We start from the raw sequence: 144,179 nt of genomic DNA on the forward strand, positions 1-144,179 counted from the left end.
TCCATGAATGATAGTTAAAGATAGAGGAACAATTTCACAGCACTGAGGACTTTTCACTTCAACCAACAGATGGCGTCTCTAACTTCCTCTCAACACAAAAGGAGCTTTTTGTTCTAGTGCCTTCTCCCAACACAAGTACGTGTGCGCGCGCACACACACAAACACTTCTCTAGTCTAAAAAGCATCAAACAAATGTTTCCATGGTGATGCTGTGAACATTCATTAAGCCATCTCTCTTGAGCTCCAGTCAAACTGCCTTCATTAGCATTGGAGGCACCACATCTGCTAGGACACACATACACGAGCGCCCGCGAGCACACTCGCACACGTACAGACAAACGTACACACTACGCACATCAACTCAATGGACAGGCACAGGGGTGCTCTGTAGAAGAGAGGTCGTATGGGGACAAGAGGTCCTCAACTTCCCACTTTTCCTCCTCTCCCTCCACTTTGTCCTTCCTCTTTCTTTCCACTCCACCTACACTGTAAAAAAAAAAAAAATGCAACTTGAAAAGGTCCATGTAGCTTAAATATCCAATTTGACTGGCATGAAATTCTCCTTTCATGCCAGTCGACTTGTTTCATGCCAATTCTAATGGTTTTCAATCTGCAGTGGTCCGATTTCTCAATGCAAATTGTTTAACAAACATCCATCTGTAATAATAGGCTTTCATCTGTTACATTCGCTGGTAAAATTCTACATTTGATCACAAAGATATGTTATATTACACAATTCTGTGACTCTGCGAATGGGGGTCCTCAAGAGCTCTTGACAGGGATATGGTGGTCCCTGGAAATGAAAAGCTTTGGAACCGCTGCTCTAATCCAATGCTTTCTGCTTATTGTGAGTTGGGAAAAAATGTTGCGTAAACTTAAATGTTGAAGTTTGCATTGGCGACACATTTACTGTATGTTAGCAGAACTTTCCTGCCCCAAAATTAAGTAAACTAGAAATTGTGTTGCAGCTGGTAGCCTTGATTTTTTAAGTTGACTCAACTTCACAACTTTTGTACAGTGGATAGAAACCCCCTCAAAGGACCATCCTAGTTCTCTAGCCTTATTCAGCCAGAGTACAGCAGATACTGTACACTGCTGAATGGGAGTCAGGTGAAGTATGTCTGAATAAGTGTGTAGATCTATTATGGTGAATAATTATTTGGGTGTGGAGGATTTGCCATAGAGATATATCAGTATGGGGACAGTGTGTGCTGACTATTTACTTGTTTGAGTTATGTCCTGTATACACAGACCGCTTTTCCTCTGTGTCTCTCTGTGACATTGATTTGCGTTTATGGCCTCTCCCTCTGCCTCACTACACTGTGCACTGATTAAAGGTCTTCTTTATGAGGGCAGAGTGCTGAGTCCAGAGATCCAGTGCTTTGCACATCATAGAGAATTATACTATCCCTCACTCTTGCCCTTACACACAGCACATGGACGCGTCCGCACCTACGCGCACACAAGCACGCGTGCAGCACACACACCGGCACATGGAGAGAGTTGACCCTTTATACGTTTTCTCATTTCATTTTCGTCAAAGGTTTTGTTCAATGTAAAAAAAAAAACACGATAGAGCTACTTATTTTTTTTTTTTAAAGGAAGTGGATTAGCTCAGCTGTTTCTTAATTGCGTGAGGGATTTAGAAACTGTCTCAACTTCATCCGCACATGGTCAGAACCCCATTGTGATTACTGTAATTGGGTTGGCTCATGTGTATGTGAGAGCACAGGATCTAGAGGCTGGTCACACGTTAATAACAAGCTATAGCCAAAGCCTTCATTAGCCCTTTATAAGGCCAATATACAGTGGGTATCATAAGTATTAACCCTCTTAGTTAAAAAAACAACATTTTGTTGCATTACAAAGTGAGATTGAAATAGATTTCATTGTGATATTTTGTCATTGCTCTACACAACTTACTCCATAATGTCATAGTCAAAAGAACATTTGACACAATTTTACAAATGAAATAACTCAAACATAGTTATTGCACAGGTATTCACCCCCTTTGCTTAGGAAAGCCTAAATTAGTTCAGGAGTAAAACGTGGCACAACAAATCACACTATGTTACATGGACTCACTCTGTGTGACTACCCCTTCCTCTGGACCTCATACAGACATCTGTAAGGTCCCTCAGTCAAGTATTGAATTTCATGCTACAAAGATCAGGGAGCTGTTCGAAAGCCTCATAAAGAAGGGCAGTGATTGGTAGATGTGTAACAATAACAAATCAGACATTGAATATCTCTTTATTGAGCATGGTCAAGTTAATAATTATGCTGTAGATTATGTATTAAACCACCCAGAAACTTCAAATATAGTGTTGTCGTTCTGAACTGAGCTGCAGGACAGGAAGGAAACCACTCAGGGGTGTCACCACGGGGCCATTTGCGAGTTCAATGGCTGTGATGGGAGAAAATTGAAGGTGGATCAACAATATTGTAGTGACTCGACAATAATGACCTAAATGGGTGAAAATTATAATAAAAATATACAGAATACAAATATTCCGAAACATGCATCCTGTATACAACAAGGCACTGAAGTAATACTGCAACAAAAAAAACACAGCAAAGGAATACACTTTTTGTCCTCAATGCAAAGCCTTATGTTTACCAAGATGACAGTTAGTGTTACAGTTTGGACTTAAATCTGCTTGAAAATTGTTGTCTAGCCATGACCTCCAACACCTTGACAGCCTGAAGAATTTTGAAAAGAATAATGGGTAAATATTGCCCAATCCAGGTGTGCAAAGCTCTAAGGGAGGAAATTCCAACCCGAGTTAAGCATGTGTAAATGGAACGTAATACCCTTTTTATGCACTTTTCTCTTTATGCGTATTCTGACCTTGAACTTAAGCATGAGAATATCATGCTGTTCACCCCGCTATTCATTTGGGGTGGAGATCGAATAAATTAAGGTGTGGTGGAGGTCTGTCTACAAATTCTGATCTTGACTTAATTCCCTAATAATTACACCACCTGTACTCACCAGGAAACCCTGAATAAGGTCTAGGGAATCTACCGGTTCCAAGTGGAAAAAGTGTCTACTTTGAATCAAACCACCGCTTTCTTTTGTGCGTAAAGGCTCTCCAAACCTGTTTTTATGATTCATAAATACTTCCCTAAACCATAAATAATCTACAAGATCAGAATATTTTAAAATCTACCAATTGGTGCTGAAATGGAGACGAATATGCATATATGTATTTAGATGGCTTTTTTTTTATTGATCCCTAATATTCTGAACCCGTTCTCTTGATATATTCTAGTGAGTCTGTCGACAAAATTCAAACTTAAAGGTACACCGTATTTAAAGGGATGGCTTAAGATACATGTACAGAAAACCCTATTGAATGAAAACTCCAGGAGAAATACTGTTGGACAGCAAGTGGGAGGGCTGTCAGTGGCTGAATTATATTTATTCATAGCGAGCACGGTAGCCACAACTGCAGAGAGTGTTAGGTGACTGAATAAGGTACATTTGAATACCAAATACTGAGAAGTGAGTAGGAAAGGTGTAAATTCCTAAGTCTGAATCGGCCCTTTAGAAATGTACACAGCTGTAATTGCTCCAAAGGGGTTTCTAACATGCGTTGACTCAGGGGTGAATGCTTATCTAATCAAGGTATATTAGTGCTTTATTTTTTATCTTTAAACTTCTACTTTGACATTAGAGTATTTTGTGTAGACTGTTGACACAAAAATGACAATTAAATCCATTCTAATCCCACTTTGTAACACAATAAAAAAGTGAAGAAATCTAAGAGGGGTGAATGCTTATGATATGTGCTGTACATACTTCTCAAATCATTTGTAAGCAAATGTCACAGTATAAAGGGTTATATAAAGCCTATGCCACAGCTTATAAACTTATGCATATGCATCACGCTCTAGATGTGAGAACCTGTTATATCACATTTACTGTGACATTACAACTGATTTGTGAAGCATTTATGTAGGCCTTGTAAAGGCCACTAATTTATAGACATAAGTTATAGCTCTTTTAAAGTGTGATCTATAGGCTACTGTACGTAATCACTCCAACGCACACTCATCGCTCTAACACTCCCTTATTCACATAGAGACACCAGATCTGCTCAGGATGACGTAAGACATAACACTTTTATTAATGATACCGTATCACAACAGACTGGTCCGTTCATCGAGAGAAGCTGATCACATTAGTATTACACACGTTATGAGAAACTCCAGTCACAGCACTGAGACTAAAGCCATCAGAGCCACATGGGTCGTATACACACGCCTCTCACTGACCCATCAGGGATGTCACAGTTGGACAGTGTAATAGCTGGGAGAGAACAAGAAAGAGAGAAAGAAAGAAAGTGAAGATACATTCGAGAGAGGAGCGGTTTGTAACTATACAGCAGTTCACTTGTTAAGGGTTGTGATTGTCAGTCCTTTTTGAGGTGTCCATTTTCTTAGCAAAGAGATCGATAGCATTGCGATTGGTGCCGCCCATTGCCTAGAGCCTATCGGTAGGCGGAAATGTTGAACCTCCAACAGAAAGGATTCTGGGAAGGCTCCATAATTAGTCACAGTAACTTGACCAGGATGTAGAGGAAACTCAGACTGGGTCCATAGTGATGGAAGAGAGCCACATAGAAATGTCTTCCAGTGCAGTCCTCTGATAGACAATTCACTGACTCGCCACCACTGCCATGTCCCACTTTAGCCAATTCATGTAGGCTATAAGCGCTTTAAGAGTGGTTTCTTAGTTCGATGGACGCATAGTGCTCTTTCTCACACTGGCAGTTATTTCACTGCCAACTACTCTCACACTGAAGGTTGTTGCACACGATTTTGATTTGTATTGCACAACATTATTGTGTAACCAATATTGAATACCTGTAAAGCATTTTCTACTTGCTCTCGCACAGAAAGACATCCATTCTCTTTGTGGAACGGATGGTACTTATTGGATCTAATGTATATTTCAAGAGGCAGGCAGGAAAATGTAACAAAGAGCATGTGCAAGGACCCAAACAAACACACACAGTCTACGTCTGAAATTACACCCTATTCCCTGTATAGTGCACTACTTTTGACCACAGCCCAAGTATTGCACTATTTCGGAGGCACACGCACATAATACTGTCAGCATAATAAATTAGATCACTTTAAATTTGAGTCAGGCCCCGATTCAGACCAAATAATTGACTTAGACCTCAGAAACTTTGTCTCATAAAAAATGTATAATTTTTTAATAAATAAGAAGAACACAAATATCAATAGCATCAAGGACTGAGGATATGACCAAACCAGTCACATGCAATCAGTTACAGAAACATATGACAATATCATGATACTCAAACAGTCTGAAGTATGAAGTTATTACATCTCAATAAGTCTGTTTATTGTGTGTCTTTGATAATGTAGGCGTTTGATCTTGAAAGTCTGTAGGTGAGCCTACAGTTGATATTGAATGTGTAAGAGAAGGTTTTGTGGGTGGTGTCTGTGTCTGTCTGTGTGTGTGTGGTTGAGGAACCCGCCATAGGAATGCGAGGTGTGTGAAGTAAACAGCTGTGGGTTCTAAAACCGACACGACCGCACTATGATGGATGTTATCTCACTATTTCCCTGCAGACATTCAGACCTCCTCCCTCCCTCTCTCTCTCTCCACTCCTCTCTATCTCGCCGTCTTTCTCTCCTCTTCTCCACTTCCCCATCTCCTTTCCCTCTCTCCCATAAAACAATACGTCTTAAATGTCTGAGGGGGAGACTGTGCTAATGGCCAACATTAGCTCCTTAATGAAATATACATTACACCATTACTGACGAGGGCTGGGGCTCCGTCGCTAAAGCACTGTGGGGCTAAAATAATAAAACATGCAGAATTCAATTTCCTGCAGAAGCCTTTTGAGTGTGTGTGGTAGTAGGGGGTAGGGGATATGTGTGTGTGCCAGGATTCTACCACAGTTGACCCAACCACGCCTAAACGGAGATCCTCACCACTGACCATGAAAGGGCAACTGACACAGATCCTGCTCATACTCTCTGTCTCAGGATTGTCCGAGTATGTTGGACACATAAATCGATAAATGACATGACATCAGCACTTGACATGGGAATTAAAACATCTTCATCCCCCAAAATGTATCAAATACCCTCTTTCGTGTACATAGTCACAGACAACGACAACAGACAGACTGAGCTGAAGAGCACCCATTGGTGAACAGCCCCAAATCTCCCTTTTAAGTTTACTTTCACCATTGCTTCAGTTATACAATAGCATGTAATTTGTTGCTGCTCATCAGCATGAGGGGAAATACTATATCTTGTCATGTCTTGTTATGTCATGACTTGATGACATGAGGGGAAAATAACAGTCTGGTTGCTTCCATGTCTCCTTCCATAGAGCAACGCATCTCAACCCTTTGCAGGACATTGCGGGGGTCCGATGTCTGGTAGATGTATGTCCTCTATGTACAGAGAAGAAACAGCCTATCTGCAGTGGAGGCGCCTCTTCTCATCCTCAGGGGTTTTATTTACAGAAGGACGGAGTTTTTCAGAAACCAATTGGAAAAAAATGGCACTGCCTGCTCGTATAGAGCCCTCAGCCATTTACTGTAGACTACTTAGCCCCAGTTTAAAATCCTTTGTGCCGATGGGAGAAGCCTTCCCACTGCAATCCATTCTTAAAGTATCTTGAGCAGGAAGAAGGTGGTAGGTAAAGAGATGCATGAAAGAGTAGAAGTAGGGAGAAAGTAAGAGAGAGAGAGCGAGAGGGGAGGGCACAAGGGAACAGTTGGGGAATCTTCTGATTGCCTTAAAGAGTTTGATCGTAGCTTAAAACACACTCAAGGACAGGTGCATCAATAGACACACACGTACAGGCACACACTCATTCCCTCTTGTATTGTACAGCCACGTGCATGTACGCATACGCACACACGCCATGACACACACACACACACGCTCAGCCCAGGATGTCCAGGTAGACAGGAGAGGCTTTGGCTAGGTTTAGCAGTAGGCTGTGGATCTCCTTGATGTGGTGTCTCATGTGGGGCTCTCTCTGCCAGCACCCCAGCATCAGGTCGTACACCTCTTTGGGACAGGAGCGAGGCCGCTGCAGGACACGCCCCTGTGTAATGCACTCAATCACCTGTGTGTGTGTTGGGGGGGGGGGGGCAGATAAACAGGGTTAGTGTCAGAATGCCAGCCGATATGCCAGATTTAATTGTCTTTGCGTTTCTTACTCTCCAATCCTCTCAGACCTACGCATGTGCCTTGGGGCTATAGGCTTATGCTAAAGCTTTGGAAAGCTTTACCAAAGTAGAGGATGTAAGGGTTTAGAATAAAATTCCAGTTAGGGAGTTAGGTTGGACCTAGCCTGGTAGTCTGTTCTGCTTTCTTGCCACCTCTTCATGGAATTGTTATAAGGAGGTGGCTAGAGAGCAGAATCAGACTGGCACCTAGGCTAGGATGGAGGTAGAGTATGGTCAAAGGGTTAGGGTTAAGGTTAGGTGAGAGGTGAGACTGACCTCATTGTTGGAGAGCTGGTACCAGGGCTGTTTGCCGTAGGTGAAGATCTCCCAGAGGACTACGCCCAGACTCCACACGTCACTCTCTGTGGTGAACTTCCTGTACATGATGCTCTCTGGAGGCATCCAGCGGATGGGCAGCATGGTATGACCGCCCACCTACACCAACACAAACAGTCAGCCTGGACACTGTTCTGCTGTACACACCTTTTATTTGAATGGTACAGAAATGTGAAGTTATTTGCTGTGAAACTACTTAAATGGTCATTAAATAATTGGTCAAATTAAATGGTAAAATGGTCATTAAACATTTATGACCTGCAAATTACTTGTTTATTTCCTTGGAATTCATTGAATCAAGTGCAACTAGGCTTCATTTGGTACCAAGTCACCAGTTGTGATGAATTCTTTAAAGTACACTGAACAAAAATATAAACGCAACATGTAAAGTGTTGGTCCCATTATTCATGAGCTGGAGAAAAAAAAAGTTCCCAGAAATGTTCCATATGCACAAAAAGCTTATTTCTCTCAAATGTTGTGCACAAATGTTTAACATACCTGTTAGTGAGCATTTCTATTTTGCAAGATAATTCACAGGTGTGGCATATCAAGAAGCTTATTAAACAGCATGATCATTACACAGGTGCACCTTGTGCTGGGGACAATAAAAGGCCACTCTAATGATGTCAACATTGTGAACAGAGTGCACCATGGTGGCGGTAGGGTTATCGTATGGGCAGGCATAAGCTACGGACAACGACCACAATTGCATTTTATCAATGGCAATTTGAATGCACAGAGATACCGCGATGAGATCCTGAGGCCCATTGTCGTGCCATTCATCCACTGCCATCACCTCATGTTTCAGCATGATAATGCACGGCCCCATGTCGCAAGGATCTGTACACAATTCCTGGAAGCAAAAATTTGTCCCAGTTCTTTGGCCTCCATACTCAACAAACATGTCACCCATTGAGCATGTTTGGGATGCTCTGAATCGATGTGTACGACAGCGTATTCCAGTTCCCGACAATATCCAGCAACTTTACACAGCTATTGAAAAAGAGTGGAACAACATTCCGCAGCCCACAATCAATAGCCTGATCAACTCTATGCGAAGGAGATGTGTCACGCAGCATGAGCCAAATGGTGGTCACACTGACTGGTTTAATAACATTATCCGTAATCACTGTAGCAAGTCTACATGAAAATGGCTAAAAAGCAACAAATCTGAAGTTTCGAAATGGCCTAGTCAATGTCCAGACCTAATCCCAATTGAGATGTTGTGGCAGGACATGAAACAAGAATTTCATGCTTGAAAACTCACAAATGTCGCTGATCCCTCCCCAGCGACGTGAGAGAATAATCAACAACTACAGGAAGCAATGTCCCAATACTTTTGGAGCTCACTATATATACTGTAGTTCTGAGCACTAAAAGGTTAAGTCTAGTTTGTTTAATGTCTTGCTGTAGCAAGGCACATGGTTAATGTGACAAACAGGTAATCATCTAACAATAATCCATGTAATAAAATACATTTCTGAAATGCAGTGCATTCGGAAATTATTCAGACCCCTTCACTTACGTTACAGCCTTATTCTATAATAGATTAAATCATTTCCCCCCCTCATCAATCTACACACAATACCTCATTTACATAAGTATTCTGGCCCTTTACTCAATACTTTGTTGAAGCACGTTTAGCAGCGATTACAGCCTCAAATCTTCTTGGGTATGACACTACAAACGTGACACACCTGTATTTGGGCAATTTCTCCCATTCTTCTCCGCAGATCCTCTCAAGCTCTGCCAGGTTGGATGGGGAGTGTCGCCGAACAGCTATTTTCAGGTCGTTCAGGTCTCTCCAGAGATGGTCAATCGTGTTCAAGTCCGCGCTCTAGCTGGGCCACCCAAGGACATTCAGAGACTTGTCCCGAAGACACGCCTGCGTTGTCTTGGCTGTGTGCTTAGCATTGTTGTCCTGTTGGAAGGTGAACCTTCGCCCCAGGCTGAAGTCCTGAGCGCTCTGGAGCAGTTTTCATCAAGGATCTCTCTGTACTTTGCTCTGTTCAACTTTACCCCCGATCCTGACTAGTCTCTCAGTCAATGCCGCTGAAAAACAACAGCTGCCACCACCATGCTTCACCGTAGGTATGGTATTGGTCAGGTGATGAGACGTGCCTGGTTACTTCCAGACGTGATGCTTGGCATTCACGCCAAAGAGTTCAATCTTGGTTTCATCAGACCAGAGAATCTTGTTTCTCATGGTCTGAGAGTCCTTTAGGTGGCTTTTGGCAAACTCTAAGCAGGCTGTCATTTGCCTTTTACTGAGGAGTGGCTTCTGTCTGGCCACCCTACCATAAATGCCTGTTTGGTGGAGTGCTGCAGAGATGGTTGTCATTCTGGAAGGTTTCCCATCTCCAAAGAGGACCTATGGAGCTCTGCCAAAGTGACCATCGGGTTCTTGGTCACCTCCCTGACCAAGGCCCTTCTCCCCCGATTGCTCAGTTTGGCCGTGTGGCCAGCTCTAGGAAGAGTCTTGGTGGTTCCAAACTTCTTCCATTTAAGAAAGATGGAGGCCACTGTGTTCTTGGGGACCTTCAATGCTGCAGAAATTGTTTGGTACCCTTCCCCAGATCTGTGCCTCAATGCAATCCTGTCTCGGAGCTCAATGAACAATTCCTTCGACCTCAAGGCTTGGTTTTTGCTCTGACATGGACCGGCAACTGTGGGACCTTATATAGACAGGTGTATGCCTTTTCAAATCATGTCCAATCAATTGAATTTACCACAGGGGGACTCCAATCAAGTTGTAGAAACATCAAGAATGATCAATGGAAACGATAGTTACCTGAGTTGTAACTCCAGTTCTGAATGAAGCGGAGTCCCATAGGGGAGCTCTGCTCCTAGTCGTTTACCCCGCTGCCTAGGCAGCGAATAACCTGAGAGAAAATGATGCACACACCTGTAGCCAATGGGAGTACAGGTGTCCCTATATAAGGGAAAAAAATATCTTCAGTGAGACTGGGGGTTGGCATTGCCTTAAGTCCTATGGGGCTCTGCTCCACTCATAGAACTGGAGTTACAGCTCCGGTAATTATCGTTCTATATCGTGGAGCTCCGCCCCCATAGGGTAGCTCTGCACCTAGTGGTTTAAGGCGGAGCACAACGCTCCAAAATGTACTCCCTGAGCCTAACACTTCCCACCTAATGAAAAGGTCTGGCCCGGCAATGGAGGCGACCAAGTCCCACAGTACCGTAACACAATGTGTCACAATATACTGCGTCCTCAGTACAATCCGCCCTACTCAGTCTGGAGACACGGTCAATGGCTAGTGGGCAGATAACAGAATATGAGCCATACTAATCTGAACTAGCAGGTAGATGCTTCAATATTCTGTCAATATTCAACGATTGGTCTAATAGCACTGTAATAGTAGTTCCCTCATCCTTCCGCCCCAACATAGTCCTAGACTTGTGGGCAGGTTAGAATGCATGACTCTACTGTACTGATCCCTCAGTCAAGAGTCATGTCACATAGTCACTCTAACAGGAAAAAGCGGACCTGAAGGAAACTAGTCCATCGGTCCTGTATCCTTTCCACTTAGTTCAAGTCCTCCCATCAGCTATGCTGAGTACAGACTGAACCATGGTTAGAGGACACATTATACTGATTTGTCAGTAAATCTGCCACACTCAATCTAAAGACCAAAGCCTATGATACAAATAAACAGAACACGGGCCATACTACTCTGACTAGCAGATATATGATACCTCGATATCCTGTCAATAATCAATGACCGGTCCAATAGTAGTGTATTAGCAATTACAGCACTATTTCCCTCATCCTTCCGCCCCAACACGGTGATACATTGATAGGCGAGTCAAAAAACACATGTTCTCTACTGCACTGAATATCAGTCTGGAGACATGTGACATGTGTCTCTCTCTTAATGGAAAAGAGCAGGCCTAATGGGAACCATGCCCAACAGCCCTTCATCTTTTCCTCCTAGCTCAAGTCCTTCCATCAGGCACGCTGAGTACAGACTGAGCCAGAGAGTTAGAAGACATATCTAACAGGTAGAAACGGATAAAAGGAGACGGTGACGACCATGACGCCGCTGCACAAATATCCTCTAGTCCTGTTCCTCTGAAAAGAGCAGTAGACGTTGCTACTCCACGAGTGGAGTTGGCTCTTATACACTGAGGCAAAGGCTGCCCTACCACCTCATAAGCCGTCTTAATGCCTTCACAAAGCCAATTTTGTTGTTTAGAAAGTGGTCTACCAAGTGTACCTGCACCATGATACACAAACAGCTGAGGCGATGACTTAATCGCCGCTGTGCGCTCCGCGTAGTTCGCCAAGGCATGCACTGGGCACATGCGATGGGCACAAGCCTCTCCTCTCTCCGCTCCGCATGACACGCTTAGCCGTAGTCAGTGCCGTCTTCAGAGAACATCTTGAGGGGGATTTGATTCAATGGTTTGAATGGCGTCTCGCAGAGCCAAATCCCACTGAGGAAGCATGGCTCTAGGCATTCGCCTAAGCCGCCGCGTTCCCAAAAGGAACCGTTTCACTAGAGGGTGGCTAAAAACAGTGTCTCTGCCAAACCCCTAATGACAAGCTGAAATCGCCATTGCGAACACCTTAATTGTGGCGGGTGAGCGCTGGCTCTCCCGCCATTCAAACCCTTGAATCAAATCCCCCTCAAGATGTTCTCTGAAGACGGCACTGTTGCTCGCTTTGACTACGGCTAAGCGTGTCATGCGGAGCGGAGAGAGGAGAGGCTTGTGCCCATCGCTTGTGCCCAGTGCATGCCATGGCGACATTTTCTGTCGCGCCGCATTGTGAAAACACGTTCCATCTGCTGGCATAAGTTCTGGATGTGGAACTAGCACGTGAGCCCTGTATGGTTCTGATTACTGAATCAGATAACCCACGACGCTCTAACCTGTCCCTCTCAGATGCCAGACCATCAGTGATTGGCCGATTATGGGCAATTGTCCTATCATGCCTCCCGCCTGAGACATCGCATCCCATCGATGTGGAATGGGCCAAGGTGGCGAAAGCAGCATCTGAGTCATCTCTGTGAACCAAGGAGCCCCTGGGCGATCGGGGGCTATCAATATGATTGACAGCCTGCCTGTTCTCACTCGGGATAACAGTGGGAGAATGCAGGACAATGGTGGAAATGCGTACCGGAGAACATTCGGCCACGGCTCGTGCACAAACGTGTTCGTCCCGGGCTCGAAGAGAAAACCAGAGGGGGCAATGCACGTTCATGCGTGATGCGAAAATATCCACCTCGGCTCTCCTGAACCGTTCCCATATTTGGAGAACAATGTCAGGGTGCAGATGCCACTCCTCGTCTTGGGGACCCCCTCAATACATGAGATCTGCTCTGACGTTGTGATAGCCTGGAATGTGTAATTGCGTTCTATCCTCGTCCAGCTTCCCAAAACACTCTGTCGCTTCTTTGACGGCGACTCCGAAGAGACAGTCGTCAGAGATGGGGGGCGTTCAACAGCACGGCTTTGTCGGTCTCCTTCATGGCTGTCAAATACAGCCAAAGGTGTCACTCCACGTCTACCGAAGTGGCCGTGGTCCTCCACGCACACACAGCCGACGCTTGAGTGAGATTGAGAATGGCGCCGAAAATTCTCAACGCTTCCTCTATCTCTTCCTCTGACAGCACAGTCTTACCCGTGGTGAGACGGGACAGAGAGGCTGCTAGTAGGGCAATATTATTCGCTGCTGCTACAGCCTGGGCCCCTAGTACAAAGGACTTCTCAACCAGCTGCGCTGTGAGTCGGTCCTTTGATGTGGGTAGAGTGGCCTTCTTGGACGAGGGCCAGGAGCTCGAACCCGGGACGAGATACGCAGCCATTGGCGCGCTCAAGCATGGGGATCCCCTGGGAAGTAGATCGCGCCGTCAAAGGTGACTCCCATGAGCCCTCCACATACTTTCCGAGCGAGCGCATGGCAGGAGCCAGTGGCTCCGCCGCCCTTCTTGGCCGAGAATAGGGGCCGCCCTCCATCATATCCACCTCCGGATAGGGGGGAATGGGGGGCAGCTGGATCTCCAACCGGCTCGCAGCCCTCTCAACGAGCCCTGGAAAGTCAATGCGTAGAGAGGCTGTGATGTAGGAGGGGGCCGCTGAATAGTCAGAGCCCGTCTTGTCCTCGCCCAAGGATGAGAAAAACCTTGCAGTCTCCAGAGGGAGGGGGGTTTTATCAGTTTCGGTCAGTGTAATGGAGTGTTCCGGAGAAATAGCCATGCACTTCCCAACATCCTCATCATCTCCAGAGGCGGCGCCGTCATATAATGCCTCAGAAGCTGAGGCTAAGATTGACATTGCGTCCTCTAGAGGAAAATCCTCCCTAAAAAATGCCCACCGCTGCTTCCTCTCCTTTCAAGAAAGGAGGGCGCAGCACAGGCATTGACGGGGATTGGTGAGGCCCCTGGTGTGCTGTGATCCTAAGCACACGAAACAAAAGTTGTGTGAGTCCATAGCTGTCATAGAGAAGCAGCGACACTGAGCTCTTAAAAGAGAAACACCGGTGTGCTCATTGAGATAGACGATGTTGAGACTTGGAATTCGACGGCGGGTTCGTCCTGAATCTTACTCTTCTCTTCTCTCTCTTCTCTTCTCTTCTCAGCTTCTTCAGTCCAGTCCAAGTCACTGAAGATAATGGGAGGGTGATTGAGGGGAAGCATCCCCTTCCATAGGGACACCTGTACTCCCACTGGCTGCAGGTGTGTGCATAATTTTCTCTCAGGCTATTCGCTGCCTAGGCAGAAGGGTAAACCACTAGGAGCAGAGCTCCCATATGGGGCGGAGCTCCACGATATAGAACAGGACGCACCAGAGCTCAATTACAAGTCTCATGCAAAGGGTTTGAATTCCTATGTAAATAAGGTATTTCTGTTTTTTATACCATAATAAAAATATCTAAAAACCTGTTTTTGCACTGTCATTATGGGGTATTGTTTGTAGATTGATGAGGAAAACATTTAATTTAATCTATTTTAGAATAAGACTAAAGTAACAAGAAGTGAACAACAAGTGAAGGGGTCTGAATACTTTCTGAATGGACTGTATGTCCCTGTCCCTCGTGTGCAGTTACTCCCACTGTGCTTCAGTACAGGTGGACTTATTAATGCTTAGGACTGTAGCTACAGTACATTCATATCGTCCCAGACACTGCACAATACAGGAAGCTGTTGTTGGCCACTGCTGTCTGCTGCCCACTCAGCCCTGCGTGGTCTCTTCTTCTCTCCTATCCGTCAGAGTAGCCTTTACTTTATCAGTCCATTAAAGCCAAGAGATAGTCATCACCGGTATGTGTGTTTGTTTGTGTAAACCAATCTGGCTCCATCTCTAGTCCGCCTTCTCAAAGGCTCCTGACGCCTCCTCACCACATAACTCACTGTAAGTGTTTTCACATAACTAAAACCCCACTTGAGTTTCCAAGTACAGTATGTATGTTGCGATGGATTCATGGTCAAGAACAGTGTGGGGTTGAGGGCGAAGCCAACATTCAGTGAGTGTATTTATTTATTGTTGTTTGTTTTATCACATTGTAAAACGTGGAGTGGTTTGAAATATTAATGCTGTGCTCCTGATCTTAGTGACTGCAACTTTTTTACAGTTACCTAGCAGCACTGTGTGTTTGAGTGTGTTTGTGTGTGTTTCAGGGGTTGGAACAGGTTCAGGAAACAGAACCGAAAACTGGAAAATATTTTTACAAAAAATTGAGGAACAGAATCAGAACCGGGAACGAAAGTGATGTATAATGTTCTAGAACAGAAAAGTTATTTTAAAAGCATGGGAAGTGGTTTTAATAATGTTATTTTACATTCCTGGCCTTTTTATTCCAGTCCCACAAAAAAAACGTAACAAAGCACCTATACAAAGCCCTCAGTCTGTCAGTCAGAAACTTAATCCAGTGTCTGCCTGCCAGCTGAAAACCGTGTGTAGACTACGTGCCCCTCCCCCACCGAAGCAAAGCCTACTGACGTTACAAGTGTAATTCAGAAATTAGGGAGAGAGATTTTTAATTAGAGAAGAATCGATTAACCTTTTCAATGCTAGTTAACTTCTTATGGCTGCAGGGGCAGTATTGAGTAGCTTGGATGAAAGGTGCACAGAGGTGCCCAGAGTAAACGGCCTGCTCCTCAGTCATAGTTGCTAATATTTGCATATTAGTATTGGATAGAAAACACTCTGTAGTTTCTAAAACTTTTTGAATTATGTCTGTGGGTATAACAGAACTCATATGGCAGGCAAAAACCTGAGAAGTTCCACTTCCTGTTTGGATTTTTTCTGAGGTGGCAGATATTCAACCAAGCTCTCATTGAAATTACAGTGAGATATTGATGGGTTTTCACTTCCTACGGCTTCCACTAGATGTCAACAGTCAATAGAACTTTGTCTGATGACTCTAATGTGAAAGGGGGCCGAAGGAGACAGGAATTAGTCACCACTGCCACGAGCTGACCATGCTTTGACCACGCGCATTCACGTGATAGGCAGCTCCGTTCCATCGCTCAACTGAAGTCAATCTAATTCTCCGGTTGGAACGTTATTCAAGATGTATGTTAACAACATTCTAAAGATTGATTCAATACATCGTTTGACATGTTTCTACTGACTGTAATGGAACTTTAGGACATTTCGTCACGTTATAGTGGACGCGCTTTGTGACTTTGGAATTGTTTACCAAACGCGCTAACCAAAGTAGCTAACATAAATAACGGACATTATCGAACAAATCAAGCATTTATTTTGGACCTGGGATTCCTAGGACTGCATTCTGATGAAGTTCATCAAAGGTAAGGAAACATTTATCATGTATTTTCTGGTTTCATTGACTCCAACATGGCGGCTAATTTGGCTATTGTTCTGAGCGCCGTGATTGATTTGCTTTTTCCGTAAAGTTTAAAAAAAATCTGACACAGCTGTTGCATTAAGGAGAGGTATATCTATAATTCCATGTGTATAACTTGTATTATCATCTACATTTATGATGAGTATTTCTGTTGAAACGATGTGGCTATGCAAAATCACTTGATGTTTTTGGAACTAGTGAATGTAACGCGCCAATGTAAACTCAGATTTTTTTATATAAATATGAACTTTATCAAACAAAACATGCATGTATTGTGTAACATGAAGTCCTATGAGTGTCATCTGATGAAGATCATCAAAGGTTAGTGATTCATTTTATCTCTATTTCTGCTTTTTGTGACTGCTATATTTCGCTGGAAAAATGGCTGTGCTTATTGTGGTTTGGTGGTGACCTAACATAATCGTTTGTAGTGCTTTCGCTGAAAAGCATATTTGAAATCGGACACTGTGGTGGGATTAACAACAAGATTACCTTTAAAATGATATAAGACACATGTATGTTTGAGGAATTTTAATTATGAGATTTCTGTTGTTTGAATTTGGCGCCCTGCACTTTCACTGGCTGTTGTCATATCGATCCCGTTAGCGGGATGCAGCCATAAGAAGTTTTAAGGATACTATAGTTATCACGTTTCACATCAAATTTATTAACTAAAAAAAGGTAAGACAGGTTTAGATTTCAATTCTGCTGCCGCTCTGCACACCCAAACTTGTTAGCTAGCTAGCTCTGGTCCAATGTAGAGCCAACTTTCCGAAGTTCAAAGATATTCAAAGTTCCTTCATAGAAGCCGCTCCTCTGTAGGTATAATTCTGTGGGCCTAATTAAGATAATGCATGTCACAAAACAAAACAAGACGCCCAGTACTTCAAGCCAAGCCTCCTCCTACACCCTCCTACAACCTCTCCCCACCTGCAAAATTTTGGTCAGATCTTGCACCCTACACTTGTCTGTCCAATGTATGTAAATAGCTTGCCCGCTCCATAGCAACTGCTCTATCCTCACTGATTGGTGAATTAATTTCATGTCGAGCTAAATGTAAAACAATGTAGATTTATTTCAGAGGTTTAAAAAGGAACAGAAAGGAATGATATAAACCGTTTCTTTTTTGGAGTTCAAATCGGTTAAGAACTATATTTTGCTGGTCAGAACAGTGGAATGTAACGAAAAAATATTGGTTTGGTTCAGAACGAAATGCGTCCTCAGTACGTACATGAGTGTGTGTGTGAGTGCTTGTTTGTGTTTATGTCTGTGTGTGCGTTTGAGTGTTTCATTGTGAGGAAGCCCTTGATTAATTGTTCTTAACATCCTGGGTTCATCAAATATTAAGAGAAGCAGTTTTACTGGCATGTTCAGTCAGAGGGCCCAATGGTTTTTATAGCTCAATATTCTGAGTTGAGAAAATACTTTCTGTCACCCTCTCTCTCTCTCTCTCCCTCTCTCTCTCTCTCTCTCTCATAAATATTCATACATAACTAACCCACTGCTAGTCTGGGCAAGAAGACCTCAAAGAAGAAGAAGAAGAAATTACGAATTGTGAGTTTACTGTAGTGACCTCAGAGGCCGTGGTATCCATGGCAACGAGGAGGGTTTGAAAGAGCGCTTATGGGAGGCTTTAGGCTGGCTGTGTGGGAGGGGCTTCACTATGAGACTCCTTCCCCTCCTTTTTTAAGGGGGTACATCAGCTTTAATATTGCAGATAGATTGTAACTTCCATCAATGTAATTGTCTGCATCACTTACAATACCCCATATATATTTTTTCAAATATATACACTACCAGTCAAAAGTTTGGACACACCTACTCATTCAAGGGTTTTTCTTTATTTGTACTATTTTCTGAATTGTAGAATAATAATGAAGACATCAAAACTATGAAATAACATATATTAACCAAACAAGTGTTTCCAACAGTATTGAAGGAGTTCCTGCATATGCTGAGCACTTGTTGGCTGCTTTTTCTTCACTCTGTGGTCCAACTCATCCCAAACCATCTCAATTGGGTTGAGGTCGGTGGATTGTGGAGGCTAGGTCATCTGATGCAGCACTCCATCACTCTACTTCTTGGTCAAATAGCCCTTACACAGCCTGTAGGTGTGTTGGGTCACTGTCCTGCTGAAAAACAAATGATAGTCCCACTAAGCACAAACCAAATGGTATGGCGTATGGCTGCAAAATGCTGTGGTAGCCATGCTGGTTAAGTGGGCCTTGAAATCTAAATGAATCACTGACAGTGTCACCAGCAAAGCACCCTCACACCATCACACCACCTCCATGCTTCACGGTGGGAACCACAAATGGAGAGATCACCCGTTCACCTACTCTGCGTCTCACAAAGACACGGCGGTTGGAACCAAAAATTGCACATTTGGACTCAGACCAAAGGACAGATTTCTCTCCTTCTTATTGGTGTCCTTTAGTAGTGGTTTCTTTGCAGCAATTCGACCATGAAGGTGTGATTCACGCAGTCTCCTCTGAACAATTGATGTTGAGATGTGTCTGTTACTTGAACTATGTGAAACATTTATTTGGGCTGCAATTTCTGAGGCTGGTAACTCCAGTGAACGTATCCCCTGCAGCAGAGGTAATTCTGGGTCTTCCTTTACTGTGGTTGATGGTTATGGTTTTTGCGACTGCACTTGAAGGAACTTTCAAAGTTCTTGACATTTTCCGGAATGACTGACCTAAATGCCTGGACTGATGGACTGTAATTTCTCTTTGCTTATTTGAGCTGTTCTTGCCATAATATTGTCTTTTACCAAATAGGGCTATCTTCTGTATACCACCCCTACCTTATCACAACACAACTGATTGGCTCAAACACATTAAGAAGGAAAGAAATTCAACAATTAACTTTGAACAAGGCACACCTGTTAATTGAAAAGCATTCCAGGTGACTATCTCATGAAGCTGGGTGAGAGAATGCCAAGAGTGTGCAAACCTGTCATCATATATTTTGATTTGTTTAACATTTTGTTTGGTTACGACATGATTCCATATGTGTTATTTCATAGTTTTGATATCTTCACTATTATTCGACAATGTAGAAAATAGTAAAAATAAAGAAAAACCCTTGAATGAGTAGGTTTTTCCAAACCTTTGACTGGTACTGTATACAGTGCCTTGCAAAAGTATTCATCCCCTTTGGCATTTTTCCTATTTTGTTGCATTACAACCTGCAATTTAAATACATTTTTATTTTGATATCATGTAATGGACATATACAAAATAGGCCAAATTGGTGAAGTGAAATTAAAAAAGAACTTGTTTAAAAAATAAAAAATAAAAAATTTATACAGAAAAGTGGTGCGTGCATATGTATTGACCCCCTTTGCTATGAAGCCCCTAAATAAGATCTGGTGCAACCAATTACCTTCAGAAGTCACATCATTAGTTAAACCTCTCTTGGGTAGAGGGCAGTATTTTCCCGTCCAGATGAAAAGTGTGCCCAAAGTAAACGGCATGTTACTCACGCCCGGAAGCTAGGATATGCATATAATTAGTAGATTTGGATAGAAAACACTCTGACGTTTCTAAAACTGTTAGAATAATGTCTGTGAGTATAACAGAACTGCTTTGGCAGGCGAAACCCCGAGCACAATCCATCCAGGGAATTTTTTGTTGTTGAGGTCATTGTGTTTTCCAATGCTTGTCTATGGGATTTTCAATGAAATTCCTCCCAGATTGCAGTTCCTATGGCTTCCACTAGATGTCAACAGGCTTTAGAAAGGGTTTCAGGCTTGTTCTTTGAAAAATGAGTTAGTAGTTGTAGTTTTTCAAAGTGGCTCTCATTTTGACTGTATTCTTGTGGATGAGGGTGCACACTTCATTATTTATCTCCGGTATTGAACATACTACATTCCGTCTTAAATTGTATAATTTATTTACATATTAGGGTACCTGAAGATTGATTAGAAACGTTGTTTGACTTGCTTGGAAGAAGTTTATTGGTAACTTTTGGGATTCCTTTGTCTGCATGTTGAACGGGTGGATTACTGAATCAAACGCGCCAACTAAACTGACTTTTTTGGGATATAAAGAAGGACTTTATCGAACAAAACGACCATTTGTTGTGTAGCTGGGACCCTTGGGATTGCAAACAGAGGAAGATCTTCAAAGATAAGTGATTTATTTTATCGCTATTTCAGATTTTTGTGACACCTCTGCTGGTTTGGAAAATGTTTTTAATGCTGATGTGTGCGGGCGCTGTCCTCAGATAATCGCATGGTATGCTTTCGCCGTAAAGCCTTTTTGAAATCTGACAAAGCGGTTGGATTAACAAGAAGTTAAGCTTTTAAATGATGTAAGACACTTGTATTTTCATGAATATTTAATGGTACGATTTATGTATTTTGAATTTCGCGCTCTGCAATTTCACCGGATGTTGTCGAGGTGGGTTGCTAGCGGCACGCCTAGCCCAAAGAGGCTTTAGATTGCTGTACAAAAGCAAATTTTTCAACCACCCCACAAATATCTTGTTAACAAACTATAGTTTTGGCAAATCGGTTAGGACATCTACTTTGTGCATGACACAAGTAATTTTTCCAACAATTGTTTACAGACAGATTATTTCACTTATAATTCACTGTATCACAATTCCAGAGGGTCAGAAGTTTACATACACTAAGTTGACTGTGCCTTTAAATAGCTTGGAAAATGCTAGAGAATTATGTCATGGCTTTAGAAGCTTCTGAAAGGCTAATTGACATCATTTTAGTCAATTGGAGGTGTACCTGTCGATGTATTTCAAGGCCTACCTTCAAACTCAGTGCCTCTTTGCTTGACATCATGGGAAAATCACAAGAAATCAGCCAAAACCGCAGAAAAAAATGGTAGACCTCCACAAGTCTGGTTCATCATTGGGAACAATTTCCAAATGCCTGAAGGTACCATGTTCATCTGTACAAACAATAGTACGCAAGTATAAACACCATGAGACCACACAGCTGTCATACCGATCAGGAAGAAGACGCGTTTTGTCTCCTAGAGATGAATGTACTTTGGTGTGAAAAGTGCAAATCAATCCCAGAACAACAGCAAAGGACCTTGTGAAGATGCTGGAGGAAACGGGTGCTAAAGTATCGATATCCACAGTAAAACAAGTCTTATATCGACATAATCTGAAAGGCCGCTCAGCAAGGAAGAAGACACTGCTCCAAAACCGCCATAAAAAAAGCAAGACTACGATTTGCAACTGCACATGGGGACAAATATCGTACTTTTTGGAGAAATGTCCTCTGGTCTGATGAAACAAAAATAGAACTGTTTGGCCATAATGACCATCGTCACGTTTGGAGGAAAAAGGGGGAAGCTTGCAAGCCGAAGAACACCATACCAACCGTGAAGCACGGGGGTGGTAGGATCATGTTGTGGGGGTGCTTTGCTGCAGGAGGGACTGGTGAACTTCACAAAATAGATGGCATCATGAGGAGGACAATTATGTGGATATATTGAAGCAACATCTCAAGACATCAGTCAGGAAGTTAAAGCTTGGTCGCAAATGGGTCTTCCAAATGGACAATGACCCAAAGCATACTTCCAAAGTTGTGGAAAAATGGCTTCAGGACAACAAAGTCAAGGTATTGGAGTGGCCATCACAAAGCCCTGACCTCAATCCTGTAGAAAAGTTGTGGGCAGAACTGAAAAAGCACGTGCAAGCAAGGAGGCCTACAAACCTGACTCAGTTACACCAGCGCTTGTCAGGAGGAATGGGCCAAAATTCACCAAACTTATTGTGGGGAGCTTGTGGAAGGCTAACTAAAGGCAATGCTACCAAATACTAATTGAGTGTATGTAAACTTCTGACCCACTGGGAATGTGATGAAAGAAATAAAAGCTGAAATAAATCATTCTCTCTACTATTATTCTGACATTTCACATTCTTAAAATAAAGTGGTGATCCTAACTGACCTAAAACAGGGGATTTTTACTAGGATTAAATGTCAGGAATTGTGAAAAACTGAGTTTAAATGTATTTGGCTAAGGTGTATTTAAACTTCCGACTTCAACTCTATATATACATACATAAACATACATACACAGAAAAATACAGACATACATATTATGGTGGAAAATTGCAAGATTATGTTATAATACTTTTATTGCATCAAATGGTTGTTTTATGCAACAGAATAGAGTATTCTTAACTATTGTATGTGTGTTCTACTGAGGATGGGCCTCTGGGAGATAACATTGACAGGAGAATTACGATGTCTTTTGGGTGATAAATTCTAAACAGCATTCCAGAGCATGAGTTAGTGTTTCTGTTCTATACGGTGCCAGACACTGGTCTCTACACAATGAAAACAGTTGACACAGCAGATACTGTCTGCATTGTATTATAGGTATCTTTCATACCAATCTAAACCTTGTGACCCATTCTATATCTGTTGTTCGTCATGTAGGTTGAAAGGGGTGTATCTTGGCTATAAAATACCTTTGTATTTTTGTCTCGGGGCTCTCAACGAATCATCTGAGCGTGAATCGTCATCAGCCATGACCAGCCATTATTATCGTAGAGCACTCAATCGATTCACTTTATATGTGTGCATTGTATTGACTTGCTCCCTTATTAAAACCTGTTATGGCTGCAGGGGGCGTATTGGAAAAACTAGAAAATATGTGCCAATTTTCAAACGGCCTCTTAATCAATTTTTGCTCTTACAATATGCATATTATTAATACTATTGGATGGAAAACAGTCTCTAGTTTCTAAAACCGTTTAAATTTTTTCTCTGAGTGGAACAGAAGTCATTTGGCAGCACTTTCCCTGACCAGGAAGTAGAATGTCAGAAATCTCTGCTCTCTTCAACGTTATGCCTATACATGGTCATTTGACGTAGGACCCTACGGACACTTCAGACGCCTTCCTCTGGGTGTCAAGAGGGTGTGAGAGAAGGAATTTTGTGTTCATCTTGTTTAGAGGTTGAATAATAGCTATTTCTTTGGCGTGACCGACCAATTCCGGAAGTCTGAAACGCGCGACTTGGGAGTGACATTGGGTTCTGTTTTGCTGCCGTTTTGGACGGGAACAATCTCCGGCTCGGTTTTTAGTTGATAAATGAGACCATATCATCGTAATGTATGTTTTTTCAATATAGTTTAATCAGATTATTTGAATTTTTTCGGGAGTTTTGCCGTGTTCCGTTCTCTGAATTTATTTATGTTGGACAGATCCGTGCCAGTGGACCGGTACCCATGCTAAATTAAGGTGGAAAGTTGCCATTATGAATCCAAACAATGACTCATCTGGACAAAGGACACATTGATCAACATTCTGATGAAAGATCAGCAAAAGTAAGACCCAATTTATAATGTTATTTCATATATCTGTCGTGCATGTCAACTGGTCGTGCGCGCCCAAGTGTGTCTGGCTAATGTGGCTATGCTAATATAGCGCTACATTTTGTTTTCGCTGTAAAACATTTAATAAATCGGAAATATTGTCTGGAATCACAAGAATCCTGTTTTTCAATTGCTGCACAGTATGTATTTCTCAGATATGTTTTATGAGGAGTAATTAGGTATTTGATGTTGGTGTCTGTAAATGTTATGGCTGCTTTCGGTGCAATTTCTGATTGTAGCTGAAATGTAATTTATGATTTATACCATAAATATGCACATTTTTCAAAAAAAACATATGCTATACAATAAATATGTTATCAGACTGTCATCTTATGAAGTTGTTTCTTGGTTAGTGGCTATATATATCTTTATTTGGTCGAATTAGTGATAGCTGGTGATGGAGGTAAAAACTGATGGTGTTAGAAAGTGGTGTCTTTTGCTAACGTGGTTAGCTAATAGATTTACATATTTTGTCTTCCCTGTAAAACATTTTAAAAATCGGACATGTTGGCTTGATTCACAAGATGTCTACCTTTCATATGCTGTATTGGACTTGTTAATGTGTGAAAGTTAAATATTTTTAAAAAATAGCTTTTGAATTGCGCGCCCTGCACTTGAGCTGGATGTTGTCATAAGTGTACCGGTGTCGGGCTGCACCCCAAACAGGTTAATAAGTGATTAAAGATTTTGTTTAAGTGTAACTCTGACTTGTGTGATAAGTTTGTCTCTCCTCATTTGATAGTAAAGAAATTAACCACCACATTTGGCGACGAGGATGGGATGTTAATCTTCACTTGGTGACCGCTCCTGACAACCTGGGTAAATCATGCACGAGGGATCCCTCAAACTTGGGATCTCAGGGAGACCACACTTCGGGAACAAAGCAGATGGACCCACCTTTGATCTGAGAGGCAGCGAGCCGAGTGGATACCACATCTCGAACTTAGTTTTAAAAAATAAATAAAGAGGTGAGCAAAACATGCAAAATCAGAGTCAGAGTAGAGTAATCTGAGAGTTTGTGGACTCAAAGATACTCTGCCACTGGTCGGTTGTGGGCAACCTAGAGCCGTCCTGACACTGAATTGGTGCGGTCTGTAGCGGTGAGGGGCCAGGGTGACTGTGGGTTCTGTGTGAAGCACGGTACCTGGTGAAACCCTATTGGAAGAAGGACCTCATTCTGAAAAGTGTCTGTGTGACCTTCTAAGTGATCCTCAGAAGTGGTGAATTCCAATTATTTTAAATGTGCTAGCCAGGTATGCCCTGGGTTTGGTAATTTAGCGTTAAATATCTAGAATCTGTGTGAACTAGTTTTGGCCATTTAATATTAAACATCTGGAATCTGTGTGAACTAGTTAAGACCATTCATGACATAGTTTAATAAAGTAAGTTGCACCTGTAATTGTTTTAAGCCTGTACACCATTTTAGAAGTATTGAAAGATGTAAATGTATGAGTTGCATTATCCTAGGAACTAATCATGAGATAGAAATGAGAAAATATTCCTGCAGGTTAAAATATTGTTGAAAAACAATGAATTGATTAGGTATGTTTGAGAATAGCATTGTGTGACTGTGATATGAGAGTTGTGTGAATATGGAAATAAGTCTTAATCTGACGTTTGGATAGTAACATATAGAAATATGATTAATCAGATGATTGAAATTTGGATAATAGACATTGGTATAACTTTATCTTGGGGTTCTGTTCCTTCACTGCCCTTCATAGAATATCACGGGGTGGTATTGAGAACGGGATGATATTTTAGAAAGCAGCGGAAGGTCTATAGTTCCTGAGAGGCTTGATTTTGCCGTGGTCTCTGGGAGGTTAGAGAACCGTTGAGGATCCCATGACGGGCTGGTCGTTGTCCGGGAAACAAAAGTTAATTTTTTTGGGTTCTGCTGAGAGTATGTTTGGAGAGCTGCTTCGTAGCTGTGGAGAGTCCTTGAAAAAGCAAATGGAATGGTTGTCGTGAGTACCTAAGATTTTCTTACGTTTTATATGGATTCTGTGAATATATGAAAATATGATCAATTGTATGTGTGTATAATCGATTACTAGAGATTTGATAAAGTAATACTGGGAATATAATTATAAACAATTTAAACCACCCATATGGTAGACGTACGTAGGTTTTGAGTTGGTATCTTTAATGGATAATTTGATAAAGATTAGGTTTTAGCATTATTAAACGGTCTACAATGTATTGGCAATTGTCTCAGAAACTGATTGGTGTGTCCACTTTTGGTTAACTTACCCTAACGATGTAACTATAAAACGCTTATTGGATTTTCTACGTCCGGGTGCTACATTTGAAATACAACTGCCCTTAAGGCCTGAAAATGTGTTTAATTTTTTCTACCTAGTATGAGAGAAGTTGCTGGGTTTATTGAATAAACCTTTTCCATAAAGTTAGAGTGAATTAAGATGGAATCTCGACGGAATTTATAATGTCGTACAAAGCCTAGGGTATGCATCAAACAAATTATCATTGCGTGATTAATGTGATGTAGTAAAGTAATTGAAATACGTTGCATGAGAAAACATAATCTACTTTTATCAAAAAGCGCAAGATTTGTTTCCTCGTCAATGAATGTCAATTTAACTCTTTGCTAATCTATTCCTTTGGCATGTGAGAATCTCGCCGGAGAAACGCTTGGACCTTTAATTAAGGCTATTTTCTGGGAATTGTGTCGTTATTATGTGCCTGATGTTACGACTACAGACAATTGTAAATTGGGTTATTTGCGTTTTTTTTCTCGTCATTTCTAGAAATCTTCGTCATTTCTTCGTCATTTCTAGAAAATGTAAAGGTTCTGGATTTGTGGCGGCAGGTAGCCTAGTGGTTAGAGCTGTTAGACTAGTAACCGAAAGGTTGCAAGATCGAATCCCCGAGCTGACAAGGTAAAAATATGTTGTTCTGCCCCTGAACAAGGCAGTTAACCCACAGTGCCTAGGCCATCATTGAAAATAAGAATTTGTTCTTAACTGACTTGCTTAGTTAAATAAAGGTAAACATAAAATTTCAATAGCATTGTATTGTAATTCAACTATTGGTATGTTTTGCCTGGAAAGATACGTCCACCAGTGTTTGCTTAAGTTATAAACTGAACGTTTTAACAGCTTGCTTAGTTCAAATTGAAAGACTAATTCATTGAACATAAATAGCGAGGTGATTTCGATGTAATACGTTGTCTGTTGCCTAAATGGTCTGCTGGAATAACATTTTGAGAATGGAGTCGTATTTAAATAACTGAATCAAAGAAGAGACAGTTACCTAAATCGAATGAATTCTAATAATAGTGGATAGGTAATTGCGATAGAGTTGTGCCCACATAAATGTAATTTTTTTTAAATTCTTATGGATTGACTGATGTATTTTATACATTTGGCGCATTACATGTTATTTTTAAAGTCTTGGACATTTCATAAATGTGAAGGTGAAAGAGAAGAGAAAGTTGTCAAGTTTGTTTTTAATCTTATGATAGAGGTAAGCGCAGAACGTTGTTTGAGTGGGAGGATGCAGAGGAGATTCTCCAAACACCCCACAGGGCCGAAAGCCCTGTTATTTGCAAGAGTAAGCGACGCAGGTACAGAGGACAAAGAGCCGGATGCCTTGTCAGGACCCGGAGAAGGCGAGTGGGAAAGCTGCTGTTACCGTCAATACTACTCGCCAACGTGCAATCATTGGACAATAAATTAGACGAGGTACGATCACAAATATCCTACCAACGGGACATCGAAAACTGTAATATCCTATGTTTGGCTGAATGACGACATGGATATTCAGCTAGCGGGATATACGCTGCACCGGCAAGATAGAACAGCACACTCCGGTAAGATGAGGGGGGGGGGGGGTCTGTGCATATTTGTAAACAACAGCTGGTGCACGAAATCTAAGGAAGCCTCTATATTTTGCTCGCCTGAAGTAGAGTATATTGTGATAAATTGCAGGCCACACTACTTGCCTAGAGAGTTTCCAGCTATACTTTTCGTGGCTGTTTATTTACCACCACAGACAGATGCTGGCACTAAGACCGCACTCAGTCAGCTGTATAAGAAAATAAGCAAACAGGAAACCACTCACCCAGAGGCGGCGCTCCTAGTGTCCGGAGACTTTAACTTTTACTTGGTACTCATCCCGGATCCGGGAGCACCCCCCACAGTAAAAAAGCTGACTAGCATAGCCTAGCATAGCGTCACAAGTAAATACTAGCATCTAAATATCATTAAATCACAAGTCCAAGACACCAGATGAAAGATACAGATCTTGTGAATCCAGCCATCATTTCTGATTTTTAAAATGTTTTACAGGGAAGACACAATATGTAAATCTATTAGCTAACCACGATAGCAAAAGACACAACTTTTTTTTCTCCACCATTTTTTTCCTGCATGGGCAGCTATCACAATTTCGACTAAATAAAGATATATATAGCCACTAACCAAGAAACAACTTCATAAGATGACAGTCTGATAACATATTTATGGTATAGCATATGTTTTTTTAGAAAAATGTGCATTTTTCAGGTATAAATCACAGTTTACCATTGCAGCCACTATCACAAAACTCACCCAAAGCGACTAGAATAACTACAGAGAGCAACGTGTATTACCTAATTACTCATCTTAAAACATTTCTGAAAAATACACAGCCTACAGCAAATGAAAGCCCAACATCTTGTGAATCCAGACAATATTTCAGATTTTCTAAGTGTTTTACAGTGAAAACACAATATATCGTTATATTAGCATAGCTAACATCACCCCAGCATTGATTCAAGGCAAAAAGCGCGATAACGTTATCACCACCAAAATATATTAATTTTTTCACTAACCTTCTCAGGATTCTTCAGATGACAGTCCTGTAACATCATATTACACAATGCATATAGAGTTTGTTCGAAAATGTGCATATTTAGCATCACAAATCGTGGTTATGCTATGTAATCAGTCAAAACATGGCATGCATTCTGGCCGGCGCCATCTTGGAAGGGCACCTAAGTTTACGATTATTTATCGATTAGATTGACTAAAAAAATACAGGTTGGACAGCTAATGAAAGATGCATTGGTTATTAATGCAACCGCTGATTTAGATTTTTTAAATTAACATTACTAGACATACAGTGTGCGTTGCAGCCAAACTAGTGCCGCAATAATGGCCGAAAAATGCGTTTACATTTTTCCACATAAATACGGAATAAAATCATAAATAGCTCTTACTTTTGGACGAGCTTCCATCAGAATCTTGGGCAAGGTGTCCTTTTGTCCAAAAGAATCGTTGCTTTGTTGTAAAACGTCCACTTCAACTTCGGAACTAGCAGCTAACAGTAGCTACGTGGCACACACATGTCCAAATCCTCAAACGCAATACTACGAAAATTCCCGAAAATAGCAATATACTCGCATAAACTGATATAAATCGGTTTCAAATAACTTCGTTATGATGTTTCTAACACCTATACCGAATTAAATTACAGACGGACATATCTAAGGCCGATAACTGAGCGTTTCAAAATGCTATCCTGAGGTCTTGCGTTGCGTAATGGCGGAAGTCGAAAAGAGAGCGCACCTCGTTCCTTGCCCTTTTATAAGCTCTGAGAAATACGTAGAAACACCATTCCACTTCTCATTGGTTACTGACATCCAGGGGAAGGCGGGTGCAGTTCATTTCGATCCATAGGGCACACACAGAGCTTTAAACTGATCCGAGATCAGAGCCTAGTTTTCAGACCTTCGCATGTCCTGTCATGATTTTCGCTGTAGAAAGAGTTCTGGTTCACCCACAGACATAATTCAAACGGTTTTAGAAACTAGAGATTGTTTTCTATCCAATAGTAATAATAATATGCATATTGTACGAGCAAGAATTGAGTATGAGGCAGTTTAATTTGGAGACGATATTTTCCAAAGTGGAAACAGCACCCCCTGTATTGAGAAAAGGTTAATGCAGGGCAACTTAAATCAGTTCTACCAAATTTCTATCAACATGTTAAATGTGCAGCCAGAGGGAAATAAATTCTAGATCACCTGTAAACCACACACAGAGACGCGTACAAAGCTCGCCCTCGCCCTCCATTTGGTAAATCCGACCACAACTCTATCCTCCTGATTCCTGCTTACAAGCAAAAATTAAAGCAGGAAGCACCAGTAACTTGGTCTATAAAAAAGTGGTCAGATGAAGCAGATGCTAAACTACAGGACTGTTTTGCTATCACAGACTGGAACATGTTCCGGGATTCTTCCGATGGCATTGAGGAGTACACCACATCAGTCACTGGCTTTATCAACAAGTGCTTCGAGGATGTCGTTCCCACAGTGACTGTACGTACATACCCCAACCAGAAGCAATGGATTACAGGCAACATCCGCACTGAGCTAAAGGGCTGCCGCTTTCAAGGTGCGGGACTCTAACCCGGAAGCTTACAAGAAATCCTGCTATGCCCTGCAACGAACCATCAAACAGGCAAAGCTTCAATACAGGGCTAAGATTTAATCCTACTACACCGGCTCTGACGCTCGTCTTATGTGGCAGGGCTTGCAAACTATTACAGACTACAAAGGGAAGCACAGCCGCGAGCTGCCCAGTGACACGAGCCTACCAGACAAGCTAAACCACTTCTATGCTCGCTTCGAGGCAAGTAACACTGAGGCATGCATGAGAACATCAGCTGTTCCGGAGGACTGTGTGATCACGCTCTCCGTAGCCGACGTGAGTAAGACCTTTAAACAGGTCAACATATACAAGGCTGCGGAGCCAGACGGATTACCAGGACGTGTGCTCCGGGCATGTGCTGACCAACTGGCAGGTGGCTTCACTGACATTTTCAACATGTCCCTGATTGAGTCTGTAATACCAACATGTTTCAAGCAGACCACCATAGTCCATGTGCCCAAGAACACAAAAACAACCTGCCTAAATGACTACAGACCCGTAGCACTCACGTCCGTAGCCATGAAGTGCTTTGAAAGGTTGGTAATGGCTCACATCAACACCATTATCCCAGAAACCCAAGACCCACTACAATTTGCATACCGCCCAAACAGATCCACAGATGATGCAATCTCTATTGCACTCCACAATGCACTTTCCCACCTGGACAAAAGGAACACTTATGTGAGAATGCTATTCATTGACTACAGCTCAGCCTTCAAGACCATGGTGCCCTTGTAACAGTATAACTTAAAACCGTCCCCTCGCCCCGACCCGGGCGCGAACCAGGGACCCTCTGCACACATCAACAACAGTCACCCACGAAGCGTCGTTACCCATCGCTCCACAAAAGCCGCGGCCCTTGCAGAGCAAGGGGCAACACTACTTCTAGGTTTCAGAGCAAGTGACGTAACTGATTGAAACGCTAGTAGCGCGTACCCGCTAACTAGCTAGCCATTTCACATCCGTTACACCCTCAAAGCTCATCACTAAGCTACGCATCCTGGGACTAAACACCTCCCTCTGCAACTGGATCCTGGACTTCCTGAAGGGCCACCCCCAGGTGGTGAGGGTAGGTAGCAACACATCTGCCATGCTGATCCTCAACACTGGAGCTCCCCAGGGGTGCATGCTCAGCCCCCTCCTGTACTCCCTGTTCACCCACGACTGCATGGCCAGGCACGACTCCGGCACCATCATTAAGTTTGCAGATGACACAACAGTGGTAGGCCTGATCACCGACAACGACGAGACAGCCTATAGGGAGGAGGTCAGAGACCTGGCCGGGTGGTGCCAGAATAACAACCTATCCCTCAACGTAACCAAGACTAAGGAGATGATTGTGGACTACAGGAAAAGGAGCACGCCCCCATTCTCATTGACGGGGCTGTAGTGGAGCAGGTTGAGAGCTTCAAGTTCCTTGGTGTCCACATCACCAACAAACTAGAATGGTCCAAACACATCAAGACAGTCGCGAAGAGGGCACGACAAAGCCTAATCCCCCTCAGGAAACTAAAAAGATTTGTCATGGGTCCTGAGATCCTCAAAAGGTTCTACAGCTGCAACATCGAGAGCGTCCTGACTGGTTGCATCACCGCCTGGTATGGCAATTGCTCGGCCTCTGACCGCAAGGCACTACAGAAGGTAGTGCTTATGGCCCAGTACATCACCGGGGCTAAGCTGCCTGCCACCCAGGACCTCTACACCAGGCGGTGTCAGAGGAAGGCCCAGAAAATTGTCAGAGACCCCAGCCACCCCAGTCATAGACTGTGCTCTCTACTACCGCATGGCAAGCAGTACCGGAGTGCCAAGTCTAGGACAAAAAGGCTTCTCAACAGTTATTACCCCCAAGCCATAAGACTCCTGAACAGGTAATCAAATGTTTCCTTTGGGTTTAGTGAGTTTTCCATTTGTCTTAGTGCCAAGGTATCTTAAAGGGGCATGCACACACACTGAATTTTCGGAAGTTTTTATTTTCTGAGTTTTAATTAAACTCATTAATTATTTTGGGAAAGGAATGTACTGGAAACCTGGGATACGACATGTATGTAATGTTTGACTGTTTTTAATTAATTTGTCTAATATAGTAAGAAACACTTCTTTGAAGGGTTTGCATGACCTATGACCTCTGTAAATGACTTTCCATTGTGGTTTGATCACCCTCATTGGAAAGCCATTTGGTTAATGAATTTAAGGTCATTTGTAATACTGATTTAAAGGTCATTTGAAATATTGATAATTATGATGAAGTTTATAGTTCTTAGCCATATTTGTGATTTGGATCAATGTGAAAAAAGAGAGGTCGTTACCTTTGACTAAAGGTAGGCTGCCTTAAGTCTATTTTCCTACGACCGTATGGATACAATTATTTTTCTTTATGGAGTTCTTACGAGTAGTGATTTTGATTTTGTTTTTTGAAATGTTGTTTTATTTTTTGACCAGTAGTGTTTTTTTTACACGTTACTCACATAGGGAATTATGTGTCAAAATGGGGGAGGTAACAGTCCTCTGAGGGTTTGGATTAAAGTTTACATATCTTTAGTGATGTGTATGGAGTGATATGTGAAGGAGTGTATTGTTGTGTAGTTTGTTCTGTTCTATTCCCGATGGGTCATAGGTCTAACTTCCTGATCCTGTGGCTCTGCGATAGAGTTAATGGTGTGATGGGGAGTATAAGCCAATTTGAAAGAACAGTTTCAATAGAATGTGTTGTTATTCTCTTTGACATATGTTTAGACATTTGTATTAAGAATAATTGGTAAAAGTAATAATTGATCATATAGTTAATGAACTGAACTAAACTGTTGTTCTGATCTGTCCTCTTGAGGTTATCATGAAAAGTGACATCAGACGGTATCATAATGCATGGAAGAGATAATTGGACCGAACAGTGTGTGTACCTCAAACCCCCCTCTAACTGGCTGAAGAATAGCAACAAAGGCGTTCAATACAGCCCTGTCCGCACCACTTCTACTGAGAGAAATGAGTCCGAGCCAGCAACCGGTGTACAGCATCCGACCTAAGCTATCAACTGCTTTTCTCTCATGCTTTTCTCATGAGTGTGAGAGGAGTCCACGTGGAGTGAGCATGGGGAGAAATCTGTTCTAAACTTCTCTTATGTTGCTGGTATACTGGTTGACGAATGGACAACAAATAATGGGTGGTAAAGGTGATGGCGGCTCAGGTGAAACATTGAAATTGGGACATTTTCATGGCCATCCACTTTTAACTGTAAAGCTATCTGAAGAAGACAAAAAGGACGCCAGAAGAATCAGTGCCTGAAGGGGTTGGTCAACTGTGCCCAAAATAGTTTTAGACTTTGGGGTATCAGGTTGATTGTAGAGGTCTACACACAATTCATAAAATTATAGTAATTTAGATTAATTGAGATACTGATCTGTATTATAATCGTGATAAATTAGTTAATAGTAGAATTATAGGATAATTATACTGGATGTTAATATTAATGTACATTCTGCCAATGTTGATATGTGTTATATTGAGGGGTTTTGACTTTGAGTGATAGGACCAATTTGAATCACTGAGCAATGTCATTCTAAATTTGGGTTGGATAATTAATTGGGTTTTTAATTATGATTTGGAAACTGAATGATTTTTAAAACTGAAGGATTTATTTGAGTTTAGGATGTTAATAACTATATGAGTGAAGCAATTCATGTATTAAGAATTGATTGTTTTGATTGTTGTTGTGTACAAAAGATGTTGACACTATTCTCAGCGTGCCATGGTGAATGGAGAGGGTGAACTCTGACCCGGAGAGTGAAACTGATCCTGATCTATCTGATCTATAGGCATTGCCTTATAAATAGTGGAATCATGATGTTTGTCTTGGGTCATGTTCATTAGGCACCAATGGAATACATTTTACTTTAACTAGGTGTCACTACCTGGATTTGTCCAACAAGATATGCTAATTTTAGTTTCTGGGATGGAAATAGTTATTTCCACCATTCTGATCCATTGGAGTGTGATGGATAACTAAAGCTTATTTTATTAAACTCCATTGCTGCATGCACTGCATTTATGCATTAAATATGTGTTTTTCACTGTCTACGGAGATATAGCTTTGAATCTCATAAACTATATGCATCTTTTGTTTTTCTTCATGGGTTCGTGCAGGTGACTGTGTATCATAACCCCATCCAGACAAATTGCTAGAGTGCTTAGAAAATGTGTTGGAGGTTGAAATGGGAGACAGTGCTGAGTTTCTTGGGAGGAAGCTGAGCCAGTGCTATGGCAGCCGGTCACGTGCAGGAACCCATGCAATGAGTTATTGCTTTAATGCTTCTTGGTTTATGTAGAATGTATGTATTTTCTACATGTGAATGAATGTTCTTAAATCTTGTAATTTTCTTTTAAATTGAGAGGATTCTCAAAATGGGGGATTATAGTGGAAAATTGCAAGATTATGTTATAATACTTTTATTGCATCAAATGGTTGTTTTGTGCAACGGAATAGGAGATTTACGATGTCTTTTGGGTGATTAAATCTAAAGAGCATTCCAGAGCATGAGTTAATGTTTCTGATCTATACGGTGCCAGACACTGGTCTCTACACAATGAAAACTGTTGACACAGCAGATACTGTCTGCTATGTATTATAGGTATCTTTCATACCAATCTTAACTTTGTGACCCATTCTATATATCTGTTGTTCATCATGTAGGTTGAAAGGGGTGTATCTTGGCTATAAAATACCTTTGTACTTTTGTCTCGGGGCTCTCAACGAATCATCTGAGCGTGAATCGTCAACCAGCCATGACCAGCCATCATTATCGTAGAGCACTCAATCGATTCACTTTATATGTGTGTGTTGTATTGACCTGCTCCCTTATTAATAAGTTATTAAAGATCTAATTTAAGTGTAACTCTGACTTGTGTGATAAGTTTGTCTCTCCTCATTTGATAGTAAAGAAATGAACCACCACAACATATATACATACATATATTAACACATTTAAAAATATATATATTTTCCTTTATTACCTTCTAACCCTACCACCCTCCTCCTAATTGGAGTAAACTAGTGAACAACCCTTAGGTTTCTACTTCCAGCTTATACATATTATATGCATTTTACAGACACAATGTATTTTACAATAGTTATATTTTGTTTGTTTTTACTCCTGTCCTTCCTCTAACCTCAACCTCTCCCATCTATTTCTTTCACAAAAGTTCTGAACCTATATACGTTTTACGGACACAGTATATTTTACATTAGTTATCTTGTTATTAGTTGTTATTATTCCCAACCTTCACCTCCATTCAACTCCTCCCATCTATCTCGTCACACCATCCATATTGGATTTATATATTGTTCAACTGTACTGTGATGTTTCACAGAAGTTCTGAACCTTTCTATTCTCATAATTTCAACAGATTGTAAATTAAAAATAAATGTTTTTGCTTAAAGTATTAGTATGTTATTGATCGATTGACTATGACTTTTCAGATCACCCTGTAGTGCTATCTGCAGAGTTAGCTCCAGGTAAATGTTGCAATTCTTCAGCCATTGCTGGACCTGTGACCAAAACTCCCCCTCCTTTTTCCAGTAGACTGAATTGCGTTGCCTTGTGTTTCTACGGAGATTGTCATTCCACTGGGAACCACTGTGTTTCTTATCCCCAGGAGTGAGTATAGCGAGCCTTGCCTGTCGGCCTGTAATTAAAAAGCATACAGATTTGCGTGGTCATGCGGATTAAAGAGAAATGAGAAAAGAGGCTGATCTTTATGTACAATTCGGTTCCTTTTTTTCTGAGTAGTGAATAGGGTACCACTTCAGATGCAGCCACTGTCAGGCATAATCTCTAGACAGGAAGCCACTTGTGCTGGTCCACCTTCTGATCCCTCCTATGACATCATTGTTCATCATTCTTTCACCCATCTATAGGGGGAGAGAGCAGCTCTCAGTCTATTTCTCAGCATCTCTCTATCATTGGCTCCTTTCTCTTTTCTCATTTCTTTCTCTCCACACTCGGCCCCTTCTCTCAACCTCTTCACTCTGAAGCCTCTCTTCTCTTTTCTCCCGTACCCCTCCTCTCTTGCATCTTTATTTGTGTGGATTTCTTTGACTCACTCTCCATTGCGCCTCCCCCCTCTCTCCTCATCTCTCTCTCCCTCTCTCTGTCCCTCTCTCTTTCTCTTTCCCTCCTTTTCTGCCCCGCTCTCGCTCTCTGTAGTATCGGAGCTGCATACTAATAGAGTTCTTTAATTACTTTTTTTCATAGGGACTGTCTGATATAACTTAAGCTGTGCTGCCTTTGCACATTGCTATGGCGAAACTCCAGTGGTTAATTGTACTAAGTGGAGGTGTTTGTTTTTGTCTGTGTGTGTGTGTGTGTGTGTGTGTGTGTGTGTGTGTGTGTGTGTGTGTGTGTGTGTGTGTGTGTGTGTGTGTGTGTGTGTGTGTGTGTGTGTGTGTGTGTGTGTGTGTGTGTGTGTGTTTCTGGGGTGTGTGGGGAGGGGAATAATAGTACAGACAGACAGACAGAGATGCGGTGAGAGAGATAGAGGAATGAAGAGATGGATTAAGAGAGATCCAAACACAGAGACACTATTTGAGCCAAGGGTGGGTGTCGTTTAGGGCCCTTTTAAGCTCCTGTCAATCATATTAATCCATGGCAGAGCACAGACAGAGAGACACAGCTCTCAGCTGTCCATCCGTCTGTCTGTCAGGGATATGTTACATACATTTGTGTACCTCCATTTAGTATTATGTGTTACGTTACAAATGGATTCATGGTCTGGTTACTTAACATAGAAACGAAAGTAGATAGGTTGGTCGGGGAGGATGGGTGGCCTTATAATGTGACCGTCCAGCGTGTTTGATTCGTGTTGGGGACAACTGTAGCATTTTAGCTAACTCTTCCCTTGACCCTTTCCCTAACTTTAACTTAATTATCCTAACCGGCTACGTAATTTCTTCTAACCTGCTACGAAATTCCTCCTAACCTGCTACGTAATTTCTCCTAACCTGCTATGTTAGATCTCCTAACCTGCTGCGTTAGTATCCTAACCTGCTGCATTAGCCGCTAACGTTAGCCACAAACGCTTACATGCAACAAGCAGTCTGGCCTCAGGGCAAGACGTACTATACTATACATCCTCCAAGATGTTTGATAAATTACATCATCCAATTAATGTGATATTGTACGGCAGGGTAAGACACATGGTACTATACATCCTCCAATTCCTATTCCATTGGTAATGTAAAATATCCTACTAAATGCGAACAAATTTACATCCCAAATCCTACGAATTGACCTTAGGCCGGGTTGCATAGTAACCACTATACTGCTGACATTTATACACTGACACCTATGAATAAGTCCTCTACAGTGTTGCTCAACCCAGTCCATACACAGTCCATACAGGATGTTGCTGCTGACTGATCGATTCATCAGTTAGTTAGATACATAATTAGTTAGTTCACTGCAAGCAAGAAGAACTACATCCAGAGGCTGCTTTTCTGGTTGCCGGCGATTTTAATTCCCCATCACTAAGACACCTGATGCCCAACTTCTATCAACACGTCCCCCACGCCACTAGGGGCGATAAAGTCCTTGACCACTGTTATTCTACCCACAAGCAAGGATACAAGGCCATCCCTCGTCCGCCATTCGGCAAATCCGTACTCCTGTTTCCAGTTTACAAGCAGAAACTCAAACAGGAAGTACCCGTGATTTGAGAAATGGTCACCAGAATGAGAGATTATGCTACAGGACTGCTTAGCTGGCACTGATTGGAATATGTTTCAACACTCCGCCAATAACATTGACGAGTTAACCCCCTGTCACCGGCTTCATTCGAAAATGCATCAGCGACGTTTTCCCCACGGTGAGGGTTCACTGCTTCCCCAATCAAAAGCCCTGGATTAACACCGAGGCTGGCGCTAAACTAAAGGACAGGGCTTCCGCACACAGAGCGATCGTAGACAACCCCGAGGATACAGCCGAGGACAGGAATATGTACAAGAAGTTCCGCTATGACCTCCGCAGAGTCATCAAACGAGCAAAAGGACAATATAGGAATAAGGTGGACTCACAGGCTCCGCCGCTCGCCGTATGTGGTATGGTCTACAGTCGATTACGGATTACAAAGGAAGACCCAACTGTGATCTGCCCCATAATGCCTCTCTACCAGACGAACCCAATACACGCTTTGACAACAATAACACCGTGCCGGGTGTGAGGGCCGTCACCGACCCAGAGGATTGGGTGATCTCGCTCTGTGAGGCCAACGTGAGACGGGTTTCCAGGGTGCGTTCTCAGAGCATGCGCAGAACAGCTGGCAGGCATATTCAAAGTCATTTTCAACCACTTCTTGTCCCAGTCTGTAATCCCCACATGTTTTAAGATGACTACCATCATTTCTGTCACCAAGAACTCTAAGGCTTCATCCAACAATGACTACCGCCCTGTAGCACTCACTTCTGTAATCATGAAGTGCTTTGAGAGGCTGGTTATGGCACACATTCATACCGCCCCTACAGATCCATAGATGACACAATCTCAATTGCACTGCCCTCATCCACCTAGATAAGAGGAATACCTATATGAGAATGCAGTTCATTGACTACAGCTCAGGGTTCAACACCATTGTCACCTCCAAGCTTGTGTCCAAGCTTAGGACTCTGGGTCTGAACACCTCCCTCTGCACCTGGATCCTGGACTTCCTGACCGGCCAACCCCAGTTGGTAAGGGTAGGCAATATACCTCCGTCACACTGACCCGCAACACAGGGGCCCCACAGGGGTATGTTTTTAGTCCCCTCTTGTACTCCCTGTTCACCGATGATTGCGTGCCAAGCACGACTCCAACACCATCATCAAGTTTGCTGATGACACGACGGTGGTAGGCCTGAACACCGGTGACGATTAATCAGCCTACAGGGAGGAAGTCTGTGACCTGGCAATGTGGTGCCAGAGCAACAGCCTCTCCCTCAATGTCAGTAAGTTTGGTATGGGCCCTCAAATCCTCAAAAAGTTCTACAGCTGTACCATTGATAGCATCTTGACTGGCTGCATCACTGCCTGGTATGGCAATAGCACCGTATATCACTGGGGCCATGCTCCCTGCCATCCAGGGCATCTATATCAGGTGGTGTGGAAGGAAGGCCCGGAAAATTGTTAAAGACTCCAACCACCTAAGCCATAGACTATTCTCTCTGCTTCCGCATGGCAAGCGGTACCGGTGCATCAAGTCTGACACCAACAGGCTCTTGAACAGCTTCTATCCCCAAACAATACAACTGATAAATAGCTAACAAAATCTGAATTAACCTTGTATCCTCATTGACCTTTTTATTTACATTGTTTGTCACTATGCACACTCTCAGGGCGCTACACACTCACACACACTCACTCCATCATCTTCTCACTCACACATAATATGCACACACTGTACATTTATATTGACTACACACCCCTTCACATACAAGCTGCTGCTTCTCTGTTGATCTTAAATCCTGTTGCCTAATCACCTTACCCGTATACATATCTACCTCCATCACTCCAGTATCCCTGCACATTGTAAATATGGTATTGGAACTGACCCTATATATAGTATGCTTACTTACTTACTCACTTATTGTTTTCTTCATATTTCTTCTAATTTCTTGTGTGTTTTTTCTAGTATTACATTGCTATTGATTATTGCATTGTTGGGTTTTGAGTTTGCAAAAAAGGTAGTTAACTGTACTTGCGCATATGACATAAAAAACTTGAAACTTGAAAGTGCTCGATAATACTCGTTTTTATTGTAACAGTTCTGAAGAGGACGAAGACTCTATAGCCTGCTGATCATGCCCATGCAGGGAGAGAGAGGGAGACCCATGCAAAGGGAGGTAGTACAAGGCCAAGAAAAAAGAGGGCGACACATACACTTACCCTGTAGTAGTCCGTACTGTACACGTCTCGGGACATGCCGAAGTCACCGATCTTCACCAGCAGGTTCTCTCCCACCAGACAGTTGCGTGTGGCCAGGTCTCGGTGGACAAAGTGCTGGGAGGCCAGGTAGACCATGCCTGCAGCGATCTGCTGGGCGATGTGCAGCATCTGGGACTGGGTCAGCTCCACGGGCCGGTTTGTCAGACCATCACCCATCATCACAGAGTCGGGACCGTGAGCCCTACAGAAGGAGAGGAGGGGAGAAAAAATCTATTGAAATTCCAAATCACTACCAGAAATGTGACATCCCATATCTTTCTTAGAACTTAGTGAGAGCGTGGTTGTCCTATTGTTATTTTGCATACTACTTTCCCACAACTTTCTAGGAATGGTGCAGGATAGTTGCTTGGCTTTGGAACATTCTTAGCACATGTAGTCCTCTCCTCCAGTCAATGGCTACTGTCATTACACACCTGGCTAAAATATTACTGTAGCTCTGTTTGAATCACTTTTACCGTTAACTTTGACACATTCTGGAAACAGAAGATACTCTACAGGAATGCTGGAGTCCATCCAAATCGTCTTGGCTCCTGGACTCTGTCCAAGCATGTCAAGGCTCCGTTGAGACAATTAATTATCAATGACACAAGATCAACTCAGTTAATCCCTACCATTGTGACACTAAATTGTCATAATGCTGCATCAAATGTGCATTATCCCAGGGGCGTTGGCAGACACAATGTAAGTAACTTAGTTTATGTCCCCCTAACTGCCCTGAATACCTCTGTTGATCCTACAGCTGTAGGATGCAGTAATCATGTGCCTATGAACCAGTTACACTGTCAGCACTGAGGCGGAGTGCCTTAGTAGGAAGTCCACTGTGTGCAGCTCACTGTGCACGATCAGCTCCAACGTAAATAACATGAGCAAGTCTACTTTTGACAAGCTTCCCAGTAAAGCATTAAAAACAATCAAGCAACCCAGAAAAGTGCTAAAAAATAGCCCATATTAACATATGTAGACTAAGAAACAAGGTTCCTGAAGTCAATCACTTGCTTTTAACAGATGACGTTCATATTTGAACAATCTCTGAAGCCCACTTAGATAATACCTTTGATGATACAGTGGTAGCAATACATGGCTATGCCTTTTACCGAAAAGATAGAAATGTCAATGGGTGAAGTGTTGCGGTCTATATTCAAAACCACATCCCTGTAAAGCTTAGAGAAAATCCCATGTTAAATACTGTTGAAGTATTATGTCTACAGTAACATGTCTTCATCTGCCTCACCTAAAGCCCATTCTGGTGGGAACTGCTATAGACCACCAAGTGATAAAAGTCAGTATCTGGATAATACGTGTGAAATGCTTGATAATGTATGTGATATCAACAGAGAATTATATTTTCTGGGTGATTTAAATATTGATGTCACGGATCCCTCCGGAACTTTCATTGCGCACACCTGTCCCTTATTCTGACTGATTAGTACTTGTATAAGTGTGCCCTTTGGTTTCCATTGTCGATTTTTGTTACTTTGTCCGTTGGTGCGTGTGAGTACCTGCGCTGTGTGTTTTGTCTTTTGTGCCATTGTGGATTGCACAGATGATTACGGGTCTCGTCCCGTGTGTTAATCATTGTACGCATGTGTTATTTATTCGAGGTACTCCTCGCTCTTTTGTTTGGGTTTGTACCCTGTGTTTTGTATAGTGTTTGTTTGGTCTTCGTCCCCGTGCCTTTACACGGCACGCCGTAATTTGGGTAGAATTTTTTTTTTAATTACGCATTCCTGCGCCTGTCTCCCAAATCATTCATACCAATGTGACAGGCTTTCATCAAGCTGCCCACTCCAGAAAAAACATCAAACTGTGAGCAGTGACTGCAACCTGGTTTAGGTTGTCAGTCAACCTACCAGGGTAGTTACAAACAGCACAGGAATGAAATAATCAACATGTATTGATCACATCTTTACTAATGCTGCAAAAATCTGCTTTAAAGCAGGATCCAAATCCATTGGATGTATTGATCACAACATAGTAGCCATATCTAGGAAAAGCAAAGTTCCAAAGGCTGGGCCTGATATAGTTTATAGGAGGTCATACAATAAGTTTTGTAGTGATTCTTATGTTGATGATGTAAAGAATATTTGCTGGTCTGTAGTGTGTAATGAGGAGCAACCAGACGCTGCACTTGACGCATTTATGAAACTACTTATTCCAGTTACTAATAAGCACGCACCCATTAAGAAAATGACTGTAAAAACTGTTAAATCCTCTTGGATTGAAGAGGAATTGAAAAATGTTACAGTTGAGAGGGATGAGGCAAAAGGTATGGCAAATAAGTCTGGCAGCCCAACCGATTGGCAAACGTACTGCAAATTGAGAAATAGTGTCACTAAACTAAACTAAATAAAAATAAACTATACAGTGAAACAAAAATAAATGATGTAAAGAATGAGAGAAAAAAGCTTTGGAGCACCTTAAATGGAATTTTGGGAAAAAAGGCAAACTTAGCTCCATCATTCATTGAATCAGATGGCTCATTCATCACAAAACCCACTGATATTGCCAACTACTTTAATGATTTTTTCATTGGCAAGATTAGCAAACTTGTCCGCAACAAACTCTGACACTACACATCCAAGTATATCTGACCAAAGTACAAAAGGCAAGCACTGTACTTATGGAATTCCGGTAAGTGAGTGTGGAAGAGGTGAAAGAAATTATTGTTGTCTATCAACAATGACAAGCCACTGCGGTCTGACATTCTGGATGGAAAATAACTGAGGATAATAGTGGACGATATTGCCTCTCCTATTTGACATATCTTCAATTTAAGCCTACGAGAAAGTGTGTGCCCTCAGATCTGGAAGGGAAGGAAAAGTCATATATATTCTATATTGTGGATAAAGAGTTACTTGTCTAACAGAATACAGATAGTGTTCTTTAATGGAAGCCTCTCCAACATAATCCAGGTAGAATCAGTATTTCCCCAGGGCAGCTGTTTAGGCCCTCTAATTTAAAAAAAATCTTTACTAACAACATGACTAAACTGCTTAGAGTAAGCCTGGATTGTAAACTGTCATGGTCAAAACATATTGATACATTAGCTAAGATGGGGAACAGTCTGTCTATAATAAAGCGCTGCTCTACCTTCTTAACAACATTATCAACAAGGCATGTCCTACAGGCCCTTGTTTTGTCGCACCTGGAGTACTGTTCAGTAGTGTGGTCAGGTGCCACAAAGAGGGACTTGGGAAAATTGCAATTGGCTCAGAACAGGGCAGCAAGGCTGGCCCTTGAAAGTACACGGGGAGCTAACATTATTGAAATGCATGTCAATCTCTCATGGCTCAAAGTAGAAGAGAGATTGACCTCTTCACTACTTGTTTTTGTAAGAAGTGTTGACAAGCTGAATGTACCGAGCTGTCTGTTTAAACTACTAGCACACAGTTCGGACAACCATGCATACCCCACAAGACATGCCATCAGAGGTCTCTTCACAATCCCCAAGTCCAGAACAGACTATGTGAGGTGTACAGTACTACATAGATAGATTTTTTTCCCCTCATCAATCGGCACACAATGCAAAAACTGAAATGTCACATTTACATAAGCATTCAGACCCTTTACTCAGTACTGTGTTAAAGCACCTTTGGCAGTGATTATAGCCTCGAGTTGTCTTTGGTATGACGCTACAAGCTTGGCACACCTGTAGTTGGGGAGTTTGTCCCATCCTTCTCTGCAGATCCTCTCAAGCTCTGTCAGGTTGGATGGGGAGCGTTGCTGCATAGCTATTTTCAGGTCTCTCCAGAGATGTTCGATCAGGTTCAAGTCCAGGCTCTGGCTGGGCCACTCAAGGACATTAAGAGACTTGTCCCGAAGCCACTCCTGCGTTGTCTTGGCTGTGTGCTTAGGGTCGTTGTCCTGTATGAAGATGAATCTTCACCCCAGTCTGAGGTCCTGAGCGCTCTGGAGTAGATTTTCATTAAGGATCGCTCTGTGCTTTGCTCCATTCATCTTTGCCTCGATCCTGACTAGTCTCCCAGTCCCTGCCACTGAAAAACATCCTCACCTTGCTTCACCGTAGGGATGGTGCCAGGTTTCCTTCAAGCGTGATTCTTGGCATTCAGGCCAAAGAGTTCAATCTTGGTTTCATCAGACCAGAGAATCTTGTTTCTCGCGGTCTGAGAGTCTTTAGGTGCCTTTTGGCAAACTCCAAGTGGGCTGTCATGTGCCTTTTACTGAGGAGTAGTTTCCTTCTGGCCACTCTACCATAAAGACCTTATTGGTGCAGTGCTGGAGAGATCGATGTCCTTCTGGAAGGTTCTCCAATCTCCACAGAGGAACTGTGGAGCTCTGTCAGAGTGACCATCGAGTTCTTGGTCACCTCCCTGACCAAGGACCTTCTCCCACGATTGCTCAGCTTGGCCGGGCGGCCAGTTCTAGGAAGGGTCTTGAAGGTTCCAAACTTCTTCCATTTAAGAATGATAGAGGCCAATGTGTTCTTCAATGCTGCATTCATTGGTACCGTTCCCCATATCCCTGCCTCGACATAATTCTGTCTCGGAGCTCAATGAACAATTCCTTTGACCTCATGGCTTGGGTTTAGCTCTGACATGCACTGTCAACTGTGGGACCTTATATAGACAGATGTGTGCCTTTCCAAAACATGTCCAATCAATTGAATTTACCACAGGTCGACTCCAATCAAGTTGTGGAAACATCTCAATGATGATCAATGGAAACCAGATGCACCTCAGCTCAATTTCAAGTCTCATTGCAAAGGGACTGAATATTTATGTAAATAAGGTATTTATTTGTCTATATACTGTATATACAGTACCAGTCAACATTTTGGACACACCTACTAATTCAAGGGTTTTTCATTATTTTTTACTATTTTCTACATTGTAGAATTATAGTGAAGGCATCAAAACTATGAAATAACACATATGGAAGAATCATGTAGTAACCCAACAAGTTTTAAACAAATCAAAATATATTTTATATTTGAGATTCTTCAAATAAGCCACCCTTTGCCTTGATGAAAGCTTTGCACTCTCTTGGCATTCTCTCAACCAGCTGCATGAGGTAGTCACTTGGAATGCATTTCAATTAACAGGTGTGCTTTGATAAAAGTTAATTTGTGGAATTTATTTCCTTCTTAATGTGTTTGAACCAATCAATTGTGTTGTGACAAAGGTGGGGAGGTGAAGATAATCCTTTTTGGTAAAATACCAAGTCCATGTTATGGCAAGAACAGCTCAAATAAGCAAAGAGATGAGACAGTCCATCATTAATTTAAGACATGAAGGTCAGTCAATGCGGAACATTTCAAGAACTTTGAACGTTTTTTCAAGTGCAGCCGCAAAAACCAAACCAAGCGGTATGATGAAACTGGCTCTCATGAGGACTGCCACAGTAAGACCCAGCGCTACCTCTGCTGCAGAGGATAAGTTCATTACAGTTACCAGCCTCAGAAATTGCAGCCCAAATAAATGCTTCACAGAGTTCAAGTGACACATCTCAACACCAACTGTTCAGAGGAGACTGTGTGAATCAGGCCTTCATGGTCGAATTGCTGCAACGAAACCACTACTAAAGGACACCAATAAGAAGAAGAGACTTGCTTGGTGCCAAGAAACACAAGCAATGGACATTAGACCGGTAGAAATCTGTCCTTTGGTCTGATGAGTCCAAATTATAAATTTCTGGTTCCAACTGCTGTGTCTTTGTGAGATGCAGAGTAGGTGAACGGATGGTCTCCGCATATGTAGTTCCCACCATGAAGCATGGAGGAGAAGGTGAGATGCTGTGGGGGTGTTTTGCTGGTGACACTGTATGTGATTTATTTAGAATTCAAAGCTCACATAACCAGCAAGGCTACCACAGCATTCTGCAGCCATACGCCATCCAATCTGGTGAGACTATAATTTGTTTTTCAACAGGACAATGACCCAACACACTTCCAGGCTGTGTAAGGGCTATTTGACCAAGAAGGAGAGTGATGGAGTTCTGCATCAGATGACCTGGCCTCCACAATCACCTGACCTCAACCCAATTGAGATGGTTTGGGATGAGTCGAGGAGAATCACTACTGTACAGTGTGTGTAACCCTGATTTAGCCCACTACAGTAATTAAGGAACTTGACAATAAACAATATTCTTGGTATTTCATTATTTGAACCGAACGTTTCCTAAAAGTCCAGTCATGGTTACATTCATATTTCAATGATGGTAATGTTCTAGAAGCATTCTCCATCTGGTTTGACATTGGGAATGTTTTAAATAGTTCATAGAACGTTAAGAAACAACGTTCTTCTGTGGGACTTTCAGCACTTCAGCATAACGTTTCATAAAGGTTTCCTCATTGTTCTATTTAAAGACATTTTCCAAATTGTTCTTGAGAACATTAAGAAAACTTTCCATAACAACCACAAGGAACTTTAGTAACGTTCAGAAAACATTCTAAGAATGTTATTTAAAAACATACACATTCCATTCTCAGAACGTTAAGAAAACTTTCCATAAAAACTTTAGTCATGTTCAGAGAACGAGAGAATATATACATTCTGTTCTCAGCATCAACAAAACTGTTATTATCCTCTATCTTGTTATGCGTGTTCAGGTGTGTTGGCCGCGCCCGCCGCCCACTAACTGAGTGCTTGTTTACTTTGAAATGGGGGCTGTTTGAATAGACTAAAATGAACAGCTTGGCATGCGTAAAAAACATGGCAAGCGAGCTTCCTCCTGGTGTCGCAGTGGACTAATTCCATCGATAGAGAACAGAAGATTATAGGTTTGGATCTCACTGATGCCGTGTCAGAATAAAAAATATATGTGTTTGCGTGATTAATGCCTAAGGAAATACATTTCCATCTGTCCTATCTGTACATGGAGTTCAAAAAAAGTTAACCCAAAATAAGCTAGCAGTGTTATTAAAAATCTTATTGAAAAAATAGAGTGGGCTTTTATGCAGTATATGCCTAATTTGAACATGCCCAAAGAATGGTTTACCTGAGGAACTTGTTGAGGTCCCCGTGCTTCATGTACTCAAACACCATGATGAGGGGGTCGCTCTCCACACACACACCGTAGAAGGTGACGATATGCTCGTGCTGCAGGTTGGTCAGCAACTCGGCCTCTCGATGGAAGTCCTTCCTCGCATTCTCACTGGCCTCTTTCAGGGTCTGAACACACACACACACACACACACACACACACACACACACACACACACACACACACACACACACACACACACACACACACACACACACACACACACACACACACACACACACACACACACACACACACACACACACACACACACACACACACACACACACACACACACACACACACACACACACACACACACACAAGGGTTACTACCTACGTTTCCTCAGAACTCACTACATGCACACTGAGTTTGAGAGATGTTTACTGACAGGGTACTATTCTGCCACAAGATGTTTTTGGCTCAAGTCCACCAAGTGCAGACTTAAGTGGCTCTTAAAGTAAAAATTTGTTATAGAAACAAAACCATAGCCCACAATGTTAGCTTATTGGCAATGACCAAGCAGAGATGGTGTTTACTTTTATACTGTAAGTGATTACTGTGTCATTGTTTACAGAAGTAGTGTTATTGGTTCTCGTGTTCTGATCTTTGCTATTTTCATGAAATCTGTCATAGCGATTTTAGTGCAGAGGCAAATACGAGAGAGAGAGAGAGAGAGAGAGAGAGAGAGAGAGAGAGAGAGAGAGAGAGAGAGAGAGAGAGAGAGAGAGAGAGAGAGAGAGAGAGAGAGAGAGAGAGAGAGAGACAGAGACAGAGACAGAGACAGAGACAGAGACAGAGACAGAGACAGAGACAGAGACAGAGACAGAGAAGGAACAAGAGAGATAGAGAGAGAGAGGGATGAAGAGAGAGAGTTTAATGAAATGTAAGCGATATGGGCCTAAATTCATATCTACAGAAATATATAGAAATGATTCTGTATGAATAATTGATTTGGTCCTACAAAAAGTGGGTATATGAGTACATAGGGTGTTTTGTGCTTACAGAGACCTGAAGTGTCCATTTACAAATAGGAACAGGAGAGCGCTAAGGAAGCCAAGGGCTGACCCTCTGTTCTGACCCCCAGCTAGAATACTGAGATGCCAGACAAAAGAGGTTCATCCACCCCCATCTTTAACAAAATGCATTCCAGGAAACAGGACTCATCATTATGATCAGAACAGAAATGGACTTGGGCAACCAAAACATTGTCACTAAGTCTGTTGAGCGCAAACTTTACTGTGAACACTGAGGCTGTATCCGCTTTAAGTTGCAGTTTTAACAGTGGCCAAGTAGGTTACTCTGGCAATTGTATAATAATGTAGGCCTACCAGAGTGACCTACCATCAAAAACAATGGAGAAAATGTATCCCATAACATTTTAACATGGAAATAGCTGTTCTACCATTCAGCCTGCAGTAGCTGCCAATGTGTGCTGTTCAATTCAGGCCTACATTCCATGAGACGTTTGAGAAGAAAAAAAACATGCAGGGCTTGTAATTAACCTGTTAATGCACTTGTCCTTCAGACAAGGAGGTGACGGAAAATGTTTTGTGTTGTTTGATGCAAGAAACCACTTTACAAAATCAAATGCATTATTATTCCCATACCATTATTACAGAGAATCAGACAAATTATGCTACCCTCTGCCTATTGGCTACTTAGCTTATTCAAGCCTTCTCAAAATACATCACTGACCCTTTAAGAAAAAAAAGCTCTTTACCTGACTCTCTTTTCAAAGATGGCTAGAAATGTACACGTTTTGTGCTCTTGTGGGAATCAATGACTCCCCTATTGCTGACTACAAATGATCTATAACTGGGCTAATAACTCACTATCTAGCAAAGGATATGAACAGAACGTGCACACGTGGCTACATGCAGCTCTTGCTTTGATCTCAAGATAAGTGCATCTACTCACGGCCACAGCTGTAAACACAGTCCAGTTCAAAGTAAATAGCACAGATCCATCCCAGGAGGTTGGTGGCACCTTAGTTGGGGAGAACGGGCTCGTGGGAATGACTGGAGCGGTATCAGTGGAATGGTATCAAATAGATCAAACATGGTTTCCATCTGTTTGATGCCATTCCATTTGATCCGTTACGGCCATTATTATGCCGCACCGGTCTGTGTAGAGTACAAGCTGAGTCTTGCACAATAGAATCTTACTCCGATGCGTTCTGTCCACAACAAAATCTTGTGCATAGTTTGTTTAGTTGCGGGTGTGTTGTATTGAAAGTTGCTAATATTGTGTTGATTTGATCACAATTGCCACACTAAAGGGAAACGTTGGTGGTGTCAACTAACACGGAAAACTCTAGAAAGTTGTGTGAAGTTCAATCTCCCGCTTCTCTCCGTGGGCTGATAGTTCTACTGCGCTCTGCATGGCAGTCCCTGAGAGCTGCAAGGCAGTGTTGGGCAACTGCACGTCCATGCACTAACAACCCAACATTGAAGTGCTTCTTTCGACGAATTCTGAAGATTATTCACACGTACAGAAGACGTTTGTTCACACATAGCTTTCAGGAAACTCACCCCTGAACGTGATTTACCTATGATATTGTACGACCGACCAGGACATTGGTGCCTTTGATCGCCTGTGTGACTTCGAGCATCTTTTCTTGAGACTGCCAACGCGTTAGCTAATATCACTAATATCACTGTTCAGTATCTTGATCAATGGCTCCTTTGCGTATTTTTCCATAAACATGGTAGCCTAGCCTATATGGCCGCATGCCTGTCCAATACGTTCTTGTAAAACCACTACCATTAGTGGATATGAGTATGTTAGACCGTAGAGACGGCAACTTGGAAAGTGCCAAGTCACATCTATCATCTTAGATGTGACTTGGTTGCAGGTTGCTAGCACATTTCTGTGACACAGAAAGGACAGGAGGTCAGGGGGGGGGGGGGGGTTCTTTCCCATCATGTCATGTATTTTTTTATGAAAACACTCCAATAAGATCTCGTTTCACCACAGACTTAGACTGCTGGAATTCTTGGTGGAAGCAGGCAGATTTTCCTATAAGAGTGTTAGGGGGTTGGGGGTTAGGAGTCCATTTGGAAATTGGTCAAACAATGTAGTCTACAGTAGGTTGTGATAGACAGTAAAGAGCAGCGTTACCTTGACAGCCACCAGGATCTTGTCGAGCTCAGGAGACAGGTTATAGCACTCGGCCAGGAAAACCTTGCCAAACGCCCCTTCTCCCAACTCCCTCTTCAGAACTATATTGTGCCTCTTGATGTGCTGGACAACTGCAAGACAGACAGAACCTAGTTATTACAGATATCAGTGTGACTTCCTAAACTGGATGTATCATAGATGACAAGAGATGGCTTATGGTTGGATAAGGGGTCTGGGAGCCATCATTTGTTGCACCGAATGATCTAGCTACTATTTTATTTTATTTATATACAGTACCACTCAAAAGTTTGGACCCACCCACACGGGTTGTCCTTCAAGGGTTTTCCTTTATTTTTACAATTTAGAAAAATAGTGAAGACATCAAAACTATGAAATAACACATATGGAATCATGTAGTAACCAAAAAAGTGTTGAACAAATGAATATATTGTCAGGTTTTGGCCAAGACTGTTTGGGTTTTGGTCACTAGATGTCCCCATTGCACCTTTTTTGTACCTTTTGTTTTTCTTGCTCTAATTATTGTTTGCACCTGTAGGTCATTCCCTTGTTAGTATTTAAACCCTGTGTGTTCCTCTGTTCCTTGCTCAGTGTTTGTAAGTTAGCACCCAGCCTCAGCCCAAGCCTTGTTCTTTACAGATATTTATTTTATTGGATTTTCCAGAGGTTCTCTGGTTTAGTTCTTGTGTATATTTTGAGTAGTCTTTTGAGGTTTGTTTTTTCCCTGCTGTTTTTTACCTCTTTGTGGAGTTTCTTTTGTATTTTGGAGGATTTCCATTTTGTGCCTCTTGGCTTTATTTTTGGACATTGTGGATTTAGTTTCTTTGCCTGAAGATTTTGTTCTTTAATTAAACCACCATCTTTAGTACTGCTGTGTCTGCCTCATCTTCTGGGTTCTGACGATTATTTAGTGACTGTTTCTCGCACCGGGTCCTGACATATATATTATCTACTTGAGATTCTTCAAAGTAGCCACCCTTTGCCTTGATGACAGCTTTGCACACTCTTGGCATTCTCTCAACCAGCTTCATGAGGTAGTCACCTAGGATGCATTTTAATTAACAGCTGGGCCTTGTTAAAAGTTAATTTGTGGAATTTCTTTCCTTCTTAATGCATTTGAGCCAATCAGTTGTGTTGTGACAAGGTAGTGGTGGTATACAGAAGATAGCCCTATTTGGCAAAAGACCAAGTCCATATAATGGCATTAACAGCTCAAATAAGCAAAGAGAAATGACAGTCCATAATTACTTTAAGACATGAAGGTCAGTCAATATGGAACATTTCAAGAACTTTGAAAAACCATCAAGCGCTATGATGAAACTGGCTCTCAGGAGGACCGCCACAGGAATGAAAGACCCAGAGTTAGCTTTGCTGCAGAGGATACGTTCATTAGAGTTACCAGCCTCAGAAATGGCAGCCCAAATAAATGCTTCACAGAGTTCAAGTAACAGACATCTCAACATCAACTGTTCAGAGACTGTGTGAAAAAAGCCTTCATGGTTGAATTGCTGCAAAGAAACCACTACTAAAGGACACCAATAAGAAGAAGAGACTTGCTTGAGCCAAGAAACACGAGCAATGGACATTAGACCGGTGGAAATCTGTCCTTTGTTCTGATGAGTCAAAATTTGAGATTTTTGGTTCCAACCGCTGTGTCTTTGTGAGACGCAGAGTAGTTGAACGGATGATCTCCGCATGTGTGGATCCCACCATGAAGCATGGAGGAGGAGGTGTGATGGTGTGGGGGTGCTTTGCTGGAGACACTGTCAGTGATTGAGTGTGCAAAGCTGTCATCAAGGCAAAGGGTGGCTACTTTGAAGAATAAAAATCTAAAATATATTTTGATCTGTTTAACACTTTTTTGGTTACTACACAATTCCATATGTGTTATTTCATAGTTTTTATGTCTTCACTATTATTCTACAATGTAGAAAATAGTCAAAATAGAAAAACCCTTGAATGAGTAGGTGTGTCCAAACTTTTGACTGGTACTGTACATTGTGGTGAGGTGTTTTGTCTAATTTTCAATTGAAAGGGAGTTTTACTATTCGTTTTGTATTCTGTCTTTTTATTGTGATGATAGCAATTTGTATCATTGCGTTGTACAGTGTTAGCTCAGCTCTGTCTCTCAGCATGTGTAATAGCTGTCAGGTGGGAATCGTCAGAAATTGATGTTTGAAGGTCTATTTGAAACAACGATTTTTGACTGAACTAACACTGAGATCAGTCTGGTGGTAATAACATAGCAGGCTTTTCCCAGTGCTTTCTCCCAGAGCGGTTTTCATGCAGCCAGATACTGTAGATGCTCTGCGCCCACTTAACTCAACCCAGGCCTCCATCTACAGCACGAGGACAGTGGAGAACACCAAAACATATTCATCAGCAGGTTACTGTCTTCAGAGAGAGAAACCGTGGACCCGGACATAAACCATCAAGATTTATTTCTGATCTGATTAAGAAATGCATTTGAAGAAAAGCTCACCACTCGAGCTATTGCATTACAGCGGGCTAGACTTTGAAGCTGCATCGATCTGCACTAACTTACTGAGAGGCATAACCCAATATTATGTAAAAAGACAGAGAGAGGGAGACAGAGAGCCTAGGCCATTAGACTAGCACATACAGACTGAAGACCTGAGCGCAGCTTTGTGTGTGTGTGAACCTGATGACATCACATCTGACAAAACATGTGAACCTGATGACATCACATCTGCCAAAACAACAGCTCAGGGAATTAATTACATGTAAGTTCCCACAGTTCCCAGAACATTTATCCACAAAAGCCACAACTCGTTACCATTGCTCACTAATTCTCTTCTTTCGCAACAATAATAGCATGGTTACACAAATACTTCCAAGTTAAAACTCAGATATTTTTACCATTACAACCATACAATTCCACCATTACCGCCAATTCATGTACAGTAAGTCTTCATTTACACAACCTAACTCTACACATGTACTCTTTTATCATTCTTTGTAAGTACGTAAAATATACATGTCAAGAAGAGACATGTTCCCTATCCAAGTCCACCCCCCTTCCACTGTCTGTCATCCTCTCTAGTTTCAGCTAAGTAGCTGTTCATTTCCGAAGCCTCACTTCTGGAGGGTAGAATAGTGGTTGGCTTTAGACTTTAGTCCCTGTGTTCTGATGTCATGGGTGAACGGGATCATTTCCACAGGAGGAGAGCCCTTCTGCAAGTAAACATCCTGGTAAAAATACATTTGTGAATCAAATTTTCCAGTACAATGTTAATCCTTCTAAACCCAGAGACCAGGATGGAGAGAACAAAAGGAAGAAACAGGGGTTGAAAGAAGAGTAGACTGCACTAAGAAAGGAGGAAACCTCTGTTGTGTCGGCCTTTAGTACTTCAGTTGCAAGACATGCAAGTTGACAGTGCATCTGTGAGTGTGTCTATCAGCTGGGGTGTGTGTGTGTGTGTCTCATGTTCTTAATGAGCTCTGACTACTCTAATGGAGTGGACAAAACTAATGGAGGCCATTGATCTTTTTCTAAGATATTAGAGTCACACCCACTCCCCTGACAGAATACCTGACCTACACTGTTAATCTCTTCCTCATCAAAGTGAATACTACATTTATACACACACATGCTCCCGTACACGCACACACACAAACACTGAGTTGTACAGTATTGAGCATCATTGACTGACATTTTACGAATCCATTTTTTTGGGCTGCAGAGACCAGTCAGATCACAACCTTCTCTCCATTGGCCCAGACAGGAGAAGAAGCCGGAGACAGATATGCACATACAATACCAGTCAAAGGTTTTAGAACACCTACTCATTCAAGGGTTTTTCTTTATTCGTAATATTTTCTACATCGTAGAATAATAGTGAAGACATCAAAACTATGAAATTACACATATAGAATCATGTAGTAACCAAAAACAAATCACAATATATATTATATTTGAGATTCTTCAAAGTAACCCCCCTTTGCCTTGATGACAGCTTTGCACACTCTCGGTATCCTCTCAATCAGCTTTATGAGATAGTCACATGGAATGCATTTTAATTAACAGGTGTGCCATGTAAAAAGTTAATTTGTAGAATTTCTTTCCTTCTTAATGTGTTTGAGCCAATTAGTTGTGTTGTGACAAGGTAGGGGTGATAGACAGATGATAGCCCTATTTAGAAGATAGCCCTAAATACCAAGTCCCTATGACGGCAAGATCAGCCCAAATAAGCATAGAGAGATGACAGTCCATCATTCATTTAAGACATGAAGGTCAGTCAATGCTGAAAATGTCAAGAAAGTTTCTTCAAGTGCAGTAGCTAAAACTATCAAGCGCTATGATGAAACTGGCTCTCATGAGGACCGCCACAGGAATGTAAGACCCAGAGTTACCTCTGCTGCAGAGGATAAGTTCATTAAAGTTACCAGCCTCAGAAATTTCAGACCAAATAAATGCTTCACAGAGTTCAAGTAACAGACACATCTCAACATCAACTGTTCAGAGGAGACTGTGTGAATCAGGCCTTCATGGTCGAATTGCTGCAAAGAAACCACTACTAAAGGACACCAATAAGAAGAAGAGACTTGCTTGGGCCAAGAAACATGAGCAATGGACATTAGACTGGTGGAAATCTGTCCTTTGGTCTGATGAGTCCAAATTCGAGAATTTTGGTTCCAACTGCTGTGTCTTTGTGAGATGCAGAGTAGTTGAACGGATGATCTCTGCATGTGTGGTTCCCACTGTGAAGCATGTAGGAGGAGGTGTGATGGTGTGGGGGTCCTTTGCGTGTGACACTGTCTGTGATTTATTTAGAATTCAAGGCACACTTAACCAGCATGGCTACCACAGCATTCTGCAGCCATACGCCATCCCATCTGGTTTGTGCTTATTGGGACTATAATTTGTTTTTCAACAGGACAATGACCCAACACACTTCCAGGCTGTGTAAGGGCTATTTGACCAAGAAGGAGAGTGATGGAGAGCTGCATCAGATGACCTGGCCTCCACAATCACCCAACCTCAACTCAATTGAGATGATTTGAGATTTGGACCACAGAGTGAAGGAAAAACAGCCAACAAGTAATCAGCATATGTGGAAACTCCTTCAACACTGTTGGAAAATCATTCCAGGTGAAGCTGGTTGTGAGAATGCCAAGAGTGTGCAAAACTGTCATCAAGGCAAAGGGTTGCTACTTTGAAGAATGTAAAATATAACATAACACCTTTTTGGTTACTAGGTGTGTCCAAACTTTTGACTGGTACTGTACACGCACGCACGCACGCACGCACGCACGCACGCACGCACGCACGCACGCACGCACGCACGCACGCACGCACACACACACACACACACACACACACACACACACACACACACACACACACACACACACACACACACACACACACACACACACACACACACACACACACACACACACACACACACAGAGAGAACGCATCCTGTCCCACTCAACACATTTTATCAGCAGCTCCAAGGCCGGTTCCATAGCAGCGGAGAGGTTGTTGCTATGGCAACCTATGCATACGCACATTCAGGTATGGGTTCTTAGATGGCGTCTACAATATGTGTTGGTGTAACAGATTCATGGGGACGTCAGCACTCAGATCCCCTGAGATCTCCTAGTCCGCACGTTACTCTTCTTCGCTGCAGCATAGTAGGCTATGTCAGCTCAGAACATGTTGTTACCAGTTAAAATGAACTGGTGGCAAAAGAAAGCCATTCATATGTGTATTGCATACTTGTCGCTGTGCGTGTGTGTGTGTGTGTGTGTGTAAGCCATGGTCTTGTTGTTCTACTCACAGGTGTCTGATTTGAGCATGCTGTTGCTGCGGAAGTACTGAGGGTTCTCGATGACGGGGATCTTGGTCATGCCGATGATGACGGCGTCTGGGCCCATCTCAGAGGAGGACGGAGTGTTACTGCCGTTGGACACGTGGTGGAGAGGAGAGGCTGAGTCGTCATCGTTGCTGATCACAGACGATGCACCTGAGAGAGGGGAGAAAGCGAGGGGAGTGGAATTCAGTGTGAGAGAAAAGGTAAAAGAGAGGAGAGAGATGAAGAGAAGAGAAGAGGTGTTTGAGGAAAATGAATGTGGAAGAAGGAAAGAAACAAATGGAAGGGGAGGCATGTTTTTGTCTTAGCAAAAAGCACAAAGCTTAATTACATACCAATCACCACACCCGTCCTTGTTCATTGTCAAAGCCCATATCCAAAGCACGCAATATGGGTATAACACATTTTATATGCAATTTTACAACAGGTAATATTCAAATATTGTTAAATAGTACATTTTGAGTGGATTTTGTATTGTTACTGTCTAGGATTTCATCGGTCTCCTCTGATCCACCAACAGAAAAAGGGTCTTTAAAAGGGAAATCTGTGTTTCAAACAACAACAAAACGTACACCCCGCCACTGTTTCAGTAAACATTTTAACGTTTTACATTCAGCTGACGCGCTTATCCAGAGGGATTTATAGGAGCCATTAGGGTTAAGTGCCTTGCTCAATGGCACAGACAGATTATTCACCTAGTCCACTCGGGTATTCGAACCAGCAACCTCTCAGTTACTGGCCCAACACTCTTCATTGCAAGGCAATTTCCCCCCTCCCGTAAACATCTAAGGGATGGGGCTGGAGAAATGCATAGACAGCTATGGAAGCCAGATCAGACAGTTGAACTAAGCTCATGCGGCATTTACAGGCAAATTCCTCAAGATCAATGGCTATATATCATGAATTTGAAAGTCTATAAATGGATTTGGCAATTGCGAATGACCTCTTAAAAATAGTGGAAGTTGAGGACCAAACCTATCTTCAAAAAATGTATTCAAATTGCATGTGTGTATCCCCTCAGGGGCAATGAACGTACAACAGTAGTTCAGGCCATGGTGAGAGAAGGTGCGTCGATAGAGTGCTTTGCGAATGGGGAGAGAGAACGATGGTCTGACGCTGAGCCTCAACAATTCCTTTGTTGTCCATCACTTCTCTGTGGACCAAACTCTGTTTCTTCTCTGGTTTCCACTTCCATCCCAAAATAAACAATGAAGCTCTTATTCTCATACACACAGTCTCAATCTCTGAACACGAACACATGCACACACACACACACACGCACCTACACTCATGCACACGCACACACACACACACCACAGTGTTGTTTTTGGAGCAGTAGAGACATGGCAGTGGTGCATTCCTAAGAAGGAGGAGGCTGTGGAAAAGGACAGAGAAACAAAGAGGGATTGTCTCTCAGCAGACTTATAAGGTTGTGTGTGTGTGTGTGTTTGTATGTCTGCGTGCTAGTATGTGTGTGTGTGTGTGTGATAGTGTGGGTGTATGCTTCCATGCGTGCACCCTGATCATCGGATTGTGGTGAAACATGACTGGTATGTTCCTGCAAGTCAAAGCACATGTCCGTCGAAAATAGTAGATGCATTGTGTTGGAAGGAAACAACATAACCCCTGGCACATGACAGCAGCACTCATGAAAAGTATTGTAGCGACCCTTACCAAGGTAATAACGAGGTAGTTATGATCTCCCTCACGAAGGTTAAGCCTAGTGGAGCAGTGGTTAGCAAGTTAACTATCTCGTAGTGGGATGATTTACCCTAATTCATATTGACTAGGGCCAGGAGTTGTTCCTCACCACGACATCTGACCAGGAAAACCTCTATAGGGGTCTTAGTTTATGACTAAAGGTGAGCCTTGCCTCCTGGTGGTTTGAGAATTCCAACTAAACTTTACAATCTCATAACACCGGATCTCTTTCGTCCAGCCTTTCTTTACTGGGCTGCCGTGGCTTCTCTCTGCTACTTGAGGTTCAAGCGGAGCGAGGACACTATAGCGCTCTACAGAGGAGCTCTTTCATTCTCCACCGCTAATGTGTTGAGTGGTTTCTCCGCAAACAGGCTTCTCTCTCCCCTGTGGGTGCTCAAATGATGTGCCACCATTATGCCTCCCTCTCCACCGCCGTCCTCAGGAAGAGCCGTGACGCATTGTACAGTAGTGGCTGCACTTCAATGCATTGTTGAGACTGGAGAGGCGTCCATCTTGGATCTGATTGGACCCCAATGTTCTGGGCAGTGTAAAAAGAGACTTATGTATGGATTTTCTCTGACTGAGAGAAGTGATCCTCCGAGCACGGCTGGTCTAATCAGGTTGACCTGCAGTGCAAACAGCCTGGTAGACGACAGGCAGTTAGGGGATGTACATGACTTACCAGAGACAGTGACGTCAGGCGGCCCACATACACACCTCTCTGAACCCCGCAGAAACACACTCTAGGCCTGACAAAATCTGAGAGTAATGAACTTTTCCTCGTTCTGTATCTCAATCAAACACCAGATACTACAGTAATTAGCGAATTATGGTTTTCAGCCATGAGATTAGAGTGGGCATGTGCTGGGGGGGGGCTGGGGGTATGCTCACTTTTAACGTGAGGTCCAGGGTCAGATCATTATAAATGCTATTTAGCCTGGAGAAGGGAGGGAGGCACAGAGCAGGTCGGTGGGCCGCGGGGAGTCGTTTGGGGCTGGGGGGTGTAGGTAAAAGCTTAAGTGGGGTCAGGTCCTGACCTAACACCATTAAACAGACAGAGAGCTGCTCCGCTGCTGGGGTGGGCTGGCTGGACTGAGGGGGTGACTCCATGTTTCTCAAAAGTCAAATTTCGAAGTTGTTCCAAATGTCAAATTTCTAAGTGTTTAAGGTTAAGTTTAGACACCAACTCCACATTTTTAAGGTTAGGAATTAACGCTAATTGGTTAAGGTAAGGGTTAAGGTTTGGGATAGGCTTTAAACAAAAATCTCAAAAACAACTTTCGATTGCTGGATTTGAACTTGCGACCTTTGGAATCAGAGGCAGATGCTTCCGAAACCTATTTGAAGGTAACACTGCTCACTGATGCTCCTAGTGGCCGGTTTCCACATCATTTCCTGACATCCTCAGACATGGATGGACGTTGAATACTGACTTCTATCACCGGTGACCTAGCTAACTATATTGATCTCCTCTGGCTTGCTGGGCGCTCTTCCTTAGACAGACAGACTGACAGCAGCAGAACATTTATTGGACATGGGGTTTAAGGGCTGTTGGGGTTATGGACATGTGGAGTGTACTAAACGGTTTAAAATGGCATCATGTCTATCAGTGTTGTCAAAATGAGGGGAGATGCTGAGATTGAACCCAGTAAGGAACTTGAGTTCCACGTCCACTTCAGACATGTTCAGTGCTAACCGGCAGTGATGTAGAGTGACCAGTAAAGTGTCCTGTCACTGTCACCCCTCTGGTCCCCTGACCCCCCCCCCAAATCAGCCACCCCGGGGCCCTCCAGCAGGGTAACCCGAGCATGTTGCTCTCTAAATCCACCTCTAACCCCGCTGAACACAGGAAGTGATCTATCGATCTCATGTACACTAAGGAAATTAAGGGCGGAGGGATAGGAGGAGGAGACAAAAAAGCGTACGTAGGAATGAGAGGAGAGGGGGAGAGGGGGAGAGATAGAGAAAGGAGATGAGGAGGGGGTTGGTGGACAAATGAATGAATTGAATAGGGGGAGAGAGAGAAGGATGAAGGGATGAAGACTAATGGAGATAGAAGGTAGGATACAATTTCATTTACACTGCAATGAAATGACAGGCTCTGAATCCAGCCCTCTCTGTACCTGACAGAACAGGACCTAGCTGCAGTCAACAGCATATCAGATTCCTAACAAAACGCCCCCTCCATTTAAAAATAGAGATTTCTCTCTCTCTCTTTCTCTGTCAGTGCTTTTCTATTTTGAATAAAAAACCACATTCACCTTCTCATATGCCACTAGGAAACCAGCTTCCCACTCAATACAAGCAAAGGTGACGAGAGAGAAGGAAAAGGAAGGAAAATGGAGTAGAGTGGAGGGAGGAAGAATAATGAAAAGGGAAGAGAAAGAGAGACAGGCAAAAAACACAAGTTTCCTCCCAATACTATTTGCCATCCATTGTTTGTCTTGTAAATGAATGGCTGTAAGTGTGGTGGTGCACACTGTAGGTTCCCTGATGTGTTTAATGTTGAATGGCCACATTAATACACACATAGGCGTGGATTGATGACATTTTGACAATCCAGTCTGAGTGTCATTGAGGGCTTTGAATTGCACTCTTTCAGCCACTGTGTGTGTGTGTGTGTGTATGTATGTGTGTGTGTGTGTGTGTGTGTGTGTGTGTGTGTGTGTGTGTGTTGTGTGTGTTGTGTGTGTGTGTGTGTGTGTGTGTGTGTGTGTGTGTGTGTGTGTGTGTGTGTGTGTGTGTGTGTGTGTGTGTGTGTGTGTGTGTGTGTGTGTGTGTGTTATGTCCATGCAGCGCTCATGGCCTGTGTGTGGACAGAGTGTGTGGATGGGCTTCTACAAAACCCAAACACACACTCTAGAGAGGGGGAGGAAGGACAGAGAGGGTGGACATGAGAAAAATGCATTCACTTTAGTGACTACCAATATACAGTTCCATTTGTGTTTATTGTCAACGAGTGAACCTCAATAGTTTTGTATTTAAAAAAAAACCTACGTTATTTAACCAGGAAAAGGCCATTGACACCCAGAGCCCCTTTTTCGAGGGAGACCCCTGGCCAAGAAGGCAGCAACAATCAATAAATTACAGAATTAAAACATACAACAATACAATACAACAACATGATCCAGCATAAAACAAGCACTTACACTCAACAAACAGAGCAGCACAATGTTGCTTTTTATCTAGTGCATTAATGATGTTGTTTTCCACTGCCGTAGCTGCAGTTGTGGTGCTGTGCCCAGATCCAAAGCCAGACTGAACCACGCTCAGTATGTTCTGTTCAACTAAGACGTTTTTTTAACTGTGAGTTCTGTGAGTTCACTAGGGATTCATAGACTTTGGCCAGGATAGGGAGTTTAGAGATAGGACGATAGTTATTGGCATCTGAGGGATCTCCACCCTTCAGCAGTGGGAGGACATAAGCTGATTTCCAAATGCTGGGTATGGAATTGGTCAAGAGACTCAGTTGAAAATGTGAGCCACAGGTTCAGTAATAATATCAGCTGCTATCTTTAAGAGGTAGGGGATCTAGGTTGTCTGGACCTGCAGACTTTTTAGTCTCCATTGCCTTTAGTGCTTTATAGACCTCAGCATGAGAAACAGGCTCAAAAATTGAAATGGTTCACATGAGGGCCTATATCATAGTTTACTGTAACTATATGCCTCTTGGATATGACGTAAAAACACTACAGCAATCAATCCATCATGTATAGCACAACAACCACATAATACACTCACAAGAGGCTCTTGGCTCTGGATATTTCAGCAAGTAGCCTATAAAAACATATTTTATATTGCATATCGGAGTGTACACATATATTCCAATAGAAAAAAACTTTAAAGGCCCAGTGCAATCAAAAATGTGGTTTTCCTGCGTTTTATAAATGTGATCCATAAAGTGTTATGTAGCAACAAAAAAAATAGTTTTTTATTTTATTTTTTTATTGGATAAAATTACAGACTACATAATGGTATATCATACACTGCAGTTAAGGAAGAATGGGAAAGTAATTCTGCTTTGAAAGTTGATCAACTTGTAACCTCACTTTTGAGAAAATGGCCCTTGAATGTATTTCTTTGTCTACACCCATTCAGCATCATTCACAACCTCTTAAGCCTTAGCCCCACCCATCTCTTTAAGGATTCACATGTGAGGCCATGTGCTAAACAGAGTGAGTAAGGTAGTGTAGTAAACAACCAAAGACTTCAAGACTAAAAGTGGTGAAAGTAGTAGCAAAAAGTAGTAGTAAAAATACACTTTATCTAGTCCTTGGCCTATATCCTAATCTGACGTTGGTGCAGGTCATGTTGTTCTTCACATTACCGTCTCCGGTAAACACACAATATATCAAATCAAATCTAAGTTTATTTGTCACATGCACAGGATACAGAAGGTGTAAATGGTACAGTTAAATGGTAACTTACATATTTGCATAGTAGAAATATCTAAAATAGAACATGTCCCGATAAAAATATTGTATAAATATTAGATGATGCTTACCCAGACACACTTGTCTAAATTGATGGGTCATGTGAAAGAAACGCTATTACCCCCAGCCACATTGTCACGTTCCTGACCTGTTTTCCCTTGTTTTGTATTTATTTAGTATGATCAGGGCGTGAGTTGGGGTGGGCTTTCTATGTTATATGTTTCTATGTTGGGTTCATTGTTAATTAGCCTGATATGGTTCTCAATTAGGGGCAGGTTTTTACGTTTCCTCTGATTGAGAACCATATTAAGGTAGGCTGTTCACACCGTTTGTTTGTGGGTGAATTTCTTCCGTGTCAGTGTATGTACCACACGGGACTGTTTCGTTTGTTTAGTCTGTTCCTGTTCGTGCGTTCTTCGTGTTCTGTAAGTTCTCATGTTCAGGTCGGTCTACGTCGTTTATTGTTTTGTAATTTTTCAAGTGTGCTTCGTGTTCGTCTTGTCTAAATAAATTCATCATGTATTCCACACAATCTGCGTTTTGGTCCGATCCATGCTCCTCCTCAGATGAGGAGGAGAACAAACGTTACAGAATCACCCACCAACAAAGGACCAAGCAGCGTGGGAAAAAGCAGCAGCAGCGATCGCAGGATTTCTGGACATGGGACGAAATACTGGACGGTAAAGGACCCTGGGCACAACCTGGAGAATATCGCCGCCCTCGTGAAGAGCTGGAGGCAGCTAAAGCCGAGAGGCGGTGGTATGAGGAGGCAGCACGGAGGCGAGGCTGGAAGCCTGTGAGTCAAGCCCAAAAATGTATTGGGGGGGGCTAAAGGGTAGTGTGGCGAAGTCAGTTTGGAGACCTGCGCCAACTTCCCGATCTTACCGTGGAGAGCGAGAGTACGGGCAGACACCGTGTTATGCGGTAAAGCGCACGGTGTCTCCTGTACGTGTGCTTAGCACGGTGCGGGTTATTCCACCTCCCCGCACTGGCAGGGCTAGATTGAGCATTGAGCCAGGTGCCATGAAGCCGGCTCAACGCGTCTGGTCTCCAGTGCGTCTCCTCGGGCCGGCATACATGGCACCAGCCTTACGCATGGTGTCCCCGGTTCGCCATCACAGCCCAGTGCGGGTTATTCCACCTCCCCGCACTGGTCGGGCTACGGGGAGCATACAACCAGGTAAGGTTGGGCAGGCTCAGTGCTCAAGGGAGCCAGTACGCCTGCACGGTCAGGTATATCCGGCGCCACCTCCCCGCCCCAGCCCAGTACCACCAGTGCCAACACCACGCACCAAGCCTCCTGTGCGTCTCCAGAGTCCTGTGCGTCCTGTTGCTGCTCCCCGCACTAGCCTTAAGGTGCGTGTCCTTAGCCCGGTACCTCCAGTTCCGGTACCACGCACCAGGCCTACTGTGCGCCTCAGCCGGCCAGAGTCTGCCGTCTGCCCAGCGCTATCTGAGCTGCCTGCCTGCCCAGAGCCGTCTGCGCTTTCCGTCTGCCCAGCGTCGCCTGCACTGCCCGCCTGCCCAACCCCGTCTGAGCTGTCCGTCTGCCAAGCGCCGCCTGCGCTGCCCGTCTGCCCAGAGCCGCCTGAACTGCCCGTCTGTCCTGAGCCTTCAAAGCCGCCCGTCTGTCCTGAGCCTTCAAAGCCGCCCGTCTGTCCTGAGCCGCTAGAGCCGTCCGTCAGTCAGGAGCCGCTAGAGCCGTCCGCCAAACAGGAGCCGCTAGAGCCGTCCGCCAGGCAGGAGCAGCCAGAGCCGCCCGCCAGACAGGAGCAGCCAGAGCCGCCCTCCAGACAGGAGCAGCCAGAGCCACCCGCCAGACAGGAGCAGCCAGAGCCGCCGGGCCAGACAGGAGCAGCCAGAGCCGTCCGCCAGACATGAGCAGCCAGAGCCGTCCGCCAGACATGAGCAGCCAGAGCCGTCCGCCAGCCATGACCAGCCAGAGCCGCCAGCCAGCCATGACCAGCCAGAGCCGCCAGCCAGCCATGACCAGCCAGAGCCGTCAGCCAGCCATGACCAGCCAGAGCCGTCAGCCAGCCATGACCAGCCAGAGCCGTCAGCCAGCCATGACCAGCCAGAGCCGTCAGCCAGCCATGACCAGCCAGAGCCGTCAGCCAGCCATGACCAGCCAGAGTCGCCAGCCAGCCATGAGCAGCCAGAGTCGCCAGCCAGCCATGAGCAGCCAGATCCTACCGCCAGCCAGCCAGGATCTGCCAAAGCCGCCGGTCAGCCAGGATCTGCCAGAGCCGCCGGTCAGCCAGGATCTACCAGAGACACCAAAGCTGGTATTGACAATGGTGGAGTGGGGGTCACGTCCCGCACCCGAGCTGCCGCCATAGGAAGGCCCACCCCGGACCCTCCCCTTCTGTGTTAGGTTGTGCGGCCGGAGTCCGCACCTTTGGGGGGGGGTACTGTCACGCCCTGGCCTTAGTATTCTTTGTTTTCTTTATTATTTTAGTTAGGTCAGGGTGTGACATGGGGAATGTTTGTGTTTTGTCTCGTCTTGGGTGGTTATATGGTAAAGGGGGTGTTGGGTTTTGTGTATGGGGTTGTGGTTAGTGAATGTGTCTAGGTAAGTCTAAGGTTGCCTGAGTGGTTCTCAATCAGAGACAGCTGTCTTTCATTTGTCTCTGATTGGGAGCCATATTTAAGGCAGCCATAGGCATTATGTGTTTGTGGGTAATTGTCTATGTAGAACGTTTGTAGCTTTTGTATTGCACTTACGTTTGTAGCTTCACGGTCGTTTGTTGTTTTGTTTATTTTTGTTATAGTGTTCGTTCGTGTTTTTCTCTTCTCTAAATAAAGAGAATGTATTTTTCACACGCTGCGTTTTGGTCCTCTCTCTCACCGCAAGACGATCGTGACAAACAGCTAGTTTTCAGTTTTCCCCTCCCCACTCAGATCACCCCCAGACAGTCCTAGCAAAATTCTTGCTTGAGAAAGATATTTTTGTTTATTTTTGAACATTTTAATTGAAAACAATCATAGTAAGGTACTTAATTGTTACCCAAAATCGAGATATCGAGATAAAAACATCTGCATTAGACCTTTAAGATGCACTTCCAGTTTAATAAATGTTAATACAGTATTTATTTCCTCTTAAAAAATATATAGCACTGAAATAAGTACAAATATGTGCAAAACATGTTGATATACTATATGTCCTGGTAACAGAAGGTTAATGGTTTATGAAAACCTGTGTTTTATTTTCCTATGGAAGTGTAACCGTGTGTATCTGTATCTCATGGAAGCTGTCTGATAAATGTGTCTCAACAGTGACCCTGTGTAAGATCATCAATTGAATACATCAAACCTGACCTACATTTGAACTGCCGCTTTAATGAGTGTGTGTGTGTGTGTGTGCGCGCGTGCGTGTGTTTGTGTGTGTATTGCATGCATTTGACCTATTTGTGTAAATTGAAAGTATTGTGTAAGTTCACGTGTTAGCATGTGGAGATGCATGTGTGATTGTGCATTTTTTCTATGTTTGTAAATGTGTTAAGTAGTATCTGCATGTACAAAGTATGTGTGTGTATGTATGTGTGTGTTGTGTGTATATGTCTGTCTGACGCAGAGTTGGAGTGCTGGGGGAATTACACTGTGATGATTAATTTAACACAGCCTTCCAGAGGTGTGTGTTTAATACATGAGATCTCAGCACTGTTAGGTCGAGTGTGTCTGGGCACTAACATATACCTCACTATGGCCTTACCTGAACACCTACTCCAGTAACCCACTCTAAATTCCTTGGACAGACTCCTCTGTAGATGGTGATGAAAGTGGTGCTGGAGGAGAGAGCCTAGTGTTATCTAGTATAGAGTCTGGATTTGTTGGTGTGTGTGTTGGGGGTGGACAGTGTTCTGGATTAATTGTGCGTGTGTGTGTTTGTTCGTTTGTGCATGTGTGTGTGTGGGGCGGGGGGCAGATGTAGGTTAATGGCCGTCTTATCTCGGCCCCTCTGCTCTGCATTATTCATCTACAGAGAGGCTTTCAGGGTCTCACCACCAGACCTCCTGCTGATTGGATGGCCGGCTCCTCTACTGGGCCTATAGCTCACCTTCACTGTGCAGTGTACCACCACACTGTATTTACATGACACCATCCTGCTAGTTGTCTGTTCCACTTGTTGTTTTTGTCTGTCTGATTGTCTGTCTGTGTTTGTGAGTCCGTCTCTCCTAGCGCCCAACCACCTCCACTGGAACATTATGAAATAACACAAAGCCTGAAGAAAAACACAGATCAAATAAATAAAATGAGCAGCAACATAAAGGACAATGGTGAAATCAGAATAAAACAAATGATATATAAAGCATATATGATTAGAAATGATATATTCAAATCATATCTACATGTAAAACATCCCCCAAAAGTAGAAAGTAGGTCCCAGTTGCTGGTAAGACAGTGGTGCTTAGCATAGTTAGTGGGATCAACAGCATTAAGTGGCAGGTTAAGGTTGATTAGTGAATTAGTCCTACAGTGCAAGGGCAGGTGTACAAAACATTAACACCAGCTCTTTCCCATGACATAGACTGACCAGGTGAATCCAGGTAAAAGCTATATCCCCTTCAATCAATGTAGATGAAGGGGAGGAGACAGATTAAAGAAGGATTTTAAGCCCTGAGACAATTGGAGACATGGATGTGCATGTGTGCCATTCAGAGGGTGAATGGGCAAGACAAAATATTTAAGTGCCTTTGAAAGGGGTGTGGTAGTAGGTGTCAGGCGCACCAGTTTGTGTCAAGAACTGCAACGCTGCTGGGTTTTTTCAGGCTCAACAGTTTCCCATGTGTACCAAGAATGGTCCACCACCCAAAGCACATCCAGCCAACTTGACACAACTCTGGGAAGCATTGGAGTCAACATGGGCCAGCATCCCTATGGAACGCTTTCGACACCTTGTAGACTACATGCCCTGACGAATTGAGGCTGTTCTGAGGGCAAAAGGGGAGGGGGTGCAACGCAATATTAGGAAGGTGGTCTTAATGTTTTGTACAGTCAGTGTATATACTGTCGTGGCCAAAAGTTTTGAGAATGACACAAATATTAAATTTCACCGTCTGCTGCCTCAGTTTGTATGATGGCAATTTGCATATACTCCAGAATGTTATGAAGAGTGATCAGATGAGTTGCAATTAATTGCAAAGTCCCTCTTTGCCATGCAAATTAACTGAATCCCCCAAAAACATTTCCACTGCATTTCAGCCCTGCCACAAAAGGACCAGCTGACATCATGTCAGTGATTCTCTCGTTAACACAGGTGTGAGTGTTGACGAGGACAAGGCTGGAGATCGCTCTGTCATGCTGATTGAGTTCGAATAACAGACTGGAAGCTTCAAAAGGAGGGTGGAGGGTGTTCTTCCTCTGTCAACCGTGGTTACCTGCAAGGAAACACGTGCCGTCATCATTGATTTGCACAAAAAGGGCTTCACAGGCAAGGATATTGCTGCAAGTAAGATTGCACCTAAATCAACCATTTATCGGATCATCAAGAACTTCAAGGAGAGCGGTTCAATTGTTGTGAAGAAGGCTTCAGGGCGCCCAAGAAAGTCCAGCAAGCACCAGGACCCGTCTCCTAAAGTTGATTCAGCTGCGGGAATCGGGGCACCACCAGTACAAAGCCTGGTCAGGAATGGCAGCAGGCAGGTGTGAGTGCATCTGTACGCACAGTGAGGCGAAGACTTTTGGACGATGGCCTGGAGTCAAGAAGGGCAGCAAAGAAGCCACTTCTCTCCAGGAAAAACATCAGGGACAGACTGATATTCTGCAAAAGGTACAGGGATTGGACTGCTGAGGACTGGGGTAAAGTCATTTTCTCTGATGAATCCCCTTTCCGATTGTTTGGGGCATCCGGAGAAAACCTTGTCCGGAGAAAACAAGGTGAGCGCTACCATCAGTCCTGTGTCATGCCAACAGTAAAGCATCCTGAGACCATTCATGTGTGGGGTTGCATCTCAGCCAAGGGAGTGGGCTCACTCACAATTTTGCCTAAGAACACAGCCATGAATAAAGAATGGTACCAACACATACTCCGAGAGCAACTTCTCCCAACCATCCAGGAACAGTTTGGTGACGAACAATGCCTTTTCCAGCATGATGGAGCTGGAAATTGCCATAAGGCAAAAGTGATAACTAAGTGGCTCGGGGAACAAAACATCGATATTTTGGGTCCATGGCAAGGAAACTCCCCAGACCTTAATCCCATTGAGAACTTGTGGTCAATCCTCAAGAGACAAACAAAACCCCACAAATTCTGACAAACTCCAAGCATTGATTATGCAAGAATGGGCTGCCATCAGTCAGGATGTGGCCCAGAAGTTAATTGACAGCATGGCAGGGGGGATTGCAGAGGTCTTGAAAAAGAAGGGTCAACACTGCAAATGTTGACTCTTTGCATCAACTTCATGTAATTGTAAATAGAAGCCTTTGACACGTATGAAATGCTTGTAATTATACTTCAGTATTCCATAGTAACATCTGACAAAAATATCTGAAGACACTGAGGCAGCAAACTTTGTGGAAATTAATATTTGTGTCATTCTCAAAACTTTTGGCCACGACTGTACAGTTAGGATGTGAATGGATGAGTTTGTTAAAAGATTCATCCTATTTAACAGCGACAGGCTAAACAATACTACTAGCATGGTGCAAGTAACAAAAACGAATTCATTTCAACTTCCAAATTCAACTTTAACCGTTTTCCCTCTCACCAAGAGGGAGCATCATACGATGCAAAATATTTCAATATTTTGAAAGTTATACATCTTTAAAACTTGATTGCTGACGTGCAACACATTTTAGGACTATATCAACAATGGACTACTGGAACAAATACCAAAAGATAGTTTTTGAGTGGAATTTTCCTTTAACCACAATAGATAAAGAGACAGTGTGTCATCACAACCCCTAAAAAAAAGTTTTATCATCTCAGACTTTTATGGGAGTCACACAACAGTTGTCCTCTGGTTTGTTATTGGAAATGAATCAGAGTGGCAGAACAGGAGCTGACACAGATTGTTATTAGAATGTTCCATCTGCCTGGGAATGGAGGAGTGGCGGAGTGGAGGGCGAGTATCGAGACAAAAACAATACGCTAATCGCCATCAGGTTGATAACTGGAACAGTAAGGAGGGATCGGAATGTGTTTTGTTCCTGGTGTTGAAACCATGAACTGTCTTGGACAGACACGCCATGGGAGAGAACAGCAGCTGCTCCACACCTCACACAAAGATGTTACACAACCTAGGTGTCTAAATCACATATCCTGGTATTCCTTTTCTAGCCATGGCCCTTCCTTGCCAACTTGCCTCACCTGTATCTAACTCCACTGATCATATGTGTGTTTGCATGTGATTGTATGCGCGTATGAATGTGTGGTGTGAGTGGGAACACGGAGGTGTGTGTGTGCGTGCACGATAGTTTGCGTCAAATCAAATTTGATATGCCACATGCTTTGTAAACAACAGGTGTAGATTAACAGTGAAATGCTTACTTGGTTCCTTCCCAACATTGCAAAGAGAAAAAGATAGAAAAAAGAATAACAAGAGGAATAAATACACAATGAGTAATGATAACTTGGCTATATACACGACAGTGGAGGTTCCTCAGAGTTGGAAGGGGAGGACCATCCTCAGTGAATTATATTTTTAAATAAATGTGAAACATTAAAAAAGTTATCCTTTTTGGATAAAACTATACTAAATATATTCACGCCACTAAATAATTGATTAAAACACACTGTTTTGCAATAAAGATCTACAGTAGCCTCAACAGCACTTTGTAGGGTAGCACCATGGTGTAGCCGGAGGACAGCTAGTTTCCGTCCTCTTCCGGGTACATTGACTTCAATACAAAACCTAGGAGGCTCATGGTTCTCAACCCCTTCCATAGACTTACACAGTAATTATAACAACCTCCTGGAGGACATCCTCCAACCTATCAGTGTTCTTGCAGCATGAATTGACATTTCGTCCACCCTATCAAAGGATCAGAGAATTAATCTAGTACTGAAAGAATAAGCTACAGCTAGCTAGCACTGCAGTGTATAGAATGTGGTGAGTAGTTGGCTCAAAGAGAAAGACAACAGTTGAACAGTTTTGAACAAATAATTAATTTCTTTAAAAATGAAGTACTAGAGCCGGTGTTACTGCTAAACTGCCTGCTGACTGTACACTGTACTGCATGATTGTAGCGGGTTTACTTACGTGTTAGTTCTAGTAGCTATGTTGCTAGCTATGACGTAAGCTAATTTGGTGACATTAACGATGTAGGCTGTGTGTAGCGGTTAGCGGTTATGATGTGAAGGTTTGGCTTGAAAAGGTTTTTTAGCCTGGTCACAGATAGCTGATGTGTTGTGCACTGAAGTCCACAAGCGAAGGGAAAAGTTTCTAGGAGGAGAGATGTGGAACTATCAGACCAAAATAAACTTTCTGAGGGACAGGGAGGAAGGACGGCCGGTCCATTCAATTAGTCTAGGACCTGTCTGCTACATTCCGATTAGACAGTCAGTGGAGGAAAAGAGGATCAAGTCTCACCTCAGCTTCCCGGCAGTGCTGTGGGTGTGGAGGGGAGCGCAGAGGATTGTCCCAAGCCAAGCTACAAGCTTGGCTTGGATGGGTATGGGTGGGTAAGGATGGGAGGTTGGGGCAAATTTGGCTTGGGTGGTGTAAAGGGGGTGCAATCTGGGAGGGTGAGGTGGAGAGGGATGGGTTTGGCTTGGGAGAGAGAGAGAGACGGATTTAACTATACTACAATGTCATCTGACTTGCAAAACCTACTTTAAAATGAATAAGTGTTCTGGACAGATTAGGAGAGGATGTTGAGTCATTATTATTCTGTTTGTCATTATAGCTAAGATTCAATGGCATTATTGGTGAGAGTGGAGAGGGGCTCTATCCGAGGGATTGGGACAGGGTGACTGGGAGGGCATCAGACACTTCTCAGAAGTATGTGTGGGGCCTCCACTCATCTCATGTCAGTCTCTTGGTGGACCCACTCTCCCTTTTAATTTACAAGGTAATACAAACGGACCACAGTACTTAAGTGGCAATTTCTCCAATGACATAATCCACAGACTGTTGGTACAATAGGAGAGGAGTAGAAGCTTAAAAGCCCTAAAAAGGCACACAGTTCCTCAAAGTACAAAGAAGTACTTTGCTTTATGTTTTTTTGTGTGTTCTCTGTTAAATGTCCACTCAGCCCACATGCTCACACGCTCTATATACGTAATGTATACAATAACTATGTGTTCATACTATGAATCTCCCATTTTATAATGTTGAATTGTACCTGACATGTTAAAAAATACACATTGATATAATTGTACAGTGCATTCGGAAAGTATTCAGACCCCTTGACTTTTTCCACATTTTGTTACGTTACAATTACTCAAAAATTTGTTAAATCATTTTTTCCCCCGTCATCAAACGACACACAATACCTCATAATGACAAAACAACCACAGCTTTTTAGAAATTCAGACCCTTTACTCAGTACTTTGTTGAAGCACCTTTGGCAGTGGTTACAGCCTTGAGTCTTCTTGGGTATGATGCTACAAGCTTGGCACACTTGTCTCACACTTTTCTCTGTTAATCTTTCCCTCGATCCTGGCTAATCTCCCAGTCCCTGTCGCTGAAATGCATCCCCACAGCATGATGCTGCCACCACCATGCTTCACCGTAGGAATGGTGCCAGGTTTCCTCCAGACGTGACGCTTGGCATTCAGGCCAAAGAATTCAATCTTTGTTTCATCAGACAAGAGAATCTTGTTTCTCATGATCTGAGAGTCTTTAGGTGCCTTTTGGCAAACTCCCAGCGGGCTGTCATGTGCCCTTTACAGAGGAGTGGATTTTGTCTGGCCACTCTACAATAAAGGCCTGATTGGTGGAGTGTTGCAGAGATGGTTGTCCTTCTGGAAGGTTCCCCCCATCTCCACAGACTCTGGAGCTCTGTCAGAGTGAACATCGGGTTCTTGGTCACCTCCCTGACCAAGGCCCTTCTCCCCCGATTGCTCAGTTTAGCCGGGCAACCAGCTTTAGGAAGAGTCTTGGTGGTTCCAAACTTCTTCCATTTATGAATGATGGAGGCTACTGTGTTTTTGGGAACCTTCAATGCTGCAGAATTGTTTTGGTACCCTTCCCCAGATCTGTACCTCGACACAATCCTGTCTCGGAGCTCTACGTAGAATTCCCTTGACCTCATGGCTTGGTTTTTGATCGGACATGCACTGTCAACTGTGGGACCTTATATAGACAGTTGTGTGCCTTTCCAAATCATGTCCAATCAATTGAATTTACCACATGTGAACTCCAATAAAGTTGTAGAAACATCTCAAGGATGATCAATGGAAACAGGATGCACCTGAGCTCAATTTCTCATAGCAAAGGCTCTGAACAGGTATTTTTAAATATTTTTTATTATAAATTTGCAAGCAGATTCTAAAAACCTGTTTTCGCTTTGTCATTATGGGGTATTGATGAGAAAAATATATATATTTCATCCATTTCAGATTAAGGCTGTAACGTAACAAAATGTGGGGAAAGTCAATGGGTCTGAATACTTTCCGAATGCACTGTGTATCCCACAGGGGCAAATCTGGTGTTTTTAGATAGAATTCAAGCTATATTAGATCAAATCCAGACAATAACTATTATTTTAGCAGAAGACCTAAATCATATATTCGATAAGATTGTCAGAAGAAGCAATTAAAAAGTCGTCTCAAGGAGCCTCCAAAGATGATGAAAAATGTCAAATTTACAAATAATTTACAGGACACCTGGAGATTACTATTTTTAAATGCACACAACAATTTACTGGGTTTAAAAATCTATGACGTAGTGACATCGAATCATTCTCCGGTATCATGCTTAATTACACCAACAGAAAATTCACTATGTCATGTGACAGAATATAGAGAATGAAAAGAGCGCATCTTCAAGACCCCAAATTTATTAAATACGTAAATGGATTTTTTTTTAAACCTTTAACATTATAAATGTAGACATAGGGGACAGAGAAAAGCCAACACCAGATATAATTTGGGATGCTTTTAAGGCGTACATTAGGGGAATGATAATCTCATACATGGCAAAAATTCTATCTGAGTTAGAAATTAAAAGTAAAGAAAAATGAATCAGTCTCTTGGAAAAAGCCAATAAAAATCATTACAAGGTAAAGAAGAAAATATATATTTTTACTAAAGCAGGAATATGATCTTTTACTTTCAAGAGAGACAACAACTACAGGTTAAACTCAAATAAAGCACACAACTTAATGGCAAATAAACCTGGTAAAAATATTTCAGCCCTCAAAAAGCAAATACACGCCAAACCAATTATAATTTTCACATGAATTAGAAACAATGCGATTAATGGCAATTTTAAAAGCTACGATGAAAATCGATATGAATGTGAATTAAACAACAGCGGGTCTGATCCGACAGCCTTCTTTGACTCTAAATTCAGTGCTTCCTAGTTCCATGTATCAAACAGTCATTTCAGTTATATTAAAACCAATACAATCTGGAGAGTCCCCAGCTGATTACCGACCCGTAAGTTTAATAAATTGTGACAAGAAAATAATAACAAAGCTCATAAGCAATAGAATGACAAAAGTTTTACCCCAAAATATAAATAATCACTAGCAGCAGCGTATGATAGGAGTTGGAAAGGAGTTAAAGGAGTTAGTGCAAACTAAGAGGGTCAATGCAGATAGTCCGGCGGGTGAGTGCGAGTGTGTGTGTGTGATGGTGATTCACTCTTTGAGCTTGGCCGGCGATAATGATTCATATTTGGAGCAGGGCTGGTTATGCCATGCGTATCCGTGGCAACAGCATGCAGTGAGCTTCTGGGGCCACCCCCCTCTGTGTCTTATTGCAGTCCACCTGAAAACTACAATCCCACTCAACACTGTTCAACACCACTCACTACATTCAATAGAACTCAACACTACTGTACCCCTGCCACACAATTTAGAAACACCAGACCCTGATCAGCACAACGACACTGAATACTGTGATACTCACGCAACAAAGATTAGAACACTACATATACAAAACTATGTGGACAACCCTTCAAATTAGTGGATTCAGCTATTTCAGCCACACCCGTTGCTGACAGGTGTATAAAATTGAGCACACAGCCATACAATCTCCAGAGACAAACATTGGCAGTAGAATGTCCTTACTGAAGAGCTCAGTGACTTTTAATGTGGCACAGTCATACTTTCCAACAAGTCAGTTTATCAATTTTCTACCTTGCTAGAGCTGCCCCGGTCAACTGTAAGTGCTCTTGTTGTGATGTGGAAACATTTAGGAGCAACAACGGCTCAGCCGCGAAGTGGTAGGCCACACAAACGCACAGAACAGGACGGCCGAGTGCTGAAGCGCATAGCGCGTAAAAATCATCTGCAACACTCACTACCGAGTTCCAAACTGCCTCTGGAAGCAACGTCAGCACAATAATTATTAGTCGGAAGCTTCATGAAATGGGTTTCCATGGCCAAGCAGCCGCACACAAGCCTAAGATCACCATGCGCAATGCCGAGCATCAGCTGGAGTGTTGTAAAGCTCACCGCTATTGGACTCTGGAGCAGTGGAAACGCGTTCTCTGGAGTGATGAATCACGTTTCACCATCTGGCAGTCCGACGGACAAATCTGGGTTTGGTGTATGCCAGGAGAATGCTACCTGCCCCAATGCATAGTGTCAGATGTAAAGGTGGAGGAGGAATATTTGTCTGGGGCTGTTTTTCATGGTTCGAGCTTGGCCCCTTAGGTCCAGTGAAGGGAAATCTTAACGCTACAGCATACAATGACATTCTAGACGATGCTGTGCTTCCAACTTTGTGGCAACGGTTTGGGGAAAGCCTTTTCCTGTTTCAGCATGACAATGCCCCCGTGCACAAAGTTATGCCCATACAGAAATGGTGTGTCGAGATCAGTGTGGAAGAACTTGACTGGCCTGCACAGACCTCTGACCTCAACCCCATTGAACACCTTTGGGATGAATTGGAACGCCGACTGAGAGCCAGGCCTAATCGCCCAACATCAGTGCCCGACCTCACTTATGCTCTTGTGACTGAATGGAAGCAAGTCCCCGCAGCAATGTTCCAACATCTAGTGGGAAGCCTTCCCAGAAAAGTGGAGGATGTTATAGCAGCAAAGGGGAGACCAACTCCATATCAATGCCCATGGTTTTGGAATGAGATGTTCGACGAGCATGTCCACATACTTTTGGTCATGTAGTGTATTTTAGTACACTCAATTGATAGACATCTGTCCCAGGTCTACTACTTAATATTCAGCACTACCTTCCCTAAATGCTACTAACTGCAGCTGATTTCTCCCCGCTACTGAAAACTCAATAGTCAGCCATTCCCCGCAGTCCTGCTTTAGGCCTCCTGCACATAGAGGAGCAATGATCTGCTGAGCCCTGTAACTCAGGAGCATGTGTGACACGCACGCACGCACGCACACACACACACACACACACACACACACACACACACACACACACACACACACACACACACACACACACACACACACACACACACACACACACACACACACACACACACACACACACACACACACACACATACATACACACACACACATACAGACACACACAGACACACACACACACACACACACACACACACACACACACACACACACACAGACACACACACACAGACACACACACACACACAGACACACACACATACACACACACACTGAGCGCCTGAACAAGTCTGCTGACCTTAGCGAAACAGTGTGATGGAAAGGGATAAGATTCGATAGGCCATGAGAGAGGAATCTGCTTGCGACAGACAGGCCTGCGATCAGGTCGATCAATAATCTCTATCTGGTATAGTGCTGATTCCAATTTATCAATATTCAAGTTTCAAGTTTCATTAGTCGTATGTACGGGATACACATGGTATACACCGTCTAAGGAAATGCTGACTTGCAGGTTCCTTCTCGACAATGCAACAACAATAAGAAACAATAAAAGACAAGGATATGAACATAAAGTAAATGGCTCAATAAAATAGAATAAACATATAAGCATAATACAGGAAGGCACAATTCATAGTACAATATTTACAAGTGTTTTGGGGAAGGGAGATTGGGTGCCAAGTGTTTAAATTGCGCAGTGTTTAACAATCATAATAAGAGTATGGTATCAGCAGTTGTGATGTGTCTGCAGCGTGCGTGTGTGTGTGTGTGTGTGTGTGTGTGTGTGTGTGTGTGTGTGTGTGTGTGTGTGTGTGTGTGTGTGTGTGTGTGTGCGTGCGTGCGTGCGTGTGTGTGCCTGCATTATGCTTGCATCCTACCAGGTATCGAGCCATTATTGTATGGAACTCCCTTCCATCTCATATTGCTCAAATAAACAGCAAACCTGGTTTCAAAAAACAGATTAAGCAACACCTCACGGCACAACGCCTCTCCCCTATTTGACCTAGATAGTTTGTGTGTATGCATTGATATGTAGGCTATGTGTGCCATTTTTAAATTGATGTAGTTCTGTCCTTGAGCTGTTCTTGTCTATTAATGTTCTTTATTATATCATGTTTCACAACTTGTGTGGACCACTGGAAGAGTAGCTGCTGCTTTCGCAACAGCTAATGGGGATTCTAATAAAATACCAAATACCCAGGTCATCTGGGTCATCAAGATTGATTGCCCATTAAGCTAAAGCTTCTGGTCTTTGGCAAGGTTACTCATTGCCGTTGTGCCTGTGAAGTTCCTCCACTACATGTGCTTGTGGTCCTCTGAAGACATCTGGAACCCAGAATGGGCCCCATTCTGTACAAATCCAATTCCCCACAGGGGTAGTGCAAGGTGTGAGGGAGGCCCATGAGGGCAGGCGTTTGATAATTGGACGGGGCCCAAGTGTGCTCTACGTGAGGAGGAGAACACATAGAGTGAGCATGCTCTATGGAGTCCGATCAGAGATACTTCTGACCTTGAGAGAAATGTACTGATCGTCCGGCACTGTTCCTATTGATTGTCCGGCACTCTTCCAAAACACAGAGAAAACTGATACCTGCCCTCCTGAATCATTGATAAGTATACAGAAGTGCTCTCTCCCTCTCTCACTCTCTCGTCCCTGATATCTCGCTCTCTGTCTGTCTTTCTCCGCTGCTCTTCTCTCTTTTTTTCCATTCCAGAGGATGTTCAAACAGGTTTAGGTCTGTTTTGTCATGAAACCAATACCTGACAATGACCAATACCTGACAATCGCTTTTCTCTGACGTCACAGATTTTTACATCTTTACAGACAACATTTTCTGAGTTGGTAACACAGAAATCTTACTCCTTAACACTCTGGACACGCACACATTCATATTGACTCCCACAAACTGTAAAAGACAATGACAACCTAAATCTACACACACATAGACAGTATAGAGTAAGAGACAGTATCTCTGATCCTTACTGTACGCCATGTCTTATTTATAACAGAAGAGCAGTTGCAGGATGATATGAAAGATGCATGCAACCATGTACACCTTTGTGTGTGTGTGTGTGTGTGTGTGTGTGTGTGTGTGTGTGTGTGTGTGTGTGTGTGTGTGTGTGTGTGTGTGTGTGTGTGTGTGTGTGTGTGTGTGTGTGTGTGTGTGTGTGTGTGTGTGTGTGTGTACTGAGGAGTCTAAAGAACAGGGCTCACTACGTTCTCTTCAAACCTTTTGTATCGCACACACTTGTACATCCATACTGTCCTGTGTGTGTGTGTGTGTGTGTCTAAAAGTGAAAGTGTTTGCTTTTAGTGGGGATCGTGCGTTTGAGTGACAGTAGTGTCACTTCCATGTCGAGGAGCGAGAGACTCGAGGTGAATATTTGTGTGGGCAATGCTGAAACTCCAGCTAACTTCCCACTAAGACGCGCATGCGCGCACACAGACATTTACGCACACATATTGTACACGTATGCACTGCGAGGGAAGGCGCTGAGAGGGAGGAGAGCAATCGACGCCTCCAGTGGAACCTCATCCTCCACTTCCGCAGAAGAAAGGAGACACCACTACTCCCCCTCTACCGCTTCCTTTCACACCTGTCACCCTCAGAGGGGCAATAAACCAATCAGTATCAAAATAACAGGCTATACTGAGGCAGCTGTGGTCTTCCCAGACTCCTACATAGACAATCTTATCAGAAATACACACACTCATACACACTCAGGTCAGGATTCAATCCATTGCAGAGAGAGGATTTCAGGATAGCGCTTTCAAAAGTGCTTTTAGAAGCCACAGTCACATATCATTTTCCAGTGTGGTTCAGAATTAGTACAAACTAAGAGATTTGAGTGAGAGTGAGTTGACCCCTCCACTGTTTCTGCTCATGTCGGTTAGTATCGAAATCCTCTTCAGTAAGTTAGACAACAACTTGTGTTAGACGACAACAGCATCAGTAAAGACAGAGATGGGCTACAGTGCACGGTTATCTTTGTATTGGGATGCACAATAAAGGTCTGCGGGATGATTAGTGTGGAACAAGACACAATGAGACATTGAGACGGATCACTGAGATCCACATGCATGTTATTCACCAGCAACATCTGAGTACCTCTTTACCACCATTCAGACCCCACTCTACGCTTTTATCCCAAATGGCACCCTACATCCTATGCAGTGCCAAAAGAAGTGCACTATTCAGGGAATAGGGTGCCATTTCAGATTTGAGAGAAAGCCCCTGTCTTGCTATGCTAACGATTGACATAGGTTACGGTAGTTTACTGTGTAAAGGGACTTACTGTACCTTTGATTCCAAACTTTGAGTTTCCCCCGAATTTTAGGATGACCAGCATCAAGAGGAAACCTGTGAAGGCTACTGCTGCAATCCCTACGACCACGTACACCTGAGAGAATGACATAGCTGTTGAGCTAGGACCACCACTACCACTCTGAAACACATTGTGTCGCAGCGTGTAGCCTACTACCACCAAGACACATGACACCAACCATATAAAAACATGACATATAAATGTATAAAACTTAAACATACTGTCAACTATAAACACACTATATAGTACTATTAATAATAATAGTCCTGGTAAAACATACTACATTAAACCATAGAATATAAACACAAACGTTTCGCTCCCACAACAGGACTGCTCCCAGAACAGTTTAAGGCTCACACAAACACAAAACAAGTGCACAAGGAGGTGTCTTAGAGTGTGACTTACAGCAACTCTGTCTTCCGGTGGATCTAGAGGTGTGTCGTCTGTTTTCAAAGAGAAGAGAAGAGAAGACAGCAGATGCTAAAGTATCCCGCATTTCAAATGTAGTTGATCAAATATGTCTGTCCGTGTGGGTAACACGTTAGTTGAAGGGGTGCCTACATAAGGACTTAATAAGAATATTTGTATTATGTCTTGCGGTTGTTGGCATAAACATTGCTGTTCACGAATGCAGTATATATGGGTTGGGTTATGAAGTCCTTATGAAGGTACCCTTTCAAGTAAAGTGTTCCCTCTATTGAGTGTGTCAGAGTGACATGGGCCTATGTGCTTTGAAAGCTCCGCTGTGTGAATAGGTAACGTGAAGGGACAGTGACCATACCTGTAGTTGGGTCTGTGGTGCCCAGAGACGGTGTGACACGAGGAGAGGAAAGAGAAAAGAAAGTACTAACACTTTATGAGACAAAAAGCAAAGCTCAGGAATCAGTTTCCAAAGCATTTCACAAGTCAACAATCCTCAGGTGTCAGGACATCTTTTATTCACAAAAGGAAAGCACATTGTTTATTGCTAAACAGTTCAATCAGTAATTTAGACAGTCAATGTTCCATGTAAATATTTGAACAGCAACTCACCATAGTAAAGAGGTTCTGTCACTGTTCCTGTTGGGTAAAATACGGTAATAAGGTAATAGATGAGATAAGAACTCCGCTCACCTGCTTGTCTACTGTAGGTCTTAATTGGACACCAATTGAAAATACACTGAACAAAAATATAAACGCAACATGCAACAATTTCAACGATTGTACTGAGTTACAGATCATATAAGGAAATCAGTCAAATGAAATAAATTCCTTGGGCCCTAATCTATGGATTTCACGTGGCTGAGCAGGGTCGCAGCCATGGGTGGGCCTGGGAAGGCATAGGCCCACACACTCGGGAGCCAGGCCCAGCCAATCAGAATTCGTTTTTCACCACAAAAGGGCTTTATTACAGACGAAATACTCCTCAGTTTCATCAGCTGTCCAGTTGGCTGGTCTCAGACGATCCCGCAGGTGAAGAAGCCAGATGTGGAGGTCCTGGGCTGGCATGGTTACACATGGTCTGCGGTTGTGAGGCCGGTTGGGCATACTGCAAAATGATCTACAACGACGTTGGAGGCGGCTTATGGTAGAGAAATGAACATTACATTCTCTGGCAACAGCTCTGGTGGACTTTCCTTCAATCAGCATGCCAATTGAACACGCCTTCAAACTTGAGACATCTGTGGCATTCTGTTGTGTGACAAAACTGCACATTTTAGAGTGGCCTTTTATTGTCCCTAGCACAAGGTGCACCTGTGTAATTATTATGCTGTTTAATCAGCTTCTTGATATGCCACACATGTCAGCTTGATGGATTATCTTGGCAAAGGAGAAATGTTCACTGACATGGATATAAACAAATTTGTGCACAACATTTGAGAGAAATATGCTTTTTGTGCATATGTTACATTTCTGGGATCTTTTATTTTGTTGCGTTTACATTTTTAAGATATAATTACAGTTTAAAAAATGTGCAGACACACGGCTCTCTAGGAATTCAGTTTGACACCCGTCCTATGTGCAATTTGACCCCTAGCCCCTCCCCCTAATAACTTGAGTAGATCTGAGAGGATTGGAGATAGATGTAAACGATATGGTAATACTGTAGCTCCATCTTACCATTTGATAGGCCAGGTGGAGTTGTTGCCATATTGCAGACTATCCAATCCTCTCAGAATGAAACAAGTGGGATAGGGGTTTAATTGAGATTCAGAGAGTGGTTACACTACACAACACATACCTCCCTCAAAGGGGTTGCGCATGAAGTGGGCATCGACTGTCTTGCGGTCCTGTCCGTACTTGTTGCTGGCCAGCAGGGTGTACGGTCCGTTGTTGATGTGTGTGGGGCTATCCAGCTGCAGGCAGCCGTGGTACTCCCTCTCAGAGAAGTCATGGATCATGGTCATGATGTAGGGTCCCTCAATGACCGGCTCCCCGTTTAACAGCCAGCGGAGCTCGGGCTTTGGGTTCCCAGAAATACTGAATGGGATGCACCAGTGGTGGTCCTGGTAGGCATCACTCAGCTTACTGATGTTAGGGGGAACTGAGAGAGAGAGAGAGAGAGAGAGAGAGAGCGAGAGAGAGAGAGAGAGCGAGAGAGAGAGAGAGAGAGAGAGAGAGAGAGAGAGAGAGAGAGAGAGAGAGAGAGAGAGAGAGAGAGAGAGAGAGAGAGAGAGAGAGAGAGAGAGAGAGAGACAGAGAGAGGGAAAGAGAGAGAGGGAGGGAGAGAGAGAGGGAGTGAACGGGCCAGTGAGTTAGCGGGTGAGGGAGTGAGTGAGCAGGTGAGTGAATGAGTGAGACAGATAGAAGGAGAAGCCATAGAGGGGAGAAAAGAAGGGGGAACGAGTTAAGGCAGGTGTTATTCTCATTCTTTCCCCCTCTTGTCTAGAGATGTGAGTCATGTTTGGAACTCACAGAGGATGTTGAGGAGGACTGTGGACTCATTCTCGCCCACAATGTTCCCAGCACTGCAGGTGATCTTACAGTTGTTGTCCAGGGAGGAGAGGTTATAGAGATGGAGCTCAGACACTTGGCCTGAGGTCTCAATCTGCAGAAGAACACACAGAGACACAGTGAGTCAGGTACCCATCTCATCCACATGACCAATGCTTTAACACATCAACAGTTATTTTGAAAATCTTTTGCAAACACAATACCTGTTGCTGGTTGTTAGTGATATTATAAGATCATGCTTTACCATTTCTAAACAGATATCCTTCCCTAGTAGTTGTTGATTCTTTGACATCGTGCTGTCTCTTCTGTATGATAACCTATGCTAAACAAATGGTGTTACACAACTAGATTAGCAAGTACCATTATAGACCAATACTAGTGAATAATTGGTGATATAATCCTTGGTGTTAAAAGATCTGCAATATGCCAGATGAGGTTGGTCCTTTTAGGATCCCTGTTCACCTCATTCAGCTGCTTGTCTAGGTAACACGCTGTTGCTATAGCTCTGCCATATACTCACGTGTGAGTTTATAGCCGTTTTGCCCTGAGTTTGAGCCGTTTTGCCTTAGTCCTCCTCAACTTGAGGTAATTTTGCTATTGGCCAAGTAAGTTTGTTTTTCAAGTTAATTATTTTTGTGAAAACATTTTCTGCATTTTTCTGCATTTGTATATTTTGGATCCAGTCTTCTCATCAACTTTACTGTTAAAGATGGAATCTGCAGTAGGGCAAGCAGCACCACTGCCGTTGTTGTTTCTCTTTTGTTGATGAAGCGGAGGTGAGGAGCGTTGCACAACGTGGTAAAAAAAAATGGCAGTACATTTCTGTTGTTCTAACGCGTTTGCAATGATGTCAGAGGGTAAACAACAGTGTTCATTGTTTGCAGTAACTTATTTTTTGTTGTAATGTCGTAAACAGACGTGGCAGTTTACCATTAAAGATTCCAGCTTGAAATAAATGCCACTTATTTTTGCACCTGCTGATGGGTGGGGCCAGGAGTTTTACTTGACCACGAAACACTTATTTTTGCACCTGCTGATGGGTGGGGCCAGGAGTTTTACTTGACCACGAAACACTTATTTTTGCACCTGCTGATGGGTGGGGCCAGGAGTTTTACTTGCCCACGAAACACTTATTTTTGCACCTGCTGATGGGTGGGGCCAGGAGTTTTACTTGACCACGAAACACTTATTTTTGCACCTGCTGATGGGTAGGGCCAGGAGTTTTACTTGACCATGAACAAATCTGTGTGGTCAGTAAAACTCCTGGCCCTACTCATGGCCGTGTCTAAAATGGTACCCTATTCCCTATATAGCGCACTAATTTTGACCCGAGACCAATTTGAGCCGGGGCCATGGGCTTTCTGGTGGGGGGGGCGGCGTGGTGACTGACCTCGTAGTAGGAGATGAGTGGGGTCATTTTCCAGATGAGCTCAGGAGAGGGCTCTCCGGAGGTGTTGCATGTCAGCACCACATCAGCACCCTCCTGCACCATCACCTTGGACGGGCTCAGAGTCGCCATGGGAACCACTGCCAACGACAACGAAGGAGAGATTCAATGCCATCTTAGTTAAAAATCACTGCACACACACGGCAGTGGTTACACACAGATTACAACTCCATGTGTCTCGCAACTCCAATAAAATCGATTGGACACTGTCTGGAGCCTCTCTAAAGGGAGACAACAACACAACAGACGTTGGTGGGGAGGGGACTGTGACCTGACTGTGACCTGACTATGTGTCCAATCAGAAGCTTGGCTGCCTCTTAGCCGTGGTCAATGGCATGGGAGCGTCTGGCGAAGAAGGGCCAATGTCTGTCGAAAGTCCTGGCTGATGAAATGGACAGATCTCTTATCTCCACTCAGGGACGTCGCCAAGACTCTTAACAGCATGGCAACCCTCTCAATCATTCTAAAACCCAGAAAACTATTAATTTCAGCACTCAGAGCGCAATATCAGCCCTTACCATCTCTCTTACAACTCTCTTACAAGCACTGCCAGCTGGCACAGTATACCTTTACAATGTGTCCATCTTTAACAACACACCCCGTGGGCTAAACTGGTTGCAATGGTTGTATACTGGTTGAAACCAGTTTTAGACACCAGTAAAGCTTTCAGCATCAACATCTCCAATATAAATACTGACAGGCAGCAGTGAAGACTATATCTTGGCCTCAGATAACCTCTGCATCCAACACATGAAAACTACAGCACTGAACAGTGGAGCTCATAAAGTGCAGGATGATAGAGAGAGAGAGAGAGAGAGGGAGAGATGAACAGAGAGATTCACTGAAAACGACAGAGAGATTCCCTGGAAGAGAGATGGTCAGAGAGAGTGAGAGGGAACAACAGAGAGAATGACTGAGAGAAAGGGGGGCTGCAGGGTACTCAGTGTTTCTGGCTGGCTGGCAGCCATGGGGCATCGTACACATGTGGGGCCTCTCCCGTGCGTCGTCTTCATACACGGGGTCCCCCTGCCGTCTTTCCAGGGGCCCGCACGTAACCGTGGCGAAGGTGAAAATAGCATCCTAATGGAGTGGAGGCTGGACAGCCGGATCAATAAGTGTTATCAATGTCACTATATAGCCTCCTCTGTACCCCAGAGCACACTAGTACAGGCCCAGGTTCCTCTGTGTTAATACACACTGGTGAGTGTTACTGAGTGGAAGGGGGAAACTGATCCTAGACCAGCTTTGGTTTGTGGGTACTCATAATGTGCAAATTTCACATTAGGACACAGCATGTGAATCTAAGGACAGTTTCCTTTATTCCGCAAAGCCAGTAAAGGGATAGTTTTCTGACATTTTCCCCCAACCTTAACTGTTTTCTTACCTCAAGACGAGTTACGTCTTAGAATTTTAATATGAGCTCTACGGAAAGCCTGTAAAATAAACAATGCCCGAAAACTATTGAGTTGGAAGGGAGTTGACTCTCTGGGTATGAATAACGAGGGCATGTTGTTGAAAAAACGAGCCACTTTAAAGAATGACTGTCCGTGACATAAGTTCTCTCTGCTGAAACTGGATCTCCCAAGTCCAGCGTTGCTCACTCTCCATTATGACCATTATCTCTCTGTCTCTGACAGTAAGCCCGCTCTGACATAAGAGGGGGACGGGAGGGGGATGAGGGGGGGGGGGGGGGGCATTATCAGGATGGGAAGGATACATTTTCAATAAAAATAAATCAAGTGGGGCCATTACTGCAGTGAGGGAGTTTGAGCCTGGTCAGGGGTTTCCTCCCACCACCCTCCGCTGTACATTGGAGGTCCTGAGCATCGACCTCCTCTCCCAGCCATAGCTTCATCCATATGTTCTCACAGGAACAGTGCAGCGGGTTCCCAGAAAGAATCCTACACAGACAGAAACACAGCGTTGAGTGTCGATTCACACACACGGACACTGACACAAACACGCACACACATGCACACATAAACGCATGTATAAGCACAAACAGATGAGCACATACGCGCACACACACTCTAATGTTTTTTGGGATCCATGATGACACATTGTCAATCGGGGGTACATAAAACACTGCTGAAAGAGGGGGAAAGTTAAAAAGGGAGAGAGAGGTAGGGAGAGAGAGAGAGAAAGAGAGAGAAAGACAGAGACAGAGACAGAGAGACAGACGAGTATAAGACAGAATACAGTTGATTTGAAAAGCAACTCACAGATTTGATATGTTTAAATGTCGAAATATCCTCCAAGACAGAGATGACAGGTTGTTGTCTTTCAAATTCCTGTCAATCAGAATTAACATTATTGACAATGCAAAAAAAATATCCAAAAGAAATGCTAACCTGTACAACCATTCCAACAACTGCCTCGGGGCACAGATGTCAGTTCAACATCTAGTTTTGATTTGCATTTGGTTCAACGTGAATTCAACGTGAAATCAACCAAACATGTCACCATGTCATTGGATTTAGGTTCAAAGTTGGGTGAAAAAAACATGAAACTCCCTTACTTTCATGACTTTTTTCAAACCCAATCAGTTTTCCACGTTGATTCAATGTTATCACATGTAATTTTTTAATTGAAATGACATGGAAACGATGTTGATTCAACCAGTTTTTGCCCAATGGGTTGTCTGTCTTACAGTAAACAATTATTTTTGTAAGAACTCTAATTTGGCCTTCACATTGAGATAAATGTTGCCTTAGGCCTATGGAAACCACTCACAGATACTGAAGCTTGAGGTTGTTCTGGAAGGCCAGTCGAGACACATAGGTAAGCCGGCTGTTAGTCACAGTTCTGCAAAGCAAATACACACAAAAACATGATCATACTGCACTAGTTGACAATCTGGGCCCCACCATGACCACAAGTATAAGATATCACATAACATAAAAGACTCACAGATTCGTGAGGTTCCGGTAATAATGCAGGTCTTTGTCATTGATGGAAGAGAAGCTACTTTGGTTTGCAATATATCTGTCAAAAATGAAATTGGGAAAAATAGGTTAGTTAACAGAAGTAGCAGGCCCACTGAACAACCGGTACACATTTCAACAGATATTCATCCTTAAGAGTCGATTGACGCGCCCGTGCGCCAACGTAATTAACATCATTTAAAAAACTAGAGATATCAGGGGGGGGGGGGGGGGGGTTCGTATGGGTTGCATCTCAATCCACTGCATCAGCCTATGTCAGCCTTCCACATCTACTGTGGAAAGTGGCAGAGCTACACTGTAGCGTCCGAAACGGTTTGGCCTACAAACTAATACGACCCCCACAAGCCCCACAGGACTCGTCTGAAGTCAGTACTGTCAATGTGCCAACATCTGTCTGCAGCATCCGAACAGTTTGGGCGACAAAATAATATGACCCGACTATGGAAAGGGGAGACTCGTATTGTTCTATGACCGCCACAAGTGTCACAGGTCTCTCTGAAGGTAACCCGGTACCAGTTTCAAAATGTTATGGAAGTATGGAAGTAGGTTTGTGAGCCCAGAAACGGGGTGAAATAAAATATACAGTAGCAGTCAAACGTTTGGACACACCTACTCATTCAAGGGTTTTTCTTTATTTTTACTATTTTCTACATTGTAGAATAATAGTGAAGACATCAACACTATGAACTCACTGTCTCTTCCTGAAGACAAATAATGTATACAAAATGCTTCAGTCTGGGTTTAGACTCCATCCTATTTCTGAGACTGCACTCGTGAAGGTGGTAAATAACCTTTTAATGGTGTCAAACCAAGGCTCTGCATCTGTCCTCATGCTCCTAGACCTTAGTGCTGCTTTTGACACCATCGATCACCACGTTCTTTTGGAGAGATTAGAAACCCTAATTGGTTTACACGGACTAGTTCTTGCCTGGTTTAGATCTTATCCGTCGGAAAGATATCAGTAAGTCACTGTGGATGGTTTGTCCTCTGACAAATCAATTGTAAGTTTCGGCGTTCCTCAAGGTCCCGTTTTAGGACCACTATTGATTTCACTATATATTCTACCTCTTGGTGATGTCATTCAGAAACACAATGTCAACTTTCACAGCTATGCGGACGACAAACAGCTGTACATTTCGATGAAACATGGTGAAGCCCCAAAATTGCCTACTCTGGAAGCCTGTGTTTCAGACATAAGGAAGTGGATTTTGGCAAATGTTTTACTTTTAAACTCGGACAAAACAGAGATGCTAGTTCTAGGTCCCAAGAAACAAAGAGATCTGCTGTTGGATCTGACAAGTAATCTTGATGGTTGCACAGTTGTCTCAAATAAAATTGCGAAGGACCTTGGCGTTACTCTGGACCCTGATTTCTCTTTTGACAAACATTTCAATAATATTTCAAGGACGGCTTTTTTACATCTTCGTAACATTGCAAAAATCTGAAACTTTTTGCCCAAAAATTATGCAGAAAAGCTAATCCATGCTTGTCACTTCTAGATTTGTCATGCCCTGGGTGGGCATTCTAGTTTCTTTATTTCTATGTTTTCGTTTTCTTTGTGTTTGGCCGGGTGTGGTTCTCAATCAGAGGCAGCTGTCTATCGTTGTCTCTGATTGAGAACCATACTTAGGTAGCTCTTTTTTCCACCTGTGGGTGTGGGAAGTTGACTTTGTTTAGGGCACTTTGCCTTTGAGCGTCACGGTTTGTTTTTGTAGTGTTTATTGTTTTTGTTCGGCGTCATTTTGATTTAATAAAAGAAAATGTACGCTCACCACGCTGCACCTTGGTCCTCTTCTTTCAACAGCCGTGACAGAACTTCCCATCACCAAAGGACCAAGCAGCGTGGTAAGGAGGAGCAGCGTGGTAAGGAGGAGCAGCGTGGCCAGGGGTATGAGACAACCTGGGAGGAGGTAGAGAGGAGGTCGGTCGACCCAGGGAGAGTGCCAGAACCTGCCTGGGATTCTATGGAGCAGTGCGAAGAGGGATACCGGAGGATGGAGTCGGCGAGACGAACACGGCTGGCAAGGAAGCCCGAGAGGCAGCCCCAAATGTTTTGGGGGAGGAACACGGGGAGTGTGGCAGAGTCAGATTGGAGACCTGAGCCAACTCCCCGTGCTTACCATGGTGGGCGTCGTACTGGTCAGGCACCGTGTTATGCGGTGGAGCGCACGGTGTCTCCAGCACGCGTTCTTAGCCCGGTGCGCTACATCCCAGCTCCCCGCATCTGCCGGGCTAGGGTGAGCATCCAGCCAGGACGGAGTGTGCCAGCCCTGCTCTCCAGACCTCCAGGACGTCTCTACGGCCCAGGATATCCTGCGCCGGCTCTGCGCACTGTGTCTCCAGTGCGTCTGCACAGCCCAGTGCGTCCTGTGCCTGCGCCCGCACGTGCCGGGCCATAGTCACCATCCAGCCAGGACGGGTTGTGCAGGCTCCTAGCTCGAGACCCCCAGTGCGCCTCCACGGCCCAGTGTATCCGGTGCCTCTGCCTAGTACAGGGCCTCTTGTATGTCTCTCCAGCCTGGTGAGTCCTGTGCCTGTGCCTAGAACTAACTCTTCCGTATGTCTCCCCAGCCTGGTGAGCCCTGTGGCAGCTCAACGTACCAGACTGCCCATACGTCTCCTCCCTCCAGTGATGATCCAGGGCAAAAATCCTCCAGTGATGATCCATGGCACGAAGCCTCCAGTGATGATCCATGGCACGAAGCCTCCAGTGATGATCCATGGCACGAAGCCTCCAGTGATGATCCATGGCACGAAGCCTCCAGTGATGATCCATGGCAAGAAGCCTCCAGTTATGATACATGGCAAGAAGCCTCCAGTGGTGAGACATGGCACGAAGCCTCCAACGAAGGCCTCCAGTCCGGAGCCTCCAGCGACGGTCTCCAGTCCGGAGCCTCCAGCGACGGTCTCCAGTCCGGAGCCTCCAGCGACGTCCTCCAGCCCGGAGCCTCCAGCGACGTCCTCCAGTCCGGAGCCTCCAGCGACGTTCTCCAGGCCGGAGCCTCCAGCGACGTTCTCCAGTCCGGAGCCTCCAGCGACGGTCTCTAGTCAGGAGCCTCCAGCAACGACGGTCTCCAGTCCGGCGTCTTCAGCGAGGGTGCCCAGTCCGGGGCCCGCAACGAGGGTGCCCAGTCCGGGGCCCGCAACGAGGGTGCCCAGTCCGGGGCCCGCTACAAGGGTCCCCAGTCCGGGGCCGGCGGCGAGGGTCCCCGCACCAGAGGCGCCACCAAAGTGGGGGGAGCCAGAGGCGGAGGGGGGTCTACGTACCGCACCAGAGCCGCCGCCGTAAAGGAGGTCCACCCGGACTCTCCCCTTTAGAGTCAGGTTTTGCGGCCGGAGTACGCACCTTTAGACTACTGCAATGCTCTACTCTCTACCTGGATAAAGTACTAAATAAACTTCAGTTAGTGCTAAACACGGCTGCTAGAATCCTGACTGGAACCAAAAAAGTTGATTATATTACTCCAATGCTAGCCTCTCTACATTGTCTTCCTGTTAAGGGTAGGGCTGATTTCTAGGTTTTACTGCTAACCTACAAAGCATTAAATGGGCATGCTCCTACCTATCTCTCCGATTTGGTCCTGCCGTACATACCTACATGTACGCTACGGTCACAAGACACAGGCCTCCTTATTGTCCCTAGAATTTCTAAGCAAACAGTTGGAGGCAGGGCTTTCTCTTATAGAGCTCCGTTTTTATGGAATGGTCTGCCTATCCCTGTGAGAGACGCAGACTTGGTCTCGACCTTGAAGTCATTACTGAAGACTCATCTCTTCAGTAGGTCCTATGATTGAGTGTAGTCTGGCCCAGGGGTGGGAAGGTGAACTGCAAGGCACTGGAGCGACGAACTGCCCTTGCTGTCTCTGACTGGCCGGCTCCCCTCTCTCCACTGGGATTCTCTGCCTCTGACCCTATTACGGGGGCTGAGTCACTGGCTTACTAGTGCTCGTCCATGCCGTCCCTAGTAGGGGTGCGTCACTTGAGTGGGTTGAGTCACAGACGTGATCTTGCTGTCCGGTTTTGCGCCCCCCTCGGGCACGTGCGGTGGAGGAGATCTTTGTGGGTAGTAAGTTGTCTCAGGGTAGTAAGTTGGTGCTTTGGCAGAGTGGATGGGGTTATATCCTGCCTGGTTGGCCCTGTCCGGGGGTATTGTCGGTCGGGACCACAGTGTTCCCCGACCCACCCGTCTCAGTCTCCAGTCTCCAGTATCTATGCTGCAATAGTCTATGTGCCGGGGGCTAGGGTCAGTCTGTTATATCTGGTGTAATTCTCCTGTCTTATCTGGTGTCCTGTGTGAATTTAAGTAGGCTCCCTCTAATTCTCTCTCTCTCCCTCTCTCCCTCCCGGAGGACATGAGCCCTAGGATCATCCCTCAGGACTACCTGGCCTGATGACTCCTGGCTGTCCCCAGTCCACCTGGTCGTGCTGCTGCTCCTGTTCTGCCGTGCTACATTACCTTGTCCCGGACCTGCTGTTTTCGACTCTCTCTCCCTCTCTCTACCGCACCTGCTGTCTCGACCTCTGAATGCTCGTCTATGAAAAACCAACTGATATTTACTCTTGAGGTAATGACCTGTTGCACGCTCTACAACCACTGTGATTATTATTTGACCATGCTGGTCATCTATGAACGTTTGAAAATCTTGAAGAACAATCTGGCTTTAAATGGCCATGTACTCTTATAATCTCCACCCGGCACAGCCAGAAGAGGACTGGCCACTCGTCAGAGTGTGGTTCCTCCCTAGGTTTCTTCCTAGGTTCCTGCCTTTCTAAGGAGTTTTTCCTATCCGCTGTGATTCTACATCTGCATTGCTTGCTGTTTGGGGTTTTAGGCTGGAATTCTGCTGATGAAAAAATGGCTTTATAATTTACATTTGATTGATTGATTGATTGATTGATGAAATAACACATATGGGATCATGTAGTAACAAAAAAGTGTTAAACAAATCAAAACAGATTTTAGATTTTAGATTCTTCAAAGTAGCCACCCTTTGCCTTGGTGACAGCTTTGCACACTCTTGAGATTATCTCAACCAGCTTCACCTGGAATGCTTTTCTAACAGTCTTGAAGGAGGTCCCACATATGCTGAGCACTTTTTGGCTGCTTTTCCTTCACTCTGTCATCCAACTCATCCCAAACCATCTCAATTGGGTTGAGGTCGGGTGATTGTGGGGCCAGGTCATCTGATGCAGCGCTCCATCACTCTGCTTCTTGGTCAAACAAATGATAGTCCCACTAAGCGCAAACCAGATGGGATGGCGGATCGCTGCAGAATGCTGGGGTAGCCATGCTGGTTAAGTGTCCCTTGAATTCTAAATAAGTCACCGACAGTGTCACCAGAAAAGCACACCCACACCATCACACCTGCTCCTCAATGCTTCACGGTGGGAACCACACATGCAGAAATCATCCATTCACCTACTATGCGTCTCACAAAGACACAGCAGTTGGAAACCAAAAATCTCAAATTTGGACTCATCAGACCAAAGGACAGATTTCCACCGGTCTAATGTTCATTGCTTGTGTTTCTTGGCCCAAGCAAGTCTCTTCTTCTTATTAGTGTCCTTTATTAGTGGTTTCTTTGGAGCAATTTGCCCACGAAGGCCTGATTCATGCAGTCTCCTCTGAATAGTTGATGTTGAGATGTGTCTGTTACTTGAACTTTGTGAAGCATTTATTTGGGCTGCAATCTGAGGTGCAGTTAACTCTAATGAACTTATCCTCTGCAGCAGAGGTAACTCTGGGTCTTCCTTTCCCGTGGCGGTCCTCATGAGAGCCAGTTTCATCATAGCGCTTGATAGTTGTTGCGACTGCACACATTATCCGCATTGACTGACCTTCATGACTTAAAGTAATGGTGGACTGTTGTTTCTCTTTGCTTATTTGAGCAGTTCTTGCCATAATATGGACTTGGTCTTTTACCAAATAGGGCTATCTTCTGTTTAGCACCCCTACCTTGTCACAACACAACTGATTGGCTCAAACGCATTAAGAAGGAAAGAAATTCCACAGATGAACGTTTAACAAGGCACACCTATTAATTGAAATGCATTCCAGATGACTACATCATGAAGCTGTTTGAGAGAATGCCAAGAGTGTGCAAAGCTGTCATCAAGGCAAAGGGTGGCTACTTTGAAGAATCTCAAATATGAAATATATTTTGACTTGTATAACACTTTTTTAAATACATTATTCCATATGTGTTAATTCCTAGTTTTGATGTATTGGCTATTATTCTACAATGTACAGTAGAATATAGTAAAAATTAAGAAAAATCATGGAATGAGTAGGTGTGTCCAAACTATTGACTGGTACTGTATATACATTGAATGTAAATATAAACGTAACATGTAAAGGTTAATAAAAATAAAAGATCCCAGAAATGTTCCATATGCACAAAAAGCTTATTTCTCTCAGATTTTTTGCACAAATTTGTTTACATCCTTGTTAGTGGCATTTCTCCTTCGTCAAGACAATCCATCCACTTAACAGGTGTGGCATATCAAGAAGCTGATTAAACAGCATGATGATTGAACAGGTGAAACTTGTGCTGGGGACATCAAAAGACCATGCTAAAATGTGCAGATTTTTCACACAACACAATGCAACACATGTCTCAAGTTGTGAGGGAGTGTGAAATTGCCATGCTGACTGCAGGAATGTCCACCAGAGCTGTTGACAGAAAATGTAATGTTCATTTCTCTACCATAAGCCGCCTCCAATGTCTTTTGGGCAGTACGTCCAACCGGCCTCACAACCGCAGACCATGTGTAACCATGCTAGCCCAGGACACCCGGCTTATTCACCTGCGGGATCCTCTGAGACTAGCCACCCGGACAACTGTGGTTTTGCACAACCAAAGAATTTCTACATAAACTGTCAGAAACTGTCTCAGGGAAGCTCATCTGCATGCTCGTCATCCTCACCAGGGTCTTGACCTGACTGCAGTTCGGGGTCGTAACCGACTTCAAATGCTCACCTTCAATGGCCAGTGACACGCTGGAGAAGTGTGCTCTTCATGGATGAATCCCGGTTTTAACTGGGGTTTGCTGATGTCAAAGTTGTGAACAGAGTGCCACATGGTGGCAATGGGGTTATGGTATGGGCAGGCATAAGCTACAGACAACCAACAAAATTACATTTTATCAATGGCAATTTGAATGGACAGAGATGCCGTGATGAAATCCTGAGTCCCATTGTTGTGCCATTCATCCGCCGCCATCACCTCATGTTTCAGCATGATAATGCACTGGCCGCGTGTCACATGGATCTGTACACAATTCCTGGAATCTGAAAATGTCCCAGTTCTTGGCTTGCATACTAACCAGACACGTCACCCATTGAGCATGTGTGGGATGCTCTGGATTGATGTGTACGATAGCATGTTTTTTTTACGTTACAGCCTCATTCTAAAACTGATTAAATAAATAATCAGCCACTCGGATTTGAACCCGATCTAACATCTCTGGAGACCTGAAAATATCTGTGCAGCAACTTTCCCCATCCAACCTGACAGAGCTTGAGAGGATCTGCAGAGAAGAATGGGAGAAACTTGCCAAATACATGTGTGCCAAGCTTGTAGCGTCATACCCAAGAAGCCTCGAGGCTGTAATCGCTAAGTACTAAATAAAGGGTCTGAATACTTATGTAAATGTGATATTTCAGTTCTAAATGTTTAAAACATTTGCAAAATTTCTAAAAAACTGTTTATGCTTTGTCATTAGATTGATGAGGGGAAAAAAATATTTAATTCATTTTAGAATTAGGCTGTAATGTAAGAAAATGTGGAAAAGGTCAAGGGGTCTGAATACTTTCCGAATGCACTGTATGTCCAAAAAATATATATATTTCCTGATCTTTGTTATATCTCCTAGATGTAGGACAGACACTTCAAAACCTTATTCCTTCTGATTATTTTTTTTACCTATAGGGGTAACGGCCGATTGTAAAGCTTATTAAAGAGCAGTGATACTAGCAAGAGCAGTGTGCGGGTTTCTTCTTTTGTTTCTCACCTACAGGGGTCCTAAAATTCCAAATCAAATAGCTAAATGATCCATGGTATGACCATCTTAAAACAATTCCATATGTCAGGTTAGTAGACACCCCTAAAAGCTTAGACTTTTAGAGTTTTTTTGAATGACTACCTCATCTCTGTACCCCACCCACCACACATGTAATTATCTGTAAGGCCCCTTTCAAGCAGTGAATGTTTAGGTGTTTTTCCGTGATGGGAGTTTTTGTTGAAGACTTTTGTCAAGGTCGTTTGAAAATACAAATTTCACAAATAGACTGATGATTGTCAACATATAGGATAGGCCCTAACTCCAGTCGTCAACTTCTTGTAATTTTTAACAGTCGACTATTCCATACAAATAGATGTATTCAATATTTTATCAACAAAACATTTTTTTAAAGTGTATATATGTTTTTTGTATATGTTTACACTGTAACCTTACAATAGAGCGGGGGGTAGCCTAGTGGTTAGACAGTTGGGCCAGTAACCGAAAGGTTGAGCTGACAAGGTAAAAATCTGTCTTTCTGCCCCTGAACAAGCCATATAACACACTGTTCCCCGGTAGGCCGTCATTGTAAATAAAACTTTGTTCTTAATAACTGACTTGCCTAGTTAAATAAAGTTAAAATATAAAACTTTTTGAAATAGAGGCTATGCATCGAAGGGTCTGCTATGGTCTTGACAAAGAGATGCTCACATCATGTCCTCCGCATTCTAAATGCTGTACTTTTGATTCTCTGTTTGTCTTCAGCTCTGAAACGTGTGTGGAAATTAATTTAGTCTAGGCCAATTCATTTTTTTTTCAAAATAGATGCAAAACAAATCTGAATATATAATTGTAGGCTTTCGGGCCCATTGTCCTTGCAAATATTTGCGGGAGTAAGACTACACCTCTTCCCCGAGCCACCGTGGAGCGTCGATCGGTACCGATAGCACCACAACAGTCCCCCTCGCGGTTCAGTAGTCCCCACCGCTCTCAAACTGACATACACACTCGAGCGCGTGTACACACACACACACACACACACACAGACTTATTTTCCTAACATCACTGCTGCAAAACTATAAAATAAGTTTTATTAGCCAATTCAAATAGCCCAACTTTTGACTGAGAATTGGCCATTCGATTGAACCTTCAATTCTGCTCCTTGATAGCCTAAAACGCATAGGCTTTTTTCACCTCTTTATTGTGTGCCGATTAGGAAGGTTATGTCTGGTCATTCCACCAATTGTGTGCCTTTTGAGTAGTGTAACTTGTTTTTTTTTTAAACGTAAGATTTCACCTCATTTTAACATTCCGTCATAAAAAGCACATGTTCACAAAACACCAGAACATGGGCAAAAAAGAGTAGAACTAGCTCACTGCTTTTACACTATGGTTTGACTCTTGGATGTAAGAAAGGAATAGTTTCACGACATTAAAATGAGAGTTCAGTTCATTTAATATGGTTTACCTTACCTTACCTCATTTTACATGTGTAAATGAATCACTAATCACATGAAATAAATAATCACCTTCAGAAATTACTGTCAAAGCAACAACATAACTAGAGCTTTACAATGATGATGACATGTTTTAGAAATGTTGGGGTTATGTGGATACAAATCTTGCTAGAAGTCATAGAGAGTGCATGGAAGGACATGTCACAATTCAGATGTATTGAATTCTCATGTGGTCTATATTAAAGGCCAATTGAATTAATATGATAGGCTTTTACAATTCAATATTGGTGCACAATTGCTACTTGAAATATCAAAGTGACTCAAAAGGCACTCATTTCATGGAAGACACATCTGTCATAGGCCGAGGCCTGTATGTTGGGTCCGGTGATGGATCATGGACAGTGACTCACATGTCGGTAATGTTGTCCATCTCCAGCTCCGACTGCAACACTGGAAAAGCCATGATACCCCGCTCCTGGTCCACACAGGCGATCCTGGTCCCGCTGCAGGAGCAGGACGCGGGGCAGGCGGCCCCGAGCCGCCACAGTCCCATTAGTACGCAACACAACCCGAACAGAAACACCCCAGTACCCCTCCGAAAGGCGCTCATCTCGGCTCCCTCCATGCCCGACCAAGGACGGCTTGAATCAGCCAAGCTCCAGCAGAAAGAGACGCTGTCAAATGCTCAACCCAGACGAGCAGGCACCAGCCGCTCTCCGCGCAAATGGGTGAGATGCTGAAAATGGGTTTATCCGTTGCGTTCGTCTCCACAAGAATCCAGCCAGTCACTCAAATTCACATTGAGACACCGACGTGTGTGTATGCCAAGGATTCCTTCCTTCCCTCTCTCTCTCTCTCTCTCTCTCTCTCTCTCTCTCTCTCTCTCTCTCTCTCTCTCTCTCTCTCTCTCTCTCTCTCTCTCTCTCTCTGTCTCTCTCTCTTTCTCTCTCTCCTCTCAGTCAGATGACACTGGCACTTATAATTCCACACAAAACCCTATGTCCTGTGCAGGTCTGCCAGAGGCAGAGCCGTGGATGAATAAATAATGAACAGAGACGACGGAGCCGAAAGCGCGCACCGTTTATTGTTGCGTTGTTCAAGCAGTGCACTGAGGAGGAGGCGGCGCGGGTAGGCCAACCAACAACAAAACATACAGTATGTTATAGATCGCCGTCAAGAATACGCCCTCCAGACATTGTTTTAGTTCCGATTCCACGCTGATTGTTCCAGATGGCCATGCGTTAAAGGGCTCTCCTCCCCGTCATTCACTAGCGGTCTTGTGTTTAGCAGTGTCTCGGTCAGACGAGATGCGTTGGTGTCCTTGTAAGCTATAATGGACAAATAGCATAACATCGGGCATGATAAATATGGGGCTTGGTTTACAGCCAGAGTGTATTCGAATAGAAAATCATGTGTTAATTAAAAAACAAAATGACAGCGCAGGTGTGCATCTGCTTCAATGACATTTGACTTATCCCACTGGCACAGCGGGGCATAAGGGCACTACTCTCAGTCACCAATCATTCCCTCTTTAGCCGTGGTGTACCAGCCTCCATCACCTTATTAAATCATTATGCTCCATTTCATAACCATAAATATTTCAGCCGGCATGTAGTGAATCAATAACATGTCATCTGTAGTGGAGGGACATTGAAAAGACATCTAAAAGAGAAGTTAATTTAAGGTTCTAAATTAAACGTTGAAAACGAGGTTGAAAACACATATTTTCCAGATGTTTAAATCTGGTTAATTTTCGGCTTTGAATGAAATTGAAAAGAGGTCATTTAGCCTACAGATGTTGAAAATATGTAATTTTTGGTAATTGACTGTATGGTCAAATTTCAACTATACACACAGTGCCTTCAGAAAGTATTCACCCCTTGACTTTGTTCACATTTTGTTGTGTTACACCCTGAATTCAAAATGGATTACATATTTATTTCTCTAATCTACACACAATACCCATAATGACGAAGTGAAAACATGATTTTAGAAATTTTGCAAATGTATTGAAAATGAAATACAGAAATATCACATTTACATACGTATTCACACCCCTGATTCAAAACTTTGTAGAAGCACTCTTGGCAGCAATTACAACTGTGAATCTTTCTGGGTAAGTCTCTAAGAGCTTTCCACACCTGGATTGTGCAACATTTTTCTATTATTCTTTTCAAAATTCATCAAGCTCTGTCAAATTGGTTGTTGACCATTGCTAGACAACAATTTTCAGGATTTGCCATAGATTTTCAATTAGATTTAAGTCAAATTGTAACTCAGCCATTCACTGTCTTCTTGGTAAGCAACTCCAGTGTAGATTTGGTCTTGTGTTTTCGGTTATTATCCTGCTGAAAGGTGAATTAATCTCCCAGTGTCTGGTGGAAAGCAGACTGAACCACGTTTTCCTCTAGGAGTTTGCCTGTGCTTAGCTCCATTCCATTTATTTTTATCCTGAAAACTCCCCAGTCCTTAACGATTACAAGCATACCCATAACCTGATGCAGCCACCAATATGTTTGAAAATATGGAGAGTGGTACTCAGTAATGTGTTGTATTGGATTTGCCACCCAAAAAACACTTTGTATTCAGGACAAAAAGTGAAAAGCTTTGCAATTTCTTTTGCAGTATTACTTTAGTGCCTTGTTGCAAACAGGATCCATGTTTTGGAATACATTTATTCTGTACAGGATTCTTCATTTTCACTGTGTTAATTAGTTATTCAATGTTTGATTTTATTTATTTTTACCCATCTGGGTGCCCTTCTTTACGAGGCAATTGAAAACATCCCTGGTATTTTTGGTTGAATCTGTGTTTGAAATTCACTGCTCGACTGAGGGACATTACAGATAATTGTATGTGTGGGGTACAGAGATGAGGTAGTCATTCAAAAATCATGTTAAACACTATTATTGCACACAGAGTGAGTCCATGCAACTTATTATGTGACTAAGGAAATGTGTACTCCTGAACTTATTTAGGCTTTCCTTAACAAAGGGGTTGAACTTAATGACTCAAGACATTTCAGCTTTTAATTTTCTATTAATTTGTAAAAATTTCAAGAAACAAAGTTCCACTGACATTATGGGGTATTATGTGTAGGCCAGTGACCAAAAAAATATGCAATTTAATCCATTTTAAATTCAGGCTGTAACACAGCAAAATTTGGAAAAAGTCAAGGGGTGTGAATGCTTTCTGAAGGCACTGTACATTTTGAATTAAGTAATCATTATATCAAAATAATTATTGTTAAATCTATTTAATATAGGAAAGAGGAGCCAAATGAAGATTGCAACATAGCATATTTATTATTGCTCCCATCTGTCACATGCACTTATGTAAGCTTTTTAAAAAGCTTTAAAACTGTCAGTGATGATGTTCAAAGTGGTCCAACCTACAGAATAAACTAACAGACCACTTCAACTACAATAACATTCTCAGTAACGGTTACTTAAATATGTTTTTCTTGCAATGACTGTGATAAGTTGTTGTTTCAATACATTAGTTGAATGCACTGATGGTATGTTACAGGAAGGTAGAGTTTTATTCAGTAGAGTAGAGTACATTATAGTACAGTGCTACACAGTAGTTTAATTCAGTTAAGTAAAATACAGTCGAGTACAGTATAGTTCAGTACAGGACGGGACAAAATCTGAACCAAACATAGACAAAAAAAAGACGTCCAAAAGACATCAGTGTCTGTCCGTGCTTAGTGGGTTGCCACATCACACACACACACGCACGCACGCACGCACACACACACACACCAGTTCTCAGTCGCGCGTCCTCCCCATGTGAGGATAGGATGTGACGTGGGCACTGACGCACAGCATGTAGTCTATGTCTGCATTGAGGAGCATATGCCTAATTACCGAGGTGAATCTGTCTCTACAAGTCTATGGGGGTGTCTCCAAATTGAGGTTGAGCATAGTACGGTGTGCATATCAAATCAAATCCAAGTTGATTGGTCACATACACAGTTTAGCAGATGTTGGAGCGGGTGCAGTGACATGCTTGTGTTACTAGCTCCTAACAATGCATTACATGCCAAACAGTACACAATAAAAAAAAAAAAATTAAACAAGAAATCAAGAAATGTCAGAACGAATCAAATGAACAACCAAATAACACTGTAATAGTAATCCAAAAGTACCAATATGTTTACACATGATATAGCCCCTATAGGCCATGGAACACGCTGTAGCTCAGTTACATCACAGATGATCTATTATACTGACAAGATTGTCGAGTGACCGCTCTAACAATGGAAATAAATGTCCTCAAAGATGGAAGCACTGTACTGTTTGATGTAAGGCAGTGGGGGAGGATGCGAGATAAGGTGGGAGCATTCAGCCAATGAGAGGGCAGATACGCATGTGAACAACAGGTACAAACAACTCTGATATAAAGTCCAATTCTTTTTTTAGTTTCCGAAATGCCAGGTGCTTCCACTTAAATCAGTGCATTCACAACAACCTAACCACGATGAAACATCTATTCGATTGAATAAGTCTCAGGTAGCAAATTAGCAACTACATTTTTTTGTTGATCAAATTCGACACTGGCTAACTGACCTTCATACAAAAATGTTTCATTTCATGGTCTTATTTTCGTGGAAAGATTTTGGGAGGAGTAAAACCTCTTGCTTTGCATCTTCCTCTCTGGTTACACGCTTCAAAATGATGTGCCATTTGATGATAGGGACACGCCTGCCTGGGCCTATCAGAAGATTTGGCGTCAGTGCACTTAACCCTCTCTCACCTTGCTTGGGATAAGCTACAGAGCAGTTTAAAGTCGTGTTAATATTATGGTGAAGGAGGCCTATAGGAAAAAGAGGAGAGTTTGTGTGTGGAGGGACGGGGTGTGAGTGAGTGAAATGGAAAAGCATTAGAGGGGAATTGTGGGACGTTTTATTAGTGGTCTCTGGCTCTTGCACCGGAACTGGTTGAACTGAGTTGATGCGTGCCGGGGAGCACCACCCATACCTCAAACGTCTTTTCCAAATACTCTGTTAAATACTCCAGGGAAAATAGTCCACATCAATCATCCAACGTGATAACAATCGATTGGTAAACATAGTTCAACCGGATATCATGTAGATAAGCAGTAGGCCTATTCATTGTAAGGGTAATTACAACAGCCCTGAGTTAACTCGCAAAATGGTTTGAAATTATGCCATGTATGGCTCTGCTTATAACTAACTTCCCCTCCGTCTGTGGTATTATCCCCCAAAATTAGCCTGCAGCTTGTACTGGGAAATCAAGTCTATTTCAAAGCTAGCTTATCGCCATGGTATCAAAGACAAATCATGTACTGCCCCTCTGTGGTCATTGAGCAAGAATGCATGCCCACAAAGTAGATCACTGGGTAAGAAAAAACATTGTAGGCTATTGTCCTGAAGCTATGGCTGTCTTTGTGGCTGGATCCAATGAGTGACAAAAATATCCAATATTTATTTAAAGTAAGACCATAATATCTATCTTAATGGTTCATATAGGCACTATAGTGTAATATGTTAAGATAATGATGAAAATCTTATTTTATTGTTTGTTTCATTCATTCAGAGTCCTTGATTTTTTTCTATGCAGACTTTAAGTTGATATTTGCCCAATTATCCATTGCAGCAAATTTCATTTAAACCTTCTGGTGTTTGATGTGGTGTCATTAAAATTAACTTGGGTGTAGTAGGCATACGTAACTACTCATGACACTGCAGATCAATATCTGTCAAGGTTTGGCTATGCCAATCTTCCTTTCCTGGCCTCTGAAACAAGCTGGATCTCAGCCATATTGCTTTCACTTCTCTAATCCCTTCAGATCAGGCAGTGTTCATAAGGGCACACAACGGAAAACGTAAAAAAAATTTTTTGGGGGGGAGAATACCAGGAAGTCCCTCACTGTTTCAGTCTGTTTTCATTTACAATGGTAAATATAGCTCTCCAGTGCTTACTTCACCGTTTCACAAATGGTGGAAGGGGACCCGCTGGTTATAATCCAGTCCTGCATAGAAACATTGTTGTTGTTGCACATTAGACAGTATTGCATTATGGCATTGTTTGTGTTGACATGTCGAGTCATGAGAAGACTCCCAAAGCTTTAGGTGGGTCAGAGCACTAAAAAGTTTGGGAAGAAATGAATTGTACAGCAGTGATGTCACAATGGGTAATGTATTACGTTTTGGCTTGACCTTTATTCTAATAGGTAGACTCAGGAATTATGTATTAACTTTATGATCTGAAATAAATGATTAATTGGTCATGTTTTGGGTTCAGTATCAGTCAACCAATACTATCCAGGGCCTGGCTCCCCAGTGGGTGGGCATGTGTCCAACCAGGCCCATGCCCCTGTATTACAGTGTAATGCATTGGTGGAAATAGAGTGGGCCAAGCGAAAAGCCAGCAGCAGGCCTTGCGACACAGTCTAATTAAAAAACAAACCATATTTGGTTAGAAACGCTACTGAATATTTCTCACACACTTTAGGTCAAATATAATGAATTCATATTTTAGCCAGACAATAAACTAAAACACAAGGCCAAATCTACACTGGAGTTTCTTACCAAGAAGACATTGGATTTTCCTGAGTGCCCGAGTTACAGTTTTGACTTAAATGTACTTGAAAATCTATGGCAAGTACTTAAAATGGTTGTCTAGCAATTGTCAACAACCAATGTGTGAGAGCTTGAAGAATTCTGAAAAGAATAATGGGAAATTGTTGCACAATCCAGGTGTTGAAAGCTCTTACTCTTACCCAGAAAGACTCACAGCTGTAATCGCTGCCAAAGGTGCTTTTACAAAATATTGTAAAATGCTTATGTACATTTATATATTTTTGTATTTCATTATCAATACATTTGCAAAAATTTCTAAAAAACATGTTTTCACTTTGTCATTTTGGGGAATTGTGGGTAAATAAATAAGAAATATATTTAATCGATTTTGAATTCAGGCTGTAACACAACAAAATGTGGAATAAGTTAAGCGATATGAACTTTCTGAAGACACTGTAGCTGCAGCTCACCCTCCCCATCCCTTCACGTTTCTTAAGTATCTGTTGCTCAACCCCTTCACGTTTCTCCCTTTACTCACCCTCTTCTCAACCAATTTGACTGACATGATCAAGTAGCATACTGCCTCATATTTCTGAATAGCAGAATTAAAAACCCTGTGGCTATTTGAACGGACATTGCAAAAATCAATACATTTTGTAGGTTAATTTAGGATGTAGGATACAATCTTCTCTGTGTTGTAACTAAGGATATTGGAGTAGTACAAAGCAGGGCATAGTCAATCAACGATCTAAACACCTGTCCATTTGTGATGTCATCTTTATACTGCCATATCTTCGCCTGAGTTGCTGAAAAATAACACTACTACTTTGACTGCTTTTCGCTCACTGCTTTGCCAATGTTTGCAGCGATGGGGAAGAAAGAACACGAACTCTCTATTTTACTGGCTGTCTGTGTCTTGCTTGTGTTTTGATATGCCATCTAAATCGCTTACCTCAATAGCTGTATGTAGCCTACTCCCTCCTGGAAAAATGACATGAATCGCTACTTAGCCTCTACGGGATCAGTGCCACTGATCGGGACGGTTGAGCTAATGTGATTAGCATGAGGTTGTAAGTAACAAAAAACATTCCCAGGACATCTGATATGGGCAGAAAGCTTAAATTCTTGTTAATCTAACTGCACTGTCCAATTTGCTGTAGCTATTCCAGTGAAAGAATACTACGCTACTGTTTGAGGAGAGTGCACAATTATGAACTTAAAAATGTATTAATAAACCAATTAGGCACATTTGGGCAGTCTTGATACAGCATTTTGAACAGATATGCAATGGTTCATTGATCAGTCTAAAACATTGCACATACACTGCTGCCATCTAGTGGCCAAAAACCAAATTGGGCCTGGGATGGAACAATACATTATGGCCTTTCTCTTGCATTTCAAAGATGACGGTACAAAAAAAACACTTTTTTTAAAATTTGTATTACCTTTTACCTGATCTAATGTGTTATATTCTCCTACATTAATTTCACATTTCCACAAACTGCAAAGTGTTTCCTTTCAAATGGTATCAAAAATATGCATATCCTTGCTTCAGGTCCTGAGCTACAGGCAGTTAGATTTGGGTATGTCATTTTAGGCGAAAATTGAAAAAAAGGGTTGGATCCTCATTTAAACTGCCCGTTTGTGTTGTTCTTATGTTTGCAATAGCCTACTGTTACATAGCTTTTTTGTTGTTCAACATGTCGATCGTGTCTATTGTACAACATGTCAAAGTTTGTAGACAACACCAGGCAAAGACGTCTGATCATCCCCGTGAGGAGAGGAAGAAGGGGAAAGCGGCAGCAGAGTGAGCAGTAGCTATGTAAAAAATATTGCACATGCGCAGGTCCTCTCGTACCTTTAGTTATCGGGAAGAAAGTTCCAGGAAAATTCGAATCCACTCCGTATAAAAAAAATGGTAAAAAAGATCTGTGGAAACGTTCTGTTTTGCATCTAGGTAAAATAAATCTGTCTGTCATAACACTGCGATTCTACAAGCAGATACTGTGAAGGGGGTGGATAATGTTGGCCTCTATGCTCCTGAGCTTCTCGAGGATCCTCGATTGTCCAGGTGGGTGCCGATTGGTAGATCCAGCCTTCTCATGATTTTGTTCAACCTGTTGGCATCATCCCTAGTGATGTTACCCACCCCTCCAGCAGATCAAACTGTAGAACAGAACACTAGCCACAACACTATCAAAAACACATTTTGAACGTTTTTGGGCAGACATCAAAGGATCTGAGCTTCCTTAAAAAGAAAAACCTTTTTCTGAGCCTTTTTAAAAACCATGGTGGTATTCTCTCTCCACTGCAACTTGACATCTATTACCATCCCCAGGTGACCCCATTATTGATCACAGGTGATGTGCTTTCGTTCTTCCTCCTGAAGTCTACCACCAGCTTTTTAGTTTTAGACCCATTCAGCACCAGGTGGTTTTAGCTGCACCATGACACAAAGGAGGATATTTCCTGCCTCTATAGGGAGTCACCATCCTTCCGTGAAGCAGCCTACAATTGTATAATAACAATGGGTGCATTGCAATTGCAATGAACAGGCAGAACATAACGCGCGCCTTCCGGGTTACCGCCGGACTTCTTAACATGCTACTAACGGGAGCTCCGAGCGAAAAAACTGTGTTTACAACAAAAAGAAAAGCGGAATAAACTGATCAGACCAGCCGATCTGACGTTATTATGGTGTCAAGCCAGCTTGGTAGGCTACTAGACAGTGGAAAATGTCATTGTCTGCGTTCACTAGGCCTACACCAGGCTGTATCACATCCGGCCGTGATTGGGAGTCCCATGGGGCGGCGCACAATTGGCCCAGCGTCGTCCGGGTTTGGCCGGGGTAGGACGTCATTGTAAATAAGAATTTGTTCTTAACTGACTTGCCTAGTTAAATAAAGGTTATATACTGTATATATATATATATATAATGAGGTAACATCCTATAAGGAACAACGAAATTGAAATAGGACAAATCTAAATGAAAGAATAGCACATATTACAACTGAAATAAATTGTCTGTGACTAAATTGACTGGAAATGTTGCCTGTGTAAATTACGATGATTTAGTTAACATGTTTAATGGCAGCCAAATGATGCCTATCGAGGCTACTCTTCTGTGAAATTAAAGTAATTGAAGACCAACTTTTCATTAATTACCACATTGTAAAGCAAATGTTAGCTGACACAGGCTAACTGAGTGACTGACATATCAAGAGAGTGGCAGGTAGCCTAGTTGTTAAGAGCGTTGGGTCAGTAACCGAAAGATAGCTGGTTTGAATCCCCGAGCCAACAAGATCAAAATCTGTTGATGTGCCCTTGAGCAAGGCACTTAACCCTAGTTGCTCCGGATAAGAGTGTCTGTTAAAAGGTCAAGGAAAACTCCTGATGCACTACCAAATTTTGAAATTGCATGTTGTGTATTCTACTATACTTAGAGTATGTTAATACCCCGAATGATAAAAAGTACTACTCAATAGGGAATTAGGTGCAATTTCGGACACAGCCTGTATGTGTTTCAGGTTACTTTGCCGTGGTGATCGCGGCATGTGTGCTGAACTTGCAGCGTGCTTTGGCCCTGTTGGTGGTGACCCCGCTGGCTGTCTTCTTTCTTCTGTGGGACTGGCTGATGGGCCGCTACAGACACCGCCTCTGGGACGCCCTGCAACCCACCAGGAACACCCTCAACACACACTGCCTCTGGGTCAAATGGTGGGAGAACTGCATTTTCTCTCCTTCTCACTCTCTCTCTTTTCCGTATAATATGAAAATTTTCCTGGATGTGTGGTCCTTTTGGTAATCGTTGTTGTTCCTCTGCTCTCTCACCTCTGGTTGGTCTGTCTGTCTGTGCAGGGTGGTGTGTGTGCTGCTGTTGGTGGCAGTGGTGTGCTGGCTGGTGTTTGACACGGCCAAATAGGGATTGCGGCAGCTAGTCTCTTTCTCCGGACACTTCTGCTTCGTAATGCTCATGCTGGTGTTCTCGAGGAACCCATTCAGGGTATGGCAAACCAACAAACACAAACACCCCTCATGTGTCAACTCTGTATGCTTCCAAAGACCACTCACTGTAGTTCTGAGTGACCTGGTGGGTGTATGTTTATGTGTGTGCTTCCCTGCAGGCCTGTACGTGTGCGTGTGCGTGTGTGTGTGTGTGTGTGTGTGTGTGTGTGTGTGTGTGTGTGTGTGTGTGTGTGTGTGTGTGTGTGTGTGTGTGTGTGTGTGTGTGTGTGTGTGTGTGTGTGTGTGTGTGTGTGTGTGTGTGTGTGTGTGTGTGTGTGTTACAGGTGTCATGGCGAACTTTACTGTGGGGTAAAGTTCTTGTTTGGACTCATCATCCTCAGAACCAAAGCAGGATTCACTGCTGTAGACTGGCTGGGCCATCAAGTGGAGGTATAATATACATCTACTGTGTACTATCCAGGGAAAGTCAAGCATAGGTCAAAATGTACATCAATTGGATCATTGATATTACAAATATTAGCCAGCACAAAGGCCCTCGTTTTCATTTGGACCACATTGTTAATGTCACTCTCATCAGCATAATCACATTACCCTGTCCCCTGTCCCCTGTCCCCTGTCCCCTGTCCCCTGTCCCAGCACCCTTAGCAGCTATACAGTAGAGTAGACCTGTTAGGGAAGTGACCTGATTAGTTCAGTCTGCGTTGAAACATCTCTCTCCCAGGTGTTTCTGTCCTACACTCTGGGTTTGTGTTTGGCGACAAATGCACAGACCACTTCTTTGCATTCCAGGTACAGGATCATATGAGTATGTCTGTATACGTGAGAGACTGTGAGAAAATGACACGAAGAGAAAAGAAAAGACAGAAACCCAACACTGTCGTTATTTTTTGTCTGTGCTTTCAGGTTCTGCCTATTGTAGTGTTCTTCACCACTGTCATCTCTATACTCTACCACCTTGGCTTCATGCAGTGGCTCATCCTCACGGTACTCATCACATCACATACGTTAAAATCTTGTTCAATCATCATACAAGTGACTAAATTAGACAATGATGATCCAGCCTCCACATAGTACTGTATCAAGGTTGTAATTTACCGGGGGAAATGTTCCCCCCGATATCTGCTCATGTGACCAGCATTATTGTTTTTTATGTTGCATACCTTAATATCATTTTGGCACAGAAACGTTCGCACCATTGTGTATGTTTGTCTGTGCATACCTCCAGGTGGGCTTCATAATGCAGATTACTATGGGAACTTCTCCCACAGAGTCAATGGTCGCCGCTGGCAACTTATTTGTGGGACAGGTGAGAATAGTATGAGTGACAGATGTGCTAGGCAGCAAAAGAGAAATCTATGACAGCCAAGCAAAGGAGTTTTACCCCCCCCCCCTCTCTCTCTCTCTCTCTCTCTCTCACTCTCACTCTCACTCTCTCTCACTCTCTCACTCACAGACAGAATCTCCACTCTTGATTCGTCCGTACATCTCCCGGCTGACCTTGTCAGAGATCCATGCCGTGATGACAGGAGGGTTCTCCACCATCGCTGGCCGTGTACTGGGAGCCTTCATCTCTTTTGGGGTGAGGAGGAGGAGTGGAAGAGGGGCGGGAGGAGGGGAGGAAAGAGAAGAAGAGGAGGGAGGAGGGGAGGCAGGAGGAGAGGGAAGAGGCGAGAGAAGAGGAGGAAAGTCAATAAACAATTTCAAACCTTTGTTTTCTACCAAAGACAACTGAAATCTTACTCAATTGACCTTGTGCTTATCCATTCTGTGTTTCTCTTAAATGTAACTAAATGTAATCTATGTAATCCCCAGAAGTAAATATTTATCATGAGAGGGCCATAAACAATAATTAGTAAGGCTGCATAATTCAAGAAAGGTTAAAATCTCACCTTTCTGGTGTAGTCAAACAAGCTCAAGTACACAGTACAAATATGAAATAAAATTAGAAATTGACTATTTAACAGAACTGTATGAATAAGGCTTGAAATTACTTCTATTTTTTTAAATGTAGAATAATCCATTTATATAACGATTAACTAAGATTTCACCTTCCTTATAGCTGTGAAATACAGTGCCATCGGAAAGTATTCCTTACCACTTGACTTTTTTGACATTTTGTTACGTTACAGCCTTAATCGAAAATGGATACAATAAAATCCTCAGCAATCTACATATTATACCCAATAATGACAAAGCAAAAACAGGTTTTTAGACATTTTAGCAAATAAATAAAAAACAGAAATAACTTATTTACCTAAGTATTCAGACCCTTTGCTATGTGACTCGAAATTGAGCTTGAGTTTCCATTGATCAAAATTAGTTTCCATTGATCATCCTTCAGATGTTTATACAATTTGATTGGAGTCCACCTGTGGTAAAATCAATTGATTGGACATGATTTGGAAAGGCACACACCTGTCTATATAAGGTCCCACAGTTGTCAGAGCAAAAACCAAGCCATGAGGTTGAAGGAATTGTCCGTAGAGCTCCGAGACAGGATTGTGTCGAGGCACAGATCTGGGGATGGGTAACCAAATATTTCTGCAGCATTGAAGGTCCCCAAGAACACAGTGGCCTCCATCATTCTTAAATGGAAGACGTTTGGAACCACCAAGACTCTTCCTAGAGATGGCAGCCTGGCCAAACTGAGCAATTGGGGAAGAAGGGCCCTGGTCAGGGAGGTGACCAAGAACCCGATGGTCACTCCACCAATCAGGACTTTATGGTAGAGTGGCCAGACGGAAGCCACTCCTCAGTAAAAGGTACATGACAGCCCGCTTGGAGTTTGCCAAAAGGCACCTAAAGGACTCTCAGACCATGAGAAACAAGATTCTGTTCCCACACCACAAAAACTCTCCTGGTTTGCCAACAGCCACAGAGAGGACAAAACGTGATCCCCCAGGCGTTCTCCTCTGCAGGGAACCAGAGGGTTGAGTTCCTCACACAATGTCTGAAAAACAAAGAAATATTGGATTCTGTCATCTTACAGTTTTCCCCTTCACCACTGTTACACAGAGGCAATTAGCAACGATACAGTTGTGTATTGTTCATTATAGGCTTACTGTTCACAATGTAGACTACATTGTGCTTTTACATCATACTTTCACATTTTTACATTTGGATTATTTGCCCTTTGTGGTAACTGTTGCTAGATAAGGGGCCTTATGAATAATATAAACTCAGCAGAAAAAGAAACGTCCTCTCTGTCAACTGCGTTTATTTTCAGCAAACTTAACATGTGGAAATATTTGTATGAACATAACAAGATTCAACAACTGAGACATAAACTGAACAAGTTCCACAGACATGTGACTAACAGAAATGGAATAATGTGTCCGTGAACAAAGGGGGGGTCAAAATCAAAAGTAACAGTCAGTATCTGGTGTGGCCACCAGCTGCATTAAGTACTGCAGTGCATCTCTTCCTCAAGGACTGCACCAAATTTGCCAGTTCTTGCTGTGAGATGTTACCCCACTCTTCCACCAAGGCACCTGCAAGTTCCCGGACATTTCTGGGGGGAATGGCCCTAGCCCTCACCCTCCGATCAATGGGATTGAGATCCGGGCTCTTCGCTGGCCATGGCAGAACACTGACATTCCTGTCTTGCAGGAAATCATGCACAGAACGAGCAGTATGGCTGGTGGCATTGTCATGCTGCAGGGTCATGTCAGGATGAGCCTGCAGGAAGGGTACCACCTGAGGGAGGAGAATGTCTTCCCTGTAACGCACAGCGTTGAGATTGCCTGCAATGACAACAAGCTCAGTCCGATGATGCTGTGACACACCGCCCCAGACCATGACGCACCCTCCACCTCCAAATCGATCCCGCTCCAGAATACAGGCCTCGGTGTAACGCTCATTCCTTTGACGATAAATGGAAATCCGACCATCACCCCGGGTGAGACAAAACCGCAACTCGTCAGTGAAGAGCACTTTTTGCCAGTCCTGTCTGGTCCAGCGACGGTGGGTTTGTGCCAATAGGCAACGTTGTTTCCGGTGATGTCTGGTGAGGACCTGCCTTACAACAGGCCTACAAGCCCTCAGTCCAGCCTCTCTCAGCCTATGGCGGACAGTCTGAGCACTGATGGAGTGATTGTGCGTTCCTGGTGTAACTCGGGCAGTTGTTGTTGCCATCCTGTACCTGTCCCACAGGTGTGATGTTCAGATGTACCAATCCTGTGCAGGTGTTGTTACACGTGGTCTGCCACTTCGAGGACAATCAGCTGTCCGTCCTGTCTCCCTGTAGCGCTGTCTTAGGCATCTCACAGTACCGACATTGCAATTTATTGCCCTGGCCACATCTGCAGTCCTCATGCCTCCTTGCAGCATGACTAAGGCACATCCACGCAGATGAGCCGGGACCCTGGGCATCTTTCCTTTGGTGTTTTTCAGAGTCCGTAGAAAGGCCTCTTTAGTGTCCTAAGTTTTCATAACTGTGACCTTAATTATCTACCGTCTGTGAGCTGTCAGTGTCTTAACAACCGTTCCACAGGTGCATGTTCATTAATTGTTTATGGTACTGAGTAAAGGGTCTGAATACATATGTACATTTTATAAATATATTTGCAGAAATTTCAAAAACTGTTTTTTCTTTGTCATTATGGGGTATTGTGTGTAGATTGATGAGGAGAAAAAACAATTCAATCAATTTTAGAATAAGGCTGTAACGTAACAAAATGTGGAAAAAGGCAAGGGTTCTGAATACTTTCCGAATGCACTGTCTGCAAATAGGTCCCGTGATTGTGTTTTACACCTCCAGCAGAATAGTTACATTTGTGTGCATGATATTCAGTTTCACTGGCATATAGTATGTTCCATGGATGGTCTTAAACTGCAGTCATTTATGTCTGGGATTATATAAACATGACTGGGCATTTTAACATATCTGTATCCATTCATCATCATCAATAGCGTCTCCCAGGTCTTCCTCACATTTTTGTTTTACTTGTTGTGTGTCATCAGGAAAAGCCTCTATCAACCCTTGATACCGTTTGGAAATCAACTTTAGAGGTTTGTCAGACTGCCTTATTAAAATAGTTTGAAGCTTCTTGCTTGTCCAGTGTTTGCTGCACAGAGAAAATAAAGTGTTGTATCTGCAAAAATTCACCTCAGCTCCATCACAGACTGGTCTTCCCTGGCTGCCTGACTCTGATAAGACCCCTGTCACCATCTGATCCTGCTCAGATGAGGCATGACAAAGAATTACATTGGTGTACATTTATACATACATTAATAGAATCAATGGTTCAGCAATCTAAATAATCGTTTATCCCAGACTGTAGTCTACCCATCAACTCAAGATGGAACTTTGTATCCATTCACTGATTATAATATACTGCAAAATGTACCTGAGCTCTGTAGAGTGGTCTTCCCTGGCTGTCTGACCCTGCAGGGACACCTGTCAACATCTCATCCTGCTAAGACATGTGCACCATGACAGACGCCTGTAGAGCTGTTTATACTGTGTCTGTGTAAAAAGTAGGGAATTAGCTAGGGAAACTGACAGACCAATAACGTTACATTGCTATACAGACTAATAAAAACTCACATTGAGCTGAAAAAACATCAGTCTTCAGTCATTTGGCTGCTGATTTCATTGTTTAGCTAACTTTTGACTAGCTCTGCTAACTAATGGTACAATGATACATAATCAAATTTACTTCTGTTGAAACAGGACAAAACAAAGGCTACAAAACATTTCCATACACACAACAGCTGTTAGATACTGCTACCTGACAAATACCAAGAGGCTAGCTGGAGCTGAACTGGCTGTGGTAGCTACTAGCTAGCTAACTAGCTGCTAGTAGTTAATTCACATCAGTCGAGATGGCATGAAACATTAACTAACGTAGTATGTCAGTTACAGTACGAGCTGCACTTTTCTGTCAAACAGCAGTTACCTTGCCAGCTAGATTGATCAACTAAAGAGTAGCCAGTTTCTGCTCTGCTTGCTTTACAAATCAGAGAAAAAGCGCAACACGGACAGCAGCTGCGTCTGTTCATCTCTCCTGTGCTATACACCAGCCATTCATATAACATGTCTACATGCTCTGTGGTGTCTGTGCGGTCCTAAATCCAGCCATCTGAAGGCGGAAAACAGCCTACTTGACTGCTCTTAGGCGTCTACATGGTCCTAAAGCACATCGGAGTCACGTTTTGTATCAGTGAAAGTTGCTCCCCTGGATAGCTAGCTACATCATTTGGGATGAACTTTATTTAGGCTACTTTAATCAAAACACAGAGGCTGTTTAGACATGCAAATGACCTGAAAGGTTCCTCGGCTCATCCGAAAATTTTACAGAAAGGGGATGACTTCCTGCACATAACACTCGACTCTGTCAATCAGCTGCTCACTTTTCGTTGTCGATACACCCACTATAATCTGTAGCCGCTCTGTGACATCGGGACGAGATCAGGATCTAAAAAATCATCCAAAATTGTGGAAGCTGCTACAAGGTCAATTCATCATGTAATCAGCAAGTATAGCTAAAACTAACGGAATGGAATGTTCGTGTTTGAGAAAAAAAAGGAGGCCCACGAGGTGCAAAAGGGCATGTGCTGTGTAGTATGTGTCCATGTACTATCAACCTTGCTAAACCACTGTGTGTGTGTGTGTGTGTGTGTGTGTGTGTGTGTGTGTGTGTGTGTGTGTGTGTGTGTGTGTGTGTGTGTGTGTGTGTGTGTGTGTGTGTGTTGTCCCAGTGTGGTAGTTGTTAGCCCTTCTAACATTTACATTTACATTACATTTAAGTCATTTAGCAGACGCTCTTATCCAGAGCGACTTACAAATTGGTGCATTCACCTTATGATATCCAGTGGAACAACCACTTTACAATAGTGCATCTAACTCTTTTAAGGGGGGGGGGGTTAGAAGGATTACTTTATCCTATCCTAGGTATTCCTTAAAGAGGTGGGGTTTCAGGTGTCTCCGGAAGGTGGTGATTGACTCCGCTGACCTGGCGTCGTGAGGGAGTTTGTTCCACCATTGGGGTGCCAGAGCAGCGAACAGTTTTGACTGGGCTGAGCGGGAACTGTACTTCCTCAGAGGTAGGGAGGCGAGCAGGCCAGAGGTGGATGAACGCAGTGCCCTTGTTTGGGTGTAGGGCCTGATCAGAGCCTGAAGGTACGGAGGTGCCGTTCCCCTCACAGCTCCGTAGGCAAGCACCATGGTCTTGTAGCGGATGCGAGCTTCAACTGGAAGCCAGTGGAGAGAGCGGAGGAGCGGGGTGACGTGAGAGAACTTGGGAAAGTTGAACACCAGACGGGCTGCGGCGTTCTGGATGAGTTGTAGGGGTTTAATGGCACAGGCAGGGAGCCCAGCCAACAGCGAGTTGCAGTAATCCAGACGGGAGATGACAAGTGCCTGGATTAACATGACTCTGGAAGGAGGATTCAGTATGGCTTCTCTCAATGGCTGTTGCGCCATCCTGTCCTCGCCACACTTCAACTGCAGCCTGGTCTACCCCCGAGAGGCAGGAGGAGGACAGAGAGAAGAGGATGGAAAGAGGAGCATGGAGAATGGAAGCACCCTGACCTCTTTCTTGTCACAAGTCAAGTGTAAACATTCTGATATAGTTTAAGTTGTCCATTTTGAGGAGGTTTGTGATGAAATTACATGACATTTAAAATGACATTTGTTCTAAATGTAAAGATATTGAAGATATTTTAGAGCATTGAAAGTGTGTTTCATATTTCATATTGATGTCATTAGAGTGCTGCTATTTTTAGATTCATTCTTTGTAATACTATTTTATTTTATTCATTAGTTCCTGAGATCTACATAGCTTGTGACCACATGGTGGCACTACAGCAATCTCTTTTGGTATACATGTGCATGTTTTTGGACCAAGTCAGCTGACCAGGTGTCTTTCTGTCTGTCTGATTCTCCAGAAATTCTCCAGAAAACGATTCGTTTCCCCTCCCATAGCCGTGTAGTGTAGTGGAAGGACAGGCCACAATGACCTCCATAACTTCCTGGAGTTCTTGGGTTTGTGTGTGTGCATTTTGTGTGTGTGTGTGTTTTTTTAAAGTTTTATTATCATTGTGGGGACCAGAAGTATTCACAAGGATAGTAAATCAAGGAAAATTCAGACAAGTGGGAACATTTTTCTGCTCCCCCTCTAGGAAAAAGGCTATTCTAGGCTTAGGGGTTAGGTTTAGGTTTAGGTTTACAATTAGGGTTTAGGTTTAATATTAGGGTTAAGGTTAGGGTTTAGGTTTAGAGGTTAGGGAAAAATTTGATTTTTGAATGGGAATCAATTGTTTGGTCCCCACAAGTATAGTAAAACAAACGTGCGTGCGTGGGCAAGCAGACAGACAGAATAGTACAAATAGTTTAGGGAGATGAGGGAAGGAAATAGGAAGGGAGGGAAACAGGGACAAAGAAAGCTAGCCACAGAGAACAGAGAGAAGCCACTTTCACTGAACAAAAATATAAACGCAACCTTAAGAAAAGGTAGGGGCATGGATCAGAACACCAGTCAGTATCTGGTGTGACCACCATTTGCCTCATGCAGTGCGACACGTCTCCTTCGCATAGAGTTAATCAGGCTGTTGATTGTGGCCTGTGGAATGTTGTCCCACTCCTTTTCAATGGCCGTGCGAAGTTGCTGGATATTAGCGGGAACTAGAACATGCTGTCGTACACGTCGATCCAGAGCATCCAAAACATGCTCATTGGGTGAAATGTCTGGTAAGTATGCAGGCCATGGAAGAACTGGGACATTTCCAGCTTCCAGGAATTGTGTACAGATCATTGTGACATGGGGCCGTGCATTATCATGCTGAAACATGAGGTAATGGCAACAGATGAATGGCACGACATTGGGCCTCAGGATGTCGTCACGGCATTTCGGTGCATTCAAAATGCCATCAATAAAATGCAATTGTGCTTGTTGTCCGTAGTTTATGCCTGCTCATACCATAACCCCACCGCCACCATGGGACACTCTGTTCACAACGTTGACATCAGAAAACTGCTCGCACACACGACCCCATACATGCTATCTGCCAGGTACAGTTTAAACCGGGATTCATCTGTAAAGAGCACACTTCTCCAGCATGCCAGTGGCCATTGAAGGTGAGCATTTGCCCACCGAAGTCAGTTACCATGCCAAACTGCAGTCAGGTCGAGACCCTGGTGAGGAAGACGAGCATGCAGGCAAGCTTCCCTAAGACGGTTTCTGACAGTTTGTGCAGAAATTATTCAGTTGTGCAAACCCACAGTTTCATCAGCTGTTCGGATGGCTGGTCTCAGATGACCCGCAGGTGAGAAGAAGCCGGATGTGGAGGTCCTAGGCTGGTGTGGGTACACGTGGTCTGTGATTGTGCGGCCGGTTGGACGTACTGCCAAATACGCTAAAACGAAGTTGGAGGCGGCTTATGGTAGAGAAATGAACATTCAATTCTCTGGCAACAGCTCTGGTGGGCATGCCAATTGCACTTTCCCTTAAAACTTGAGACATCTGTAGAATAGTGTTGTGTGACAAAACTGCACATTTTAGAATGGCCTTTTATTGTCCCCAGTACAAGGTGCACCTGTGTAATGATCATGCCGTTTAAGCAGCTTCTTGATATGCCACACCTTTCAGGTGGAGGGATTATATTGGCAAAGGAGAAATGCTCAGAAACAAGGATGTAAAAAAAAGTGTATGCACAAAATTTGAGAGAAATATGGTTTTGTGTGTATGGAAACCTTATGGGATCTTTTATTTCAGTTCATGAAAAAAAAATGGCAACAACACTTTTTTTTTGTTCAGTGTGTATATTGGGAAGTAGGAAAAATACTGAGGTTTGGATGGTACAAATGTACATGGTCTAGGTAGGACAGTAGTTTGTCACGATCGTGTGGAAGAGATTCGGACCAAAACGCAGCATGAGGAAAATAAGCCATCTTCTTTTAATTAAATGAACGAAGATGAACATGAAACGAAAACACTATACAAACAAACCAAAAAACAACAAATGATCGTGAAGCTAAATAACGCAAGTGCACAGACAAGCAACAAACGTTAAACAAGACAACTACCCACAAAAGCCTACTGCCTATGGCTACCTTAAATATGGCTCCCAATCAGAGACAAATGAATGACAGCTGTCTCTGATTGAGACCCAATCTAGGCAGCCATAGACATAACTAGACAACCTCACAATTATCTATCCCATACACAATACAACACCCATAGACTAAACAAAACACACACAACATACAATGCCCACCCCAACTCACGCCCTGACCAACTAAACATAATCAAAATAACATAAAAATAGGTCAGGAACGTGACATAACCCCCCCCTCAAGGTGCGTACTCCGAACGCACCACCAAAAGTCTAGGGGAGGGTCTGGGTGGGCATCTGTCCACGGTGGTGGCTCAGGCTGAGGGCGAGGTCCCCACCCCACCATAATCAATCCCCGCTTCTTTATCCCCCTCACAATGCCCACCCTCCAAATAACCCCACCTAAATTAAGGGGCATCATCAGGATAAGGAGCAGCACCGGAATGAGGGGCAACACCGGAATGAGGGGCAACACCGGAATGAGGGGCAACACCAGAATGAGGGGCAACACCAGAATGACTGGCGGATCCTGGCTGGCTGGCTCTAGACGCTCTTGGCTGGCTGACGGCTCTGGACGGTCATGGCTGGCTGACGGCTCTGGACGGTCATGGCTCGCTGACGGCTCTGGACGGTCATGGCTCGCTGATGGCTCTGGACGGTCATGGCTCGCTGACGGCTCTGGACGGTCATGGCTCGCTGACGGCTCTGGACGGTCATGGCTCGCTGACGGCTCTGGACGGTCATGGCTGGCTGAAGGCTCTGGCTGATCCGGTCTGGCGGAAGGCTCTGGCTGATCCGGTCTGGCGGAAGGCTCTGGCTGATCCGGTCTGGCGGAAGGCTCTGGCTGATCCGGTCTGGCGGAAGGCTCTGGCTGATCCGGTCTGGCGGAAGGCTCTGGCTGATCCGGTCTGGCGGAAGGCTCTGGCTGATCCGGTCTGGCGGAAGGCTCTGGCTGATCCGGTCTGGCGGAAGGCTCTGGCTGATCCGGTCTGGCGGACGGCTCTAGCGGCTCCTGTCTGGCGGACGGCTCTGTAGGCTCATGGCAGACGGGCGGCTTTGCAGGCTCATGGCAGACGGACAGTTCAGACGGCGTATGGCAGACGGGCAGTTCAGGCGCCGCTGGGCAGACGGGCAGTTCAGGCGCCGCTGGGCAGACGGGCAGTTCAGGCGCCGCTGGGCAGACGGGCAGTTCAGGCGCCGCTGGGCAGACGGGCAGTTCAGGCGCCGCTGGGCAGACGGGCAGTTCAGGCGCCGCTGGGCAGACGGGCAGTTCAGGCGCCGCTGGGCAGACGGGCAGTTCAGGCGCCGCTGGGCAGACGGCAGACTCTGGCCGGCTGAGACGCACTATAGGCCTGGTGCGTGGTACCGGAACTGGAGGTACCGGGCTAAGGACACGCACCTCAGGGCGAGTGCGGGGAGAAGGAACAGTGCGTCCAGGGCTCTGGAGACGCACAGGAGGCTTGGTGCGTGGTGCCGGAACTGGAGGCACTGGGCTGGAGACACGCACCATAGGGAGAGTGCGTGGAAGAGGAACAGGGCTCTGGAGATGCACTGGAAGCCTGGTGCGTGGTGTAGGCACTGGTGGTACTGGACTGGGGTGGGAAGGTGGCGCCGGATATACCGGACCGTGAAGGAGGACACGTGCTCTTGAGCACCGAGCCTCCCCAACCTTACCAGGTTGAATGGTCCCCGTAGCCCTGCCAGTGCGGCGAGGTGGAATAGCCCGCACTGGGCTATGCAGGCGAACCGGGGACACCACCTGTAAGGCTGGTGCCATGTACGCCGGCCCGAGGAGACGTACTGGAGACCAGATACATTGGGCCGGCTTCATGGCACTCGGCTCGATGCCCAACCTAGCCCTCCCAGTGCGGCAAGGTGGAATAGCCCGCACTGGGCTAAGCACGCGTACTGGGGACACCGTGCGCTTTACCGCATAACACGGTGTCTGACCAGTACGACGCTCTCTCACTCCACGGCAAGCCCGGGGAGTTGGCTCAGGTATCCAACCCGGCTTCGCCACACTCCCCTTTAGCCCCCCCCCCCCCCAAGAAATTTTTGGGTGTTACTCACGGGCTTTTCAGGCTTCCGTGCAAGACGCGTCCCCTCATAACTCCGGTTCTTCACTCCGGTAGCCTCTGCTCTCCTCAGTGCCTCCAGCTGTTCCCATGGGAGGTGATCCCTTCCAGCCAGGATCTCCTCCCATGTGTAGCAACCTTTACCGTCCAAAACATCCTCCCATGTCCATGAGTCCTGTTTACTTTGCCGCTGTTGTTGGTTCCGCTCACGCTGCTTGATCCTGTTGTGGTGGGTAGTTCTGTCACGATCGTGTGGAAGAGATTCGGACCAAAACGCAGCATGAGGAAAATAAGCCATCTTCTTTTAATTAAATGAACGAAGATGAACATGAAACGAAAACACTATACAAACAAACCAAAAAACAACAAATGATCGTGAAGCTAAATAACGCAAGTGCACAGACAAGCAACAAACGTTAAACAAGACAACTACCCACAAAAGCCTACTGCCTATGGCTACCTTAAATATGGCTCCCAATCAGAGACAAATGAATGACAGCTGTCTTTGATTGAGACCCAATCTAGGCAGCCATAGACATAACTAGACAACCTCACAATTATCTATCCCATACACAATACAACACCCATAGACTAAACAAAACACACACAACATACAATGCCCACCCCAACTCACGCCCTGACCAACTAAACATAATCAAAATAACATAAAAATAGGTCAGGAACGTGACATAGTTACACTACATTATCATGGAATCATCCGACCTCTGCTGTATAGGCTATTTTGTTGTGTACTGTTTAGCATGGTTTTTAAAGTTCACTTGCGACCTGCCACATTAGTTATTGTCTAAGTATCAGGGGTAGAATATTTTGGATTATAACAAGTGTATAACTAAGCAAATTAAGCTCTTGGTGCCATTATTGCAAAGTGTAATGTTTTACCAAAATGTTTCAATGTTTTACCAAACTGCTTGACCGATTGGTTTTACCTATTATTACAAATGCAGCATGTGGTTAAATAAGTATACTGTTTTTTTTCTTTGTTAAAGGCCCAAATGCAGCCATTTTTATATCACTATCAAATCATTTCTGGGTAACAATTAAGTACCTTACTGTAATAGATTTCCATTAAAATGGGCAAAAATGGCTTTTTAGCAAAAGAAACTTTCTCAAGCAAGAATTTTGCTAGGACTGTTTGGGACTGTTTTGAGTGTGGAGGGGGAAACTGAAAACCAGCTGTTTTTGGCAGCGAGATTTGGATCTCTCTTTGTTATTAGTCTTTTAACCTGCTGATTAGAAGGTCCTGTGTAGATTGGATTTTTAACCAGCAGCAACTATCAGGAAATAACACTGATTACATTTTCATCACACTTTTACAGTGCTAGTTTCATCCACTGTTGTACAATATGATAGACACACACAAAACAGAATTTTGACTGCACTTGGCCTTTAATACTGCTGCATTACAAAGTGATGTGTGCAGGTAAGGTGACAAATGCAAAGAGACATTTATGCACCATATTGTAGGCTAAATACATTTTTTTAGTTCTATTCACTTTTGTTTGTATTTGTCAAACAGACAATTAAAATATTGATAAACAACACAATGATTTGTGTAGTGCCTACTACTTCCTAATTATCCCGAACCAACCTTAATTGATGTATAAGAGGTTGTTGACACTTAATTGCATGGCCGTGTTCAGTGGCATTGGAGCTTAATACCAAATTATATTGGAGAATCCCATGTGCCTAAACAGAAGGATGGATGTAATTCAAAACACAAGAGTCTAGTTAGTTCAGTGTCAAGATTATCTATCATCTCTACGCCACATTTCAGATAAATGTATGTTTTCATTCATTATGATTTTAAGATAAGATATACTTTATTGTCCCCACGGGGGAAATGCATTGGACAGCCAATATAGCTGCATAAAAATAAATATGAAATGTTAATTATATAAATGTATTATTTGAGTCTTATTCAGTACATTTAGTTATTGCTTGCTTTTCTACCAAGTCTACCAACATTGCCTGCAGGCATGCCAGCTAAGATAGTTAGACCAGGGCTCTCCAAACCTGTTCCTGGAGAGCTACCCTCCTGTAGGTTTTCAGTCCAACCCCAGTTGTAACTAACCTGATTCAGCTTATCAACCAGCTTTTTATTTGAATCAGGTGCGCTACATTAGAGTTGGTGCGAAAACCTACAGGAAGGTAGCTCTCCAGGAACAGGGTTGGAGAGGCCTGAGTTAGACAAGTTAGCTACTCTAACTTGATCGATAGCCTGAAATGGCTTCTTGGTAGCTAGTTATGAGGTTCGGAGAACGGGTACCTATCTGCGCTAGCTAAAGCCAACTTCATAAAATTACTTTGTGGCTAGTATTATGACACAGAAATAAAAAATATTTAATTAATAAATAAAACACATTTTTAAACAGGACAAATCTGAGGGGGCACGTGCCCCTGTTCCCCTCTATGGATGCCTGTTTTTTGTTGTTGTTTTTGTGTTTTTGTATACATTTTTACAAAGGGCGCTGCAGGTCAAGTTCATCTAAAAATATAATTTATTTTAGGCTATAAAGTATTGGTTGGAGAAAAGTCAGTTTAATGATTTTAAAAGCATGTCAAAGTGCACAAGGAGTGCATTCTGTAATTCCAGATGTTTCCACGCCGTTCAAATGTGTAAATTCACCTATATAACCATATTCCTGCTGAATTACTAACGTCACCATGGCAACTGGTGTTCATAAGAGAGAGACGAGAGCCCTTGAAGATGCATTAGGATGCTTTCGGCTAGGGAGAACAATGTCTTAACTTGAGAGGGGATGTGCGTCAAGGACCTAGTAACAATCTACTGTATCCGTCCTGTTCAACGCACATCTTATTAGAGTTTGAACATTAAAACCCCTAAAAAGGTCTGGGGATTAAGGTTGGTCCATTGGGTCTATGTGTAAGTAAAGTAGCAATACAATGTATTGTTGTTCTTGTTTCTACTCATGAAACCTTTTGGGGAGCAGGACGCGGACGCATCTCCATTTTGTGCGTCATTCTCTACGTTTTCTTTGCATTTGATTATCAATTCAGACTCCTTATTGAATCTGGTGTTATACAGCAGCCACTACTTCCGGCCTTGTACTGCCTCTGCCTCCGCTCAGCCCTTGGACAAAGTCACTGTATGTACACACACACACACACACACACACACACACAGACACACACACACACACACTCCAGGAAGCGATGGAGGTTAATGTGGCCTGTCCTTCCCCCACACTACACGGCTATGAGAGGGGAAACTAATTGTTTTCAGGAGTATTAGAATAGTAGAAGGCTCTGACGCAGGTACAAAGCCTGGCCATGTGTGTGTTTCTGTGCGTGTGCGTGTGCGTGTATGGGGGGGGGGTGGAAACTAGTCTTTTCAGGGAACACGTGCAGAGAACCATTCAATTAGCCAGTTCATCTTCTTCCCCCCTCTTCCTCCATGACTGTGGGGTTGTATTTTGGGCGAGTTTATTAATTGGATTTCAGTCTGAAAGGCGTCTCAATTACGGCAAAGGAACATTTCTCAGAAAGGTTTCCCTCAAATCAGAGATGTTAGTTTCTGAGGCCTTGGTAAAGAGCATCTGGTGCCTCTGGAAGGACATGTGCTCTTGCTATTTCGCTTGTTTAAAAAAGCCTCTGTAGGCTCTAATGCTATAACCAAGTCCATGCACCATCCAGCTCTAAGTCTCCTGCTGCCTCACATGTCTGAATGTAAGGGATGTAAACGTGTCATTTAAAGGCACAATCTGGGATATTTTCAGTTCTTCAAAATGGTAATTAAATCCCCATTGATTCTTGAATAACAGCTTGTATGAGCTCAGTATAACTGACTGTCTTACCCTGTCATAACCCCAAATAAAAGGTTAAATACCGTTGCTTATATGTGAATTAGGTACTGTAAGCAATTTTCACCTATCACTTGTAAGTAAATATATTCCGTTTTGGTAAAAAGCATAGAGATTCATAGAGGGCACAGTCCTGGATTAAAAACCAAAAAAGTCTTCTCCATCTCATTTAACCTTTCTGCTCTACTTCGATGTCACTTCTCCAGTGACATTTTTGGTAGTCCTCCCTTCCTTTTCCCCTGTGGATTCCATGTCAAGGCTTGCCTTGTGTCTGGAAAGCCGCCCCTATATGTAATAAAAAAGTGGGGTTAAATGGTTTCATATGGATAATATTAAACACAAAAGTACTCGGAGCAGAGGTGACTACTTTCTAAACAAGATGTGCCAACGTTTCCTATTAATAAAAAAAACACAGGCAGTGAACTTGCAAGCGTATGCTAATGTATTCTAATTGATAGACTATTGGCTGCCAGCTGTTACATTTTCGATTTTAATAGATTAATAAAACTTGATCAAGTCTCTAGACAGAGTGACTGTGTTTCTGACAGAGGGAGATGCTGATGATCATAATTATGTTGGTATAATTTAGCCGCTCTAGCCTAACCTCTGTTGCCGGAGCGCTAGCTGTTTACAGAGTGCTGGTGTGTGGTGACAATTTAGTGATTAGCAGCGGGCTCTCTGGTGGCTTGTGTCATTCCAGCTGTGCGACATTCGTAGACATTATGTTCTTGCTCCTTGTACCTCGCTGTTAAGAACATTGTTAACAACCACACCTGCTATAGTCCAGACTGGAAGGACCATAGACGGGGGGAAAGGTGACTGAATTAGTTGGAGTCAATTCCGTTAAATCAGGAGATTCAAAATAGGGAAAGCACTTGTACACTGTGCAGGTTTTCCTTTTCAGTCTATAATCAAGAGACGAGATCGACCATCCGGTATCTTCTTGAAGGTTTATGCACATTGGTAGCATTACAATACAGAACATGGATGCAGAATAACTAGAGCTCTGGTATGGTGTAAATCTAACAGATAGTCTAACTAAAAGTTTGTGGATGGTAGTGGAAAACGTTATTGTAGTAGAATTAGCAGAGTTATTATAAAAGTTTAGTCAGAGCACATTTAAAGTCGGTTTGGTGTGTCTAGCTTAAATTGTTCAAGAGCAGTAGTCCGGCTAATTTATTTTGACCAGTGAAATGACCATTGACATTTTATGCAAATATATTTTTAAAAGTGTAAATACCATCAAAATACTTTTTCAAGCTACCCGAAGATCACCAATCTACAATTGTTAAAGTAGCAGGTGAAGATGAAGCGGTTTAACAGCTAGAGTGAGCAGAAAACAATAAGTTACAAACACACGGATGCAGTTAAACACACTGAAACAAACACACATAGGTGTGGAAGTCAAGGGCAACAAAGTATCCCTAAATGAACATCAAAAATGATTTCATTGCACAGCCATACTTCGGTCAATCTGAGAACTCTTAAAGATGGGCAACGTGTTATTGTGAAGGGGTAAGATGTGAGCTAAAAATATCCTTCAATTCAGAGAACATCTGTCCTAATCCTCTGCTAATCACTGTGGCAACCGAAAAAACTGCCAAACAACCTTTCATTCATTGTTTCGGATACAGCAAGTCAGAGATGGGAAGACATCTTGATTGACGCTGATTAGAGCTCTGCCGCCTCAACCTTTTATGTGGCCTTTATTTCTCCATCTCCTATAGCTTTCTCTCTCTTTAACGCACTCACATGCACACATACTATTCAGTTTGAGGCCTCATTTCCCTTAATGGTTTCCTGGTGATGACTTTTCAGTCATATCCTGCCTCATAAATAAAAGGCAATATCTAAACCAATAAACATAAAAAAGTACCAATAAACACACATGGGCACGTGAATCCCCCCCCCCCCACACACACATACACATGTAAAAAAAAAAATGCTTCCGTACAGTTTCGATTTCAACACCTCAGCCCCCAGGAACAAATCAAGTAGCCGGCTAGTGCATGTGAAATTTGGTTTTTGTTTCAGAGATTAGAGCAATATCTACATGAACAGTTCAGTGGGTGGCGTGAGGGGGTCTGTGTCAACTCCCTAAAGGAGGCGTATAAATGCCCCTTGGCATAGGTATATTTAACCTCACCTTTTCTCCATTGCATCATCTTCTCCTCCCTAACACATGAGAACAGGTTCCTGTTCATTAGGGCATGCAACTGATCACGTTTGAAAACATTTTGCAACAAATCACAAAAATGGTTGTTTCTTAATGGTGAGGTACAGTGCGTTTCTTCCATTTGGTGCCTAATGAACATGAATCTGGGCTTCCAGGTGTTCAGAATGGGGAAGGCAAGGGGGTTTGAGGTGGTGCCAGGTCAACATCAACATGATTTATACCACTTTCATTACCTTCCAATTAATGATCTTGACAGACCTCTCTCCCATTTAAAGAAAGGACAAGTGGAGGCCAATGTATTCTCTGTCTTTTTTTTATGCTTAATTACCCATTCTCTAAATCTTTTCTTTTCCACATAGCACAAATTCAAATGGACGTAATTATTTCATATGGTGAAAGAATGGCCTGACTGTGCCTTGGAAGTGGGTCAGGGAGGAGAAGACGTTTTTGTCTGTCTGTATTGTAGCGCTGTCATGGCTCTGTCATAGTAGCTCTTTCAGCGCCCGAGGCTAATAGGCTTTCCCATTAGTCGGGTAAGGTTAACTACGCATAGCTGCAACACTGAATGGAGGCAAAAGTGTGAGAGAGAGAGAGAGCAAGAAAGCACGTGAGAGAGAGAGGGAGTGAGAGAGAGAGAGAGCGTGGAGGAGAGAGAGAGCATGGGAAATCAAATCAAATTTTATTGGTCACATACACATGGTTAGCAGATGTTAATGCGATTGTAGCGAAATGCTTGCGCTTCTAGTTCCGACAGTGCAGTAATATCTAACAAGTAATCCAACAATTCCCCAACAACTACCTAATACACACAAATCTAATGGGGTGAATGAGAATATGTACATAAAAATATATGGATGAGCGATGGTCGAGCGGCATAGGCAAGGTGCAATAGATGGTATAAAATACAGTATATAGATGTGATATGAGTAATGTAAGATAATGTAAGACAGGCCCTACACCCAAACAAGGGCACTGCGTTCATCCACCTCTGGCCTGCTCGCCTCCCTACCTCTGAGGAAGTACAGTTCCCGCTCAGCCCAGTCAAAACTGTTCGCTGCTCTGGCACCCCAATGGTGGAACAAACTCCCTCACGACGCCAGGTCAGCGGAGTCAATCACCACCTTCCGGAGACACCTGAAACCCCACCTCTTTACGGAATACCTAGGATAGGATAAAGTAATCCTTCTAACCCCCCCCCCTTAAAAGAGTTAGATGCACTATTGTAAAGTGGTTGTTCCACTGGATATCATAAGGTGAATGCACCAATTTGTAAGTCGCTCTGGATAAGAGCGTCTGCTAAATGACTTAAATGTTAAATGTTAATGTTAAATATGTAAACATTATTAAAGTGGCATTATTTAAAGTGACTAGTGATCCATGTATTAAAGTGGCCAGTGATTGGGTCTCAATGTAGGCAGCAGCCTCTCTGAGTTAGTGATTGCTGTTTAGCAGTCTGATGGCCTTGAGATAGAAGCTGTTTTTCAGTCTCTCGGTCCCAGCTTTGATGCACCTGTAATGACCTCGCCTTCTGGATGGTAGTGGTGTGAACAGGCAGTGGCTCGGGTGGATGTTGTTTTTGATGATCTTTTTGGCCTTGCTGTGACATCGGGTGTCATGGAGGATAGGTAGTTTGCCCCCGGTGATGCGCTGTGCAGCCCACACCACCCTCTGGAGAGCCTTGCGGTTGAGGGCGGTGCAGTTGTACCAGGCTGTGATACAGCCCGACAGGATGCTCTCGATTGTGCATCTGTAAAAGCTTGTCAGGGTTTTGGGTGACAAGCCAAATTTCTTCAGCCTCCTGAGGTTGAAGGGGTACTGAACTGATTCCGACATCACCGCCTGGTACGGCAACTGCTCCGCCCACAACCGTAAGGCTCTCCAGAGGGTAGTGAGGTCTGCAGAACGCATCACCGGGGGCAAACTACCTGCCCTCCAGGACACCTACACCACCCGATGTCACAGGAAGGCCATAAAGATCATCAAGGACAACAACCACCCAAGCCACTGCCTGTTCACCCCACTATCATCCAGAAGGCGAGGTCAGTACAGGTGCATCAAAGCAGGGACCGAGAGACTGAAAAACAGCTTCTATCTCAAGGCCATCAGACTGTTAAACAGCCACCACTAACATTTAGCGGCCGCTGCCAACATACTGACTCAACTCCAGCCACTTTAAAAATGGGAATTGATGGAAATGATGTAAAAATGTACCACTAGCCACTTTAAACAATGCCACTTAATATAATGTTTACATACCCTACATTACCCATCTCATATGTATATACTGTACTCTATATCATCTACTGCATCTTGCCATCTTTATGTAATACATGTATCACTAGCCACTTTAAACTATGCCACTTTATGTTTACATACCCTACATTACTCATCTCATATGTATAGACTGTACTCTATACCATCTACTGCATTTTGCCTATGCCGTTCTGTACCATCACTCATTCATATATCTTTATGTACATATTCTTTATCCCTTTACACTTGTGTGTATAAGGTAGTAGTTGTGGAATTGTTAGGTTAGATTACTTGTTGGTTATTACTGCATTGTCGGAACTAGAAGCACAAACATTTCGCTACACTCGCATTAACATCTGCTAACCATGTGTATGTGACAAATAAAATTTGGTTTGATTTGATTTGATTTGACAACATATCCCGAGAAAGCCATGTTTCCGTGAAACAGAGGATGTTACAATCTCTGATGTCTCTCTGGAAGGCAACCCTTGCTCATATTTCGTCTACCTTGTTGTCAGGAGACTGGACATTGGCGAGTAGTATACTCGGGAGTGGTGGGCGATGTGCACGTCTACGGAGCCTGACCAGGAGGCCACTCCGTCTGCACCTTCTGCGGCCCCGTTGTTTTGGGTCGGCTTCTGGGATTAGATCCACTGTCCTGGGTGGTGGTCCAAACAGAGTATCCGCTTCGGGAAAATCGTATTCCTGAACTATATCCAATAGTTCTTCCTGGCTGTATGTAATAAGACTTAAGATTTTCTGGGGTAACAATGTAAGAAATAATACATAAAAAAACAAAATACTGCATAGTTTCCTAAGGACTCCGAAGAGAGGTGACCATCTCTGTCGGCACCATCTTAGAGAGAGAAAGAGAGAGAGATTAAGGTAGGATTGTTTGGTTTGGACTGCTATATTCCAGTGAGTTTCAAGACTGAAATTCGGATTGTGGGTGAAAACCATATTATGGATTGTATGGCTTTTTTGGTTGAAGTTACTACACTGCAAAAAAGCCAACGTAACCAATTGCTTAATCAGCGTTATTCTGTGAGTTGAGTGGACTTCAGAAGGACATGAATTTTAGCTAATGTGTTCGTTTGTTTACTCAACAAACTCTGCTTTGAAGTGAGCTGAATTTTAATAAGCTTGTTGAGTAAAATGACAAATTCATGTTTGCTCAGAAGCACTCAAAACCATGCCCGCCATCATATTTCCCAGCTTGCTCTATTGTAGGTTGATTTTCAGAATTATTTGTTCCAATACCACAGTAAAACGAGTCCTATATCGACATAACCTGAAAGGCCGCTCAACAAGGAAGAAGCCACTGCTCCAAAACCGCCATAAAAAAGCCAGACTATGGTTTGCAACTGCACATGGGGACAAAGATCGTATTTTTGGTGAAATGTCCTCTGGTCTGATGAAACAAAAATAGAACTGTTTGGCCATAATGACCATCGTTATGTTTGGAGGAAAAAGGGGGAGTCTTGCAAGCCGAAGAACACCATCCCAACCGTGAAGCACGGGGGTGGCAGCATCATGTTGTGGGGGTGAGGAAGGACAATTATGTGGATATATTGAAGCAACATCTCAAGACATCAGTCAGCAAGTTAAAGCTTGGTCGCAAATGGGTCTTCTAAATGGACAATGACCCCAAGCATACTTCCAAAGTTGTGATTAAATGGCTTAAGGACAACAAAGTCAAGGTATTGGAGTGGCCATCACAAAGTCCTGACCTCAATCCTATAGAAAATGTGTGGGCAGAACTGAAAAGGCGTGTGCGAGCAAGGAGGCCTACAAACCTGACTCAGTTACACCAGCTCTGTCAGGAGGAACGGGCCAAAATTCACCCAACTTATTGTGGGAAGCTTGTGGAAGGCTATCCGAAAAGTTTGACCCAAGTTAAACAATTTAATGGCAATGCTATCAAATACTACTTGAGTGTATGTAAACTTCTGACCCTCTGGGAATGTGATGAAAGAAATAAAAGCTGAAATAAATCATTCTCTCTACTATTATTCTGACATTTCACATTCTTAAAATAAAGTGATGATCCTAATTGACCTAAAACAGAATTTTTACTAGGATTAAATGTCAGGAATTGTGAAAAACTGAGTTTAAATGTATTTGGCTAAGGTGTATGTAAACTTCCGACTTCAACTGTATATAGGGAAGTGATGGAGTCCAGGTGAGTCTGACGACACGCAGGTGCGCGTAACGATGGTGACAGGTGTGCGCCATAACGAGCAGCCTGGTGACCTAGAGGCCGGAGAGGGAGCACACGTGACAAGAACACCTTCCTAATATTGAGTTGCACCCCCTTTTGCCCTCAGATCAGCCTCAATTCGTTGGGGCATGGACTCTACAAAGTGTCAAAAGCGTTCCACAAGGATGCTGGCCCATGTTGACTCCAATGTTTTCCACAGTTGGGTGGATTTCCTTGGGTGGTGAACCATTCTTGTTGAATTTGAAAACCCCAGCAGCATTGCAGTTCTTGACACAAATTGATGCACCTGGCACCTAATACCATACCACGTTTAAAGGCACTTAAATCTTTTGTCTTGCCCATTCACCCTCTGAATGGCACACATACACAAATCCATGCCTCTTAAAAATCCTTCTTTAACATGTTTCCTACCCGTCATCTTCACTGATTTAATTGGATTAAACAAGTGACATCAATAAGGGATCATAGCTTTCACCTGGATTCACCTGGTCAGTCTATCTATGCCATGGAAAGGTGTTCATAATCTTTTGCTCACTCAGTTTATGTAATGTATTGTCATAAATAGTTTAATTATAAAGATGATATATTCACTTAGACACTCCCTTGATGAAGGCTACAGGACTGAAAAGGCATTGAATACAACAATCATGTCTCTGTCGCCAACAAATGCAGTCATAGGCGGTAACTACAATTCACTCGAAAGGCACTCTGGAAGATATGCGAATAAGATAGAAACACAATAAATTCTCAAGTTGAATGCTATGTTGACTCAACATAAAATTCAAAGTTTAGTGAACATACAATTCAACTTGAGAATGAATGTTGGCATAGCTATATGCCACATGTTGAGCAAACTCACAATCCTATTAGGGAGTGAACGTTATTTATTATAAGGGTTACATGGAGAAAATTGGACCGCTCTGAAATGAAAATATATTTAACCTAAACCCTATCTTATTCCCAAAATAATAATTAAAACAAAGTGGATAGCAGAGAACATGTCTAGCATTTAACCTCACTTATTGGACAGACCAGAGTCAGATATGCAGTTTTAGAAACTGTCCTTTGTCCTGTAAGCATTACATGGCAATGCAGGAATTTTGATAGCACACAGGGCTGCAGGTCAGAAGGTTTATGGGTTCACAGACCACCGTGGACAAGAGCAGGGGTGGAAAGATCTCCTTTATAGTAAAAGCATTGCATCTATCATTGTATTTGCATGTCCGAGAAAAACATGGTATTTTATAAACATTTCATGCAATTCTACATACAGCATTAGCATAATCTCTTTTAATACGACACTAATTACCAAAATTACAGGCTGAGAATGGACAGAGAGATTGGCTTGTGTTCATCTTATCATAATTCTCCAATTATCAGGAATTAAGGTAAGACCCAAGTGCAGACTGTGTGAAGTAACAATGTTTATTGTAACCACAGGGGCAGGCAAACAGGTCAAGGCAGACAGGGGTCGATAATACAGAGCAGGAGCAAAGGTACAGGACGGCAGGTAGGCTCAGGGAGAGGCAGAGTTCAGTAATCCAGAGGTGGAGCAAAGGTACAGGATGGCAGGTAGGCTCAGGGTCAGGGAGAGGCAGAGTTCAGTAATCCAGAGGTGGAGCAAAGGTACAGGATGGCAGGTAGGCTCAGGGAGAGGCAGAGTTCAGTAATCCAGAGGTGGAGCAAAGGTACAGGATGGCAGGCAGGTTCAGGCAGAGTGGTCAGGCAGGCGGGTACAGGGTCAGGACAGGGTCAAAAACCAGGAGGCCGAGAAAAAGCGATGCTGAGAAAAGACAGGCGCTGACAGGGCGACCACTGGTGAGCTTGACAAACAAGACGAAGTGACACAGACAGAAAACACAGGTATAAATACCCAGAGGATAAGTGGGGAAGATGGGCGACACCTGGAGGGGGTGGAGACAAGCAAAAGGGCAGGTGCAACAGATCAGGGCATGACACCGATGCCAAATCAGTGTGTCTTGTTTGCAACGAAACTGTCCCTGTTTGCAGATAATTAAATCTAAGACATCATTAAGAATCTGAGCGTGGTACTTTCAAAAGTTAGGCCTACCGACGCAGAAACATGTAAGCTTTAACAGATGGCTACTCTTCTTCCGTGGCTGAACCCAATGAGAGAAGGTCACACGTGTTTCCCTAAAAGCTGTCTGTGTTTAAACATCTTCTATTGTACAGAAAGTGAATAGCTTAATCAATTGATAGTGACAGAATTAGATTACTTCCCAAGCAAAGTCTATTTGTTGACTCCTCGGCTATAAGAGGTTGTAAATCAGCCTCTGAATATTCAAAGAAACTAAACAATGATATTCCCATATGCATCAGAGTCACGTTGTTTCCGGGTATTTTACAGCTGGTTTCTATCAAAAAAGTATCGCGGAACAAATCGCTGTTATAGATCACTTTATTTAATCGGATCAGTTTTCTTTTCTTTAAAATCTTAAGCTAGCAATGGGTAGGCCTGTGCTTTTTACCATTTTCTTTAATAAAAGGTAGGCTATGGCATAGCCTCTCATAACCCTCAATGCGAGTCTTGGTTTTAACTTAACTGCCCTTCACTGGCATGGAGGTATAGGCTATTTAAAGAGTGTATGGTGGGTGAAGGAATTGACCAACAAATCCATGGACATAGCAGCCTATAGCCTAATTTTGTCTGTTAAACAGGAAGGCCTACCTCTTCTTTCTTAAATAGGAAGAAATAGGCACCAACACAAAGCCCTCTTTCTGTTATTAAAGTCTAATTAAAATGAAGATGGTTTAACTGAATTATGCTTACTTGTGCCTACTATTTACACCATCCCAGCAGCTACTGATCTTAGAAATATAACTTTGCTCTGTGTTTCTCCGAGCATGCACTTCGTAGACTATCCGCTAGGATTAATTTGATTGAGACCACACTAAATAGTCTATTAGCGCACTTGTGTGTCCAGAGAGGAAGGCGGCATAGGGCACACCGATCGATATACAGTGCATTCGGAAAGTATTCAGAACCCGTTACTTTTTTCACGTTACAGCCTTTTTCTGAAATGGATTAATTTCGTTTTTTTCCTCATTGATCTACATAAAATACACCATAATGAAAAAACACGTTTTTAGACATTTTAGCAAATGTATTAAATATAAAAAACTGATATCACATTTACATAAGTATTCAGACACTTTATTCAGTACTTTGTTGAAGCACCTTTGGCAGAGGTTACAGCCTCAAGTCTTCTTTGGTATGACGCTACAAGCTTGGCACACCTGTATGTGTGACTTGGTTCACCCATCTCCACAGAGGAACTCTGGAGGTCTGTCAGAGTGACCATTGAGTTCTTGGTCACCTCCCTGACCAAGGTCCTTCTCCCCCGATTGCTCAGTTTGGCTGGGTGGCCAGCTCTAGGAAGAGTCCTGGTGGTTCCAAACTTCATCCATTTAAGAATGATTGAGGCCACTGTGTTCTTGGGGACCTTCAATGATGTAGAAATGTTTTGGTACCCTTCCCCAGATCTGTGCCTGGACATAATTCTGTCTCGGAGCTCTACAGACAATTCCTCAGACCTCATGGCTTGGTTTTTGCTCTGACATGCACTGTCAACAGTGGGACCTTATATAGACTCATATCTAGATGACCAGCGGGTGGGACACAGTCGTTTTAGAGTTACATTTTCTTTTTTTGATGCAAAATCAAATAGAACACTCAACATTGACCATCTCTTTATGCTATGCCTGAAGAAGGTGTATAACAGTTCAACAGTATCATAAAACTGTTGAAGCCAGGTTCAGATTTGTTTAAATCTAGGCTAAGATTGTACTCTGCGCAATGCACATAAACAGCAAGCTGCTCTTTTTCGGATATTCTGGCCAGCACACCTGAATAGACCTCGCTCATGTTAGCAGCTCCATCATCCCCTGCCCACGACATTTTGAAATATTCAGCCCATTATCCTCTATGCTGCCCAGGATTTTATGTTGAAGCTCAGCTGTTGATGTGTCAGCAGTCTCTAGAAATCCCCAAAACGACTCTGTGATGATCAGATCTGTGGTGACATTATTTGCATCCCTTATCACTCTCACATAGCGATAAACTTGGCTGAACTAGTCTACTTTGGATACATACGGTGTGGTGTCCGTAATAATAGAAAAAAATGGGGCTTCCTGCATCTCTCCCTGGATGTCACACTTCACTCGCTTCGCTAAAATATAAATCCGCTCATTTTGGATTTGAGGACTGAGATAGTTAACAGATTATGTGGGGCGTTCTAAAAGTTATTTCAGAACTGGGTCGTAAAATGCCAGAAGTTCAATTATAATGAGAAAAGTCCTACTGTTGGCCTGCCCCAGCTTTTCACGGTGCCCTCTCAATGCCACATTACATGGTGCAAGTGTGAGAGTTACATTAACTATGCGCTCCAACACCTGTTTCCATAAATGTTCTGCGTTACGCACGCCTCTCTCCATTTCTGCGTCAATAGTGCCATTGAGCTTCCATTGCTCATATACCAAACAGGCACCCATGTGAATCTGGGATGTCTCATGACACACTATTTTAGATGTTAGATGGCGCCAATCTCTCACCCCATTCACCCACGCATCAGAGAAGAAAGGGGCACTCCGATCTCCGAACAGCCAGCAAGGCTCACAATACCCGCAATCTAGCTTGGCCGAATAACATAGCCATGTTGAATAAAATTCTACAGTGTAGAGGGCTACTACAAAACGTCAGAAGTTTTCCATATACACCATTCATTGGGCAGTTCTACTTCAATCATCTTCTATGGCAATACTACACATACAATATACTTAATCCTACTGTGCTTTACTGCAACAAATAAGTGCTGCCCTTGCCAAGAATAATTTGATCATGAAACAACACAACGCCTATTCTACGATGTTGAACGTATGTTCTTTGAAATTATGTGGACACAACGTTGATTCAACCAATGTGTGCCAGTGGGAAGTGTCCTTTCGTCCTACATTTGTAAATCGTCAGCTGTTTGCATTGAGCTTTAAATAGTAAATACAAAAAAAACTATTCAGGTCCAATGATAGTAAACAAGCATAAATCATAGACTGTCATATAACATGAAATGATGAGTAATGAGGGCCAAAAAACAAACTCAAAACCCTCTGTCTTCAATTAGATAAAACATTATACATATTTTTAGTGTGACTACAAACTAATCCCATGATGGTCTAATCATTAGCATGACTAATACTGTATTATGTGACCAACGGAGGCCAGGAATAAACATCACGGAACTTGACCTCTTGAACCCAGAGTCAGTCATATAGAGAGATATGGCTCTGCCTGAACCCCCTCTCTGCTAGATCATAATAATACCAATCCCATCCAACCTCGGGATAAAATAATGTACCAAATGTTTCGTGAGACCAATTTTCAGGTAATTTCTATTCCCTACTGGCACGCACCTTTAACTTGGGAACACACAAAACACAAACAGGGCCAGCTCCGGCAGAAAAAAACATTTACTGATCTTCATGAAACTCAGACAAAGCTAAGTGGATTTTTCATTACCCATGTCTAATAGGGGAAGGAAAATTACAGCTGCGGGTATTAGTTTGGTTTGCTGATGGACATTTTTCCTCTAAAACGAAAGGACCAAAAGGGTATACTACACGTGGCACGAGCATTAGAGAAATGAGCACAATGTCTCCCCATGCGCCCACCACCACTCACCTGTAATTTGGGAACATACAAACTCGCTGGAGCACGAAAAGGCACTTTTTAACTCCTACCTTGATTATCCCCTTCAGACTGCAACAGAAAGAGGGGGTGGGGCAGGGGGTGGTGTAAAATCAAGGGAAAAACATTGCAAATGGCCTCTGTTAGCACAGTCAAACATTTTCTCATGTTTCTTCTCAAATAACTCATACACTTTTCCTAAAACAGGGGAAAGATGCCTTGCTAGGACATAAGTCTTTATTTTCTGAAGTTCAGACTATTTATTGAATATGACCTGTTATAGTACCAGATAGTATATGTATTATGAATAAGAAGAGTGTACAAGCTCTGTAGATCAAGGTATTTATGCATTAATACAGTATTGTTATTTAGCAGACATTCTATTAAAGTGACGAACAGTCTACACATAGTATAGCCTAGACAAGGCCTGTGCGAGATTCAAACCCACCAACCACCATGTCCTTGCAAGCACCACACGCCAACCATCTGAGCCTTTGTAATCATCTATGTATCCACTTTACAGTATGTATCGACATACAGTACCAGTCAAAAGTTTGGACACACCTACTCATTCAAGGGTTTTTCTTTATTTTAACTATTTTCTACATTGTAGAATAATAGTGAAGACATCAAAACTATGAAATAACACATATGGAATCATGTAGTAACCAAAAAAGTTTTAAACAAATCAAAATATATATTACATTTGAGATTCTTCAAAGTAGCCACCCTTTGCTTTGATGACAGCTTTGCACACTCTTGGAAGACCCAGAGTTACCTCCACTGCAGAGGATAAGTTCATTAGAGTTACCAGCCTCAGAAATTGCAGACCAAATAAATGCTTCACAGACACATCTCAACATCAACTGTTCAGAGGAGACTGTGTGAATCAGGCCTGCCTGGTCGAATTGCTGCAAAGAAACCAGTACACAAGGATACAAATAAGAAGAAGGGACTTGCTTGGTCCATGAGCAATGGATATTAGACCCGGTGGAAATCTGTCCTTTGATCTGATGTGTCCAAATTTGAGATTTTTGGTTCCAACTGCCGTGTCTTCGTGATAGGCAGAGTAGGTGAACGGGCGTGGGCTAATTAATTAAGTTTTTCACTCACCGTGTTTATTCCGAAAAATGTCTGTCCTCACACTGGTAGCCTATTGACAAACATTAAGAATAAGCTTCGTGGTGAGTTGTTGCCTATTCGGCAGCTATTTAGCTAACGTTAGGTGAATTGATCATGTTACTTTGTATTGCATTTGTTGGCAACCTTGTACTTTACGAAGTTTTTGGAACAGATTCTTGTTAGAACGTTCCACAAATTATACCCACCCCAAGCAAGTTAATGTTTCGGATATTTTTGGACTACTAAACAACTATTGATTTAGAACCATGGAGAGTTACCGCAAGTCGCAAAGAAAACAGGAGCTGCCTCCACTATTCCAGCACCTTTTCAACAACGTGTGTGTGTGTGTGTGTGTGTGTGTGTGTGTGTGTGTGTGTGTGTGTGTGTGTGTGTGTGTGTGTGTGTGTGTGTGTGTGTGTGTGTGTGTGTTTGTGCAAGTAGAAAAAAAACCTCACCCTACTTATAGAGAAATGCCAATGTCATACTCCCATCTTTCATGTTGAGGAAACAGTCTATGACTCATACAGTACAAGCTTTAATTTTTGTTGTCCTAGGCCACCTGGCTAAAATGCTTGCTCGCTAGCCTAACTTCTTTGATGGCCAACGTTAGCTAGTTAACGTTAGCCTTCTACATCTAGCTACATATTGACCTTTCATCCTCTCAGTTCAGGGGCACAATGTACCGTACGAATTTATGGTGGGATCAAAATCGCCATTACAATCATTGGCCAGTACGGAGAATTAAGTAAAACCACAAGTCCAAACCCCTATCCCCATCTATGGCTAATTTGCGAAAAGGACAATTTTAACTAACTAGCTAGCCATCAGAGGACAACACTTTTTTTTGGTGCTCCAGACCATTCACAGTTGAGCTCGCTCAGTTTAGCTCAATGCTGATTGGCTATTGTTTTCTACTTTTTTAATCAAGTGAGGCCAAATGCTTGCTGGCTTCCCTTGCATTCAATGCTATGTGCGGCAACAATGTCATACTCTTCATGACCAGATAGAATCAGATAAATGGCCTTACACATGACATACAGAGACTGAAAGGCACTGTTTCGCTCGGATGCTGTGAGACAGCATCCGCCTCTTGTGAATTGAAGGAAAATTCTGAAAACACAGAGATGAAATATACATTATTTTATGTTTTCTGTGTGTCATTTTTGGTGTAAGACTGGCTTCCCTTGGCATCCACGAATACATGCAACTTCTTAGAAGTAGTTTTCACATGCAAACTTTAAAAGTCTGAACTCAGAATCTAATATGCTTCCCAAAGATAACACGTCGCTGTCGTAGAACGTTTATTTTGATTGGCGATTTTCTGCATTTATCAGTGCCATAAGGTAATAGGCTGATTTCAGTTGTGTCCATATACCACTATTATTAGGGACATTGTTCTTCTTGCAAAGCATATATACGTTTTAATCTAACTATTATATTGTAATGAACCCAGGGTCGTTACAATATTGTGTGCATGCAACCGTACTCATTGAGTGATAGTCATACACTTTAATTTACGTTACAATGGTTTGGATTAGTTCTGTATAATTGTAGCTATCTGCCCCAAAATACAAGTACAGCTGCTTTTCGCTGGGCGAATCGCCAAGGCGCCAAAAGTTGGGGGCATGGAGAGTCAAAATGTTTGTGAAGTGCTAAGGTTCCCATAATAATTTTTGGACTTCGCGCGAAACACAGTAAATATGTGATATATCTACATGTTAGAAAGATGACAGCATTAGCTAGCTACAACCATATATGAACATAACTAGTAAGTATTTACATTATGATCAAGACTGAAAGTAAAGGACTGCTGCAAGTCAACCAAACTATTTCGGTACGGAAGACTGGTGAGGACATGACTATATCTTCAGACCCGCCTCCATTATGTGAGTGACAGATGAGTTATCCAATAACTGCTATTTATTTACAATTCAATGTCTATTTCCACCAATCGAGGCAGCTACCTCTTTCTTCAGATACACATGATTACTTAGCCATGTTTTGTGCTTGCGTTCTTCCTCAGCGAAGGGTCGAAAAGGAGTAGCAACGATACACGGTGTAGCGCAGGTCTGTTTTACACACATTTCGATGTATCTCTGCAACGAATAAATCCGTCATTACATGTTGATGCGATGGTATAAGCAAAAACATTTGAAAGCATTCGCGTATCTAGCTACACCATTTCCAACGAAGACAACTAAAGTAACTGGTTAATTATTGTAGTTAGCGATCCAGTGTAGCAGGCTAGCTAGCATAGTTTACACGGCTACATTTAGAAATATATCAAGTGTAATTAGATATGGCTGTCAGAGCTTTATTCTAAAGTTATACGATTGTGTTTCTTGTCCCTAACTAACGTTAACTACACTAGCTACATATTACTGTAGCAGTCCAACAGCTAACGTCGTTAGGTAACGTTAATTGGTTACGGTAACATTAGCTACCTAACAACTGAAGCTAGTTACCTTAACTAGCTAGCCATCTTTATTAAATACTTTAACCAGCTGAATGAACTAAGTAGCTTCCCAATATACTAGCGAGCTATTTTTCTCGTATACACAAGATAACTAATAGCTAGCTAACGTTAGTTGTTTTCTCAAACCGTATGCGCACATATGGCCTAGGCAGCCGATAGTGGGCGCCATAATTCGCCACGGCACTGTCGTCTAGGACTGATGTGCATTCCCTGTATATGCTCCTGTCCCCGGTGAACCATCCCGTAGACAAAGCATCCTCCATTCAGGTTGGAAAGGCATAATTTCCTCAACTAGGAGAGCCGCCGGGGGGAAACATAACTGGAAAATGTGTAGTCTTAATAAAACTAGATTTTCTGATAATTTAGGATGTGGTACACCCTTGGCTGAACGTGGGGTGCAACGTCCTAAACGAAACGTGTTTGATTACAATAACGTTAAGACTACACATTTTTCCCGGCGGCTCGCTATTAAAAATGGTAAGGAGGGAAGTGATGCCTTGCAGCTTGAATGGAGGATGTTTTATGTACGAGCCGGTCCACGGGGGACACGAGTGTATTAACGGGAATGCACATCAATCCTAGACGATCATTGGATCAACGCTGTAGGCTAGCTCACACCGTTAATCCAAAAATAATGCCCGATGAGCAAATGTTTGATTGTGGTTAGCTATTTGTTTAATTACGATCAAGATAATTATCGGTGCGAGGTGATTCTGAGATGAGCCCTCGTTGCATTGTCATTTTGTCCCGACTCAGATATCATTGTGCCAGGTCGTATTATCAAATAAATCTGCCTTGTAACTTCACTCATGCATTGACTTTCTTTAGATTAATAAATTAAATGTGCATAATTTCGCATCAAATCAGTATGTGTGTCATCTGGTCGCCTTCAGAATTGTATTACAGCTCAGGGGCATATTCATTAAGCCAATTCTACTGCAAAATGTTTCTTAAAGGAGACGGGGAGGGAACCTACCTAAATATGTCCAATAGAAATTCAAATTTTGCTCTGTTTGCTTCTTAAATGGTTTTTGTAATGAATCATACATTAATTTGAATCAATGCTGTTCCTCATCACACCTTTTAAATTTTATGAATGTTGTCATTCATTGCCAAATGTTTATCCACCATTTATTACAATTTTATAATCGTAGCAGTGTGTTATACGATTATTCTTGGGTAGGATTTTTTTATGCCGCTAACCAACCTTTGCCTTTTTTCAGTAGGTTCGCAGCTGCTCTGAGACTTTGTTTTGTTCCGCCCATAACACGCCCATCTTCTCACCATAAATAGTGGTAAGTGTTGGTCACCAGTCTATTCTCTCTCCTCTGTCGTACTTTGTTTCGTCAGTTCTGGAAAAACCCAAACCCTGCTCTCATCTCTTTCCCTCGGCCATGTCCATCCACAGCCAGTCAGACAGAGGTGCCCGCTCCTCTCTCCCCGCTGTTACCTGCTCCCAGGACCGAGGTGCCTGCCCTACCCAGCCCGGTGTTAGCCGACAATGGAGACAGAAATTGAGCAACAAGAAAAAGAGACCTCATTCAGCAACACAGAGACAAACGGTGAGTTGTAATCCTTTTGTGTATTAATTAAATAATTGTAACTAATCTAGAAAATGAATAAGAACAGTGTAGTTATCTTTTATAATTTTAAGCGGCGTGGTGCAAGGTTTATGCCCTCCTGTGTTTAAGACTTACTAATAATCAATGTCTGGTCGAAAATATAAACATTTAGATTCCTAAATTGTAGCTGCCATATGTGCCAAAAAAAAGTGCAGAGCAGACAGTGTAGTGAGGTATCCATATCTATTGCATCTGTACTGTTTTAATATGTAAGGACAGTAAGTGGGCTATTAGTATTACATGTGTATCATTTCTACATCAACTGAATGCAGATCCAGAGAACCAGTCAGTGTGTGTGTGCAGGGCTCCAGACTAACATTTTCCCCTGGTGGCACTGGTGACACTAACTTTTTCAGTTGGTGGCACCAGCCTATGATTTGGTTGCACCAGCCTATGATTTGGTTGCACCAGCCTATGATTTGGTTGCACCAGCCTATGATTTGGATGCACCAGCCTATGATTTGGTTGCACCAGCCTATGATTTGGTTGCACCAGCCTATGATTTGGTTGCACCAGCCTATGATTTGGATGCACCAGCCTATGATTTGGATGCACCAGCCTATGATTTGGATGCACCAGCCTATGATTTGGTTGCACCAGCCTATGATTTGGATGCACCAGCCTATGATTTGGTTGCACCAGCCTATGATTTGGTTGCACCAGCCTATGATTTGGTTGCACCAGCCTATGATTTGGTTGCACCAGCCTATGATTTGGTTGCACCAGCCTATGATTTGGTTGCACCAGCCTATGATTTGGTTGCACCAGCCTATGATTTGGTTGCACCAGCCTATGATTTGGTTGCACCAGCCTATGATTTGGTTGCACCAGCCTATGATTTGGTTGCACCAGCCTATGATTTGGTTGCACCAGCCTATGATTTGGTTGCACCAGCCTATGATTTGGTTGCACCAGCCTATGATTTGGTTGCACCAGCCTATGATTTGGTTGCACCAGCCTATGATTTGGTTGCACCAGCCTATGATTTGGTTGCACCAGCCTATGATTTGGTTGCACCAGCCTATGATTTGGTTGCACCAGCCTATGATTTGGTTGCACCAGCCTATGATTTGGTTGCACCAGCCTATGATTTGGTTGCACCAGCCTATGATTTGGATGCACCAGCCTATGATTTGGTTGCACCAGCCTATGATTTGGTTGCACCAGCCTATGATTTGGTTGCACCAGCCTATGATTTGGATGCACCAGCCTATGATTTGGATGCACCATAGTTTTTTTGCAATAGAAAAACATAGTCATAATCACCTTCAAGTCATTCACAGTGCTTTAGAAAGTGTAATAGACTACAGAGCTGGTAGGCTATTCAAGAAAGAAGTTGTCTATTTAACATGTCCAAGTAGGAATGCATTATTGAATATATTTTGATGTGCTACCTAATCCATTGATTGTCATGAATTGTGGGTTGACAGTAGGGTATTGTAATATTTTACTGTTGAAATAGGGCTCCAGAATTGTCTGCATTTTGTTGTTCAATTGAGATAAATTTGTCTATGTGTTTATGTCCACTAATTTATTTTGGGCTAGTTTACCACATGAGGAAGTGAACTCAAAACACATTGGCAATACTGAACTAAAATATAAACACAACATGTAAAGTGTTGGTCCAATTTCTCATGAGCTGAAATAAAGATCCCAGAAATGTTCCATATGCACAAAATGCTTATTTAGCTCAAATTGTGTGCACAAATATGTTTACATCCCTGTTAGTGAGCATTTCTCCTTGCCAAGATAATCCATCCACCTGACAGATATGGCATATCAAGAAGCTGATTAAATAGCATGATCATTACATAGGTGCACCTTGTGCTGGGACAATAAAAGGCTACTTTATAATTGGCAAGTTTGTCACATAAAACAATGCCACAGATGTCAAAAGTTGAGGGAATGTGCAATTGGCATGTTGACTGCAGGATTGTCCAACAGAACTGTTGCCAGAGAATTGAATGTTAATTTCTCTACCATAAGCCACCTCCAACGCTGTTTTAGAGAATGTGGCAGTACATCCAACCGCAACTGCAGACCAAGTGTAACCACGCCAGTCCAGGACCTCCTCATCTGACATCTTCACCTGCGGATCGTCTGAAGAGGGAAAGGGGGGGAGGGGCTGAAGAGCATTTCTGTTTTCAATAAAGCCCTTTTGTGGCGAAAAACTAATTCTGATTGGCTGGGCCTGGGCCTGGCTCCCCAGGCCCACCCATGGCTGCGCCCCTGCCCAGTCGTGATATCCATAGATTAGGGCCTATGGAATTCATTTCAATTGACTGATTTTCTTCTGTGAATTGTACTCAGTAAAATCTTAGAAATTGTTGCATGTTGCAAGTATGTTTTTGTTCAGTGTAGATCATTAACACCAAATTAACACTACTGCTAGTAGTCATGTATTAATCTAACAGTACATTTAATGTCCCCGTGTTTGGTAAACAGTAGCCAGCTTATAGAATGGCATTATACAATGGCATGTTGCGCTGAACAACAAAGGAGCTGATTGGCTGACACTGCCATTCCAAAATGCCGGCGGTGGCTACTGCTAGCTAGCTTGAGAACAAAAAGGGATGTTTTCTGGGAAAACTAGTAGTATTTCAATCTTCTCAAGGTATCAGTTGGGATGTAGGTGAAATACATCGGCACATCCCATCCCTGCGTTGAGGTATGTTTCTGACCCATATCTCGCGCTGGCTCCGCAGTGTCTTAATCTAACCATGATTGCATTCCAACCCCAGTGCAGCTCAGTGTAAAACAGGCGTAATGGTTTGGTCGGAATCTGCTGGCTACTATTGAGCTCAATATAAAATGTTGAGAAATAGAAATTATACCCACAAAGCTGAACATGCTCTCCAACAGTTTCAACAGTAGGTGCTTCCAAAGCTGTGTTATACCTGCAATTGGATTTTGAAATGTTATACAATCAGAACCCTCCTTTTTTTTTTGTGGGGTGGAGAGCACATCAAGGAAAAGGAAGATAGATTGGCTCACTCATCACAGCAGTAGGGTCCAGTGAAACAGTTACTACGAAACTTGCATGAAGGGAATCATGAGGATAATGCACTTTACTGTTTGACCAAATTGTGGTTTTAGCTGCCGAAAAAATAGGACTTTTTGAACTTTTGATTGAGGTAACCAGCGTGCTCCCATGTGACCAATAAAAAAATGTAACTTGCGAAGTCAAAAGGTTGAAAAATACGACTAAACGGTCGCATTCTGGGTCCCTGGTGTGTGTGAGAAAGATTAGACTCTGTTTTTCTTTCTCAGGTAAGCGTCCCGCAGAGGACGCGGAGGAAGAGCAGTCCTTTAAGCGCTCCAGGAACACAGACGACATGGTGGAGCTCCGCATTCTCCTGCAGAGCAAAGTCAGTCCGCTTTCTCTTCCTCATTCACAATCCCCTGCCTACCTTCAACAGCCACAATCTCCTCCGTGACTTATCCTCTTATGTAGCCTATCTTTTTTTCCCTCCCCAGTTATTTATTTAACCTTTTATTTGACCAGATCTATGGAGGTTAAGAGCTTTTTTAAAATGTTCTACCCTGTGGTTCCATGTCTGATTTAATGCGGTCAAAATCCGTTTAGATGATGTAGTATGGAGATGATGTCTGAGGATTTAAACTTTGTTATATCACAATAAGTTAGGTATCACCTGGCTTTTTTTCCCGGTTCAGAATGCAGGAGCAGTGATTGGGAAGGGTGGTAAAAACATCAAATCCCTGCGCACAGACGTGAGTACATTTACACCACTCTTTTTGTCTGGGATTTTACAGTACCCCCCCTTCCGTGGTTGTACTTTGGGAGTGTCTGATTTGACTAGTTTGTATGCAAAAGTTGAGGCAATCTAAATTAGTGGGTTGGGCTTAAGAAAATGGGTCTGTTAACTATGGTTGGGGGAAGTAAAGCTGTGAGGATGTTAGGTAACTGTTAATGCTGGGATATGATGTGTATTGAGAACTGCTCTTCACCTGTTGTGGTGTCATCAATCGAAAGTGTAATGTCGTTTATCAAAATGCCTCCCCGCCCTCCGCTAATCGATACGAAACCCATGGCCTTTTTAGAAAAATGTATTTTTGTTTGCGTAATGAATAGTGATATTACTACCAGCCATTAGCACCACTAAGACTGTCATTAATACTTGAGTGGGCCCAGTGTATTTTAGGGTGGAGCTGTTATAGCACCCGACACCAATTCATCCTATAGGAAATGTCTTGTATATAAACAGCCTGGCCAATTCTCAACTCATTTCATGTCATTACCTCTCTCTTTCTCCAC

The 144,179-nt window shown here is 43.2% G+C and overlaps 2 protein-coding genes and 1 pseudogene across 8 annotated transcripts in view; 2 read left to right on the plus strand and 1 right to left on the minus strand.

The window, feature by feature from the left end:
- Positions 1-4,109: 4,109 nt before the first annotated feature.
- Positions 4,110-97,090, minus strand: LOC139545697 (BDNF/NT-3 growth factors receptor-like). 3 transcript variants are annotated; one of them, XM_071353730.1, is made up of 18 exons: positions 96,257-97,090; positions 86,354-86,428; positions 86,177-86,248; positions 85,666-85,734; positions 85,196-85,344; positions 83,387-83,523; positions 81,958-82,090; positions 81,284-81,586; positions 80,095-80,121; positions 79,844-79,855; positions 79,468-79,505; positions 79,038-79,137; positions 56,112-56,297; positions 50,287-50,417; positions 47,118-47,290; positions 40,101-40,341; positions 7,509-7,667; positions 4,110-7,129 (listed from the first exon to the last, which is right to left on the minus strand). In XM_071353730.1, exons 1-18 carry the CDS (start codon positions 96,469-96,471, stop codon positions 6,944-6,946), a joined length of 2,406 nt encoding a protein of 801 aa, XP_071209831.1. In that variant the 5' UTR covers positions 96,472-97,090; the 3' UTR covers positions 4,110-6,943. The 3 variants fall into 3 exon arrangements, with proteins under 3 accessions (XP_071209831.1, XP_071209830.1, XP_071209832.1); XM_071353729.1 differs by having other exon boundaries at positions 40,095-40,341; XM_071353731.1 differs by lacking the exons at positions 79,844-79,855; positions 80,095-80,121 and having other exon boundaries at positions 40,095-40,341.
- Positions 97,091-104,415: 7,325 nt separating this feature from the next.
- On the plus strand, positions 104,416-113,939 carry LOC139545879 (solute carrier family 28 member 3-like; annotated as a pseudogene).
- A 23,833-nt stretch (positions 113,940-137,772) lies between these two features.
- Positions 137,773-144,179, plus strand: part of LOC139545698 (heterogeneous nuclear ribonucleoprotein K-like) — a 16,917-nt gene continuing 10,510 nt past the window's right edge. For 4 of the 5 annotated variants that reach the window (XM_071353732.1, XM_071353734.1, XM_071353735.1 and 1 more), the window contains exons 1-5: positions 137,773-137,872; positions 139,508-139,576; positions 139,690-139,843; positions 143,174-143,271; positions 143,579-143,635. In XM_071353732.1, coding sequence (XP_071209833.1) covers positions 139,783-139,843; positions 143,174-143,271; positions 143,579-143,635 — 216 coding nt within the window. In that variant the 5' untranslated portion in view covers positions 137,773-137,872; positions 139,508-139,576; positions 139,690-139,782. Of the gene's footprint in view, positions 137,873-139,504; positions 139,577-139,689; positions 139,844-143,173; positions 143,272-143,578; positions 143,636-144,179 lie in introns of all 5 variants that reach the window. The other variant, XM_071353733.1, reaches the window with a different exon arrangement.

Source organism: Salvelinus alpinus, chromosome 19, assembly GCF_045679555.1.
Source record: "Salvelinus alpinus chromosome 19, SLU_Salpinus.1, whole genome shotgun sequence".
NCBI classification, from domain to species: Eukaryota; Metazoa; Chordata; class Actinopteri; order Salmoniformes; family Salmonidae; genus Salvelinus; species Salvelinus alpinus.

Excerpts from the sequence above, each read along its gene's own strand:
- LOC139545697 (XM_071353729.1), bottom strand. The coding sequence starts at position 96,471 with ATGGAGGGAGCCGAGATGAGCGCCTTTCGGAGGGGTACTGGGGTGTTT. Across the intron at positions 85,345-85,665 it reads CATTTAAACATATCAAATCT|GATTCTTTCTGGGAACCCGC; the intron begins GTGAGTTGCTTT and ends CTGTCTGTGTAG. Across the intron at positions 40,342-47,117 it reads GACCTCAACAAGTTCCTCAG|GGCTCACGGTCCCGACTCTG; the intron begins GTAAACCATTCT and ends CTCCTTCTGTAG.